General features: G+C 38.8%; 3 protein-coding genes and 1 long non-coding RNA gene across 10 annotated transcripts in view; 3 read left to right on the top strand and 1 right to left on the bottom strand.

Moving 5' to 3' along the window:
* Positions 1–9,221: 9,221 nt before the first annotated feature.
* Positions 9,222–15,380, bottom strand: LOC118250476 (uncharacterized). Its single transcript, XR_004779458.2, has 3 exons — positions 15,317–15,380; positions 14,342–14,490; positions 9,222–12,552 (listed from the first exon to the last, which is right to left on the bottom strand). It is a non-coding gene; the product is annotated as an uncharacterized LOC118250476 (long non-coding RNA).
* A 279-nt stretch (positions 15,381–15,659) lies between these two features.
* On the top strand, positions 15,660–78,164 carry ATP2B1 (ATPase plasma membrane Ca2+ transporting 1). 5 transcript variants are annotated; one of them, XM_035551658.2, is made up of 21 exons: positions 15,660–15,851; positions 42,815–43,225; positions 48,040–48,237; positions 49,084–49,338; positions 49,420–49,545; positions 49,917–50,060; positions 53,024–53,062; positions 53,435–53,596; positions 55,966–56,180; positions 57,338–57,580; positions 59,502–59,743; positions 62,564–62,801; positions 63,705–63,884; positions 63,966–64,053; positions 64,316–64,422; positions 67,280–67,471; positions 67,668–67,881; positions 68,039–68,250; positions 69,816–69,923; positions 71,832–72,014; positions 76,718–78,164. In XM_035551658.2, exons 2-21 carry the CDS (start codon positions 43,021–43,023, stop codon positions 77,027–77,029), a joined length of 3,663 nt encoding a protein of 1,220 aa, XP_035407551.1. In that variant the 5' UTR covers positions 15,660–15,851; positions 42,815–43,020; the 3' UTR covers positions 77,030–78,164. The 5 variants fall into 5 exon arrangements, with proteins under 5 accessions (XP_035407551.1, XP_035407550.1, XP_035407553.1 ...); XM_035551657.1 differs by lacking the exon at positions 15,660–15,851 and adding an exon at positions 16,004–16,170; XM_035551660.2 differs by lacking the exon at positions 15,660–15,851 and adding an exon at positions 16,244–16,368.
* Positions 78,165–101,117: 22,953 nt separating this feature from the next.
* The window catches only part of POC1B (POC1 centriolar protein B), a 51,137-nt gene continuing 8,075 nt past the window's right edge, over positions 101,118–144,179 (top strand). Inside the window, exons 1-12 of one of the 3 annotated variants that reach the window (XM_035551618.2) lie at positions 101,118–101,251; positions 101,348–101,432; positions 108,834–109,005; positions 109,787–109,966; positions 111,289–111,396; positions 112,166–112,281; positions 112,636–112,769; positions 113,537–113,605; positions 115,238–115,390; positions 123,874–123,957; positions 128,722–128,787; positions 130,051–130,332. In XM_035551618.2, coding sequence (XP_035407511.1) covers positions 101,237–101,251; positions 101,348–101,432; positions 108,834–109,005; positions 109,787–109,966; positions 111,289–111,396; positions 112,166–112,281; positions 112,636–112,769; positions 113,537–113,605; positions 115,238–115,390; positions 123,874–123,957; positions 128,722–128,775 — 1,170 coding nt within the window. In that variant the 5' untranslated portion in view covers positions 101,118–101,236 and the 3' untranslated portion in view covers positions 128,776–128,787; positions 130,051–130,332. Of the gene's footprint in view, positions 101,252–101,347; positions 101,433–103,659; positions 104,757–108,833; positions 109,006–109,786; positions 109,967–111,288; positions 111,397–112,165; positions 112,282–112,635; positions 112,770–113,536; positions 113,606–115,237; positions 115,391–123,873; positions 123,958–128,721; positions 128,788–130,050; positions 130,333–144,179 lie in introns of those variants that run through there. The other 2 variants (XM_035551616.2, XM_035551617.2) reach the window with 2 other exon arrangements.
* On the top strand, positions 101,747–105,921 carry GALNT4 (polypeptide N-acetylgalactosaminyltransferase 4). Its single transcript, XM_050708104.1, has one exon. The coding sequence runs from the start codon at positions 101,817–101,819 to the stop codon at positions 103,566–103,568; it is 1,752 nt and encodes a 583-aa protein (XP_050564061.1). The 5' UTR covers positions 101,747–101,816; the 3' UTR covers positions 103,569–105,921.

The raw sequence follows: 144,179 nt of genomic DNA on the forward strand, positions 1-144,179 counted from the left end.
AGCTGGAGAAAGAAAAATGTCACAAAACTCCTAAGCAAAAAAAAATTTGAGTGATGCAGTCACATAATCAAGACATAGATGCCTAATTAAAAAATGTTCATATAACAAGACCTGAATATTAAGACTAGTTTTAAGTCCAATATGCTATGCAAGAATAGGCCTGTAACAGAGGCATTTTCCACAGTTGAGGTGGATGGGTCCTGGCCCCATATATTTTGTCAGCCACCAAACCCTGTGAAGAACAGCAAACAAAGCTTCACGCTGTCCTTACCTAACCTAGAAAATCCATTTAAGTCAAGTTTCATTTTCTTTGCACTTCTATACTTGTCCTATTCAGTGATCTCAGCTATTGTGTTCATTCTGCCTCAAAGTTGTAAATAAGGAGCATGTCCTCCCCCTCCAATATGTTCTCTCAGGCAAACCTTCATTTGGGAGTTCTTCCTCAACTTTCTTCTTCTGGATCCAGGCTTTAGGCTTTTTCTTTCCCACCATTAAGTATGTATGTTACAGATATTTAACTTGAACCGGCATTGATCTGAAAGTAAGTTGTATTACACAGATGGATATAACATTGAAGAAACATACAGTTATCATTAGATTTTTTTTTACAATGTGACAAAGCTGTTGTTATTTTGTTATTGTATGTCCAATTTTACATATCAATTGATTTTTTACTGAATTTCATGTTCAAAGGAGCATTAGATTTGCTTTACCCTCCTGTGACTGGAGGAGGCTATGCAGTATGGGCATATTGGCACCAAACCTCTATGGGTATTTTTCATGTTTAAGTGTTTGCATGTTTGAATTCTGACAATTTTCTTAAAGTTTTGTAAGACATTTCTTAAGGCACTTAACCTGCTGATATATTTCTTCTTGGGAATGATTCACAAGCAGACTTACAGGAACATGTCCTTGCCAGAGAAGACAGACCAAGAACATAACCATTATTTTTCACCATCATAACCAACAATAAAGCGCTCAGCCTTGCACACTGTCAGGTAATCATGAGGAGATGCCATTGCCAACTTCCACATTGAGACCTCCATCATCTGGACAGACCCCAAGTGCTACTTTCCAGTTCGAGTGTTACTCAAATTACTAATAGAATATAGACCAACTATCTAACATTTGTCCTAAGAGTCAAACCTACGGTCCAGCTGTGTGTATGTAGGAACCAGTTCCATCCGCCACCATAATTTAGACATACCCTTTCTCAGAAAGAAATACACAATAAGTATGAGCAACTGCACTTCTGCATGACCTTTTCAAGCATACAGTTTCATTTACACAAAGGAGGAAACAGAGATAGCCAGAGGTTGCTTTATAAGCAGCAGATCTAAATACAGGACTCCTAAGCCTATTCATCTTGAAAGCCCTGAGGGTCCAGCAGTCAGCAAGAAGATAGGAATATTTCCTCTTCCTTCAAGCAGCTCATGTAGACAATTTCCCCTTAACTAAGCTGTCAAAAATGAAAAATTGTACATATTTACTTTAGCTCCTTCTGTTCCAAACCTTTCAGTCCGTCTGTCAGACAATCTCCATCAGATGACCACAAAACCTTGCTGGACAAATCTGTTGACCAAGTAATCTGTACAGTTCTACTTCATTTCATATCAGCTAACTCCTACTTCTATGACTATGATATTGACTATGATATTGCAGTCAGCTAAACAAACAAACCTATCCAGATAATTCCACTGAAATTTTAGTTCACAAAAAGAGTAGAACACCATGGGAAAACAATTTATGACTATACAACCATTACAGACAAAAATGGAGTTGTAGTCTGCAGCTGATTTGTATTTATTATATACCTTCTAACAGCAACAATATCAATCAACTACATAAACCTAAATATCAAAATCATCACAAATATGAGCTCACATATTTGCACTTGAAAAACAAAGGCAGGGAAAAACAAACAAACAAGCAAACAAACAAACAAAAACAATGCACACAGATATGCACACATAAACAAGCAAACAAAAACCCAAGGACATATATGACTATTGGAGACACTAACATAAAACGGGGATCCCAAAGGGAATTTCATAAGCCTGCAGATAGAGGAAGCAGCATATATGGTGCAGTGACAGTTCTCACAAAGGAGCACTGCTTATCCAATTTAGCTGTTCTATTGTACCTTGTAGGAAAACTGCCAATCAACCTTTCTTGCAAAGTTGTAGGAAAGGTAGGAGAAGACACCCTTTTCCTGCAAAAGTAAAGAATGTGCACATCCAAGAGCTGCTTGCTCTTTTCCCAGAGAATTGATGCTAGTATGGCTGTGAAATAGCAACAACGTAGAAAAATTTGGGAAGTGGCTAAAAACCAAGCACACAAGATATCTTACTTCGCTTTGTAATCCCTGTATCTATATCAATAAGAGTATATAATTTCAGAATAGGTTTAAAAAAGCATGTTTGCAAATACAGAGGTATCCTATTCAAGAATTAGGGATGCAAAACTCAGAATGAACCATATAATCCTCCAGATGAAAAATACAATGGTTTTGCCTCCCATGCTATCAATAAAAAAATGTTCAATTTTGTAAAATTATGTGCGAAGTTATTTTTAGCACATTGTGGTGAGAAATATTTTTCATTGTCACTGAACTATTGTTTCCATGGAAATTTTCTCACTAAACTCCTGTTTTATTTGCCCTTACACTGAAGGACATTTCTTATAATTTCTAGTTATGTAGTTACAATGAATTCAGGAATCTCACTGAGTTCCCCAGTGGTTCCATGGACAGAGAACGACAGAAGAAGCAAAAGAAAGTAGGAAGTGTAGGAGGATGGGCAGAAGGGAGAAAAGCAGGTAGAGAAGGAGAAGAAAGGGAGGGAAAAAGGCCTTCTACTTCTGTACACATCTGATTAAACTCCATCTTTCCACCTCAGGAAAAAAAAAAAAAAAAAAAAGTGAGCAGGGCACATGGGCAGTGGCTGAAAGAAAGCTCTGAACAAAGTAAGCAATGAGATCCTGAGATTCAATTAAATGCAGAAATTAAAAGTGAAGCCTTAAAGACAGGGAGGGCACAGACAGATAGGGTATATCAAGCAGTCCTTTACATAAAGGCTTGCACCCTTTCCTCCTTTATCTGTTTTTGTTTACTGAGCTTGTAAAATCACACAGGTTAACAATGTCCTAAGTCTATAGGTTTCACATACCTGCTATGCCTTGAAGTGCTGTAGAGCAGAGAATGGTACTAGTGTGATTCAACAGCCTCAGCACAGAGTCACGGCAAACAGAAGTTAAGGATTCGTTTGTCATACTCCTTCCAAAAGCCAGGAGAAAAAAAAAAATAATCCTTATCACAGCCTGAACTGTGTGGTAAGCATCCAAAAAAACGGCATTCACCAGGCTAAAAGAGGGGACTGCTGCTGGGGCATTGGAGTCTTCGCATGTCCAGGTCCATCGTCAGCCTGCACCTCCTGCAACTGAGATGCTGGGGCAAAGGCTGAAGCTGGTGGCTGGGAACATTGTAATGCCTTAAAGCACTGGAATGTTAAACAGAAAACAACTGTATCAGGCCAGAGATACATCAGCTATGAAAAGATATATTTCCACATTTCTCTGTCTGCAAGTTGCTATTTTTTCAAGTGTTAAAAGCACCTCAGTCATTCAAACAGCGGCTTTCTTTCTTTTTATTTTTCAACCTGGGACCGCTCATCAGACAAGACACTTAACTTAAGAAAAGTAATCTAAAAGGGTTCCCAATAAGTCATACAAGAACTTAGGCAGTTCAGAAAAATGACTGAGAAGGTATTTTTTTTTTTAATTAGCAAGGAAATGAAATTAATCCAAGACAGTGTATCATAAAACAAATTATTTGAGAAGGGCTGTTTAAACTGGTAGTAGTATTTCACCAGTAAATAGTAAGTGCCATAAACTGCATTCAATAGTGCCATAAACTGCATTCAATATAAATACTGAAGTCTTTTGAACAAGACTTTTTTTTTTCTTTTCTTTTCTCTATTTTAAATATATGATGAAAAGCAACAAGGACATTATTTGCGAGGAAATTATAATGTGTGCTGATTAGTTAAGCATGTAATAATGAGGCTATGAATTCCCAATATGCTGACAGAAATTTAGGTGTCTGAAAAAATATTGCAAAGATGTGGTTATGAGCTTTTCCTTCAGCTTCTTCTTTAATTTATTTTTTCCTATGATAACTGAACATATGGAGATTAATTTAAGTGTGGGAGTGACAGTGTGGTTGTCTAATTAATTGCCCTAGAAAATAAAAAATGTTTCTGCCTTACTCATAGGGGCCATTTGGCTGAAGTACTGCCTTGCATTACCAAAATCTGGATGTAATATTCAGTATTTGATGTAAAAAAATGAACAAAAGGCAGAAAAACTTAGTTTAGAACCTGGCTTAGTCATTAGCCAGGATTCCAAGCTGGAGCAGGTAAACTGTGCTGTCACATGTGTTGGTTACTGCTTGTCAGCTGCTAAAAACAATGAATGTGAATAGGGACAAGTGAAAGAATGACAAAATTTATAAAAAAAACAGTTGGTATGGTGAAATAGACATACAGGCAGCTTTCCTTCTGACCTTCAGCAGAGGAAGTTTTCAGTGTAGATAAGGCTATGGTTTGTTCCTATTAAATGCCTTAAATAGATACTGGATTCACATTTCAAAGATTTTGGGCTTTATGCTTTCTTAATTCTTATTTTTCCCTATCACCAATTTCCTAATAGCACAAACAATCTGGCAGATCTCTTTTATAGTTATCCTGCAGAGGCATAATTCTCATAGGTTTCTAATGGCTATGAAAGACAATTTCCCATTCAAGTCTTCAGAGGCAACACAATTTCTTCTTATGTGTTCGTCTTTTCCAACAGAATCACCCAAGAAATCAAATGCTTTGAAAGCTACAAGCCTGACATCAAACATCCAGAGTTCAAGAGAACACATATATGTGCATTGAATAAGAGGACAACAGATTGCGATGAAAAAGCAAATAGTTTCACCTAAGAATTGGCAGCAATTTAGTGGACAAAAATAAAAGGATATAAGATATCATAGAAACATTTTGTATGGGTAAAACATATTGTTTAATTGCAAGGTATTACTATCATTAAATAGGAAGTAGCAATTATATTAAACTATATTCATTAAATATATATCCCTGTTATTATCTCGTAAAATAAGATTTAATGAATGAACAATGTATGAAACTTGGAGTGTACTAAAGTATAATAAATATTTCTTTGTAGACTAGATTTATCTTTAAAAACAATGATTGTAAACTTTATTAAGGAAATCAGAATTATAAATTTTAGACAACAAATTGATCTTATACATTGTGGATATACATTTTCTTTCACTATTTCATCTATTTCTCAAAGCAATATTAAACACATTGTTGGGATAAATATTAACTATGAAGGAAAGCAAATATCAGATAAGACAAGAATAAAATGCAGTTATATTTACCTCAGCTGTTTTCTGTAGACTATTAGAAGCTTGACTCTTAATCTTTATTCTGGATGAATAGTGCTTTATTATACACCTACTAAGCCAGTACTACCCAGCACTTAGTGAATTACATTTTCTAAAAGTTGTTGCATTGACAGCCCATTAGAAGACCCTTTTTAGCCACAGTAAAAAGTTAACATATTGTCTTATCAGTGTCGGTGAATGTTATTTTAACTCATCTGTATTCTCATGAACCTTCAATATGTCTTCCACGATTTACACAAATACCACCTTTAACTCCTTGCACTTGATTTTAAAAACATGAAACTTGTCCTTTCTCAGGCAAACCTGATTATATTCCAAACTTATTTTGTCTTTTCAATCAGATAAATAACAATTAATGCATTGCATGTATCATACCATAGGAGAAGAATATAATGGAAATACCAACTGCTATAAATTATGTATCCTGTATTTAAATAAATAAATAAATAAATAAAAATAGTATATAGGATCTTAATATCTTAACTGTTCTAAAATGGCTGTATTAATTAAACAGATCCTGCAGCCATCAGCTGCAGGATTATGAACATTTGTTCATAATCTAGAGATAACAGTGGAAAAGCAATCCAAAAATAGAGAATAAATAGACATTATCAGGAAGGAAGAAGTATTGTATAAGAAACAGTAAGAAACAGAGAAACCTCCTGAGTCACGTTCCAAAAAAAAAAAAAAAAAAAAAAAAAACCTCCTTGGCTAAAGCCAAGCGGAAACAGACCATGTCACTGATGTTTATGTAGATTATGGTATAAAAATGCAAGATCTGTCCTAAACACTTAAAAAAAAAATTAAAAAATCATAATTTAGATAAAATTAGGTTTGTTGCACCTCTTATTTCACTGATGGTTCAAAACACAGGTAGTGGGAATACAGGTGACAGCATCTTATATGATTAATTATTTGTGGTTTTGTGCCCAAATAGTTCTTGATTCCTGTAGACCAGTACAGTACACCTAAAGACATCCCTGAAAAACAGGAGAAGGGTAAGTTGCACCAGCCCATGAAAAAATACCTACAGAGGCTCATGTTTGAGATCAATTCCTTCTCTGATTTCTCCTTACTCTGAGCAATTAAAAAATGTCTACTATAATAAGCCAACATATACTCTGTGGGAGAGATGTGGGGAACCAGGACCTTTCTGACTTTTTTCCTTTCTTTCTTCCTCCCTCCTATCACCTCTTGAAAGAGGTTAACAATAAGCACAGTACTTTGTCCTTTCCTCATCGTTGCCACAGGTAAAATCTGGGAAGGCTGAACAACAAAATAATTTGGACCTGCGCAGTGATTTCTATTGTAAAAATACTTGCTGATTCTTGTAACCCTGCTGAAAATGACACACATTATGAAGCTTCAGATCAGATATTTCTTTGATGTATTTCAGGAGTGCAATAAAGTTGAAATATATTGAGAAAAAAACATTCCTTAGTCTTATAACAATGGAAAATAAGTGCACATGTTTAAATTTTCAAGGGAACAGGCTGGAGTTCTGGCAAATGCTTTTTAATATTGCAAATGGAAAACAATGACTATACTGAGATACAGAAACTCCCTCATACAATGCAAGCAATAAAGTTCCTTTTCACGAGTTCCTTTAGGCAATTTGTGTCCTAAACCTGCAAAGGCATGCACAAGTTTAACGTAATCTACATACACGTTTCTATTTGGAACTTGCAAAATAAATTAAAAATCCTCATCTATTATAGGTAGGATATTTATATTATATTCACTGTTCCCTCTCACATTATTTTACTTACTTTTGTATAGTCTCAAGCATAAAAACAAATATAAGAATTGGTGGAACACACTGAAGGAGGAAATAGGACTGTTGTAGTACGCTATTAAAAACACCTACCCCTCAACCACAAAGCAAAAAAATTTTGAGAAAAAGCTAAAAATGATCTGTGTTCTTTCCTATCTCAGTATTATGTCAACAAAGAAAACCCCCACACACCAAAAGTGCTGCAGTATGGGATAAGAGTAATGTTGCAGCTCCCTTTCTGAATTTTCTGGCATTATGGGCTTAAGAGAGGTACTTTATCTTAGCTTTACTTGTCTGCCAGCTTAATGTTTCATGTAGCTTTTTATCTAATTTAGAGAAGAGGAAAAGACAAAACACCTTCTCTGTATAACAATACCCGTTTTTTAGTTTTTTTTTCTTTTTTTTAGAGGCCTTAATTAACTTTTTATGTTTTTATTTCTCATGTTTTTATGTTTTATGTCCATTATTTTCCACTTGAGTTGTTTTTTTTTGTTTGTTTGTTTTTTAAAGAACAAAGTTTTACATGGTTCTCATATAATGTCATCATACAGACCCCTGCTAAATTTTTTATGAAATGCATTTTTACTTGTCTTCTTAGCAACAATTAAATTGGATGGTGATATGTATGAGGCCAGGAGCATTAATGAGGAAAGTAACACGTAAGTATTAGGTAACAAGATGGATTTTCTAATGCCAACAAAATTTACAGACACTTCACTGTTGGTTTATCATTTTTAAAGTTTTATTATTTTTCCTAAATGTAATAGTGGTTTGGAGCATTAGCTGGATATATTTTTAGATCATAATTTCCTTTTAAAGCAAGTTCTCTTTATGTGTTTATTTTTGCATTTATTTCTTAAAAAAAAAAATATCTATTTTTGAAGGGGATTCTTGACACTTTTCTGTGTGCTAATATTTCACTGTGCTTTGGCAGAGCACCACAGACTTCAATAAAACCACATAGAGTTGGGAGGTAGACAAACATTCAGTGATTAGAAGGATCAGAGATGATGTCTCACTGTCACTGAAGTCCCAGAGCCATTTTTAAAACAGGCTGTGGTAGTGCTGGCATTTCCACATCACACCACAAATCTTATCCTTAACAAACTCTGTACACTATGTCCAATATGGGACCCACATTCATTTTCTTCCCATGTCTGGCTGGTCCAACTACAAAGTATACAATCTCATGGGAGTTCAGTCTAAACCAAATCAGTCAGAACCACCGCCTCCCAGCTCAATGGAACTGAAGCCAGCAGCTGTGTCCTGCAAGCCTTCCACGTGTGAACATCCTTTTCCTCACAAATAGCTCCACAATAATCAAACATACTACGCTCATGTCAAGACATACTTCATGTCATTACTCAAGATCATGTCATTTACCTCATAAGGACTATTCACCTCTATTCAAGTTTCAGTGCTTTATTAAAAGTTGCTAGCAAAAGTTGCATTAATTAAAAATCACTGGCAATCGATTATTTTATAAAGTTGGTCCTCCTAATGCTCTTTTTTTTTGTTTGTTTGTTTGTTTTTTGCTTTTGTCTTTTCTGCATATGTTGTCCAGTTCATTGACCACTTAAAAGTAATGGCTGGTAGATTAGGAGGATCCATAAAACCATGCAGCCTGAAAGAGAGGTTCAGCTCACTTAACCATTGTTAACCTTCTGTGAGTTAGATACTAAAATTTCAACTACTCACTTCTGTTTTAATTAAATATTAATTAATTAATTAAAATAAATCAATAGAAAAATAAAAGAATTAAAAGAAAATTAAAAGAATTAAAAGAAAAATAAATGTTAAACTTAGACTGGCACATAGTACTTTCTGGAGGTTGCAGCTTCTCACTGTTGACTATAAAGGAATCTGCGGTTACTAGTACAAATCTAGATGTGTCCCTTTTAGATGTCTATGTGCGGACATGCGATTCCCACCCAACTGACAAGGGAAGAAATACCACATAACACTGGCCTAAATGTCGCAAATTAATCATCTGATGTATAAGGTCTCTGTGATTTCTTGGGTTTTGTTTTTTTTTGTTTTGTTTTGTTTTGTTTTGTTTTGTTTGGCAGGAACTGTGAGAAAGGTGTAACTTGGAAAAAAAAATACTTTAAACGGAAAAAAAAAAGGGAAGGATGGAGTACATGACAGGAAAAGAGGCAAAGGAAGAGGAAGAGGAAAAAAAAAAAGAAGAGGAAGTTATGTAAGGGATCAAAGGAGGTGGAAGAGTGTGGTTCATGGAACAGGGCCGGGAATGTCCTACAGAAAGATCTCTAGAAAATCCCAAATACCTACCTCATCTGTTTCTGAAACTGCCGTATGTGATTGAGCCCATGATTGGTTCACCTTTGCATTTTGCCCCACATTCAGCAGACAAGTATAAATACATGGATCACCTCCATTATAAAACAAAAGTTTCCCCTCTACTACTCTGTATCCAGAGCAGATGATGGAGAGAGGTGACTTTAGCTGAGCTTGATTTAAATCTCCCATGCCCCAGTTCCATTACAAGTGTTTCTGCAGCTACCTGTAGAGCAAGCATTCCTGCAGAGACTGATTCATAAGAGTAAGTAAATAACATCAAATTCAATGTATAGAGCCAAAACATGCACAAATGAGCTAGAATAGGAAAGACCGTTACATATGCTGTCAAGGACATGTCATACATTTACTACTAAATGTAGTCCCACAGATCAGCCACAGGTACCCCAGTGAACTGCTCTCAGTTGCCTTGCAATTGCGAGCAATTACAATTTATGAAAACCTCTGCTAGGACTTGAGGCCTTGAATGTGAAAAGCACTGACAGCTGACCACACAGTGAAAGGGACTTGGTTGTGTTTAACATCAAGCTGAAATAAACACAAAAGATAAATAAGACTTTTATGGGATTAATTTTTAAATCCCTTTCAGTTATCCAAGGTATTTTTAGTAACCTAGGTGCATCAGTTTTAGCAATTAGTAAGTGTGTGCAACTTTTACTGAATCCAGTCAGAAATGAAGATAATAAATCTGTCTGTGTTTGGACTGCTACCATGTACAAAACATTTTTGTATCTTTTAATCCACTTCTGTCCTAAACCAAATTGCCTTTACTGCTGCATAACATGTCGCAGACTGAAAATAACCTACAGCGGTCCTGTTACTAGATGTGTCCGTAAGATGATGTATTTAAACTCTGGTGGTTCAATACAAGGCTTCCATGTTATCTAATTGACAAAAGGGAAGTTAGACAGAGGAAAATGCTATCGATTTTTGTTCTACTAATACATAACAGAAATATAGCTGATATCACAAGAACTCATTTAATTTTCCTCTGTTTCATGAGCTAATAAGGAACACTAAATTATTTGCAAAAGTTTGTTCCTTCTCACCTTTGCCTTCATAGCTGTAGAACTACCTGATAATAGAGACAATGCCCCAGTCAAGACTTTCCTATTGTTATTGCCCATCATCTAATTCTCTAAGCGTACTGGTTTTATGCAGTAATATAAGCATCTTATGTAATGATTTTACTATAATTTACACTACTACATAGCATGATTAATATTAAGGGTTTAATACTATATATCTCATATCCACACTTCTGCACAAATATCCAAATTTAGATCTTGATACAGATAATCTTTAGATCTGCAATTCATAGTCTGGAAACAATTATTTCCGAATAAGGCTCACAAGGCTTGTGTCCAAAGTTTTAAACTATATGCGTAAGATAGGTCATTATTAATATTTTTTTTAAATGTCATTTTAGGCTGGTGGTATGTTTTTGTTAGCATCTTAAAAACAGCCAAGATGATTTAGAGCTGTATCTGGTCAACAAAGAAAATAAATAATTTATTCAAATATGTTCCGGTCATTGTTTATCACTTGAATGATTAAATCTTGATTAAGGTAGTGGGAATAAGGTGGTGCATTTTTTCTGATACTCTTCCTTGAAGGAAATTCAGAATGGGAGCTATTAGCTCTAATGACTCTTAAATGTTTCAAAACCATCTTGAACAATCGCCAAGGGGCAGAAATGCTAATGTTTGCTGAAGGAACCCAAGGCTTAACTGAATTACCTATTTTCTTATCCAAAGGACTTTGAAGAAGCATTACTAAGAGACAATTTATTGTTCTACTCAAGACAATTACCCAGCACTGATGAGAGAGAGGAGGGGCTATATTTACTCTTCCTAAAACTAATTTCTGTGAGTCAGGAGCGTGACTCAGACTGGTCAGTGATGTTGATGTTAGCCTCAGAGAGAGTTTGGTTACCAGTGTTGCTTCTTATCTTTGGGGGGAGAGGGAAGGGAAAAATAAACAAAATACTTGTCATTTGATCACAGAGCAGCATATCACAACATTACAATTTATGAAACAGATACCCAGTCAGCGTGAATTGGAATGGGCCCACAACATCAGTGAACTCAATGGAGCCTCACAAACTAACATCAGCTGACCATAAGCTCTTAAAGATAAGACCATGGCTTACAAAGCAACACATCTTAAAGCATCCACAATAGGAAAAATCAAAGGAACTAATGCTTTTTGTTTCAGTGTGGCAATGTACATACCATGGACGCCCCAAGAGCACTTTTGCACCTTGTTAATAGCAATGGATATTCCCACATTTTGTGTCATGGGATGGCAGGAGAGCTGCCTGACAAATCCGTATCCATACCAAGGACAGGCACAAAAGTAGGTGATGGCTAATAGCTCCAGGGAGATGGGTTACAGCAGTGTGATTTTTAACCAATCTTCCTAGTCAATTGGACCAAAATGCTTCCAAGATACACCTTACTCAGGACTTTTGCCATTCTTTAGGAATTCAAGCACGAAGTGAGAAGTGTTTTGCCACTGGGGAGAAAGCAAGGAGGAACACTCCAAACTGGGGAAGCGCTATATAGGAAACGTCCTGGGAGTAGAGGTGGCTGGGTGGTCACTGTATGTATTTTTGCGCTCTGCTAGCAGATAATTTGCAGAACACATTCATTCACCAGATATTTATCGCTTTCTAAGAGGCAGCCATGGTCACACTGTCTCATCATATCCATGCCTCTTTTTTTTTTTTTTAATGTTTTATCATGAAAATTGTCCCAAACTTGTTCTTTTCTGCTCTTTATAGTAGTGTAAAGCACGGTTATCCTGCTCTGCTCTCTTTTTTCTTCTCTCTAATGCCTGGTCCAAGTCCTTTAATGGGCCAGATCTCAGGATTTTATACTTTGTTATTTTGATTCTTTGCATGTAGATGTTGCACCTTTGTTCTCAAGATGTCTTTCTTCACTCTCTGGTCTGGGGCCATAATGCTGCTGTGTTGTGGCAGCACCTGGAAAGAACACGTAAAGAAGAAACAGTTGATGTATAAAGTTCAGTTTATACTTTCTGATATATTTCAGATATCAGATACATGAAGAAGAGATTTGCGCAATAGCTCTTCCTTCTCACATTCCTTTGTTTACTTGCTTTATCTTTCGCCCTCCTGATCACCCACTTAAAACTAAAAGAAAAATATCTGAAATGTTGTGAGGGAAATGGAACAGAGCACAAAGCTTCCAGTATTTTGAGTTATATGTTTTTGCAGCAGGAAACCCATGATGCATAGTTCCTGAATAGTCAAGAGAAAGAACTGTGAGCTGATAAGCACGCAAATGTCAGCAGATAGGCCTCTTTCCTAAGTGAGGGGTAATGGTGATTTCAGGATGAATTATGTGCTTTGCTTTTGTTTCACAAGGTCATTGCTAGGCTGTACCGGCTGATGGTAGAGCAATTTGGCTATGGTGCCACCAAAAAGATGAAAGAAAGGGCAATTGTTTGCTAACGTGATCGTTGTCTCATCTTTTGGGCAAAAGGCTGCTGGGGCTGCTCCGAGGCGGGATGCTCAGAGGATGCAGCACAGCCTCAGGGGCAGTTTGTGAGGAGCAGCCGTGCAGCAAGACAGTGCACAGACAGACTGACAGACAGACAGACGTCTGCCAGCCACCAGCTGGCACAGAGAGCAGCCAGACCTGCAGACCCGAGTGAATGACTTCCACTCATTCCTGCATTGACGCAGCTTGAACAGGATCAGCTCTAGCAGGGTGGTCAGGAAAGTGGTTTCAAAACCAAATTGAGTTTAGATCCATGCACAAAGTCCGTATGTTCTCTATCTTCTTGTTCTGGGTCAAGCCCATTATGCGATTTTGCCCAAAGGCCCCTAGTTCGTAAAAAACAGCAAGATGGTCACTCAGACCTTGTCTGCCATACTCATATTTGACCAAGTATTGCAACGATCCAAATACACCAGTTCATGTTCATGTTAAAACTCTAATAATAAGTAGAGGCAACCCATTTAAATTCTCCATGACACATTTTCTGCCTCTGTAAAAATGTATGATATCGTTGGAGGGTTGGTCACAGAATGAGTTGAGCTATTGTCATTGATTTGTCAAGTCTGGCCTTTCCAAATTCCCTGTAAACCACGCTGAATTTTCCTGAAATGGAAATATTTCCTCAAAAGTTAAATGAAATATTTCCAGAAATATTCCTTTGTGCATCTTGGTTTTGCTTGCTTTATATGATTGGTGACCTAAATTACCTGAAATGTTTTCTGTTTCTCAATTACATGCCTTAACCTTTAGAAATAAGATGAGTGCCTACTTACTTACAAAAAATCATGAAGAAGCTTGAGGATCAAATTTAAAAACATTTTGAAATTCCGAGGGAGAAAATTCTGCAGAGCCAGAAGAAATTTCTTCTTACTTTCAACCAATGTGTTTATGTTTTTATATTGTCCTCGTACATCAGAACACGAGGAACATTAAATAATTACTTTGTGCCATGAAAAATATGTCCACTCGGAGCATTCTACTACAACAGTATCACAAAAAAATGAATGTTGATATATATCCCTCTGACCATTGCTTCCTTCCCTCAAAGACAACCACGGGGAGTTATTCCCATCTGGTAGGTGAAGAACTGAAGCATAGGCTACTTAGCTTCCCTGAAGAGAAAACGAAGCAGGTACAGACATGTACCCAAACTGCAATGCGTTAAGCACATCATCTCCTTCTTAGCTGTACCAATGCTAATTTTGTCTGCCCGAGAGCTGGCAGATATGACAGATCTGTGCACAACACCTCTTGTCAAGCTGTATGGAGAAATGCAGCCCCAAGCACCGGGGGAAGCCTCGCCGAGCGCCAGCGATCCGTGCCGAGGACGGTGCTGAACTGCGGGCAGAATGCACGAGGATCTGGCTCGCGTGTGCTCACAGAGCCCTAGTCTCCTCCTGGGAAGAAGCACAAGAACGAGTCTCAGCAGAGCAGTCTGCAGTGTTGCTCACCTCGGTATTTTGATTTTTTCAATCGACCTCTAGATATGTGGAGGTAAGGTGGTATTTTTAGCAACATCCCAAATGGGCAGGAGCCAATTACTGCTCACGGTCTCTCTGACTGCCTCACTTGAGCAAGGAGGGAGATGTGGCAGGGACTCAGGTATGGAAGAGGGGGAGAACGAGGCACGGTAACAACGCCGTTAGGGCTATTGATTTATCTGCCGGTGCTGCGGGCTGCTCAGCACTGACTTCACCTGCCGCCTTAACTCCCTCGGCTCTGCGGCACCCGGGGGCTGCAGAAAGGAGCTCTGGGTGAGGCGGGTCCCTCTGCCTCGCTGCCCCGGCAGCACGACGTGTGGGGAGCCGAGGGTATTCACGGCCGGCCGCGGGGCCTGGCAGCACTCAGCCCGGTGAGGCGCCCAGCGGCGATGCTGTGTCAGAGGGGACGGGACTACAGCTGCCTGACATGTGGAGGTGGTCGTGAGGTGCGGGTGCTCCACTGAAGCAATCACGCTTGTTTTTTTTCCCCCGTTTCCCCCCCAGTCCTGCCCCGGGCCCCCCCGGCCAGGCACGGCGGCGAGCAGCGGGCCGCTAGGGCGCCTCGCGCGGTCACCCCCCCCCCCAACGGCCCTCCCAGGCCGGGGCCGCCCCCAGGCCCGCCGCGCGCGGCCGGCAGGCGCGCACACGCGGCCAGGCGCGCACACGCAGGCGCGCGCGGCCGCCCGGCCCGGCCCGGCCCCGCCCCTCCCCGCCCCGCGGGAGCCGCCGGTGGCAAAGTCACCGTCCCGCGGAGCCCGCCGGCCTCCATCGAACGCCGCGGCCCCGCCCCGCGACGTCATGGAAACAAGCGCGTCACCCCGCCGCCAGCCAGTAGCGGCGCGGCGGGGGCGTGGCCACAGCACCTCGCCCCGCCTCCTCCTCCTCCTCCTCCTCCTCCTCCTCCCCCCCCCCGTTGAAGGCGTCGCGCCGCGGGCCCCCCCCCCCGCGCGTCACGTGACCGGCGGCGGGCACCGGCGGCCGCGGCGGGGCGGGGCGGGGCGGGGGCGGTGGCAGCGGCGGGTGAGCGCGGGGAGGGGGAGGAGGGAGGGGGGCGGTCGCACCGCACAGCTCAGCACCGCATCGCCCCGCCCCGCCCCGCCCGGCGGCGCCCGGCTCCCGTAACGGTCGCGGCGCGGGGCTGAGGCTCTCCGAGGCGCTGCCCGGGGCGTGCGGCAGGAGGCGGGCGGCCGGGGAGAGGGAGAGGGAGAGGGAGAGAGAGAGGGAGAGAGAGAGAGAGAGGAGAGCGGCCGGCGAGAGGCGACCCGCGGCTCCTGCCGGTGAGGAGGCGACGGGGGCGGGGCGGGCGGTGCGCGCCCCCCCTCCCCTTCCTTCCCCTTCCCCTTCCTCCGCCCCCCGCCTCCCCCAGCGCCCTCTCCCCGCGCGGCTCGGTCCCCGCTCCGCGCTCCCCCCGCCCCCTTCCCCTCCCCCCGCGGCCGCAGGGCGGGGAGCGCGGGGACCTTGTGCGCTCGGCGGGCCGGCGGCGGTGGCACCGGCAGCAGCGGCGGCACCGCCGGCGGCAGCAGCAGCAGCAGCAGCAGCAGGTTCACGGGCGCCTCGCCTCGTCCCGGCCGGCGGGGGCGGCCCCGCGGCGCCGAGGTAAGCGCGGTGGCGGCGGGGGGTGCCGCGCCTCCGCCCCGCTCCGCTCCTTCCCACCCGCCCGGCTCTGCTCCACACAGGCGCGGCGGCGGCAGGTGCAGGCGCTCGGCGGGGCCGCTCCGCTGCGGGGGGCTGCGGGCCGCCTCTGAGCCTCCTTGCCTGCGAGCCGCCGTCCCTGCGAACCTCCCGCCGCAGCCGGTAACCGGAGCGCGCACCTCCAGCCGGGGCGCGCCGTGACCTTGAGGGCAGCGGATGCGGGGGCTGCGGCGCGGCGGCAGCGCTGCCCCCCGGGGCCGCCCCCCGGTCACCGTGTGCTGCGCGGCCCCGATGCAGCCGCACCGGCATCACCCTCCCCCCCCCCCCCCCCGCTGCTGGGCACCGCGGGCCCGGCATCCGGCGACCAGGGCCGGGATGCGGCTGGCGGAGCCGCCGGGGCGCTGTGGATCGGGAGTCTAAACGCGCCCGCTCCGCTTCACTTCGTGAATTTTTCTCCGCGGGGAAGAGGAGGATGCTCGACACCGAGAGTATTTCGGTGTTGTTTCGGCACCCCCGGCACGGGGACCCCACCGGCAGTGGTCTGTCCGTGCGGGCGGCCGGCTCCGCTCCTCGGGGTGTAGCCGGCGGCGACCCCCCCGCGCCGCGGCCTTGGGGGTGCGTTGGCAGCGGCGGCGCCCGGTCGGGGGCGAGGGGCCGGGTGGGCATCCAGGGCACGGCCCCCAGCCCGTCCCCCTTCGGGGTCCCGAGCCGGGGGGAGCCGGGAGACGTGTCGGGCATCGCCAGCAATCTGCGGTCCGCACTTACCTGCTGCGGGAGCAGTGCGGCACAGCGCGCCCAAAGCTGCCGCATCCCCTAAATGCTCCTGGATCCCAATGAGCTCGGGTCGGAATGGCATTTTTAGGTGGTTAAAAAGGGCTCGCCGAGGTAACTCGCCAACCTTTGGCTCATCATAGAATGTATGAGAAGGTGGTAGTGCTGGCCATAGCGGATGGGATTTTTATTTTTCCCTGTCTGTTTGAGCTTTTCGAGGATTTGTTCCAAACACCACAAATAGTGAATTCCAGCAGAAGTAAACTTGTGTATCTTTAAACTATTGACTCTGTTGGCAGGAATAGCTTCCAACGTACTAGAGCTTTAATACTTATGGCATAATGAATGGAAACTCTCTTCGTGTCAGTGGAAAAAGTGGTCACTGAATTCAGTCAGGGAGGAAAAAAAAAGCTCGTACACTTAAATGTAAAATTTCTGTGATGGAAGAGCGTTGTTGGGTTGTTCCGTGTATTGCAGTTCTTTCTGTTCGTTATGGTAACCCACCCAGGTTGGGTTATTTGGAGAAAACAAGGGTCCTGTGTTACACGCAGTTTTTTCAGTCAGTATTGCTATCTTGGTGCTGAATTGCAACGTTACTTGTTCAGGTTCTTCAAAAGAGAACGCTGCTTGTGATGTGGGAAATTAAAACGATACAAGGCAAAAGTAATTTTTCTGTCAGTGTGGCCGTGCTCTGCATACACGCGGTGACTCAGTACTGCATATTAAGCAGGCGTTGTGTTTGGGAATTTCAGGCGCAGACCAGACGACTGTCACTTCAGCATGGGTTCACCTACAGGTCTTGGTTCCTTACAGACTTGCATTGCATACAGATAATGGTATAAGCAAAGAATCCCCACTTGCAATGTATGAAGTCAACTAATAATCTGTGACTGATTCTACCAATTAAAATGCTCTGCTGCCTAATGCTGGAATCTCATTTAGAAAGTGACTCTTTCATGGACCGCAGTACAGAACCTCTGTCAGCTGTTGGAGTTGTGACCCTTTAAACTGTGTTGTGGAAGCTTAACAGGAAGCGCGGACAGGCTTGTAAATGTCTTGCAGCTCACAGTCATAAAGGTCTAGTAATTACTTCTTTTTTTTTTTAAACTGCTTGAGATTGTTCAGAGAAGAATATGATAAAATGGAAACAGTCATAAAATAAAGATAGTAAGGAGGAAAAGAAATGTATCTGCTGAAGCAATATCAAAAAATGATGCTTTGGAAGACTTGACTTTGCCAATGTTTAAGATTTTAGAGCTGGGAACTCAATATTAACTGACGAGTCCAAAATGGACTTGGCAGAGCAATCAATAACATGCTGTAGCAAGCAAGTCTCCTTTGACATAAGGGTGGACAAGATAACCTAAAGTATCTTCTAACTCAAATTTCTTCCATTAAGGTAGACTAAATATTAATGGCACCGAGCATTCTTTACCACTGAAATGTGACCTCAGTGATGTCTTTCAGTGTTTGAACTGTTTATTTTAATATACATTCTCTTCCATTTTTTAAGGGAAAATAATGCCAGTGCAGCAAGGATGCATACTGTGCTCAAAGTCAACTCTCAGTTAGCAAAATTTTATCTAATGCAGATTAATGAGCAGCCGTGATTAGCCCAGGGCACACCAATGTAAATTCTATTTTTGAGAAATGAGGAAGACTACTTCAATCTATAGCAGATTATTTTGGTACAGAAACACATGCTTACTTTCCTCCAAAAGGATCGATAAAATTGTAATCATGTTCTTAAATTTATGCTCTTAAGCATTCCTAACTTTTTCTAAAATGAATAATAAGGAAGAAACCCAAACTTGTTAAAAGCTGCTGTTCAGGAGATAGTGATCTTTTTTTTTTTTTTTTTGTGGAGTGTCTTAATTAAAAATTAGATAAAATCTAGGTATTGCAGTATTGTCTAAAAAGCTAAGATTAGCTCTTCTTCCTAGCTTGCTGTAGTGCTGGCAGCAGTCTCAAGTAGGTTTATTTTTTGTATTCAACCTGTTTTTCTTGAAGGTACTATTTTTGTTTCTCATTAAGAAGTTAACAGATTGTCTGCTGTGCTCCTTGTTCTTCAAGAGTAATATTGTTGCCTGTTTAAAAAAAAAGAAGTGAACCTATGATGATTTATGTACAGAAAGAGTATTTCTCACATGCGCTAATGATTAGTTACTAATCTAACTGAAAACAGCTGGTCTTCAGGTTTGGATTTCTGTACTATTAAATTACTAATTTTGTTACTAATGTTGCTTTTTCCCTAACTTTGGCTTCAAATAGTGGATAAGATCGTGTTCATTGATCACACGGCAGAGTGATAAAAAGTAAGGATCTGAGTTGATGAAACCCCCACCAAATGTTCGTATCTAGCTGTAAAGAGCAGAAATGTGCCCAGCGTCTCTGAAAGGGGGCACGTGCATCCAGAAGATAGAAGCAATAACAATAATTAGTGTAGAAGGATGCTAGATGGGAGGAATTTCTGGGAGCTACCATGTACAATGAAATCAACAGGCAGAAAATTAGACAGACCCACTGTTGTACCTTTCCAGACTGAATGTAGATTCAACACAAGTACATGGAAACGTCCAGTTCCTATTTTATTTCTAAACTATCAAGCTTTCAAATGCAGATTATAAAAATGAGTTTCTAGTTTTCATGATAGGTTTCGTTTGACATGAACAGTAAATTTGAGGGATCTGCCTGTTCAAGCTATTCATATTCCAGTAAACATTATGAAAGTGATTTCTGCTGCCACTTATAAATCTTATTCTAAATGACAGATGACAGCGGGAGGTGTTATTAGTTTAATTTTGGTGAATTGCAAAGTAGGCATGAGGCTTTCTTGGTTGGTATTTCGAAGGTCTGGTGGGAGAAGAAATGTAAAGAAAATGTAGGAGGTGTTTTTAGGAAAAAAAAAAAAGCCAGAAATGGCTCTAAAAATAAATCCAAATTCTCTTTCTCCAATTATAGATAAGATGCAAGCACATGTTACAAGACAAATAACATCTGCCCTGTCTTGGGGATGCATGGGGGAGAATGGATTGAGGGAAGAAGATACACCCTTCTGTTAGTGCTGTTGCCAACTGCAGTGTGCAGTTAAGGAGCGTGTAGATAAATTTTGAGGATGACAGGGTTGATGAGCTTTGCTGCCGGTCACAAAGTCTGGGTCGTTTCGCCATTAAAAGCATGATTGGTGTCTTCTCAGCACAAGGGGGTAATGTTGGTTTATTGATGGCATTTTCTTTTTTTTTTTTTTTTTTTTTTTTTTTGGTTCTGGTGTGGAAAAGAAACCCAAGTAAGTTCTTGCATAACCTTTCACTTACAGTTAACTTCAGTGGTCTGCATGTCTCAGTCTTTCAATATTGCTTACAAGCTGGATGCTGCCTTCATTCCCAATGAGCACAGGAAACATCATGTTCTCAAAACGCACTTCTGCAGAGCCTATCGTTTGTAATCTGCTACCCTTACTTGTGCCCTTATATTCACAGAAAGATAAGGTGGCAGTAGGGAATACAACACTATTAGGTTCTGACCACTTGGTGTACAGTGTCTGGACTATGAAGAAGAGGCCTGAGATGCACCATGCTCTGAATTAGTTGGTAGTGGCAACCCCCTTCTTGAGGCAGACAGGGTGATTGAGCCACTCTTTTATTGGTTGTAACAGAGGTACTGAGGTACTAACATGCCAACTCCTATTCTTACCCCTGCCATCAGAGTGTTTATCAATATGGTGATAGGCACTGTACATAAAAATAAATAAACGCAGGCTACAGTTACTTTAAGCAGCCATCCAACTTCCTGGGATTTAACCTAGGATTCACAGTAGCGTGTTCTCTTCCTGACTCTCATGTCTTTAAACTGAAATTTTGGTATTTATTTTAAGGTTCGGAGTCCGAGGTGATCTTGATCATCTTTAAAAAAGTACATGTACCAGTGAAAAAAGACTGAATGCCCTTTACCCTGGAGTTATAGATGTGCCTTATAAAAAGGTCACACAGCCTTTTTAACATATTATTTGATAACCGACTATCTTGTCTGCATGGCTTTTTCAAGATTGCTGTTGTGTGTATGCAAACATGAGAATGTGTTGCTTGTGGTTTCTACTATGGCTTCCTGAGCAACTGCATTTCTAATGAAATCAAGACTTCTTGGGTATGGCACGATAAGATTTCTCAAAAAAAATAAAAAATAAAAAAAAGCAACAACACGTAAAACCAAAAAACACACCCACAAAAAACACCCACAACCAAAACTCACCACCACCAAAAAGAAAAGCAACTGTGCATGATAAAATAAGTTTCATCTGCAAAGCCAATCACAGTATGTATCTGGCTTTGAAACAAATTGAAAACAACTGATACCTCCTTCTGGTGAAAGGTAGAAGATCAGAGACATCAGCTGTGCACAATGGAATTTTTCTACCATTGAAAGGAATAGCCAGAGTGCTCTGCTCTTGATTGGTGTAAAGAGCTTAGCAACTAGCAGTTAAGAAGTCTTGTGGCTACTGCAAACCTTTTTAGGAAACCCTGTAGAATATAATAAAATGTTAGGAGGATGGCCACTGTGACTCTTCAGAAGTTTAGAGAACACTTACGTGGTAAGTGTTCCAAGAAATGAGTCTGTCAAGTCCTAAACAAAATACTTGCTAATCGTTTCTGTTAAGATGATTGGTTACTTTTATTTTATCTTTTATTATTCTGGAGCTACAGCATCCTTGTATCATGGCCTTTTCCAGCTGCTGTGTTGATCATCATAATCACAGACTGTGAGGACAGTGAGACAACCATTTCTGTTCTCTCCTCTTTAGCCTGTCACCACGAGTAGAAAGTTTGGTGGGGTGGCTGAGGTGGTCGCGTGGCTGCCTTCGTTTCTGTCCCGTTCTGAGCTGCTCTATACTTCTCATTTGTGCTGTTTGTGCTACACTGACCCTTTGGCTCACTGCACCAGTAGTTCGTGTGCTGGACAATCCTAGTGCACAAAACAGGCTCCCCATGGCATGAGGTGAGAGGCACGGCTCACAGGAGGGAAGCAGTGTGAGTATTTGGATAGCTGCTGTGCGAATGTTCTTCCTTGTGTAGCTGTCAGGTAAAACTGCTTGCTAGAAAGTAGTAACCTTTTCTCGTAAAAGAGCCTGAAGTTACTGTTCCAATAGCAGGTTGGAAAGTAGTTGGAGTGCCAGCCATGAACTAATGGCTTTCCAGAAAAGATTCTTTGGATCTATCCATAAAGATCATTGCCCTAGGTAAAATATTAAAGAATATTGCAACCCATTTGCTATATGCCTCGGTGGTTTCTGATGCTGTAGAGGAAATGAGGAACTGCTTGTCATACTGTGCACCCAGGCTTGCTTTCTGAAGCTTTGCTTAGATAAGATGGAGGGGATAGAAGCAAGAAATGGGTAGAAAACATGGCAGGTATGGTTAGCCCTTAAGTTATCTGAGAAAGGGTGGTATTTTCGAATCTCTCCTGGCTATTTAGATACAGTAGAGTCTAAAGGAGAAGCTTAATATGCACCTTGAGCAGGAGTTTTTTCACTTCCCTATAGGTGCTATTGGTATTACTGTTGAGTCACTTTGTGCTTAAATTGTTTCACATTGCTTGGGTCTGCCAATTTTGTCCTTCACATGGGAGTGAAGCTGGTACAAAACTTTGAAGTCTATGGATGATAATGCAAATCAATACTTAAATCAGTGTAGTATCCAGCAACCTCACCCTGGTAAGTTTGTGTGAAACATAAAATAATTTAATCTGACTAGCAGTGTCTGTGCCAAACAGCTTTCAAATATATACATATATATGTATTTGGGAAGCTGGAGACTGACAGCTGGAGAGGGTAGGGAAGGCTTTCCACCACTGGTAACACACTAATTCCAGTTGTCTTTCTTCTGCTTTATTAACAACTCAGATCACTTCAGCTTGTGTTCAGCTACTTCAGCTCTGAAATCCATGTAGTTGTGACAGCTTCTTCACATCCTGCAATGAGCTTGCTTTGCATAGTGAAATGCCTCAATGTCTTCATGAAGTCCTGTTTCAGCAGTGTGTTTTGATAGCAGGTGCATCTTGCTATGGTGACTGCAGATATAGGGGCTCGTTTCTGAACTGAATCTATACATCTAAAGTGAAGTTCATAGTAAAACTCTCAATTATCTAAAATTTGAGAGAAGCATGATCTATTGCTTTTTTTTTTTCTTTATGTCTGGTTTCTGTTAGTGGAAGCATTTGTAGTGGAGCTGCCCATAAAATGGAGATGGTTTCTCAAAGCACACACCAGTGTACAGGAGCCTTTTGAAATAGTGCATAGCCGTTTGAATAGTGCATAAAGCTATCTGAGTATGAAATAACAGTGTATAAAGCTGTGGCATGGATGTCATCTGCTTGTGAGTGAGCAGTTTGTGTGGATTTCTTTCCATTATCCAGTAATGGCACTACCAATTCTGGACAGCAGCTTCGAGAACCACCTTCCAAAAATTCCTCAGAAAAGGTTGTCTGGATTGTCCTGACTATGTGAAGTTTGACATCCTAAAGCTACAGTGTGAACTTTAGCTACTTCAAAGCTCAGGAAATCAGTTCACCAGATGGAACAATACAATAGGTGGAGGGTATTAGTTTGTTTTCTGTAGAGATAGTGCAGTAGCATTTTAATAGGTGGACTTATCAATCCAAAAACTGAATTGCTGAATTTGTATGGACCTGAAGTTTTATATTCTCATCCTATTGCTGAATATAAAGCTAAAGAAATGAATATGGAGAATAAAGCTATATTATTAATCTTGGTCAAAATGCTTTGAACTGCCCAAAGTAAATACAGTGTAATTTGGTCATAAAATAGGCCTGTTTTGAGCTTCTGATAGGTGTTGCCGAAGGTGCCTCCTGAACGCGACTGAGCTGACAAAATAAAAACACTACTGTAAGACTTTTTTCTGCCCTGCAGTGGTTCAGCATAGCTGGAAATGGTGATGTGTGTCCAGTACTGGGCTGAAGTAGCAGCAGGGCTGCTGGGTAATCCAGATCCCCCTGGGTGAAAGTAGACAAAGCTGGAGCTGTCCTGGGCCATGCCCATGTCAACTGCCTGCCTTGCTGCAGTGGAGCAGTGCAGATCCGAAGGAGTAGACTGTCCTGGTGGTGTAACATGTCTCTGCCTTGAGAAGCTCAGCAAAGACACGCATGATGCCCTGCACCTTGGGTGCAGCTGCTCCATGTGGCAGTTCAGGTCAAGGGCCCTCTGGTTAGGGAGGAGGTCTGTGGGAAAGGTGTCGGGCATCTTGGGCACGATCCTATCCCATACCTAAAGGGGACCTACAAGAAAGCTGGGGAGGGCCTATTCACAGTGAGCATAGTGATAGGACAAAGGGTAATGGTTTTAAACTAAAAGAAGGGAAATTGAGATTAGGTATAAGGAGGAAATTCTTCACTCGTAGGGTGGTGAGGCACTGGCACAGGTTGCCCAGAGAAGTAGTGGATGCCCCATCCCTGGAGGTGTTCAAGGCTAGGCTGGATGGGGCTTTGGGCAACCTGGTCTGGTGGGAGGTGTCCCTGCCCATGGCAGGGGGGTCGTAATTAGATGGCCTTTAAGGTCCCTTCCAGTCCAAAGCATTCTTTGATCTTGCCAGACAAGTGGGTTTGAGTTGGCAGAGTGCTTGTGTGCTGGTGAGGGCTAACCTTCCTTGGGCTGTGTTAGCCAGAGCGTGGTCTGTGGGCGCAGAAAAGAGGTGATTGCCCTCAGTGTGCTTGCAGGCAGCATCCAAAATGGTGTCATGTTTTGCACGTCTCTGACAAACAAGAGGCCAGGAGAGGGTCAGCAATCCACTTAGGGGTCTGTGTGGTGGTATGTGAGGAGAGGCTGAGAAAGGTGGCTCTGCTCCTTCTGGAAAAGAGAAGGATGATGGGGGGGGGGGACGACCCTGGATTACCACTGGTCTTCAGTGGGGTGTTATAGAGAAAGTGCAGTCGTCTTTTTTTTTTTTTTTGGCCAGGGTGAGCATGTGGGTGAAGAGAAGAGCTTCCATGGTTGTCTTGTGCTGTTGAGGTTTGTGCTGCCCTTCTAGGAGGGGGCAGCCCCCACCAGCATGTTGACCTTCAGAAGGAGCCGCATGCATTGCTTCTGTCTTCTTGTCACTAATTCTCATCTAGGTCTGTTCCCTGACCTTGTGGTCAGGTGAGCATTAGAGCCAGCACACGCCAGGGCACAGGGCTATACCTTCTGGCAGCAGCCTGCATTCAGATATTCCTAAACTAACTGTGAAACCACATCCTTACTCTCACATGTTCTTGCTTTTACATGGTAATGTATCTGCTCGATATGCTAATTCAGCGAGCTGGCTGCCATTAACATTGGTAGCACAATCCTTGCCCCTTACATAACCACCTCAACAACTGAAACCAGTCACTCCAGGCCTCTTTTGCTGCTGAGCAGACATAAGCACTTCCAAGATGAGATTCACGTGACTATTTTAGATTGTGTCCTAGATAGCTTCTGCTGAAAGATTAAATTCAGCTCTAATTTATCCATTTCCTATTTAAAAGGAAAAAAAAAAAGCAGCCTGGGGTTCATACTTCAGATAGAATTGTTACCGTTTGTTCAGGTGGATCTCACACATGGTGGTAAGAACATAAACTTTTAACACGTGTAATTCAAATAACAGACTTCAGTGCATCTCTCCCTTTGGTGAAAGGAAAGTAGGATGGCGAAGGGCAAAACTTAAGAGTTGTCTTCTAAAAACTAAAATTTTCATCTGCTACATGCTCTCTATTACTAATTAAGTACCAAATTTAAGAGAGTGATTAATACTGGAATCAGTAATTGTTCAGCAGTATACTAAATATAAGGTGTTAAGCATTTCAAGTTAAAAACTGAGATAACAGTAAACCTCTACAGATACTTAAATATAGCTGCTGTGATTTTTAAAATGTACAATTCTCTGGAATTTGCTGTAGATACTTATCCAAGAAGAAAAGTACTCCATACATACCAATGTTTTAAGTTTTTTTCAGAGTTTTTTTTGCACCCCATATATTTCATAAATGGATCACGTTGTATGTTACTGATTAGAAGGCCAGTCTGAGTCATGCAAATGTAAAGGGTATTATAAACACCAAGATGTGCTACTAGTAGGATTTTAGGAGTAATACAGAAGCTTGAGGTGAAGTACACTCAGCTGTCAGTGAGATAGTCTTCAGTCCCTTCAAGTCTTCTCTTTTCTAATTTGTGTCTCTTTTTTAAGATACTAAATATTATTAAAGATGATATTACTTCGGAGCTTAATGAGACACCAGTTGCAAGTTGAACTACAGTTGTGGTATTACGTTAAACAAATAAATTGCTATGTGAATGTGAATTTGTGGCATTAACATTGCTTATACCAGCTGTCTGACTTCATAGTCATATAAATTCAGTAATGTCTTTTGAAAAACAGCTTTTCTGAGAGTATAGTTTCACATTTGCTTGACTTAAACAGGTTCTGCATAGCTCTCTCCTGTTTTTAACTGGCACTGGTATGAACTTATCAGTGTAGTGAGCCTGGTTATAGATCCAGTCTGCCTGAAACCTACATTTTTCCTGTATTGATCAGCTTCCTAATCAAACTTGTTCTGCATCTGCCAAAACTCTCCACTTTCACAAGAGAAGGCAGTGATTTGGGGAATGAGAGGATAATCAGGGTGGTTGGGACACATCTTGGTCCTTGGACATCACCTTGCTTGTGACAGAAGAGGCAGCGATTTTTGTGCTGCTACATAAAGTGTGCTGTGCATCCTGACCACAATCCTGGGAGTGGGATAGAGAGAGCAAAGAGGAAGTGGTGCTTGAGCCCTGAATTTTGAAAGCAAAACTATGACGTGGTCCTCACCCATGCAGGAGAGGAACTGGAGTCAGCTGTACGATATTTAACCTTAAGTTCTTAACCTTAAGAGAAGAACCCATTTGGCCCACTCTGACTTACTCATTTAACAAACCTATAAAGGAAAAATGAAGCTGAGAAGCGGACACTTCTTATCTGTAGGAAATGGGGAACAGAAGCAGCCATCTAATTTACTAAAGGATGTTTTTTCTATTTTTAAAACCTGAAACAAGTGAACGCTCAATTCCATTTCTCTAGGGGCATTCTTCTTCTTGGTTAAGGTAGTGATTAAAGTCTAATGATTGAAGCTGTCAAAGCTTCTTAAACTTGATGTGAAGTTTAAAAAGACTGAAATTTACTTTCTTTGGGGGCGGAGAGTGTTTTGCTGCTTTTTTTTATATAAACTTTTGAGACTAAACAATTCATCACATTCATGTGAGCTTTTCATATTACTAACTTATAAATAGTGAAGATTAGAAATAACCACCCAATGAAATACGATGAATGCTTAAGATTGGCCTAGAGCTCCTGAGATGGCAAAAAGCTATCAATGTCTTCTTAAAGCCTGTTCCTCTTTCAAGCCATTTCCACAGCAGCTGCTGTGTCAACACCATTCAGTCATAATTGCCAACTCCACAGCAGGCTGATCAATGGAAATGCTAAATAGAGCAGCAGAGCTCTTTCTTCAGAGGATGTGGAAAACCAGATCTGCAGCTAGGTGCATGCCTTTGGGAACTCCAGCAGGAAGGCTGAGCCTCTTGTTGCGTTCCAGCCCTAGTGGTGCCCTGCCTTCCTGGCCGCTCTGCTAGCGAGTCATCTTGAAGTCTGAGTTTTTCTGCTCTCTGAGATCCAAGTGTGCTGCTCTTTAAGATATGAAACCAGCAGGGTTTAGCCCTTCCATAAATGAGAAACGGCAGAATCTATACTGTTGACCAGCTGAAACTGTAGGTACGTATTTTGACGTTAAGATATCAGACTTAGGGTACTGGTCATTACTGTTAGAGTCGCTCCTGACACTGTCAGATGCGAGTCTTTGAGACATCAGTGTTAGTTGGGGATTGAAAACAAAACACCAGCTCTGCTGGCCGTTGACATGTGGGTCTGTGAAAGCCAGAGGAAGTTCTTGTCTTGCTTTAAACTAACTGCATTATGTTTGCTGGCTCAGTTCTCTTAGTGCTTACTCACAAGGTATCTCTTCTACAGCTTATTAGTAAAATGATGTCTGTACTCCCTCTGCTGGCTCTGCAAAAATAACTTTACACAGACCAAACAGCTGAGTAGTACCTCTCAAATAACCATATGCGAAATGCTGGCTTATGAACAGCTTACTGAATGGAAGAGGGGTTTTCCTGAAAAATGGGTCAACAAATAGTTACTGAAAGCTAATCAGGTGTCTCAGATGCTATCTCCTGCTATAATGGTAAACACTGGTGTTATATATACCTTTGTAATTGTAGTATGGTCTGTTTTTGTGTGTCATTGATTGGATGGGGCTATCCAAACCAAGATACTAAATACTTATACACCTAGACATATATTTGATCCCTATTTTTATTTTTCACAATTGTTGTACACTATGTGTACATAAATATCTGGAAGCCTCACATGGGGGAGGGAGCAACTTATATCCTTCCATGAAGTACAGTGCTCTGTATGTTTGTTTGTTTATCCTCAGACTATTTATTTGTTCCCATGAGATACCAGATACTCAGCCAGGGTGAAAGAAAGGAGTTCAAGGAGTTCAAGACCTTGAACAAGGTCTCAGTGTGTATATCATGAACACAGTGAAAGCAGTTGCTCTTGAAAGTCATGGACATCTTCATGTGCCAGTCCAATCTATTGTTTTCTTGTTTTTCTGATGTTATGACTATCACATGATTGTTCTGGTTGTTCTTACTTTCTGGAATTTGGGGATGGTGTGACAGTTTTGGAGGACTGAGGGAATAAACTTCCGTACTATACTAATCAGTAACTGTTCTGAAGCTGGACAAATGGCATAAGAAACAAGATTGCGTTTTAGCATTTGTTCAGGATATCTCTGAACAAGAACCCCTGAGCCTTACAATGTGGAGAGTCTGGCTTCTTGTTGCTGAGTCTGAGGATGTATTCTGGATTTTCATGCCCGCAAGGTACATTTCCTGGAAAGTACAGAGTCTTTTGTCCAGGTGTTTGGTAGTGTAATTCATGACTGTCAAATGCTTCAGAGCTGTGAGACTACTGTGCAAAGCTGATTTAAGAATTCATTGCAGTCAAACCTTCTGGCTCTCCCAGTTAGACATCTCTTTTGGTATACCTGGGGCTGTCTGCAGTTACCTTTAGGCACTGTTATACTTGAAAGGGACTGCTTGGCTCTGTGACAGCAGGCAATTGCTTTGGCTTTCACACAGTTAGAACAAGTCTTCTTGTAGTGACTGTTCACCCTACCATATAATATCCTGCTCTTCCAGTTTTTCCCTTTGGGCATGCTATTGTGGGTTTAGGTCCTAGAGTTTTGCCCTGTGACTTGGATATCTACCACTTATGATCAGAATTTAGAGTTTCATGGTCATGCTGAGTCACCTTTGGTTTATTATACAAAGATGCGTTTTAATAACGCTCATGTTAACAAGTAAACCACAACTTGCTGACCTGCATAATACAGGCCATAAAGTTTAACTGAATGCCTTGTCTTGAACCCAAGTCTTGTCAAGCAAGAGCAGCTGAGAAGTCTCAATGCACAAGGAAATACTTCGTTTTTCTAGGAAAGCCTAGCATGGTTTTGACTTGGAGGAATCTGAGACTTCTCAAAATGGCTTAAAATAATAAATTATCTTAAAATAGCTAGCTTTATGATTTTTTTCAGCAATTTTACTGTGAGGAAATGAAATAATTGAAAATAGTTGCTCAGTGAAAAATGTTTTTTTTTTTTTTTTTTGACAGCTAATGTCTTATTTTAATTATAGTTGCTCAACAAAAGGTAGTGTTTTAGTAAGCACCTGCTTCTTTGAGTTCTAAGGAAGAAAGCTGTCTCAAAAGCTAGGCTGTGTTAATCGCATGCATGAGGCACCATGCATCAAACTAGGTTCTGGTCTTGACAGACAGCTGTGTATCTGTCTAAAACTGTTCCTTTGCATTTAGTTTGAGTCTGTTCTCTGGCTGTATAGTGTTTGAGAACATTGCCCAGTTCCTTTACTTGGATAACTGCTCTGAACCATGTACAAACAGCAGTAAAATAAGATATTTTTCCACCCTTGCTCCACCCCTCAAAAAAAAACAAACAAACAAACAAAAAACACCATTAAAAAACCCCAAACCACCAAATAATTTCATGCTGCTTTGCTGAGAGGGAAGGATTCCAGTAGGAATGGATACACATGCAAAACTGCCTCCTGTAGCAGGAGTAGCTCTGTAGCACACTGAGAATGGTTTGCTATTAGATAGGCTAGAGAAAGACCTGCATGTTTGCTGCTGGTATGAGTCTACAGGTGCAAGGTACAGAAGTGCACTTAAGCATTCAGTGTAAACAGGTTTGTTCCGAAGGTGAGCTGGAAGCATTGTTTATAGGTTGTGCTGCTAAAGCTGTGAATGCTAAACACGAAGGATATTCATGATCCTGTTGGTATAAACAGAGGCCTGTTTTTAAGTACTCCTTTGCTTCAGAAAAGAAGGAAACAGCAGTATTTTAAAATATTGGAAGTAGAGTGAAGCTAGGAATTAAACTAAACATAAATACCATGGTAGAAGTTAGGTTTCAAACCTGCTCGACACAGTGTAGACCTGAATGTGCACATAACTTAAATGAGCTAAGTCATAGTATAACGTCAAAATGAGGCACATGGTTGGTAACATGTGGGGCTCCTCAGTAAGAAGTTTCAGTTCTTTCTGAGCAGTGTTTGCTCGCCTGCCTACAGAGAACTTCAATTTGACATGTCCTGTTAAGTCTAGCAGACTTCATACTTGCACAGTTCATTTTCAGAATCTTGTCTACCTCAGGTTGTTTTTTGGAAACACTTCTAGAATGATTCCTAATTAGGTTTTCAGACATGGCCACTTCTTGTGCTTTCTTTAACTCTATTTCCAAAAAAAAAAAAAAAAAAAAGTTGCTCTTAATGGACTGAAGTAATTTATTTTTTTGGAAAAACGGTCTTAGCATGACTGCTTCCTAGCAACCTATTTTCTCCATTGCAAATGGAGACACTGCCCTCTGTCCTTCAAGTTAGAGGCTCTTGAAGGTGCTGAGAAGCCAGTGGTGTCCTGGGAGGAAGGCAGGAACGCAGGAGGCTGGTTGGGAAATGTAGTGGAGCACCGGTGGCAGTGGGGACACTTAACATGTATCTTCCAAAATTAACTCTGGAAGTACCAAGTCCCTAAGGGCAGGAGTTTACGGCAACTCATGTTACAACTGCTGTGTTGTGGTGCTGTATCATTCTTGTTTTGTGATACTTTGATGCTCTCCTCAATCATTTCCCTCTGTGGGGAAAGTCATTTCCCTGGGTCTCACTGCAGGCTGGAGGAGGTGCTCAGCTTCTCTACATCTGTGTGCTGAAGTAAGGGAAGCTTATGAGCTGCGAGGGTTAGATAAAAATGTAATTTAGCTTCTGGCTTTTCAGAGCTGGTCTGTGTGCCGCAGCTTATTGTATGGGGGTAAGAAACTCATGGTGAGCTGAGGTGTGCTGCAGTCAGGCTGCGAATTGCGGTGGCTTTCCAAGGAAGTTCACTGGAATCTGTGAGCTGGGCATACGGATGTGGTTCTTGGAAGCATTTGTGCCTTCAGCAGTGGCCAGCTGGAGTTAGTCTAACATGTAAACTTTTGCATGTTGCTAGAAGTAAATCACTTGGAGGACTGATACTGTCCTTCCCAATTCCCTTCAGATATACTCTTATGCTATTGCTGGAAATAATCTGACTGCAAACGTTGAAGAACATTACTGTGCACCACTGCAAACTAAACTCTCGTGGGAAGTAGCTGTATGTAGAAGGAACAGAACAGGTCTGACGCAGCTGAGTCAGTGATGATCTGTAGCCTTTATAGATGAGTAGGCTCTTGGCCCTTAGGGTAAGCTGCAGCTGAGCTAATCATGCTAGGCTCCCAATTCAGATGTCCTCATTTGGTGAGAGCTATAACTACCCGTATTGAACTGCCACCTAGGAATTACTGCTGCAGGTTCAGAGCTGTCTTAGCGTGAGACTGGTGCTTCGGTGTGGGCATCGATGGCAGCTATGCTGTAGGCACTGAGAGTGCTGCCTCTCTGCCCTCTTTGCAATGGCTTTAAGCTTCAGTTGAGATGGGAGTGAGGGAAGCAAATGTCCAGTCCTCAGCACTGAAGAGGCCCCGCTGGTTGTCCAGAAGCGTTTCAAGGCATGGCCTTTCCCTGCTTGAAGCATTGTAAGCATTGTACTGGAGCTAAGCAGGTGGCACCAGTTCACTTCCTCATCTGAATGCCTGCTCTTATTTACTAATCTGTATGAGCTGCTGTTTGACAGTAGATATGAACTTCACGCAGTGTCTGGCCTTGGTAGCAAAGTGATGTATGACATGATTTGTTTAGTGGCATGTTACTTTGTCTCAAATAGCAGAGGGAAAACCAACCTTTCTTTAATGGAGATAAATGTTATCTTAAAGGTGGCAGCAACATAATAATTCTATGAAGGAGTTGCTCCCAGTAGTAGCTGATTCGTATGTCCGTCCCTTAAGGTTAGCGTATCTACGTGGCCTTTATGACTTCTACAAATAAATCGTCTGCTGGAAAAACTTCTGAGGAATCTGTTGCGGTAACTTGTTTGGCTAGTAGTAGAAACTTTAAATATTTTTGGCTTTGTTTTGTTGCTGTGGAAAAAATGCTTTTTGGATAGCTGCTTTCTGCAGGCTGCAAGTATCCCAAATTTAGACTGAAAAGGACTGTAATATATGCCTACAGTAAGTTAGTGTGATGATGGAGGCTTGGGAACACGCATGGTGCTTTTTTTGGATCTCTTTTTTTTTTCCCTCTTTGGATCCAGAGGAGATGATCCTGTTGCTGGAAAAAATAAAAATAAAAAATAAGTAAATCTTAAAGATCATGGAAGCGGTGGCACTAGAGTGGAGAGAAGTCAAGAGTGGTAAAGGAAGAGGTGCCAAAACTGCTTGAAGCGCTGGGTGTCCCCTGGCAGATGGATTTAGTGCAGGACCAAAACAAGGCTGAGGCACAGTGAAAGAGGAAAAAAAGGCACACAAGAAGTTACCGTGCTAAGCCTTGTGTTAATGTGGCGGCAGGATTTTGCATAGTTTATTACTCATTAATAGTGTTGCCAGTTAATGTAGGTTTTCCCTGCGCGAAAGGATAAGGATAGCAGAAATAATAATGGCAGAAGGTGAAAGTTGGTAGAGCTTTTAGTGCCAAAGAAGGAGAGCTGTCTCTGTGGGTGTAAGCCTTACCCTCGGTGTTGTAGCACAGCTGTACCTTTGGTCATCTGAGGATGGTGACAAGCTTGCTACTTGGCTTGTTAGACCTCGTGAATTGCAGCTTTGTGCATCTTATTCACCAACAGTGCTTACATACCCCCTGCCCACGTTGAAGAAATAAACTCTGCCGAAATAATTTCTGTCATTATATTTAACGATGGACCAGTAATTGTCACATAACTCTTAGAGACCACAAAGCATTTCATTCATCATCGTTCTGTGGACACATACCAATAGCTATATTGCAGTAACACTTCATTGCATGGAGGGGCTGGGGTAGTGGTGGTGAAACCAACCCTGCATAAATGAGAGAGTTGTTTAAAAGTAGCTGAAAGAGCAGGATAGTGCAGGCAGCATGAGAATTTAGCCTTTAAATAGCTGTCAGGCTCCAGAAAGACCAAAAAGTATAGTCATGAGAAAAGAGCAGTTCTGAAACTGGAGAAGTGCCCTAAGGATAAAGCAGTATGCAATATCACTAAATGGTAAAACATACCAGGTAATGCAATGAGACTTAACTTATTGAAGCTACTTCTTAAACTGTACCAGAAGGGGAAAGCCTGCTAGAATGGTTTAATGAGCTAAGCTCTCAAAATTTATCCAAATAGCTAAAGGGATGCTCAGTATAACCATAATGAAGTTTGCAAAAGATTCCACAATGTTGCTTCTGCAAAGCCATAAAGTGGATTCTCACATTCAAATGTTGGAGGAAAAAAAAGGGGGCGGGGGAGGACCCACCTCCATCAGGAGCAGCAAACTTGAGCAGTAATTCAGGAAGAGCTACATAAAAATCATAACTGGTCTACCCTTGAATTAACAAACTTTGTCTCCTTGGCAATAGGAGATGGCAAATGTAATAGCTTTTGAAAGGGGTTTTCTCACAACTCTTCAGCCAGTTTGTCTGGTGTATTTCTGGCAGGCAGGGATTAATATGGCATACAGGGGAAGCTAGCATTTTTCAAGAAGCAAGCTTTAAGAGTAAGGGTAAGGATGAACTGTTCTTGTATTTCCAAAAGGCTTTTGAAAAATCTCGAGATGAAAGCTCTTGAACTGGCATGTTACAGGACAACAGGAAATCTTCTTAAATGTGGGCTGCAAGAGAACAAAACAAATATTCCACTTGGCATTAGTGTCTGCTCATTGAGATAGGTCACCAGAGCTGGGCTTTTTGTTTTGGTTGTACTTTTATATTTTTAGTTCCAAACCATCACTTAAGAGGGGTGTGGGAGAATGATGGTTTTGAGGATTATGAATGGCCATTTGCTGCATAAATCTGGCCATTTCTATATTGTTCTTACAGTTCAATTATCATATAGAAGAATATTTATTTCTACTGTTTTTGCATAGCAGTAAGCTAGTCCAAGGTAGCAAAAAAGTCTTCAGACTTTTCCAAATTAATTGTACTGCCCTAATTGAAAGGAGTCAGTCATACACAGAGTGACTTTATGGGAGTAATTAGGTTTAATCTCATTAGGCATAAATATTTCCCAGTACTCCTAGGACTAATCTAAAATTTCACTCTAGGTTTTCTGAACATAGAAGGAATCAGGTGGGTAGCTCAGGGCTTTTGGCCCCTCTTTGTTACCAGGAATCATGGTTACAATCAAAAAACCACAGCTCTGCTTAAGCGGATTTAATATTCTTCTAGAAGAAGAAAAGGGGTGTGCATATCAAGGTGAAAGGAGAAACGTCTTGTTCTGGCTGAAATGCTACCTACAATTTAACTTGCCCGTGTTTTAATATAAATGGGGGCATCGTGCTCTGAAATGAGGAATGATAATTTCTGGTGTTAGGAACTCCTCCAAGATGACTTCAGCTTCAGAGCAGAGAAATTTTCACCTTTGCTGCTTACTGTCTTATGAGAAGGGAAGAAAATCATTGCTCAAACGGAGTAAAGCTATCATAGTGGTATGCATGTGTAGTGTTGTGGGAAATAGAAGATGGAAGTAAAAATAGAGGTAACGTCAGAATTGTGTGTTTAGCTGAGAATGTATTGGAAGTAGGTTTAGGCAGCAAAAAACAGAGACTCGGAGTGAGGGGTTAAAATAAATAAAAATCGCTCAAGAAAAGTAATATACCTGTGGGAATAACTGTTATGAGGAATTCACGGCCTGTTTTGGTCTGAGTCATGATTATTGTCAGAATGGACCAGCTGGATGCGTTTCCTACAGACATGCGCTAACCTTTAAATACAACAAGTAACTAAAATCCAGGACTCCAGTTCCAGCTCTGTTGGATGAAGTTTGGCACAGTTTCCGTCTCACTTTCCTTTTACTTGAAACTTGGCTGCGTATAGCAGTGTCATGGGCTCAGGATATGCCTCATTTAACACATGCCTGACAGGTTTTGTGACTGGAATGCGTCTCGTAGTTTGGGAATGCGAGCAAGCTCTGTTGTAATCTAATGATGCATAATTTTAATTAGCACGATGTCATATGTTACCTTCTCTTTTATAGAAAAAGTTCTGCTTCTTGTACTGTAACTTTTGCCAATGCTGTTTGGGTAAACCCAGAAAAGTATAGTAAGTTGTTCTTGAGGCTATTAATGTGTATATATGTCAGTGAATGACTCTACTGGCCCCCCACTATCCCTCCCCCCCGACTTTTAGGGCTATGTATTAAGTTATTAACGTGACAGACCTGTTAATAGAACTTAGATGACAGCACAATTATCCTGAATAAACATTTTTAGCCTGGACTATGCAGGATTAAGAGACTTTAAATCCTCAGTCATCTATTCAGGGCCTGATGGATCTGACCTAAAGTACGAGATTGGGCATTAGGCAAGCAAACATTTTTTTTTAAATTTCATTTTTAAACTCCAGTAGATGGGAATCCTGTGATATCCCACGTCTGCCTTCAGCCATCAGCTGCCTTAGTCCAAATTTTGGCAGCTCTGCTCATCTCAAGTTATCTGAGGAGCTGACGCACACAGTAAATGCATCTTAGGTACTTGAACACACTAGAAATAATGCCTAATGGGACAAAGTCATATCTAGAGGTTAAAACTTATTTCACGTGGGATTATGGTCTTAACTTGGAATTACGTGGCATTATAAGCACTCCTGTCAAATGTAGTCTTTTTGTTTTTGTTTGATGTCACTGCAGAGCAAAAAGGAGCTGAGATCATTAGAAGACAGTACTGACAAGGATGCTTCAGGCCCTGTGGGTCAAACAGGGAAAAAGCCCTTTGAGTGTTGGTCAGGGTGGTGGACTGCAGGAGGCCCCTTGATGTATTTGGAATAATTTTTATTTCCAGAAAAAGCAGTTGAGTAGTTAAAAACTCAACTCTTCTGAATGTGTTAGGGGCATGAAGTGTTACCAGTGTGGAAAGAAGTATTTGGCATCTTGTGGATGACTCAGCATCGTAACATGAAGTAGGAAAATAGGAACACCTAGTGTTTTAAATACCTGGAACACTGGATGCTTTCTGTAATTTGACAGGCTGATGATGGCATTGACATTATTCTCTAGGGCTTCCCAGTATGTCTCAGTCTGTTGTTCCTTGGAAATGTCTGTATGTTTTTCTAAAGGTCTGCTTGTTTGACCAGTCTCTTCTTACTTCTATTTAGTTTTCTTGTTAAAGTCAAAATACCTTCAGAAAGCTAGTGATTAGTTTAGGCTTTTGATAAAACAGCTCATCTGCTAAGACTACTCTACACAGTACTTTCCAGTCTCATTTCTTAATCCAGCTGTCATTGTAGTTGGGGACAACTTGCTTCATGACTGTGGAAGTGCCAGGGCTTGGAAGAGGCATGGCAGTGCAGTTTGGCCTGGTGGTATAAAACCGTGTCTGCTCGCTTGCTGGGCTCCTTGCAGAGGCTGCAGAGTGAGCTGCTTTGTAGGAGAAGGTCATGTTCTTTGTGCTGTGCATGACCATTAATACAAAGGAAAACTCAGCAGCTCGATGTTTATGGTAAAGGGATTGAAATCCACCGTTACTAGTTGCCTAATAACTCACCTTTATGACTGTTACAGCTTTCTCTTACTGCCCTGGAAATAGGGAGGGAATGATGTGGGAGTCCTTTGCCTGAAAATTGCTAATTTATCCTGCTGAATTTACGTCAGGCTACTGAAGACTTAATTTGTTAGGTGTCATTTCAATAAGAACTAGTTTGGGGTCTTAAAGCGAATCAAACTATGTTAGATGAAATGGCTGCTACAGAGATCATGGTCACAGTAGTCACCAGCAGTCCTTTAGGTAAATGGTAAATACCAGTGTTTACATCCACTGCAGAGTCTGGAATGGCAGCCGGTTTTATTTCAGCTAAGTACATCTGCCTCCCAGGAGATTAAGCTTCAGAACAAAATAAAATTTCTCTTAGAAAACTCAGCAAAATTCAGAACCCTTGATTAATTTACTGCTTAGAAGACAGGAGCTGTAATAAACAAAACTTGTCAGAACAATGCTGCTAGGCACACGTAGGGCTGGAAGGTGATGTGTTTAAAAACTCCGTGTTGTTGAGCATCTCCTGTGGCTGTGCACTCGTGCTTAGCTCTTCCATCTTCCTTCAGCTGCCCCTTCAGAAGCCAGGCTCTGAGACGCCTACGCCAGAACGGCAGCAGCGTGCCACGAAGCGACTTGACTCCTCTACACGTTCGCTTATGCATGTTTTAACCTGCAGGATTGTGACCTGTAACTGCCTGCTGTTCTTTATGAGACTCTCATTTAATTTGCAGTTGCTTGCATTTACTGTGAAGCAGGTGATGAATTTCCTGTAGTATTCCAAGCTGGTGGAAGGGTCTGTCTCTTTAAAATAGAAAACTGACCCTCCAGAGCAGAAGACCTCAGACTTTCAGCATGCTCTCCAGGTCAATTTGTTACAATTACTTTCCAGTATAATAATACTATGGACAACTTTTTCCTCCCCTCCCTAATCATGCAATAGCGTGAGGTTATGGAACGTACCCAGTACTGTGGATTTCAACCTAACGTATGTGAAGGCATATTATATTTTTCAGTGTTTTGAAAGCACTTTTATAAAACGTTAAAAACAGATTAAAATGGTATGACAACTGAAACATATGGGGACAGTTCTTATCACTGCAGCCTCTTGGTATGTAGATCTGTCCGGTCTTTGTTGAACTAATTAGATTAAACAAAGGCTTTCCTGAGATAATCACTTTGCAAGCCTTTTCCTATATTACAGCAACCAGCTTTACTCTGTTGTTGAAGGTCAAATGCTAGTACCAGCTAATGCTTAAAGTCTGAATGCATAGTGTTCACACAGATGAATAAATAAATTGAGTAGCACAGGATATGTAATTGTCGAAGTTTTGACTCTTGAGATTTTGCTGGAGTTCTTAAGATTTAATTTTCTTAATGCATATTAAAATGTTTCCTGCAGATTGGTTACTCCTTGAAGCCAGTATTAAATGTGAATTAAATAACTGGAAAGGTTTGGGTAGGTCTTTATTGGTGTCTTAGGTCCTGTGTGTCCTGGCAATAGTGATTATGCTACATCAGACTTCTGCTGTTCACATTTTCATTGTGTGTTGCCACTTCAAACTATTACTGCAAGGTGGTTTTAATTTTAACAAATGTAGAAGAAGGATTATTGCTTGCTTCCAAATACAGGGTTTAGTATTGCTTCTGCCTGTCAAGGACTACTTGTAGAGACCCTTTCTGAAACATGCTCAACTTTCAGGGCTGTCTCGATAGCAGTTGTGTTTTGTTTTGTTTTTTTCCTATTTTCATATTTTCTATTTAGGGTGTTAGAACACTGCGCGGAACATTACAGCTGCTTCTAGCTTGGTCAACGCGCCGTGTTCTGGTGGCACCGGATAGAGTTATAGGCTATGGGCTCATCATGCTTTGGTAAACATCTCCCCACACAGGCTTTTGAGTTTGCCTTTTCTGATCCGACTGCAGAGGCTCACGAGGTGATGCAACCTGCAGCACTGGTGGAAATATCAAACCTTTGGTTCAATGATTTTTGAATTATTGTCTTCATCTCGTAACAAAGCACACTGATGTTATTCAACATCAGATTGATTTGGGTATGGAGTTCAGGATGCTGTACTCCTGGTAGGCACCCACAATGACATTACGTATCAGCGAAGCTGCTACAGTCAGAGAACCCTGGAGTCTTTTCAGAGATACTTGCAGGAGTATCTGAATCCTGCCTACAACAGTATCGACTTTTTCCACCAGGTGCCTCTTCAGTGCAGGAATTTTAGTCACCTGAGTATGACAGACAATACCTCTACAGTTACTGGTAGTCCAAGTGATGAGGAAACAAGGTTGATGTGCCGAATGGAAGACTGACTTCTCCCTCATTACCACCTGGTGCACAGCTTTCAGCTGGACAGTGACATACCTTCAGCTGAATTAAACTTTAAATAAACTGCAACTTCAGTAATGGCTTGCAAGTGACTGGTAGTTCTGATAACTGTTACCTGATTTTAAAATTTGGGATATTAGCAGACTGGAAGTTTAGGGTGAATTGCTTCAGAGCTATAACTCTATAATGCTTTGGAGCTCTTGCTCAAATAAGGTCTCAAATGGCTGTTGCAAGAATTGAATTTGGAACTGGAACACTGATCAAAACAAAATAATCTGATACCGGGAAAGATAAATATTATTAGATGACCTGTGTGGCTTAAGAAATACACTTTCTTTTGGTACTGGAGTTTCAGTGTTTACAGTTTCATTATGCATTGCCACTTTCTTGTTACAGTGGACTGTTGGAACTTGCTGTAACAGGAAACGATTGAATGTTGCAAGGCTTGGCATCGAGCCTCATAAAGGATATTTCTTAAAGACATTTGTAGCGAGATTTTTTCAGTAGAAATTAGCAAAGAAACTAGGTTAAGATACACATCCATTCAGTACTCATGTGCTTTTATATTGTCTGTTGAAATACCTGGTAAAAATGGGCTACTGGAGCAGATTCTTTCTGATCCGATTTGGTGTAACAGTTACTGATGTTTACAAAGGTTTTATGATTTGGAGTTGAAGAGTCTGTTCCTCTGAATTTTCCAGAGCTACTTCTGAGCAGGGACATACAGAGTTGTCTGTAATGTTACTAAAACTGATTTGCAGAGCTGCGCTGTTCTTGTAGTATTAATGTAAGTTCTTGAAGCTGTGTGGGAGCCCTAAGGATCAGATCTGTTGGTATGTTAGAACATCACTGAGGTACTTCAGAATACCGAAAGGGCTTCTCAGGTGTAACCTGTTAGCAGTATGTAATCACTACATTATTATGTCTTAGTGAAAATGGATCTAGATCTAACAAAAATGATAGAGTGGAGTATGAAGCATAGTATGAGCTACTGATTAAGTGATATTATTGCTCTTCTGGTGACTACGCATGAAAACAAGTCTTGGCATGGCTCATCAGTACTCCATTGCAAAGTTTTTCAGTAGGAAGTTAGCAATGACTACAGCTGTAGCTCTTCCTAACCTCATATCTGTATTTGGATTTGGGAGTATTTGGGCCTACAGTGCAGAACTACTGTGAGAGGCTTGAGCTGAGCTTTTCTTAAGGCTGGCCAGCTTTAATTAAATTTGAATTAATTTTGATTGTAATTAGTTGTGGGGCATTCTGCTTGGTCTATTCTTGCACAATTAGCAGCTGCTGCATCTACTCCATAGCTATACAAACTCATTTGCCTGATCTGCTTCTTATTACGCTGTCACAGCTTGTGATCAGATGCCAACTGATAAATCCTAGGCTCCCAGTTGGCCAACAGCATCTAGCTTTTGGCCTTTAGTTAAAGACGTGGTGTGGCTTTAAAAAGCACTCTTTCATACATGAGCTTACATGAGTTTCTTCACTTACAGGGTACTGTAGTAGAACTTGTTAGAGTCAGCTGTAGAATACTTGTTAATCAAATCAGTGCATCCTAGAATGCAGGTTAACACCATTGAAATGGGCTCTTAAACTACTGTAGTAGTTTTTTTTTTTTTTTTTTTTTTGCATGCAACATGGAGAAAGCTATCAAGGTGTGAACTGAAATTTTTAATTTATTTAACCTGTTGGTATTATGGGATGTGGAAGTTTTATGCATATGAACATTGATTGCTTTATGCTTTTTATCTCTCTCCAGAAAGCAGCCATATCTGGTCTTTTCTCAGGATTTTCCAGTGATAGGACTAGAAGAACAGCTGTAGTAGTGACACTGTCACTCCTGCATCTTTCAGCATCAATGGCTGTCTTCAGTGCAAATACAGTGCTGTGCCTGGGTGCTCGAAGTGGTAGATCAGCTACGGATGTAGCCTATTGTTTCCAGAGCAGAGAACCGAGACTTTGCTGCAACACTGACCTTAAATTTCTGGTAATCAGGTGCTTACACCTAGACATGGACACAGTAGTTGAGCCAAACAGTCATCTGACCTGGCAGGGCAATAGTCAGAATTATTTTCTTTCCTGCGTGACTCTGCCTTTGCAAAGCAACGTAGTCTGGTAACTGCTTGCCTTTGCTAGGCGATGACTACATGAGGTGATAAGCATTCAGTACAATACCAGAGTTTCTAGATGAGTTCCACTAGATTTGAATGCTTCTTATGGCCTGATGGGGGTGGCAAAGGGACATATGGCACCTTGGGGTCTTGTTGACCTGGAAGTGCCCAGGTTATTTTTTTCATTTGAGGCTGGCAGCCTTAATGTTTCACAGGTGAATATATGGTTACTTGTGCTCACCCTGCCATGTTGATTAAGCTGACCTATGCGATCGGACTCCCGTCTTTTCCGCACACAGCAGATCTTTATATAGGCATGAAGAGTTTGTGCATTCACCGTTCTGTTAAGTGGATACATGTGTACGTGAAAGAAGCATCAGCCGAGTAGGCAAAAAAACAGTGCCTGTGCAGGTTGAGAGTCCTGTGGGTTGGGGTTAATTTCTCAGCTACAGTGCTCTCTTAATCAGATGGAAGAGCTGACCTTAGTCTCCTATATCCCTTCTGTAGGAGGATGGTATTGTGCAATTCTTTGCTCTATGCAAATAATAAAATGCAGATGCTGTGGGAGGCTTTGGCTGATGAAATGGGCTGGAGTGGGGTGCTAAAACTGTTTGGACATGAAAATGTATGAAGACCTAGGTCTGTCTGATATAATATACTTAGTTACACTACAAATGTAGTTCCTGCGCTGATTAGCTTTGTGTTGAAACTGTTTTCCTTGAGGACTGCAGAAATGAGTTCATGCGAATGCACAAAAAGCTTGCTCATCTCGAACTCCGAGGCTTCCTGGTATGTTGGAAATAATTTGTAATTTGAGTATATTCTTACCATGTGTGGCGCCCATGGTGGATTTTCCAAACTCCATTTTCCTGGTAACTGACTTACTTCCAGGTGTTTATAAAGGTTTCCTGTTGATGATGAACCACAGGGATATACCAAGTAGAATTTAAGACTTAAAGGCTACAACTCTTCTTAGAAGTTCTAAAGTATAATAATGCAAGGTTATTTTGGGACTGGAAACATCCATTTTATGCCTTGTCACTTTGCCAGCTGAATACGGACTAAAAATATGATAGGAAATACAGAGAACTTGTTGTTGGGCAGAAAAATGTTCTGTAATCTCAATACAAAAAGAAGGATTGTCTTACAATGTGCTATGTAACTGAATGTGTGTTTATTCTTTCCCCAGATTGTACCTGTCATTTGGCTTGGAGAGCACAGCTCGCCATGGGACGGCCTCAACGATATCTCTCCAGAAGGGGTCTCTTACTTGGGTGATGTGTCTGCTGTCCTGACTGTCTTCATACCCAAAGGATTTATTTTCCTTTTGGAAATATTTTAAATTGAAATATTGTTCCTTACTGGAAACTGTGTACACTAAAGACTGCAAGCATCATGGGTGATATGGCAAACAACTCGGTTGCATATACTGGTGTAAAAAATGCTGTCAAAGAAGCTAATCATGGAGATTTTGGAGTTACTCTTGCAGAGCTCCGTTCTCTTATGGAACTTCGAGCTACAGATGCACTGCATAAAATACAGGAATGCTACGGAGATGTACAGGGCATCTGTACAAAATTGAAAACTTCACCAAATGAAGGTAAGTCAATTTTCACACTACTATTGAGGAAATTCCACTTATGAAAAACTTGAGTCAAGTAAGCTATTTCTAAAAAAAAAAAAAAAGTTTATAAAGATATTTTATTATTATAGTAACTGAAATACTGTCTCTTACTCCTGTAAGACAGGATGATACTTCCTTGATAATAAATAAGCAAGGGTTTTCAGCTTGCCTAACTGCATGCACCATTTTGAACTAGTGGCAAAATTGCACTTAGGAGGGAACTTTGATGTAGGAATCCAGATATGAAATGAAATAGCAATACAACATAGCAATGTTTTTTTAAACTTGGTGTGAATGTTTTGTGAATTGTTCATGTGACCTGTAGTTCACAATTTAGATTATGCTGTTGTAGAACACAATGTTTTAATAATCTAATGAAGGTCTTATTAATATGTTGTTAATTGTGTGTTGCTACCCACTTCTTGCGTTCCTTAATGCAGCAGTTTTCAAACTGGTGTCATCTGTTTTGTTACTGTACTGCAGTGAACTCATAATAGCCATATCTAACTTACAAGTCTACCTTAGATCAAGTGAGAATTGCAGCAATGCACAACTGTCGATACAGCTTTAGGCACTAAGACATACAGTGACCATTGGGAGAAGGTATGCAAAGTGATCATGCAATCTCTAGAAATAAGCATCTTCAGAGAAGTTTTTGTCATTTCAGGCTCAGTGGCGTTCTGTGAATGTGACTATAAATGTAACAGGTCTCCTTCCTGAGAGCCTTCCAGAAGTTTTCTTTAAGATCTAGTCATCTCTTCCAGTTGAAACGAAAGCTGTGAGCTTTAATTTGTGAAAAAATAGGTTCAAGTTAAATTTGCTTGAGATGGTTCGAAGTCCTGCTGTTGCTTGTGGTTGATACCAAGTACCAAAGTCAAGATACTGGCAAATTCTGGTGTCTCAGCATTTAAGTGCTTCCCTAGCTCTTAACCAGCTCCATGTTGGTGGCGGTGAAGTACCTTGAGAGCTGTTCTTTGTGTTCTTCAGAAATACTATGGAAATGGTTGTCTCCTTGGCTCAAGCACAGCCTACTAATGCTGTAAGGTACCTCTTGGTACATCAGCATGTAGCATGTTTTGGCTTGATCTGCTTTTGAAGCCAGACGCCTTACATTCAGACTCCCGAAATGATTTCAGAAGGTCAGCTGGCTTCCTCTTACCAAACAGCAGGTAGTCAGCTCATACACCTGACCTGCCGGTAGACCAGTTCTAGGCTGAAGAAGAAACCTCTAAAACCTAAGGATTGCAAACTTCGTTTCTTGGCTTCAGCTGTTTTAAAGCTAGTGCACATGCACGAAGCGCTGCTGTGTGCAAGCAGCATAACATCGCTTGGGTAAGAGCAGCAGTCTCCTAGCACCCCATTGACCTGCTGAATAGCATTGAAAGGCAATTTCTCTTCTCAGTGGAAAAAATCCATAGTACTCCACAAAGAGTACCTGAACTGAGGGTGGAATCCAGTTCTGCAGTGGTCTGTGAGGTTTAAGGCCCATTATTACTGTGAGCTAGAGGAGCATGTGATTGTAGACGACCAGGATGAACTAAGCACCACATGCCTAGTGTACTGCAGGGTTTACTTTGTTCGTGTCCCATAAAGTAACTGTCAGATTAATGCATGGGAATCATGAGTGAGAATATACTAAAAACAGAATAGTTAGATGCCCTTTCCCACAGATTTGAATCTGCTGTACCTGAGGACTGTGTGACCAAGGCCTTTCCTTTTTAAGATCTTGACATTTGTATGTATTTAACTGATTACAGTACAGTACAATTGCTAACTTGATAAAAGATAAAAGCCTTTTTTGATGTGTGACAGCAGCTCATAAACGCATCAAGGCTTCAATAGTCAAACTTGATAATTAGCTCAGAAAAGATTGAGTTATAGAATAGTGTCTTCTGCAAAGATGCTGTTTTTGTTCTAAATCACTACATGAATTTTTAGAGAACAAGATTTTTAATAAGGCAAACGAATTTCTCATGGAGGTGTTGGTGTAGAATTAATGTAGGAGAACTAGGTCTCTTGTCAAATTCCAGTTGTAAATATAGAAACAGAAATTTCTAATGGAGAAAATCTATGCAGGACTATGAAGGCTGCTTAGGAGATGGACTCAATGATCTTTGTTGGTCCCTTCCAACTCAGGATATTCTGATTTTGTTCTGTGCTATTTATTGTACTTGTTATAATTCTCTGAAGTCTTGAGTGTACATCTGCTAGGCCCTATGGCATTTCTTCCCATTCAGAAGGTCCCTGTATGATAGGAAATGCTGACTTGCATAACTGCCAGTAGCTGCACAGCTAAAGTACATGTAGTTTTGAAATATTACACAGTGAACAAGTTCAGTTTGTGTAATTTCTTGCTTTGGAGTTCTTGACAATGTAAGACAGTATCTCTTTTCAGACCTACCTGACATAAAATGAGAAATGGGAACTGTCCTTTGCCAGTATTATTAGAAAAGACACTTTTTTACTGCTTAGTATTTAACACTTATGTCCTTTGTATGTGTACAAGTTCATATAAATGCAAATAAATGAATGTTTGACACATCTGTAATAGCAAAATCCCATGTGTTCTGGGGAGGTGGACCACCATCGGTTTTTCCATAGGTCTACATCATTTTGATTTTCTCGTAGTTTCTGCTTCTAGATTTCTAATAAATTTTTATATAAAGCTTCAGCTAGGCCCTTCCCCAATGTTTTTCAAATTTAAACCCAAATAAAAGAAATTACCCTAGTTAAAATACATAATGAATAATGTAGTGCAGTAGTTCAGACCTTGGGCCTGTAGATTGTGAACTATGAAATTACTAACCTTGTGGTAAATACAGCAGGTTCAGTAGCTGCTCACAGTTGCTTATGGTGAATACTAAAAATCCAAATGCTATTTATCTTTGCTAGGTGTATTTACTAGTCTTTGTTTAGTGATGCTGATAGTAACTTAACTTTATATAGCTTTGTTAGAAAATGCTTTTCATTCTTCGGAGACTTTTACTGTATACTTCTGATATTCTGCCTCCTGTGAAGGGAGGAGGGAAATGGTATCACTGACATCATGTAAATGATCTTCCAAACACTGCTGTACTAAAAAGAAGAGACAAATAGTATCTCTGGTAAAACAGAAATATGGTGCAGCCTTTTGGAATGGCCAAACTGTCCAGAGTTTCTCCAGATACCCTCATATAGCTTAATCTTGAAAATGGTCTTGCTGTGCTCTTAATTTGAGAGAAAAGGTAAGCACCTCAAAGCTTGAACTTAAAGAAGCATAGTGTTACAGATGACCAGTAAAATTGTTCCTGTGTTAAACCTCCAAAGCTGTGAGTTCAAGGTGAATGTAATAGTGCTGGAATAAACCTAACTTACTGTATAAACCAAGGGCATGTTTAAATCTGTTTGATTTTGAAATGATCCACAGGTAATATTTCTGCTTTTCAGTTAGGTGATTACGTAGTAGTTTTTGCATTTAAAACTGAGCTTTGCAGTTCAGTAGTCTTTGCAAAGTGTCTTGAAATACCATGTAATGGTTCTGTTAGAAACGTTAAATACTTCACTTAATATGAAAACCAGTTTCATTGATTACCTAGCATGTTTTAATCTCTTGTTATTCCCAAGCAGCTGGGTTGACGGTTTTCTTAAAAGCAGTTTTTCAGTAGTTGTCTTTATGTAGGTACTGATGATAATAAAACTTGGGATGATAGGGTTGAAGTATCCAGAGTTCTGCTCTGAATACATGCAGAAATTTGGCCATATTGCCTTCAAAAGGAAGCTAGTGGTGTATATTGAAACTTGTTGTGAAGGGTTAGGCAGCTGGAAATCGTTGAGGTAAAGCTGTACTTATGAAAGACCTTGAGTCCATGACCTTGCACTGAATATACTTGGACTTGGTATTCCTTTATTTTTAAGGACTCAGCTAACTGTTCTAACTGTTGAAACACATGAAGTGTTTTCTAGTGAATGCCCCTCACTCTTAACCGCTGGTGTCCCTTAAGGGCGGTGCAAGAGTTAAGGCAGTGAAGAGGATTCAGAAAGAAATATACCACCTTAGAAAGAAGGCAGGTGAAAGAAAAGCAGAAAGAAAGCTGAGGTGAAAAACCATAAGGACCACTTGCGCAGTGCCCAAGACAAACTCTGTCTGTGTCAGAAGGGGTATCAAGAGACTGAAGCTTCAGAACAGCCATAGGCTGCTGCCCAGGTGGAGGCAGCACTGTGAGGTGGCTCCTCTCTCCTCGTCATGCCCAGAGAGCTTTGCCAGACTTTCACAGCATTTTATATCATAATTAAATAGTACATAATATAAATACTACGGATGCTGTATTTATCACACAATATTTTATTAATTAGACGCATTGTGTTAGAATTAGAACTGTGGGAGCCTAGGATGCTGTCTCTGAATACCCAGCCCCTACCAGGGGAACCAGAGCTGGCATCCCAGCCAGCAGCCATCCCAAATCTGCGTGGTGCTGCTCGGCCTCTACAGCAGTGACTGCTAACAATCTAATCTTGTAAACCTGTTTGCTTTGTACAAGAATGTCTGTTACTGTTACTCTGCTGCCATGCCATGTTATGTGCAAGTCAGTATACCTTAATTTTAATTTATATTGGCAAACGGTGAATTATGAAATATGGCAAGTGTGGTTTAAGGATGATTCTTATGTAAGTATACTTGATAGATGTCTCTTTGGTATTGTTTCCAAAAATATGGAGTGGCACTTGACCCCGTGAATGGGGAATATCAATCATTTCTAGCATGAAGGTGAAATGCAAATGAGTGTCACTAACTTTGTCTTCTTATTAAATAGGTTTAAGTGGAAATCCAGCAGATATAGAAAGGAGAGAAGCAGTTTTTGGGAAGAACTTTATACCTCCTAAAAAGCCAAAAACTTTTCTTCAGTTAGTATGGGAAGCACTACAGGATGTTACACTAATTATATTAGAAATTGCAGCCGTAGTATCCTTGGGCCTTTCTTTTTACCAGCCTCCAGGAGGAAATGAAGCATGTAAGTAAATATTTGAAAAAGTAGTTATCTACCTATGTTACACTACTGATTCCTATGGTCCAGCATGCTTACACTGTAAATATGATGGGAGATAAGTCTGGAAACACAGCTGATTGTTTCTTATTAAGACAACAATGCTAGAATTCTACCTTGACTTAAAAAGGCAAGACTTCCTTGCTCGTGATCTGGGCTGATTCTAACCAAAGCAATGGCAAAGGCGAAGTGCAAGCAGCAGGACCTATGTCCTGTTTTAGACTAGTCAAGCTTCTGTGCAACTATACTTGTATCTTTGCCTCAAATATTTAAGCAATTTGAGTTGTCAGTGCTTTCTCTGGGGAGTCAGCATATCTTACCTTTTCCTTGATTTACAATATGACACTGGTAACTTTCCACTTTAAGAAACAAAGCTATGTTTATAGTTTGAAACAGAAGGTGAAGGGATCTGGCCTTCGTTAAACCAAACGTTTGCAGTTGTATGTGGTTTAAGAGAAAGATAAAATAGGAAATGTTGACAAAGCAGAAGGTAGATAACCAGTTGTCCAATCTGGCCATCTTATCATCAATCATTTAACAAGATAATATGGACCAGGTAACTTTGTATCAATTTCTCTTATGCTCAAGGGAGCAGGGATGTAAATTCTAGGTGCTTTAACTTCATTGAGCTGCTCTATCTTTCAGGTTGTATAGCTTCTTTGTGTATTACCATTACTGAAAATGAATGTAAAATTGTGACAAAGGCTAGCAAAGAAAATGTTTAGCAGTCTCTAGTAGTTTCTTCTGTTTGGGAAAACATTTTTAAATGAAATAACTATGTAAACTTAAATCTCTAAAACTTGTTTTCTACAGTATGTGGATCAGTAAATGTTGGTGAAGAGGAGGAAGAATCTGAAGCAGGCTGGATTGAAGGAGCAGCAATCCTCCTGTCTGTAGTTTGTGTGGTATTAGTAACAGCTTTCAATGATTGGAGTAAAGAGAAACAATTTCGGGGATTGCAGAGCCGTATTGAACAAGAACAGAAATTCACGGTCATCAGAGGTGGCCAAGTCATCCAGATACCAGTAGCTGACATAATTGTTGGAGATATTGCACAAGTGAAATACGGTAAACATACTTTTAAAGTTGAAGTTTTATTTTATTTATAAAGAAGGATCCAAAGTCAACACACCTAATCATCTTTTGTAGGTGATCTTTTGCCAGCTGATGGTATACTCATTCAAGGAAATGACCTCAAAATTGATGAAAGCTCGCTGACTGGAGAATCTGATCATGTTAAGAAGTCTCTGGACAGGGATCCTATGCTGCTTTCAGGTGTGTAGCATTTGACAATTCTTGAAGAAAGTGGTTAGTTTTCTATGGGGACTGGCTGTTTTAAATTACAAGATCAAAATCTAGTGAACTGGACCATATCTAGGCTGCTTCCTAGAAGTATCCAGAAACAGCACAACTTCATCAAAACTTGGTCGAAGTGAAGTAACAGTTGCCTAAAGCTGAACAACAATTTGTGTGTTTGCTTATGGCTTTATTTTCCAGATAGTTTTGGCATGTATATTATTATGTTTTAAGAGCTCTATATGCATAATCTTATGATTCTGTAAGTGTGAAGTTTGAGAATGGATTTCCTTTGTGGTCTGCATACAACTGTTTTAAGTTTCAGTGGAAAACCTGATGCCCTCTTCCAGGTACACATGTGATGGAAGGCTCTGGGAGGATGGTTGTTACTGCTGTAGGTGTGAACTCTCAGACTGGAATCATCTTTACCTTACTCGGGGCTGGAGGAGATGAAGAAGAGAAGGAGAAAGAAAAAGAGAAGAAGGACAAGAAAAGTAGGCATAATAATCTTAATTCGTTGGAAAAGGAGGGGCGAAATTCTAAATATTATTGGATGCAAAAGTGTTCTAGTCATCTGGAGCCAGAAATCTTAAAACTCATTCTTTCAGTAGGTTTCGCAGAAGAAAGGTCCAGTAACCTGAAATGTATACCACTACTAAAAACTCTTGCCATGTGGATTTTTAATTAAATTTCAGATCTCATTGATAAATTGGAGGTTGGAAAGTTTATAACTCTTAGCCACCCTTACATGAGAAGGCAGTTTAATAATTTGTACATGGTAACTTCAAAGTACACTCGCGTCTCATAACAAATACTTCTTTACAGCAAAGACGTTATCAACAATAAACCAACCTAATGAGCATCTAGTTCTGATTTTGACAGTGTTTTGTCTGGTGAGTTCTTGAATGGAAAAAGTCTTACCCGAAGCGGAAAAGTTTGTATCATTGATAGCACTGAGCTTGTGGGTATCTTAAACGTATATGACCACTAAAGGTGAGCAGGCAGTTTTTTGTGCAAGCCCTTTTCTTCCAGAGATGAATATCTGAAAGCTGTACTCAAGACAAAAACCTAATGATGCTTTCCTGTAAACGTCCTATTTGGAAGGATGAGGACATTGTAACCCAGAGCATTTTAGAGCCTTTCAGTGAAGTGTGAAACAGGATATCTTTTGTATTTTGAAGCGTTTGAGCAGCTAGAATTATAGTCACTTATCTAAGCCATAACCTTTATCCTGCTTAAGAATCAAAGCTTAGAAATGTTAGCTTGTGATGTTTTGATGCTAGCTCTCACATGCGCGTTCAGGACTGAACTTGATCACCACTGAATTTCTGTTGAAATTGTTGTGAGATTAACTGGATGGGACAGAGTCTGTGAAGGTTCCTGGTGGGGAAATGTACTATTTCCCCAATGGAACAGGAAAAGAGTAATGGGAAGCCATGCAGAAATGTGTTTAGGAATCTCAGTGGCCTTCAAGTGGCAGTTGTTGGAATGTGTGCTCTGTGCAGGGGTTGACATTGAATTGTGCTTTTTGGCTTGTTGGCCTAACCTGCAGACATTTCTACCCCTTCTTGAAACTTGCTTTGAGTTCAGCATTAGATTCAAGCTCAAGTGGGATAGCTTAAGAGTAGAAGCTGACTTGCAGCACTGAAGGAGATTGGTATAGAGCAGTTTCCATCTTTTACTCTCCTCTGACAGAGGAAGAGGAAAGAAGCAAGCAAAAGTGCTAGCTACTACAGGAGACACGGTGAAGATCATAGCTTTTTTTAATATTCTGCTAGTATGTAAGAAGAAATCTCTTTGACAAGTAGTGTTTTGGTGTATCCTTGGGCCTGAAAACCTGTTTTTTCCCTTGCCTCCTGAGATAAGCAACTTCCTTTTTCCCTTAAGTTATGTGCCTGATAAGATTCTCCTTGGTAAAATTCAGGTTAAACTAAATTAGCTTCTCTGAACGTTAAGGAGATTAAAGTGGCTATTTTTAGTTGGCTGTGTATGGCTTGGTTCAGAGTGAAAGCATACGTATGTGCAGGGAGTTAGAAGTAACTCAAGTGTGGAACTTAGTTCTCTTTTCTCCTAGAAGAACAAGGAAAGCACAAATACGAAATTAGCAGATAACGATGACTTCTTAAGAAGTCTGAAGTGACATCTTCTGGAGAAGATTAACGTACTTTTTTTCTCCTCAGCTGTTCTGAGGATGCTTGGGGGGAAAATTTTATATGTATCAAATCAGACTATGTCTACAGTAATAGTGCATTGGAGGTACTAAATGTCATGCAAAGACAGGCTGCTTGACAACTTGATTTTCTTCTAGCTGAGTTCTATTCTGATTTTTTTCTAGCTCCCATACACTTCAGTCTACATACTCTTAAGGCAGAAGATAAAATGAAATAGCAGTGAGACTGAAAAAATCTGTTTTGTTCTATGTTCTTCCATTTTGTTCTTTCATTTCAAGCTATTGCTAGTAGTAATTATAGCTTAGCTTTAGCTTTCGTTAGGTAGGAGAAAAGCTGTCAGTTTGTCTTTTGCCAAGATAATATCTAAACCTTCTTACCTGAAAACCCAATCAAAAAAAAAGAAAAGGTAGTGACCTTATAATAAGCTACATGTGATACATAGTTTTAGTTGCATTTAATGTTTAATTCATAAATTTCATTCATGAATTTATTTCATTATTCTAATGTCCTTCTTCTTGATCTCTTGCTGATCTCCATTTCTGAACAGAGGTAGGAATGATATTTTGTCAGGAACGTGAAATATTCTCCTCGTGCTTTAATATTGGTATGTTGCCAACAGATTATGTTCATGCTTGCGTAAATAGGGTTAGCATAGATCCAGTAATCCAGCGCTGTGCCTCCATTAAGCTTTGGTGTGGATTTATAAATATTTTATATTACAGTAACTTCTGCAATGTTGTGCAAAAGCACTGATTCTGGAAGTGGAATCTGATCTTACAGTTCGTTACAGTAGTCAGGTACAGTTGACAGTGCTGAAAGAACAGAGCAAGACTGAGGCCACCAGAATCCCTTTAGTGTTACAAATCTCTTTCTCAGAAAAGGTTTAAGAATCTTTCCTCACTACCTGCTTCAACTAAATACACTTCCATAGGACAGCTGTCTGGCCAGGCAAGGCCTTCTGCTGTGTTTCTATTTACTTGTTTATAAATGTCTATATCAGTAATTTGTGCAAATTTGACTATGGTAGGAGTCTTGTATGCAGTCTAGTATGGGAAACATACAGCAGTCTTGTATGGGAAAAGTCCAAAACAGTGATGTGAGTTGCTTTTGTGAGTTAACTAAGACTTTAAAGGTAAGTTATGTCAGCCTTCTGTCTCCCAGGTTGTTTTACACTTTCTGAAATGCAATCACTTGTCTCAACAGATATTCATGTATCTATTATATAAACCTTAACACCGAGTTGGACTCTGCACAGCCAATTTAAAACAACTTTCCCTCTTTGACAGGTAAAAAACAAGATGGAGCTGTTGAGAACCGTAACAAAGGTAAATGCAGTTTCTATGATCCTTTCTCATAAGTCCTTATTTTCTGACTGTATACAATGAATACATACTTTACTATGAAAATGCTTATTGCATCCTGATGTTCAAAGTAATTATGCTAAACATAGCATAAGTGAATCTTCTGAAAACAAATGCTTAAATGAACTTGGCAGTCTTAAGTAAACATTGCTGAAGTCTCCTTCTCTAGTATCTAGATATCTTGTTTAAATATTCAAGGATAGTATGGCATCTCTGGGTAAGAGGTACTACACAATACTTATGTTCAGCTGGGCCTGATACGTAATCAAGCTTTGTAAGTACTATTGATTTCAGGGACTCCAGAATGGCTAAATTTTATTTGCTTATAACTTCAAGCTAAAGCCCAGGATGGTGCAGCCATGGAAATGCAACCACTGAAGAGTGAGGATGGTGCGGATGGAGATGAGAAAGACAAGAAGAGAGCAAATTTGCCAAAGAAAGAAAAATCTGTTCTCCAAGGCAAACTTACAAAGCTAGCTGTTCAGATTGGCAAAGCAGGTATGCCTTACCACTGTCCTCTTTTTCCTGATGTCACACTTCTGAATAAAGTAGTAACATGCATAGTTCATGAGGAGATAAGCTAGTCAAGGCTAGCTGCTGAAGTAAAGTGTAAAATTCCGATGCATATAAGTGTGCCATCATGCATAAGCGTGCAGATGGCTTCTGAGAGTGCATAATGTTGGTGACCTTTTTAATTTTGTCTTTATTTAAATATATTCAGGCTTTAAAGTATCAGCTCCTAGGACAGCCAATTCCAGCTTGATAACATTGGACAACTGTTATAAAAGATGTTTTTAGGTAAACATAGCTTTTAGTGCTGCACCTAGAGAAAAATAAGTTGACATAAGTCTGTGAAAAATGTGGTAGAGCTGACTAGACTATCACTGGTATTTCAAAAGGCTTAGGAATTTCCACTTAATACATGCTTCACTGCTAAGTAATAAAAAATTTTATTGACTTGCTGCTATGCTTTAGTTTGTTACTTTTCTTTCAGCTGTTTCATCAAACATTTGACACTGTTGCTTATAAAAGATAAGCTAAAATAACAACGAAGCTCAGTGTGAATTTTAGGCTTTGTTATCTAGTGTGTAGAAGTTTGGTTACTTTATTTCAGGATTTATTTTGGTGCATGTGAACCTAATGAGGTTTAACATGTCTAAGAGCAAGGTGCTGCACCTGGGTTGGGGCAATCCCGGATGTGAGTACAGACTGGGAGAAGAACTCATTGAGAGCAGCCCTGCAGAGAAGGACTTGGGGGTTCTGGTGGATGAAAAGCTTGACATGAGCCAGCAGTGCGTGCTTGCAGTCTAGAAGGCCAACTGCATCCTGGGCTGCATCACCAGAGGAGTGGCCAGCAGGTCAAGGGAGGTGATTGTCCCCCTCTGCTCTGCCCTCGTGAGGCCTTTCTGGGATTACTGCATCCAGGTCTGGGGCCCTCAACGCAAGAAAGATGCTGATCTGTTAGAGTGGGTCCAGAGGATGGCCACAAAGATGATCAAAGGGCTGGAGCACCTCTCCTGTGAAGAAAGGGTGAGACAGCTGGGGCTGTTCAGCCTGGAGAAGAGAAGGCTCCAGAGAGACTTTATTGCAGCTTTTCAGTACGTAAAGGAAGCTTATAGAAAAGGTTGAGAGCAACTTTTTGCTCAGTCAGATAATGACAGAACAAGGGGGAATGGTTTTAAACTAAAAGAGGGGAGATTTAGATTAGAGGTTAGGAGGAAATTTTTCACTCAAAGGGTGGTGAGGCACTAGCACAAGCTGCCCAGAGAAGCTGTGGATGCCCCATCCCTGCAGGTGTTCAAGGCCAGGGTGGATGGGGCCCTGGCCAACCTGGTCTGGTGGGTGGCATCCCTGCCTATGGCAGGGGGGTTGGAACTGCGTGGTCTTTAAGGTCTCTTCCAACCCAAGCCATTCTATGATTCTGTGTTGAGTTGTTGAAAGAGTTAAGTTAAAAGGAACTTCTGGAAGTCTTGTAGTCCAACCCCCAGCTCAAAAAGAGCAAATTAAAGCATCTATGTCATAAGATAGCTATGGAGCAAAGAGCAATTAAAAATTTTTAGCTTTAGCATTTCATAGTTTGTATAGCAATGATAATTTTTCATTGAAAGCCGAATAAAGCTTCAATAATGGTTAGTGTAATACATTATTCTTCTCAAATAACTTCTTGACATTTTTTTGTTTTTGAAATAGCTCTTTTCCTTTTTTGTACCTCTTAACCTATTCTAATTCCCCACATACCCTTAATGCTCATCAACTTCATGCATGCGTTTTTCTGTCCTGCTTCTCTGGGTGGTGCAAACACTGACATATTTGTCTACAAACAGCTGACACTTCTGTGATTTCTGTTGCTTTATTTCAGCCAGGTCCATTTTTTCTCCATTTTGCTGTGGTATCTTAAATGTGCCACAGAGCTTGTTAGCAGTAGTTCTAATTTGTCTTCCCAGTTATTTCTATTTCACTGAACATTGTTTACCTGCCATATTTAATTCCAGCTTCAGTAGAAAGTACGGTGTGAATAGTCACCCAGTTACCCTCTCTCTCTGCTGAGTAAGTCATCAGTATAGTTATGGAAGGCCTGTTGAACTCTTTCAATTATTATGCTGTTTAGTCAATTTACTTTACATACCGCTCTCTCCCATTCATAATTAGATCTACACTTTTCAATTAAGTGAAAAGAAAAACAAGATTTTAGAGGCTTTTAAGTGAAATTCATGAGGAAATACTTGCGCCGAAAGTTGGTATGTCTCTGAGAACTACCTCTGAACTGTAACTTCTGCAAAGGCAGGAGTATTTGCACTTAGCCAGAATCTGTACGGTCAAATATTTAAAAATAATTTCTAAAAATTGTTTGTTCTCTTTTTTAAAAGGCTTGTTGATGTCTGCAATCACGGTCATTATCCTTGTGTTGTATTTTGTAATTGATACCTTCTGGGTTCAGAAGCGACCTTGGCTTGCTGAATGTACACCAATTTATATTCAGTACTTTGTGAAGTTCTTCATTATTGGAGTTACAGTCTTGGTGGTAGCAGTACCAGAAGGTCTTCCACTTGCAGTCACTATATCGCTGGCTTATTCTGTTAAGGTAAGTGGATAGGGAGCAGATTTGAGAGATAGGTGGGTGTAGTCATCAGCTGTGAAATCTCACTTTAGATATGCTGCATCAGATACACCCAACAGACTGAGGAGAAACTTGCTTTTCTTGCTTCACTGAACTGCGTAAGAAGTCTTTCGCAGTATTTTTCTTAATCTCCAAATGAGTACTAACATGAATGCTGAGCAGTGACGGCCTGTTGTTGCCAACTAATGATAAATGCTTTTAGCTGTTAACATTCTAGCATTAGCATGCTAGAATTGGATAAGTTAGTTTGTTATTTACAAATTCTTCTGTCAATGCGTACTTTTACCTCACCAGCACGTTAAGCAACTACTGCAAAAGCTTCCAGATTGAGTCTCCTTGAGGGATGAATATTCTAGAAAATAAGCTGTATAATAAGCAGCTAGCTATGTTTTTTTAACTCATGGTCTTTGTTCCTTAACATATCTTACTGCTTCAGCAAGCTGGGCCTGGTTATTGATCAGAAAATCTCATTGTAGAGACAATAACTGTGTAGGATGTGTTCTAAAACTGAGTAACATAAAGTACTAACTACTAGTGTCTTTGTGATTGTGTTACTTGAAATTACTCTGCATCTTAAAGGTTAAAACACTCCCCAAACCTGTTAAGTAAAGATTTTTAAGCAATGCTAGACCTGTGAAACTTGTGTAGTCCTCACTCTCTTAGCTGAAAAATTAGGCTCTTAGTTTGTATGTGATGTGAAGTTTGACACTAGCATCCTTGAAAATATGTCATATGGCATTAAAAGTCTGTGGCATAATTTACTTGTTCCTTCTAATAAGCAAAAAACAACAGACTCAAGCCAATGAACAGAGCCTACCTTGGAAAATATATTTTAATATTGTATTGGTAATGCTCAGTCTGTACCTCTATTATATCTCTAAATATCAACATAAAATACTTCCTCATAAGTCTGTGACTAGTATCAGTCTGCCATGCAGATGTGGAAGAATAAGTTCCTATGTTTAGGAACTTTGTTCAAAATGGGGGGAATCCTTACAGCAGCCATCCAGATAAAGCTGAGTGTGTTCTGCAACTGCTCTCTGAGTCTGGACACCCTAAATGAAAATTTCTGAAACATGAACTGGTGGTTAAGGATAACTGAACTGCTTTTATTTTTGTAGAAAATGATGAAGGATAATAACTTGGTGAGACACCTGGATGCATGTGAAACAATGGGTAATGCAACAGCTATTTGCTCAGATAAAACGGGAACATTGACCATGAACAGGATGACAGTGGTCCAAGCCTACATCAATGAAAAACATTACAAAAAAATTCCAGAACCAGAAGCTATTCCAGAGAAGATTATGGGTTACCTTGTCACAGGGATTTCTGTTAATTGTGCTTACACTTCCAAAATACTGGTAAGTAGATTTTTTCATTCTAACCAAATAACTAAACATCTTCCTCAAAAGATAAAAAGTGGTGCCCACATGATAGTCAGTAATTAAATGTTTGTGGCAGACAGCTGTGTAAAGTGTGTTGTATGCAGGGTGAATAGCTCAAGAGTTCATTTGAGGCTGAACTTCAAAAATGGCTTTCTACTGAAGATTGAAAGATACAATCTCAGGAAACTAACTTCCTTGTAAGTTCATAAGTGTGTCTAAATTTGTTTTTATAAGGAGGACAGTTTACCACATTTGGAGAACAAATAGTTTGATTTGGGAGCTACTTCAAAGGGTAGCATAAGCTTATGTAGAAAGTAATTCAAAAATGCAAGTACGGATGATGCACTTGATGGATTTTTTTCAGATACTACTAATATGAATTTGTAGGCTTTGGAATTGTAACACCTTTCCTAATAGCTTGAGACTTCCAAAATATTTTTGGAATAAACAGAATAATGGACTGTTATGCATTACAGGGACTCAAATACTTAATACTGTATGTCTCTTCACAAATCCCTCTGATACATAGACAATACTCAAATCTCCCTTGTGTGCATCATATTTTCTGCAACACCAGAAAACACTTCAGGTTCCATGCTGAAGTCATTCCAACATGTTAAGTAATTTAGTTTGTTTCAAGGCAGTAAAAATACTAAGTAGGTCTTATTTTTTTAAAATAATTACGCTTCAAGATTTAGTAGAATTCTCCACTATGAATGCTTTCTACTTGAACAGAAGTAAAACCAAGTGACAAAAGTCACTTTTCAGCCTATAAAGATGGTAACTCCACAAGAATTTTCTTGCTAGCAGTACCCGGGGGGATATATCAAGATCACAAGCACCTCTTTCTCTGGAATGAGGCTGAAATACTGATCAGTTGTAGCACGTGAGAAGTTTCACAGTCTATTTCTTAAGGAACCTTTTATAGGAAGAAAAAGTAGCTGTTTATAAGCTCACCCAGTCCCTTAGTCGGGTATTCCAGTCCATTCATCTTTGTGGCCTATTGCTGGACTTGCCTTGAGTATGTTCATCTCTCTTGTACTGGGGAACATGTTAAACTGAACAATTTAGAAGTGTGAGTTTTCAGTACTGTGAAAATGAGATCTTGCGGATCTGAACAATGAAAATGGATTACTGCCTTATGATTATTGTAGTTGTGATCTAGCTATTTGAGGCCTGTCAGGTTAAGTACTTCAGCCTCTTTCGCTACAAAGTACAGTGCTATGTTACAGCTATATACAGAAATATCTTCAGAAAATTACTCCTTTTAGCACTAGTCTGTGCGTATCCCGCATTACTGAGATAACTTGTACTGGTATAAAAGGACTGGATACTGAAAAGAGTTCAGAAACAAGTTAAATAGGCCACGGCCTGGAAAACAGAACTTGTAGTGAGACTTAAGAAGCTTAAAGACTTAGTTTCTCCAGTAGAAGGCTAACAGGTGATTTGATCATATTCTAAGACATTGAGGAAGAGCTGTTACAAGAGAAGATACTTTAATTTAGCAGAAATAATGGCATTTAGTATGTTTTAATCAGTTTCCTTAAACTTATCTATGTGTTTATTTTGCAAAACAATTATTCAGGGATCTACTACATTCAAGTGATCCAGGCAGATATTTCAAGCAATGGGAAACTCTAAAAAGAAAGGTCATCTCTGGATTTGATACAAACTTCATGGTGATTTTTGAGCCTAAGAAATAGATTGCAGAAGTCACTTATAAAGGTCAGCAGTATGATCTTGTGACTTATGAATTTATAGATTAATCGTTGCAAGAGTGAAACTTCAACATCCCAGAGCTAAGCTTGGACTTAACCTTCCTTGTATTCTAAATGCTGTACTTCAGTGGTTCATAAGTTAACCTCCTCATCAGTGAAGGTTCTTGTTCTTCTTGCAGCCTCCTGAAAAAGAAGGTGGCCTACCACGTCATGTTGGAAATAAAACTGAATGTGCCTTGCTGGGATTGCTCTTGGATTTAAAACGTGATTATCAGGATGTAAGAAATGAGATACCAGAAGAGAAATTGCACAAAGTGTACACCTTCAACTCTGTTAGAAAATCTATGAGTACTGTGTTAAAAAACTCTGATGGCAGTTTCCGGATATTCAGTAAAGGTGCCTCTGAGATAGTTCTTAAAAAGTAAGAACAACTACTATTGTACTTTGGCACTTCTAATTCGGCTAAATGTTGTGATAGGCTAAGAGTCTGTAAACTGCTAAACAACGTTATGCCATAGACTGCAAATCATTTCTGTAGTTCTGTTCGTGAACAAGTGCAACAGTCCTGTACCCCTGGGATAGCTGCTAGCTCTCTGGCTTCTCTCCCTCAGTTATTTGACTTTATACAGTGAGGTGGGCTGGTAGCATTTGGGTTACTTTAATTCTAGCCCACTAAAAAGTGTAAAGCAGAAGTACAGCTGGTCATTTTTCATTTTAACATGTAAACTCTGCACAGATAAAGGAAAGTGTTTGATTAGCACTATTCTCTAGTTACTAAACCATTTTAGTTTTAAGTTGGTAAAAATACTCACCCATGTTCCAGGAAAGTCCTGACAGCTGATCCACTTAAAATCTGGGTAGGGTTTGTGACTTTGCAAAATTGATCACTTTAAGATTACTTTGAGATTGAAAAGACTGTGTAAATTCGTGCCAAAGTTGATTACTTTAACAGAAGATTGAACTTGACCAACACAGCGATTTTTTTTTTTTTAATGTGACAAAGCAAGTTGTTTCCTTATGCATCTGTAGAGGCTTTTTGTTCTAGTGATTAGACTATTAGTGAGCAATGTGTCACCACTGGGACAAACCTTAAAGTGTGAAAAGGCTGTGGTAACTCCTAAACGGGTGAGAAGGCATGCATGCATCCTGTAGTCTAGAAACAGCAGTTGTAGCCAGTCTGTTTTTAGTCTTAACTTCATACTGTTTGTGTGAGTGTAGCACATAAGATTGTGTTCTTTACTTCAGCTTAATTTTTTGCTTGCAGCCAGCCCCCAAAATCACTGCTTGGGGTGTACTAATACACTAAAGAGAGAAGATGAAATTTTTCCTTCTCCATCAATTTAGTGCTGACAACAAAAAGCCAGTCTTTCAGGGACTCTAGTTCCTTTTGATACAGAATTTAGATTTAGATGTGAATTACTATATAGCTAAATTTTAACCCAATCTTCATCAGTGAGTAACTATGCCTTTTTTTGCCTTGCTTCTACCTTGTTGAATAACCGAACTGTAGAAGATGCTAGAATTCATTCAGTCTCGACTCCTGTGGTCCATTTAGGTTCACAATTGAGATACAAATAATAATGGTATCTAGGAAAGAACAAGAAAACCTAGACCGATTTAGATAATATTGGTATACTGTAATCCCAAAGCTATTTGAGCAGCACTGTCTAAGAAAGTCTTAGCATCCTAAGCCATTTTCTTTACCTTCTGCCTATGCTGTGCAAGAAGTTCATCAGAGAACTGGTAACATGGTTTGTCAGCTGTGCTGCTCATTCTCTACTATCACATGTATGACTATTGAGCACTGAAAGTTTAAATGTGTGTGTGTGTGTGTGTGTATATATATATATATATATATGTGTATATATATATATAAAAAATATCTATTAAAAGATACAAAGGAGTTGCTAGTAAGGGTAGAAGAAATGCTGCAAAAATTTTAAAGCAAAATAGTTTTTTCCTCTTTCCTTACAATCATGTCTCAAGTCAAATCTTTGAAGTGAGTTTCAATTAAACCTTTACATAAAACTTACTGGTTTCCATGCGTTCATCTTGGAATGCTTTGAAATCATTGCAAGCCCTATGATTAGAGTTAATGCAAGATATTCTTAGTGGTTGCTGACATTTGAGCAGATAACCAAAATCAAGGACAGACTTCAAATTTCAGTTATGATAAATAGCAAGAAATGTAAAGGAACTGCTTCATCTTTATTTCCTGGCTGCGGTGGAAACTTTGTATGTATTGCACCTGGGAATTTCCTAAACCACTGGACTAAAATACTTGTATGTAACAGTAGTTGTCTGTCAGATCTGCCAGATGTTTTTAAAGTGTCATAAATTCTTACTTTTTTCAGTGCCACGTCAGTACTGATTGGTGAAACAAGTGCTTATGGCATTGCGTTATGGCAAAACTTTAGTAAGGATACAGATGAACAAAATTACATTTATTGTTAAATGTACTTGTTACTATTATATTCGTGGCATCAATATATGCTCTCTGTGAAAGCAGTGGCATCTATGGCATGAAGAAATAAACTAAAAGCGTGAGTTGAAATGCTTGAATATGTTATTTTGAGTCTAGCCTCTTAAACTTTTCAGTCAGTTTTAAGTATTTGTTTTTAATTTAATGCTCCACATTAAGAACTCTATGCCAAATGGTTTGAATTTGAAATGTACATTTTGATATTTTTTTTAGAGTAGTAAGGTTTACACCCAATGTTAGGATTGGTTCATCATATCATCAGAGTTTGGTTTTAATGCTGTAAGCTTATTGCTTACAGCTGTTGAAGCACCATGTGCATGTTCTGGAAGTTCATTGTACTTCTGCGATGATTGCAGCTGTTAACAAGGTAGGACAATTTGTTGGGAAAACTTGAAACTAGATTAACTGACTCCAACAGCGTAGGCACTACATTGATGTGCAGTAGAGAAATGGTTACTTCTAGGAGGCAACTAGTGTTTGTTTCCTCAATTCAGGGGACATTATTTTCATCCCAGGACAGCCAGCCATCTCAGTTAACATTCTGCAGATGGTATGTTTTACAATTAGGAAGAGATTAAGTGCATATGGAGGAGATTACCTTAGAGTTGCTGCTATTGTGTATTTTTTTTCGTGTGTGTGTGAGAGAGTCTAATGAAAACAAAACTTGTGGAAACTTACTGGAGTTGGCTAACAAGCCATTTTCCACAACAAGCTGAACTTTGGTAAACATCTGATAACTACTTAAACTTTCCTTTTCAGGTGCTTCAAAATACTGAGTGCTAATGGAGAACCCAAGGTATTCAGACCTAGGGACCGAGATGATATCGTAAAAACTGTAATTGAGCCAATGGCTTCTGAAGGACTCAGAACCATTTGTCTGGCGTTCAGAGACTTCCCAGCTGGGGAACCAGAGCCGGAATGGGACAATGAGAACGACATTGTTACTGGTCTGACGTGCATTGCTGTTGTTGGGATTGAAGATCCAGTGAGACCTGAGGTAGGATCACTGAGTGAACTGCAGTGACTATTAAAGCAGATCCTGATTCATGCAAAAAGTACAAGAAACTGAATTGCTATTGCATGTCTTAAGAATAGTTAATAGATGAAAATCTAATTTATTGGGGGGAAAAGTTAATGGAGCTACAAAAGCAGATTAAAACTTCTTAACATCACTTATGCTGTGTTACTGAAGCTCTGTACAAACTAATGACTTAAGGCGCTTACTAAGCAGTGTGTCAGTAGATGGAACAGCTAGTGTGTTTTTTTAACCACTAGGAATATTAAGAATATGGGTTAGGATCATATTTAGTCATTGTATTTGCTGCCAGCTTCTCATGGGAAGGAAGGTTTGTGATCTGAGAAGTGAGCTAAGGAACTCTGCTTGTTGTTGAGGTCTATGGAGGGCAGTAATTCTCAATAGTGGAAACTATAATGCTGCATGTAAATGGGACTCCTTTTTGATCCACATTACTGTCACTTGACACTAGAAGTCATGGGTTGATGAGTATTGTGTGAATTGTATTTTATTTTACATAATCATAAATGTAAAGCCAGTATTTGGTACCTTTTAGCTACTACTACACCCTATAGTGTATTATGGGGTTTGTGTGTGATATTTTTGAAGGCTGCAGTAGTTGAAAAATGAAGAGGGTAAATAAACAGGGGGGCAGGGTGGGGGGAAGGCAACAAAACAAAAAAGAACCGCCCTTGGCCAGAATAGCCATTTATAGGTTTTTCAGGAAAAGAATTAAGGTGACTGAACTTTTTTAAATGTTCCATAACAACGGTATTGATTTTTAAAATAAGAGTTATCCTCGTTTGAGCTAAAGACAATTCATTCACATGTCTATATTTCTTTAGTGACTGTATAGTCCAACTCCGTCATTTTTTTTGCATATAGGTACCTGATGCAATAAAAAAATGTCAGCGTGCAGGCATAACTGTGCGTATGGTCACTGGTGATAACATTAACACTGCTCGTGCTATTGCATTAAAATGTGGTATTCTGAATCCTGGTGAAGACTTTCTGTGTTTGGAGGGCAAAGATTTTAACAGGAGAATACGCAATGAAAAAGGAGAGGTAAGCACACTGACTACTTGAGTTAGATCAGCAGCTGTTTTGTTAAGTCACATAACCGCAAAATATAACTTCTTTTTGCAGATAGAGCAAGAGCGAATAGATAAAATTTGGCCAAAGCTTCGTGTTCTTGCAAGATCATCTCCTACTGACAAACACACTCTAGTAAAAGGTAAATAAAAACCATTTGAGCTTCTAGATTTTTTTCTAGAAACAGAACTTTCCTTAGGATTTTGAATAGTGGGAAATGCCAATGAGTGTATATTCATTTGCCAGCTGATTTATTTCCTAAGCATTGGGGGAGTGAGGGAACCAACGTAATCACAGACAGTTCTAGTGTTTTTGGCTCTGAGGAAGATAATGGTTTTCTCTTTCAGCTTCAGTTTTTGTTGTCTGTTTTGAACTATTGACACTGAGATGTCATTTTATTTTAGGTATAATTGACAGCACTGTCTTTGATCAGCGGCAAGTTGTAGCAGTAACTGGTGATGGTACCAACGATGGTCCAGCACTGAAGAAGGCAGATGTTGGATTTGCCATGGTATGACTTTTTTTTTCCTTCAGTATTTTGAGTGCTGTTTTGATAAAACAGTTTATCTAATCACTTTGAAGAAGATTGAATAACCTGGTTTATTTCCTGAGCTAATATACAACTAAGTTAAGTGTGTTGACTTCTCTCACATTTAATACTGATTAGTTTTTCTTGTTCCTCACTCTTCTAACTTAACCATCTTTTTATTTGATTAAAAATGTCTTTGTGGCATTTGCCATTGAATAAAGCTTACACTGCAAATCCCCAGTCATTTGTAAATCAAAACCTTTTTTAAAGCAAAGACTTGTTACAAAATATAGCACAAAAATTACTGATACTGAAGATTCCTGCAATGAGATCTGTTCAGCATATGGCAGAATGACTTAGGTGGTAAATAGCATACTGTGTTGATGTTCAGTAAAGTTTATACACGATATGAAATGAGCTTATTCGTCTGTTTTCCATAAAATGATGCAGAAGAACAGGGAAATTAGGATGAAAGAGTCCCAGTTGATGTTTAAAATTACTTTGGAGGCTGTACTATGATACCTCTAGTACAACTGAAATAACAGCATTTTGTGGCAGCCTAGGATCTTCATTTGTCTGAACGGCACCTCAGACTACTCTACTTTCTCAATTTAAATTCTCAAACACTCTTTGAAATGGGAGCCAAACCAAGTCTTAAGAGAGCTCATGAAAATTAAGCAGAATGTTTTAGCCTAAATTTACCTTGTGTTAAACACTTGTTACAGAGTCCTAAGCAGTCTATGGTAGCTAAGGGAATTGCATTGTCATTTTGCTCTTCCTGGGATGACCTGAAGGAATTAGGAGACAAAACATCAAAACATCAGTTCTCTATCAGATAATAAATGATCTTTAAGAAGACACAAAAATGTTAATACTTGAATCTCTCTCCCAGAGTCAGGGGTTGTTGTGTTTTAGTTTGATTAGTTGTTTGTTTGGTTTTTTTTTTTGAGATGTCTTTACTTTGTTGTGGCTTATGTATTTGTTCTTACTGATGCAATTGTCTACATGGTACTAAATATTTGATAAATTACAGCTATAAAGGTGGTCCCTGCAAAACCTTATCACTGTCAACCATAGAATGGAATCATAAAGTCACAGAACAGCTTGGGTTGGAAGGGACCTTAAAGACCATCTAATTCCACTCCCCAGCCCCCCTGCCATGGGCAGGGACACTTCCCACCAGACCAGGCTGCCCAAGGCCTCATCCAGCCTGGCCTTGAGCACTTCCAGGGGTGGGGCATCCACAACTTCTCTGGGCAACCTGTGCCAGTGCCTCACCACCCTCTGTGGTAAAAAGTAGCCTCCTAACATCTAAAATAAATGTCCCCTTTTAGTTTAAAACCATTCCCCCTTGTCTTGTCATTATCTACCTGAGTAAAAAGTCACTCTTCAAGTGACTTTCCGCATCGAATTTGAGTTAAAATTCCTCATTCTGCTTTATAAATCTGGATTAAAATTTATGAAAATAAACTAGCATATATTGATCTTCCATTATATACAGAGCCTTAGAATACTTGCCTTGCCTGGAGTAGATTTAGCCTATCAATTAAAAACCCTTTAAGCGCTAATACTAGACAGGCTCATACCTTAAATATTGTAGGCTTCAGCTGTCTTCTAACTACTTCAGAGCACTTTAAGATGAATACTTCAAGCTTCTTCTTGCCTCAAGACTCCTCTTCAGCCTTAAGCTGACAAAGTACAGTCTGGTGCTAGTCGGTCACGTTAGTCTTTAAAGGCTCATCATTAAGCTTTTGAACTGGGGGCGTGGTGGTGGTGTGGTGGTGAGGTGGGACGGATACCTGAAGACCACACTTTTACTACAATGTGCAGATGTACTGAATTAGATATTAATCTAGTGGGAAACAATCAAGAGAAGGAAAAGCTTCCATGCAATTTTCAGAGTATTTTCAAAAGCATACCTTACAAATTTATGCATGAAATGTTCTCTACACTGTAACAGTCTTGTTAGGATAAATGTGTTTTCTGCTGTTTCTGCTATTGTATACAGCTGCTGTAGTTGGTGCTGTTGGGGATGCTATCTATGTTCATCTCTTTTCGTTTTATAAGAAAAACAACGAAAAATGCCACCAAAATAAACCCCATGCACCAACACATCATCTCTAACTGATTATCTAAATATCACTTAAAATATCTACTACATACTATTTGAAGGCATCTTTTAAATTGTACACATAGCTGTGCAGGTGACTTAATTAGCAAAATAATGATCATTAAATTTCTTGTTGAGTTACTGTCTATGGTATTTCAAAAAGCCATCCTTGAAGTAGGTGTTACGTATAATACGCAACTTAAACTTTTTAAATAGTCTTAGGAAATTCCAGTTGCTCAAAACCTAACAATGTCATTGCATTGCAATGTCACATGCAGTGATAACAAGTCTTGCTGGTCAATGTCAATACGTTTCTGCAAAAGGTTTTTGGCGATGTGTATTGCTCCACCATGTAGATACACATGTATTGCCCTACTGCTTGGAATCCATATAGCAAACTCAGGAGATGGACTAACCTGTAGTGCTGCACCATCTGGTGGTCTTTAACTTGAACAGGGGGAACTTGCACAGTGTCTTTTTCTTGTCAGCTTGAGATTTGTTTATTACTAAGGTCTGTATACTTTAAATGACTTTATAATTTTTCATTCTCCAGTAGAACTTAGAAGCAAATCTTGCATCAGTAGAGCTTTGGGTTGCTTACATTAAAGTAATCCAAAAGACATGGTGCATCAAAGTGCATGCCAAAATGCTGACCAAAGATATAATTGCTTCTACTATATACAACAGTGCATCCTGTTACATTTCATAACGTTTCTCTTTTTCTACCAGGGAATTGCTGGAACAGATGTAGCTAAGGAAGCCTCTGATATTATCCTTACGGATGACAACTTCACAAGTATAGTTAAAGCAGTTATGTGGGGACGAAACGTGTATGACAGCATTTCCAAATTTCTTCAGTTCCAGCTTACAGTCAATGTAGTAGCAGTAATTGTGGCTTTTACAGGAGCATGCATAACACAGGTATGTACTGGTGGTGGGTAGTTTCAACTAAAAACGTTGCAAATATCACGACTGACTCAAATGAATTCAAACTCAGTTGTATAATAGTCCAAAGAATGTAATGCTCTTCAAAACATGGCAATGTCTTATAATAAACACCTTTAATAGCTGCAATTTGTTCACTTACACTCGAGGGTTTACATATCTATCTTTATAGGATTCTCCACTTAAAGCTGTGCAGATGCTGTGGGTAAATCTCATAATGGACACATTAGCCTCTCTTGCCCTGGCAACAGAGCCACCGACTGAAGCTCTTCTGTTGCGAAAGCCTTATGGTAGAAACAAACCTCTGATTTCCCGCACAATGATGAAGAATATCTTGGGTCACGCATTCTATCAACTGGTAGTGGTCTTTACACTCCTGTTTGCTGGTAAGGATACTTAGACTTACAGAGTTATGATAAAAGTTCTATAGAGTTGAAGTCTTAAAACCTAGTTTTTTTATTCTACTGCATGTTCTGTCTGTGTGTGTGTGTGTGTGTGTAAAGTCACCAACTTAAGCTGCTGATAAATGTCTTTTATACACAGGTGAGAAAATTTTTGATATCGATAGTGGAAGAAATGCACCTCTGCATGCCCCTCCTTCAGAACATTATACTATTGTATTTAATACATTTGTGATGATGCAGCTGTTTAATGAAATTAATGCCCGAAAAATTCATGGCGAAAGAAATGTTTTTGAAGGGATCTTTAACAATGCTATCTTCTGTGCTATTGTTTTGGGGACGTTTGTTGTGCAGGTAAGTAACTTCTTGCTTACCCTGGAAATGCTAACCACCTAGGCATTTCATTTCTACAATGTGAAAAATCACCAGTCAAACACACTATAAAACACTTGGAAGTCCTGCTTGACAGGGTCTTCAGGTAAGACCTCTTTGAAATTGTCAAAATTGAAGTGTAGAATTACTTGTATTTAGTCTTTGTGTTTTCTAGTCCTTCAATTTGATGTTGGTGTTCTAGTCTCTTAAAATGTAAAGAAGCTGTATCTTCCTCAATAGAAATCTGTTATCTGTATGGATAATATTGCTTTAGGTCTTATTTACACTGATGACTAGTGACCTTTAGTTGGTGCATCTAGGCAATTTGTAAGAGCTGGTTAGTTAAATCTTTCTTTACAAACAAGATGAATTATTATCTGAAACTGATTAGGTCAACACACTGAGAAACAAAAAGTCAAAGTTTAATTTAAAGAAATAGTTTACACAAGATAGCTTCACCTTCTCATTAGCATTAACCTTTAATTCATTCATACCAATGTAGTGAAATAACCAACAAAACAGTATTACATTTTAATGATTAACAAAATATAATTTTGACTTATTTTAGACTTAAGGTACATCACACAACTTCTTAGCCTTTGAATTCTACAAAGTTGACCAAATATATAGCAGTTCAAGCAGTGCAAGTATATGCACCTCTACTTCATGTAAAATTGATTTACTTACTTTCCCAGTTTCAGACTTGTTCAGGTGGCACTTCCCCAGAAGTTACTTTTCTTTTTATGCTGGCAAATGCAGTAGAATATTATTTTCCAACAAATCCAAATATGTAGAAAATACTCCTGCCTACAACTGTGTTCCTTTCATAAACCTAATGGACAGATGCCTTCCTGAATAAGCAACTCTTGAGTTGTCTTACTTTTTTATTCCATGTTAATAAAATAAATTACTCTTGGGCTCTCAAGTTGTCAGGAGTCTTACTTAATGGTCAGTACTGTTCCCTTTTGAGGTTTGCCCTGCTACTTGAAAGTTTATTCTCCAGGGCAGAGTTCCATGCATATTATTCCTGTGCAGTGGGGATACCTTGCTCATTAGGGCCTGTACAGATTGTTGTAATAAGTCAGAAGGAGCTCATTTAACTTTTTTTGAGGTCTTGACCACGCTTCCCCCAGGGATTTACTACATAAGTCATCATAAGACTTGTGTTAACAGAAGTTCATTCAGATCAGTTCATTCAACTTTCAGATGGTTGTTCATATGATAAATAAGCACTGTAAATTTGTAGTATTAAATATTTGCTGTAAATGTCATATGAAGAGGGAAGACTGTAAGCACAAAGAAGTAACCAACAGGGTTTTCTTGAGTGTACCATATGAAGAATAACTAAGTAGTTCTTGAAAAACTGAAAAGCAAGAGAAGATTGTTCATGTTTGGAAACAGTTCCAACAGCTGAGACAGAAGAAGTACATTCTTAATGAGATAGAACATAGGATTTACTAAAGCAATGTTTTCTGTAACAATCTTTTATTACGGAATTTTCTAGTAACAGATCACTGATCTATGTTCAATAATGCTGCTCTTCACAGATAATTATTGTGCAGTTCGGTGGAAAGCCTTTTAGTTGCTCAGAACTCTCAATTGAACAGTGGCTGTGGTCTGTTTTCCTGGGCATGGGAACACTACTCTGGGGCCAGGTAAACTAGCTTTTTTTCAAAATGTCAACTATTTACTTGTGTGTGTGTGTGTGTGTGTGTTTGTATTTTCCATGTAAAGCATTTTATCTTAAGTACTCATATCTTTCAATGGGACTACATGAATTTGTGGAGATTAACAGTAAATACTGCATAAAATAGTCTAGGTCAATAGCTAGGAAGTCCGTAGTTGGTTATTCCTTACTCTGACAAGGATTAGTTATAATTCCTAACTAGATGCTATGTCCAGTTTATGCTCAGTAACTTTTAACTAGGAGTACCTGTAGTAACTACTTAAACAAGAAATTGTCTTCAGCCAGGTAAGTACTAGAAGAACTTCTGTAAGAATACAGATGCAATTAGCATGCTAATGTTTCAATATATTTAACTTGGTGTTGAGTGGTTTTCTTGATGAATCAGGACTGTTATACTTGCTAGTATTTTGGTATTTTAGGACTTCCTGGAATAGCAGAAAACACAGCAAAACTCAAAACAGTTTTCTCTTTAATCTTCTCCAGTTGCACAATTATGAAGCATAACTAAGCTACTGCATCTTTTTTGTATTTCAATACTATTGCATGCACAACAGTAATTGTAAGCAGCAAGCTTATTTACACAAAACTTCAGAGCTACGTAGTTTGTCATTATTTAATGGCATAGTTGTCTAAATTTTTCATACCACTTCAAGAGTTTTCCAGTACAGTTTCTTCCATTCCACTTTGTAAAGAACACTTCAGTTTTAATATGAAATTAGCAGGATTAATTTTAGTTGTGAATACATACAGAAGTGCATATTTTAAAAGTGGCTATGAGACTTTAAAGTAAGTTCTTGGAAAATGTATCATTTTAAAAAATTAAAATCAAATACTCACTCTGAGGTTTACAGTTAGTCTAGAAGAAAGAACTGAGATGGCTTGAAATACCTTTGATCCAAATAGTCTTGCAGGGGCTGCAGTTCATGCTGCTGTAGCATTTCATTAAAGAGAGATGTTTGACTTTCTGAGAACAGTAGAAACTGAAGTGTAAGCTGGGAGCATTCATAGTAGCCACGTCAGTATGAAGGGCAGTTTATTTTGCTTTTGGAGTAGTCTTTTGCTTTTGGAGTAGTCTTTTTCTTCTGCAGCTGCTGAAATGGTCTTCTAGGTTTATGCTCAAGGAAAACAGGTTGGGAACTGACGTGGATCTACTAGATGGGATGTATCAAAAGATGAACTCCCCTTCACTACATAGTTCAACAGAATAGCCCTGAAGGTGGGGATGAAAAGGAAAGCTGGAACATACATAGCTTTTATTTATCTTAAGCTAGATGAATTAGTTTAAATTAAGTAGCAATTTAATAAAAACAAATAGCAATTTAATCATTTGGTATAAGGGTTTTGAAACATCACTCACCTTGCAAGTGGTATTTTCCAGGTGTCAAAGGAATGCATGCCTGTTCTGTATCTCTGAATAAGCTGTGGCTGCTTCTAAGTAAATGTAGTTCCTCTCATATGAGGCAACACATCATGCTTATCAAAGTGAAGATGATCTGAAAGCTCTAGATACTAGTACAGTCTACAGAATTAATGGCTTTTCTTAAGTTTGGTACTGTTCCTTTGTGGCATGGTCAAGTAATTATAAAGTGGAATCTTTGTCCCTACTAAGGATGAAGTTTTCTAGGTTTGTAGTCCAAGTTTAATTTCACACCTCGGTTGAGGTGCCGTGGAAACACACAGCTTTGCAACTAATCAGCTGGAGTGATGGCTCTATGTTGATGCACTTAACCCGTGTATATCTTTATCTTTTTTCCTTTTTTTCCAACTTTGCTAATTGTATGCAGGATTGTATGTTAAGGCTTGCATCTGTTAGTATGTTTATTATTTTTTCCCCTTAAAATAATAATCCTGTTTCATAATTTTCATTCACTGTTAGTTGATTTCAACAATTCCAACCAGCCGCCTGAAATTCCTTAAGGAAGCTGGTCATGGAACACAAAAGGAAGAGATTCCTGAGGAAGAGCTAGCAGAAGATGTGGAGGAGATAGATCATGCGGAGAGAGAATTACGTCGTGGTCAGATCTTGTGGTTTAGGGGCCTAAACAGGATACAAACTCAGGTATGGTCTTGGAGAAGGTAGGACACAGTGGGTGTTATGAGGGAAATCACTCCTCTCCATCCCCAGTCCTTTGAGTGGCAGTTCTAAATGGTGTGGCTGAGACTCTCAAGACGGGTTATGGATGAATGTATAATCCCTCAGGGTTTTGTTTTCTTCAGCTCTAAATGCAACTCTTACCTGTGTATCTGCTGTATTAAAAAAGAAAAGTGCCTTTCTTCTTTACTTTTTGTGTGTTATAGATGGGATGGTCCTTTTCTCTCTCTCTCTCAATCTCATTCTCCCTCTCTCCCTCCCTCTCTCCCTCTCTCTCATTCTCTCTCTCTCATTCTCTCTCCTTCTCTGAGCAAGCTGTCACAATCTCTGATTCCTTGCAGATGGATGTAGTGAATGCTTTCCAGAGTGGAAGTACCATTCAGGGGGCTCTAAGGCGGCAACCCTCCATCGCCAGCCAGCACCATGATGTAACAAATATTTCTACCCCTACACATGTAGTGTTTTCCTCTACTACTGCTTCTACTACTGTGGGGTGTGAGTGTGTGTTCCTAAAGTGCATGAAATTAACATTTCCTGATTCACATACCTAACGTTTCTCATTTTCTCCTTAGTACTTAAAATCATCGTTCAGGCTTTTCATAGAGCTTTTCCACAAAGTGGAGTCCTCAAGACTTTTTTTTCTTAGAGGGCTGAGAACAGGTGGAACAATTGCAACAAAAGAATTTCATGTTAAAGCTGTGAGCCTGCACATCCTGTACCTTCATCCATTTGTGTATAGAGGGGTATTTAAGATAAAAACAGGAAAACTGTTGTAAATTTTCGAGTATATGCCTCTTAGGGTGAATTACGTTGAATAAGTGAATTAAGTGTACAATCGTAGAACTAGGTCTACTAAGTAGTTGTACTCCATAAAGCACAAATAATACATTAAAAGGTAAACAAACTGATGGAAAAGCAATGGTATTTTGAAAATATGAATGTAGTTAGAACATAGAGCACTAAATGCATTTTCTTTGTAGCCTGTGAGGAACTTCTGAATCTCTGCTTTTGTTGGACGTTTTTACTGAATAACACAACTTTCTCAACATCAGGATTCAGGTGGCGAAACAAGGCTTCTTAAGTGCGTACAAGTCAGAAACAAGTCAGAAGAAACATTTATTTAGCTAATCTAAAAAGGAAAAAATATCTAAGCACTCAGCGGTAAAACTTTCATTCACGTTTGAAGGATTTCTTTTCCTTTCTAGGTTCTTCTGGCAGCAGTTCATAAGCCATCAGTGACAGTACAGTTCTTGTCTCACCTTAATTCTGCCCTGTTGATATTGTGATCTAAGTGGCATTTTAGTTTCAGCCTTTCTGTCTGTAGAGGCTAAAAATTTAACTGCTCATGTATGTAGGCTTAAAGTATGGATTCTCTTAAATTATGGATTCTGAAGATGTGTAACAGTTAGATATTAGCTATCAGCATTCAACTATTGTTGAAAGTTTTCCATCTTAGTTATATATTATACATTTAACTTCCTTCTCTAATTTCCTATAGAATGGTTAAATAATCGTTTTTTAAAATAACTTTGAGAAGGCTTCTTTTTTTCCCCTACTGCTTTTTAAGATTTCAGATTACCAGGTGGATGAAGACCCTTAATTTAAGGAGCTGCCTTAATTGTTCTCTTCTGTTTTTTTTCCGGCTTGGCCAGAATTTGTGCTAGTTTGCACAAGCTAACCTGTTCTCCATTGGTGACACAGATATTTTCCTACTTTGCAGCAGTATTGAGAAGCTCAGCTCACAGACTTGCATGCCTGAAAAACACAAAATGAAAAGTAGATTTACCAGAAAGGATGTGCAGAATTGCATCTCCTACTTAAAATGCTAATGAGTAACCTGTATCCCAAACTACACTCAAGAAAATTAATTAGACATTCAGAATTCTCTAGAGAGCAACTTCACGCCATGCTGTCACTTGAGCAGAATCTAATGGGCGCTGCAGCATCTCATTACATCAAATGACCAATGCTGGTACAAAGCTACAGCAGTGCAGAAGCAGTTTTTGAGTCTCACTGAGAAGTACAGCCTTCTGCTACACCCTCCAGGAGAACATCTTTTGATAAGTAATGTATGTTAATGGGAAGCAGATGTGTTACTTCATTTTTCTCTTTTTTTGGAGCTGTTTGGTGGAAGACAGTTCAGATGTTCCTGTGAAGCGAGGCTGCTGCTCTAAGCAGCCATCTGGCCAGGAGGATTTGGAGTGCTTACTGCATTCCTTGCTATTCTGGTACTGATATGAGAAAGGCCTGATGACAGTATAAATTATACGTAACAAATTGTCTTGTTTGCTCCTCACCTATATTTATTTATAGTTAGCTTTCTTGTCTAATTATCTTTAGTAGCTGAAAATAAAACTTTTTTTTTACCTTTTATTACTTAAAATGCTGTTTATCTGATTTCTGCCTTCATGGCTGACTTTCTAAGGGTCTTGGGTTCACAGGAGTGTCCAGATTAGTCTTGATTCACATGCACGGAAATAACTTTATTGTGGATATGTTTATATTCCTATGATAATTACAGCTGTCCTGTTAAGCTAAAAACTGTTTTCCATTACTGCTTATGTTCTAACTTACCATCTGTAAGCAATGAAAAACTATTCCCATGAGGCAATCATATTTCATTTTGCCACAGAAATTGGTGGTGGGATGCAATATGCCAAATAAAGGAATTGCAAACTTTCAGTTTGGCATTGTCACTGCTGATTCTCTTGGAAAGTGCCAAGACAGCTCATGCAGCATGCTGGACTTGTTTAAAGCTCATGTAACATGCAAACTCCTTAGGAGCATGCTCAATTTTTTTTTCATGTGATGAATAGTAAAGTATTAGATGCTGCTGTAACATTTTACTTCTCAAGCACATCAACACTATTTCTTGTCATCCCTTTATTGAAAGTTGCATGTCCTCCCTGTCACCTCCCAGTGATTTCCACTGTCATTGGGTCTCAGCTGTATATCTACAGTATAAAAATGGGGACTTCATAGGTTTTTAGTAAAATTCTTAGTGGAAATGGGGGTTGGGGGGAGGGGGAACAATGTTATTTCTAGAGGTCAAAGAAAGTGGTCAGAATCTGTCACATGTAGTGCTTCTCTGGTAACAAACTTGACACACTGCTTTTGGGGAGTCCTTTTTTGTGTTTACTACAAGGGTGTTTGATGTATCTTAACTCCTTTGAAGTCAATGTTCCTGACCTGCTCAACCTTCCAGCTTCATTCCTTCACCTGGAATTGCTTTATGTTTACTATAAAGGAACTCAGTGCATCTTGTATGGAAGCAGTAGTCCTGATAAACTTCCTTGCTTGAAACAAGTCACCTTGGATGCGCAAAAGAAAAGTTGTCTTAAATTAGAAGTCTTCTTAAATTTTGACTTACTGTTTTGTAACAGTAAGCTATTCTTGTTTACTAGAAAATTTTGCTCTGTTTCTTATTGTACAACACAGGAGCTTTGGATTGAAACTACTTCCCTGAAGACTTACTTGGATTGCTTAGAGATGTTGAGCATTGAATAGGCTACTAACAGAAGGGGACGCTGAACTGTATTTTGATGAAAGTGTTAGACAAAGGGCTCATTGACTTCTGATTAACTATATGCATATCAATTCAAGAATAAATACTGAAATTCTGTAGTTGGTCAGGGAAACATGGAACATAGAAGAGGTGTGTGGCAGGTGATTTCATCCTTCAGACGACAATTTGAAAAACATAAGTTGAAGTCAACTTGGACATGCACAATTTGCAAAATGAAGTTGTACTTCACTATATCCAATTTCACATCCAATTCCATTCTGAAATGTTTGTTTATGAATTCTGTAAACTCAGTATTCTAATTTGAAAAATGTTAGTTAAGCAGTTAAAAGACTTCAGCCTGGGAATTTTGTCCATGAATTCAATGAAAATTGAAAACTCAAGTAAGCTAAGGCTGATCACCTGCTTCTCTGATACTTTGTGCTACTTGAGTAGTGTTTTCAAAGTTAGAATCTGTCATGGCTACATTTTAAGTGTACAATACAATATTCAGGTTCCTAGTTCTGGTATTAAGCTTCCAAATCATTATTAAGAAACTTTCTCTAGTGTGATAGATGGGTATATACTCGAATATTTACAGCTGTTACAGTGGTATCCTTTTTTGCATGACTTCATAAACGTCTGGTCATTGTGACATTGGCTTACACGTGCTTGGCTTTTTCATAGTCAGTTGACATCCTAATTCCTAGCATGAGAATTAGTAACCCTTTTACCCTCTAACTTATTTTCAGCCCCATTCTCCCTTTCTGCCCCCATTCCCCAACCCCCCCCCCCCCCCCCCCCCCCCCCCCCCCCAGTATTCAATAAAACTCACTGAAATTTATTTAATTTGTGAATAAATAAATAATTGTTGGCCTCACTTGAAAAATGCTTAGCCCATGTTAAGTAATTGAACAATTCTAGTGCCATGTCTGAATTTTTAGGCCCTTCAGCTTCTTGCAGTACTTTCACAATTTTTATTCCTATTGTATAGACTGGCAGTGCTCTACTGAAATGCTCTTCATTTTACAGTTTATTGCAAGTTCCACTGCATCACATATAAATTCGATTCACTCATGTCTAGCTGTTTGTGGATTCAAACTCATAAGAACCATACCATTAACAGTAAATCTGCAGTGTTTTAACAACCTTTTTTCTTTGTTTACAGATCCGAGTGGTGAATGCATTTCGTAGTTCCTTGTATGAGGGGCTAGAGAAACCTGAGACACGAAGCTCAATTCACAATTTTATGACGCATCCTGAGTTTAGAATAGAAGACTCCGAGCCTCATATTCCCCTTATTGATGATACTGATGCTGAAGATGATGCTCCAACAAAACGCAACTCTACTCCCCCACCCTCTCCCAATAAAAATAACAATGCGGTTGACAGTGGAATTCACCTTACAACAGACATGAACAAGTCTGCTACCTCTTCATCCCCAGGGAGCCCGCTACATAGTTTGGAAACATCACTCTGATTGTAAGCTGAATGTTAACACACTAGCTGCATTGTAAAGAAATTGAAACTGGGTCTCTTCACGCATTATGATGGACAAGATGATATTCTTGTCTTGGACTTCAACAGAAGACACACTTGTACGAATGTAGATTTATTTTTTTAAAAAAAAAAAGCTTTCTGCCAGACTGGAGGGTGCTTTTTTGGGGGTGGGAGTAATAATGAACTCTGACAGATGAACAGTAACTCAGCATAAGTGACCTGTGGATCATCTGTTGTACTTAAGAATGGTCCTGAACAGTGTGTTAGCAGAGCTTTAGTTTATCTTGATCCTTTTTTGAGGGGAAGGCTGGGAAGGGCAAGGAGGCCCTGGATTGTTGAATTGATACTTTAATTTCTGCTGTTGGCTGTTAATAATTTGGATTATTTATGTTTATAAATGATACAGATCTGTTTACAAGGTTTGTAGATACTTTTTTGTTCCTGTTCATAGATGGGAAGCTTCCTTATAAATGATGCAGAGAAAAAAACAAACAAAAAAAAAAAAAAAAAAACTAGTCCTTCAAATACTGCTGTATTTTCAGGAAAAGGGTGTTTCTATTGAAACTGTACTAAATTTTGCCTGCAATTTACCTTGTTAAATATTGTAGATAAATTGCTAATACTAATAGCCAAATAGATAACACTAATGCTTTGTAAAAACATGAGCAGTGGTGTTCTAATGAAGTTATGGCCTCTGTCCTAATTAGTTTCTTAAATACATTTACTACTTAATGGTTTTGAAACAACTGTTTAATTTTTAAAAATTTTGAGAAACTTACTGAATAACTTTTGTTCAGAACTTAGTAGGATTGTTTAATGCAGGACATCAATATGTGATGGAACTTGCTTGAAATATTTCTGTTATCTTGGGCAAAATGGATTAAATCAAAATACATCAGAATCTTAGTCCTTTGTTTTTGTCTAAACATGTTTAGTGCTGTCTTGGTGAACTGTGAGTGGAACTGTGATTTTTTTCTAATCTATAGAATCCTTCATGCAGCATGAGGGCTGTTGGCATTTTGAAAGGTTGTTAGTGGGTAGCATACATGTTCTCCTTTTTGTTTTTGAAACTTGTTTGTAAACATGAATAAATCTGCCCTTTTGTTAAAATAAAATTGCAGCAATGGTTTATTACAGATTTTTTTTTTTTTCCTCAGCTCCTTCACAGGAAACATTGGAAAGTACTCTTTTGTATTACTGGTTAACTTTAAATTACAGTTTCAAGATGGTAACAGCCCCACTAAAGCAGTACTTTGGGTAAATGGAATCATGGTGGCTGCCTCATAATGAATGTAAGCTTAAGGTACTCAGAAGTCTTCAAAGAGCCCAAAAAGTACTTGGAAATGAACGGGTCTGGCTGAAATTCTGAGATGTACTCTGAGTACTGCATAAGGACTATATTCCTGACCACCTAAATGAAGGAGAAGAACTGACTGATAGCACCAGTGAAAGTATGTTTTTCACGTTCATGTACCAAAACGGACCTGTTAGTGATAGAGTGAAAAAGACATGGTCTGCCTCATCTGGATTCTTGAAACAGTTAAGGATGGTGGAGCAGTACTTGGTACTTGACCTGGTACTTCCCATGTCTTCTAGGTCCATTACTGTTCAGAAGAGCATGAATTTCATACTGTTTTTCTTTTGACAGCTCTGTGTTCTTAAACATAGCATCTCTATAGGTGTTTTTTTCCAGAATAATTCAGACATTTGGAGAATTTTAAAGGGGTCCCTTGAAAGGAATTAAATTGGTAATGAGGGAGGAGATAACACTAGAGCAAACCGCAGAAATGAGCAGGTTAGGAAGATGAGCTCGAGCATCTTTCCCCTTGTGGTGGGATACCTTCATGCTTGGGTTTGTTCTTCAATGGCTAATGTTGGACATAGAGCACTGTATCCCACTGTCAACCATTCATGTCAACGCAACATGAATGTTGCACCTAGGTGAACACACTGAATTCGAGGCAGAGTGGGTAGGGGGGGATTGCACTTGACACTTTGTATAATAACTTCTCCCACCTTTCTAGCACTTCCCTCGCTTCAGATTTCTTCAGAGTGCTTGGTGGAGTAATTCTTTTTTATGTAAGCTGTTTTTTTCTTCCCCTACTACAAAAGTCAGATGAGCATTGGCTTAAAATGCGGGAAGTTTATCCATAAAGTACACTACCATGTGAGAAGATTCAACGCATCATAACTTAACTTCATTTGAAAACATACTTTATTTTTCCTGTCTTCTAGTTGTGTTCATGACTGCATTGTATCATTTTTTTGGGGAATAAATTCTACACTTAAGCCTTCTGGAGGGACACGGGAGTTGAACGTAGGCTTTGTACATCAGTGGTCCCTCTTGGTTCTGTTAATATCAGTGTGCTGTTCTTATAGGAAGTGTAAGTGAAAACTAAATAAGGAAAAGTTGCTGGGGGGGGAGTATGCTTTCTTTGTGATCTCAAGAAATCATAACATGTTGCCTAGATTATGAAATGGTTATCACTAAGCTAATGAGGCCTTCATTGCCTTTCTGGTTGTAAGGTTTACTTGTCTTTCTTGTAACTGAAATAAATAAATGTGCTATTCATCTCAGTCTGTATGGGGACTGAAATTCTTGAATGTCAGTACAGTACTAATTTAAAACTGAAATGCATGCTAATTCTATAAAAACAGCTCTTATGGCAATGACTTTAAGCTTGTTCCTTTTCAAGAAGTTACAGTATACATGGTATTATGATCAAGCAATACCAGCTTTAACCTAAATGCAGTTCTAGGCTGACTTCTGTTTGAATTCAGTGCCTTGGGTAGGATATCTAATACACTTTGGTATAAGACAAAAAGTAGGACACCTAATCTTGGTTTTGGGGGAAGGGGAGTGAAAAGTTAACTGTTATAAAGAGAATTTATTTTTTCTGTATTGGTCTTAACAGGAAGAGGAAAGTGCTGCATCATGGAATATTCTGAAGAGAATAATGGATACAAATGCCATAATGCCAAACCAATGATTGGGGTTTGTAGCAAATGTGAGCGTCCAAAAATGAACTGACACTCCCAGGGATTTTTTTGAACAATAGGAAGCTTTCCAGTATGTTTCAAAGTGAACAAGCAAATGTAATATTCATAAAAGGATAACTAATGTATGTCTGACTGTATTGGGAAGTTGTTGCAGAGGCCTTATGTGTTCAGCTTCTGCAGGGTTCAGATCATATTAAGCCTTGTAGAAATTAAAGTAGAATGTTTTAAAAGCAGAACTGACATTATGATGCAAAATGCTTGATTCTAAAGAGCTGCTTTTTCCACCCCTTCCCCAAGCAGTGCATATCTTCTGATCCTACAGATTCCAAGCCCTCACTGAAATACCTTAACTTTGTTGGATGAGCCTGACCAGCAAGGAGAGTCCCGCTCCGACTTAAAGTTATCTTCAGATGGAACTGGTCTGCTTATTCAGGGCCATGTCATGAAAATTTCTGGGTCAGTCAAGAGCCTGAGCGCTGCTCCTGCTTACCTTCTCCCCTGGACTGTATACAGAACTAACCACCTTCTTCAGGAGACTGCAGCATCCATCCAGGAGTTGGCTTACACGATGTCTAATCCAAAAGCCTCCTACAGGTACTACTTGCCCTTTTTGTTCAAAGTAAGACCTAAGATGAGGATTTGCTTATGGGATGGGTTTAAATACCTGAGAGAATGCAGCATGAAATAGGTAACTCACTAGGGAGTGACAACACCATTCTAGTTACAATGCATAAAAATACAGTAAGAGGTACTTATGCTGCAAATCTGGCAAAGCAGGGACTGTTCCTCAGTAGGGTAAACAAACTAGATATGGCTCCTATGCTTTTAGTAACTTTATAGCATTAATATATATTATCATATAATAACGAGAAGAGTGACATGGTTTGTCCAAAATACTAAGAACTGCAAAGAAGCAAGCAGATTTCTATTGCCCTCTGTGGAGGAAGCAGGGTACTATATTCTGTGTCCACATACAATTTTATGGCCACTTCATAGCTTGTTAATCTTATGGATGTATTCTTAGTGTGCATAAGGATGCCCAGTATTGTAGAAGATAGATGATAATTTGTTTTCAGCCATTCAAGATTTAGTGAATTCCTCTAATCCCCTACTCTACTGTTAAACTCATCCAACAAGTCTCCTTTTATATTTAAAAAATACATATATTTTTTAAACATTACCCTGAAAAAGGTTCCTTGGCATGCCCCTGCTGGAAGATGGTAGGAATTCAAGCTTGATAGGATACTAGCAAAGGGATTTCTGGAAATTGAGCTTTTGATTTAAGTGTGTGCTTAAGAATACTGAAACATCACCTGACGTCTCAAATTCTGGTGTTCTGACAAGGGACAGTCCAACCAGAAAACAGCAGTTGCTCACTGAAATGCAAGTATGTATTCTGTAACCCTTTGATTCATCATAAAGCTAGCAATATCTAACAGTATTCTGACACCTTCATCTGCTTCCCTAAGATGCCTCTCTTCCAGGGTTTCATACCCTGAAAGGACAGTAATACAGCTGAAGTATGCTGAAAGGCTGTAAGTACAATCACACAGAAAAGCCTTCTATGGCTTCCTCCTCCTCAGCAAAGGCATGATCTTAACTTTGCTCTGATAGTTGATAAGGCACAAAGTGAGTACTAGTGTTTCCTATTTAAAGCTTTGAGTCACCATGAGTGATACTTGGCATTAGTATGGTTTTGGAATACACACTGAGAGGATGTTTTCCATCCTTGTCTAGAAAGGAGGACATGGGAATGAGTAGGTATTTTTTTCACTATATGAAAGTGAACAGAATGATCTAACTTCCTGGGCAAAAGCCCTTCGCAGAATCTGTGAGATCATTATAGATGTACTGTATCTGAATATGCACGTTGTTCAAAAGCACTGAAGTTATTTGCTTAAAGGAGCTTGTGTCACTTTAAAAGGATATAATGACTTCAAAAGAATCAAATTCCACTGAGTTTACTGCCTTTCTGTATGCAAGCAGAATTAAGTAACTGTTAAACAGTTAGCCTACCCAAGTATTAAAAATAATTGCATCCTTTTTTACTTGGATATAGCACATTATAAACAAACTGAAAACTGTGATAAGTCCTAAGTTTAGGAACAGAGACATGCCTTTAACCTAGTCGCAAACCTGAGTTCAAAATTAAAGTGAAGTTTCCTTCAGGCAGCATTCATTCCCTCTAGTTCAGTTATTCTAGTCTACTGTATTTCTAGACTTACTGGAAATGTAGACAAATTTTGTTGCAGAACGACTCAAAATAGAAAATGGGAGTGGTTGTTTTTATTTTTCTGGTTGTTAATAGTATTAAGGATTTCTACAGAAACAGAGCATATAGCTCAAATGCTTCTAAATTTTGTGTGAACAGCCTCCTAAAAATTCTGATTACAATTAACAACAAACAAAACCCCCTACAAATAAACACCAGAAGATGCATCCGTTATTTTTAACAATTTCAGTTTTACAAATACAGCTTTAAATTGACATTTTCCCTCTTCTCCAAATTGGTTTCTCTTTGTAGGTACAAAACATCTTTAGTTTTAACCTAAGTTTGTCTCAACATCTCCTGAAGGTAAGCAGCTATTTGGCTGATGTTTATGGGGAAATGAAGAACTCGCTTCGAATGCTGTGCTAAGCAGATATTGCATATTGTTTTGTGCTGCAATTTTAGGGGAAACCTGCAAAATTATCAAATGAAAACATTCAGACTTCTTGTCATAAGACTTGTCAAAGGATACATGAATACATAGATTGCTTAAAATAGGGAGCTTGGAATTGCTATTTTAGTGTGAAGATCTAGGACTTAGTTTCTGAACAATACTTGTTTAGATGAGATGGTACATCTTTACTCCCTGGCTGTGTGCATGGGCCTCAGTATTTTTTCTGACATCTTTTCTGACACATAACAGTCTAATTCATTGAGGACTAGGATAACAATCACTGCTGTTAAACTAGCATTTTAAAATCATAGTTTAAAAAAAATAAAATTAAAAAAAAAAATACGCCAGAACATTTTCTGTAGTATCTTAATTTCCAAAAAGATGAGTAATTCCTAGCTTTTTTTCCTTCTACCAAATCATCTGGACCATAGTAATTCATCTAGTAGTAATGTGGACATGACCTAAAACCTTGTATCTTATCCCTTTCTCCTGCTCCCCCTTCATGGCCCTCCTCTGGATTCGCGCTAAAAGGTCCACATCTTTCTTTTGCTGGGGGCCCCAGACCTGGACACAGAACTCCAGGTAGGGCCTCATGAGGGCAGAGTAGAGGAGAACAATCACCTCCCTAGGCCTGCTGGCCACTCCTCTGTTGATTCAGTCCAGGATGCAGTTGACCTTCTGGGCTGCAAGCACACACTGCTGGCTCATGCCAAGTTTTTCATCCACCAGAACCCCCAAGTCCTTCTCTGCATGGCTGCTCTCAATAACTTCTTCTCCCAGTCTGTACTCATGTTCAGGATTGCCCTGGCCCAAGTGCAGCACCTGGCACTTGGACTTGCTGAATCTCATGCGCTTCACATGGGCCCACTTCTCCAGCCTGTCCAGGTCCCTTTGGGTGGCATCCCTTCCTTCTGTTGTATCAACTGCACCACTCAGTTTGGTGTCATCTGCAAACTGGCTGAGGGTACACTCAATCCCATCATCTATATCATTGATGAAGATATTGAAAAGCAGTGCTCCCAAGACAGACCCCTGAGGGACACCGCTTGTCACCGGTCTCCACCTGGACATAGAGCCATTGGCCACCACTCTTTGGGTGCAACCATTGAGTCAATTCCTGATCTACCGAATGGTCCACCCTTCAAATCCATATCTTTCCAATTTAGAGATTTGGATGTCATGTGGGACCATGTCAAAAGCCTTACAGAAGTCCGAGTAGATGACATCAGTCTGTCTTCCCTTGTCAACTGATACAATCACCAAGAGGTGTAATTCTGCAAAGCTTCCCCATTAGCCTCATGGATGTTATTTGTAAACAGATAGAATTCAACAAAGAAAACAGCCACTGGAACCATCAGAGCTGAGCCATAACAAGAAAGGGACTGCTGCTTGTCTGTTTACCCTAAACTGACATGACAAATGGACTTCCTAGTGTTTTCCTGCTGTAATGCTTACTGTGCTAGCAAAAGCTCTGGACACTTCTGCTGTCCTCTGCTATTGTAAATGTTCTGAAGGATGACTGACTGGGAGGGTCAAAAATTAATGTCTTAAAACGTGAAGACACGAGGGGAATCTTGGAATCCTGATCCATTAAGTAACCAGTTAAACCATTCTGGTGGTTGGTCTTCTGGGCTTTGAAACTTTTAAATGAAATTTGTGCTGTTGTTTTTCTAATGGGGAAAAAAGCTATCCCTCTACCTTTAAAAAATAAAAAATATTTGTTCCAGATTACAGTACTGGAAGACAATGCCATTTTAAAAGTTCTTCTAAAACAATATCAGTAAGTATAAGGAACTCCACCTTGCTTCTGCTTTTCATCTAAAATGCTACAACTTTCAGACTTTTAAGTTACTCCATGTGAAGTGATACATTATGTTTGCAAGGCTGCTGGGTATCCTAGAGGATTTTTTACAAGCGAGGCAACCAGATTGTCTAAAATATCTTAAGCAGCTTTGGTATTTTTTGGAAATATAGGGGCATTATGTGCAGAATAAATGGGATTGCATATGTGCATTGGGAAAAAAAGAAAAAGCCTTGCAGTTCCTATTCCTCTGCAGAAACACCTTTTAGTAAATAGAAGCATGCATTTTTTTCCTTTCTTCTAGCAGCTCTTTCTCATAACCATTTTATGATTTCCAAATGAAATAAAAATAATTTTGATCTATGACTAATGCAGCTATACACGAAGCTTGCTGCAAATAGTATTACTGACATGTTTTTAGAGTTGTTCTCTAGCAAGCTGAATTTAGTCTGATCTTGAGGATTTCAGCAGTGATGTTTTTAAATGTCATAGATAGGATTTAAGTTACTGGTTTTGCGTGAAGATCTCCTTGTAAGAAGCTTCAAATACATTGTGTTTTTTTTTCTTTCTAATGAATTTTAGCAAAGACCAGTGAAACTTAAAGAGGACTTGAAGATGTTTTCCCCTCCTGTTAAGAGAGAAATCTGTATGAGAAATAACACAGGTTAGTTGTTAGTTCAGTGCTGAACAACGTAGACTTTGTGTGGTGTCTAATCCCTGCTTCTTCCTCTCCTTCCTTAGTTTGCAATGCAGCTCTGCAGACAGCTGTCTGGGAAAACATTCTGAGCTGTAAAAAGGGGTAGCAGTTAAATAAGTATTTAAACATCCAAAACAAAATATTATTCCTTTTTTTTTTAAATACAGTTAGACTATTCAGCAGAAAATAGCTCTTAAGTAAGTAAAATTCACAGCCTTTTTTTCTTGGCAATTATTAAAGGAAAGATGCTTCATGAAATAATAAGAGTGAAACTTCAAGAAGTTCTACTGTTCTGAGCAGGGGTTTGTATTAGATGACTTCCTGAGGTTTTTTCCACTCTGAATTGTCCTATGATCCAATTTTTAAATAGTCTTCAGTGGGTATCTGTTAAACTTCTCATATGCCTTTTTTTTTTTTTTTTTTCAAAATACAAACAAGACATGCTTAGGTATACTTTGAGGTACGAGTCTGTGATATGTAGGAAAGCCCACAGATTCGAAAGTGATGTCCAGAAAGCCATACTGTGCAGTTGTGTGGAAAGCAGCTGTTCCTCAAGGAAGAAGATAATTCGTCACTCAGTTATTTGGCTCTTTCAAATCTTTCAAGTGTAAATCTTTCAAGAATAAAAACTGTAGCTACTTGTAAGGAAAACAAAGAGCTCACTTATTTGCTGATTTGTGTAGTTTCACTGCTGTCTACTCAGGATACTTGCAAGAAGTTGCTCCTTTTTCTCAAAGATGCTGTGTTACTTTTCTGGTTTCAGATGTTGGTTTCTGAAAAAGAAGGTTCTTTTGCAGTTGCATAAAGTTAATGAAATCTATATTATTGTTTAACATCAACAAAGAATTGAGAGCACTGAAAAATACACTTCCAGTAATAGAAGTCTGTAATTTAAATGGAATTGAGAAGCTGACTCTCATCCTTACCTTAGTTCATAGGGTGGTTCTCTTACAGGCTTTTATGAAACTAAGTGAAATAGAATGCAGTATCAGTTTCGTGACCGAATATAAATACTCCCTCTTGCTTCAACTTACCAAAATACATTGTCACCATTGCAGAATACAGTGTTTTATCAGCTTTGTGCATCTCTTTACATGCAAAATTTTAAATGAATGCAGTCTGAAGATAATCTTATGCTAATGTAGGATGCCTGATGTTACAAAGCTGCTGTTCTGGTCTTAAAGAATGAACAGGTAAAACTGCTGTCAAATATTTCAAGTGTAAGACATATAGTAAAACTAGCTGACTGACCAAACATTGTGAGATGATTCAAATAGAAATTTGACATTCTAGCTATTGAAAAAATAGATGAGTTTCTGCAAAACAGTTGCTATAGCAATGTGTTATTTATAACAAAAGAAAAGGCTTCTGAAACCAAAAAAGGTTTAAAATGAATATGTTTAGAAGATGTGGGAGGACTGCCTATAACACCAAATCTGAATATACTGTGTTCTGGCTCTCCAATGGTGCAGAAATCACTTAAATTTTCTTCTGTAGGGCCAGTATATTGCTATGCATTTCAAAGGTATTAGTGTTTCAATAAAAGATGAACTAAATGCTATAACGAGAGGTTAAAAGTATTCTGAATTACTATTTTGAGCTTAGGAGCGGTTGCCAAGCATTCTGCAGGCATGTCAGTACCTGAATACATTTACTACAGCTTTAAACTTCATTGATTCCACTCTATGAAACGACTAGACAGTGCAAGTCTGAATATCAACTGGATTGTCAGCTTGCTACTAATCGCTAAGATCAACATTTTCTCTGCTTGAATGAAGAAGTGCTGCAGACTTCTAATCATTGGATGAGGATCATGAGCTGATAAAATACCACCTGAGAATACTACTTCATACCAGCTTTCTTTATTACTGTCCCCAAAGACAATCAGCACAGCCATTAGATCTCTCAGTGTGGGTTTTCCAGAGCCATGCTTGATCCTGGTTAACTGTTGTCAAAAGACCAAGCCACTGAAACAGTTGTGTATGCTATCATAAACCAGTTTGAAACATTAGAATCAATTCTGTTCAACATTTTTATCAATGATCTGGCTGCAGGAGTGGAATGTATCCTTAGCACATTTGCTGGCAATACTAAACTGGGAGGGGCTGCTGATTCTCTGGAGGCATAAAAGGCCTTGCATAGGGATCTAGATAGACTGGCACACTGGGCAATCATCAGTGGCATAAAGTTCAACAAAGGTAAGTGCTAGGTGCTGCACCTGGGACAGAGTAACGTTAGCCACTTCAGTAATACAAAGCCTGATACTTGTACTATAACTTAAATTTCCTCAATGATCTGATTTTTCATTGAGAAATGCCTTCAACTATTGACTGCCCTATTAAAATTACACAGTTCAAGATGTTTGCTTCTGAGGCAGAAGAGTAATGATATGAAATAAAATGGTTTAGCCACTTACAAGAATGAAGCTGGAGGCAGATGTGTTATTTTCCATGTTAATGCTTGCTGCTGTTGCTATTCTAACATCTCCAAGTTTTTAAACTAGCTTAGAAACTCATTGAGGAGGATGTCTGGGTGTTGAGGATCTCTTGCTGTTCCATTGGAAAGTGTGGACAAATTGCAACCTGCTAAATACCTGTACAACCAGCCTTGTTCATTGCCCAGCACCATTCTCTGGAAATTCTACTTGTTCTGAGCAAACTGCTCTCTACCATTTCTGAGGGATGCTGATCAAGTTGCAATCGATCCTTTCACACTGCAGTGATGATGATCATAATCCATGATGCTGGCTTGGGTTACCTCCTCTGCTCTGTTCATGTCTTCCTGCAGCATCCTGTCAGCTGGGCTATTTCAACTTTCTGTGACAGCGTGGTGAACCGCACCAGAACGTCTTTTGGTTAAACTTCTGCTGCTGAAGCTAGTACTGCTGCTGCAAAAAATGTTTTTCATGTTATCAGCTGTATGAGCTGCTCCCTCTGTGGTTAATACCCCAGTAACATAAAGGTGGAGGAAGTGGGAGGGGCGAGGGTGAAGAAAATTATGAGCAGTGAGGAGGCTGCAGAAACTTCCAAGGGAAGCAAAGCAGTGAGCTGATCGCATATCCTTCTATATAACAGGGTAGGCTTGTAGAGGAACAAGAAGAATGCATATTCAGGTTGGAAAAGGTGTAGCTAGTAACGTAAGTTCCTCCAGCTCTGGCCACTAACAGGAGGGTTATGAACTGTGTCCCTCTTTCAGTTCATACTTTTGCTTGAGCATTTAGGTACCTTTCTATCTTATTTTGGTTTACAGGAGAACCTATGCTGTGAATTTGAATGCTGAAATTTGACAACCAACGTGGGTCACAGTATGATTTCGCATAAGTGATGATAGGTTGAAGGGACTGTAACAAGACTGGAATACCACACAGTCTAAGTAAACACCATGTGTGTGCAATTCCTGCTACTTCATCTGCAAAAGCTGCTATGTCAAGATAACCTTTCTAACTTCAAAAGGGAAGGCCGTTTGACTTCTGTTTTCTCTTTAGTGCTCAGCGGTTGTGATGACACTGATATGCTACATATCTGGTCTGCTACTGACAGGCCCTATTTACCCTCCCCACAGATATGACCAGCCTCCATAACACCTGCAAACCAACTTCCATGGAAAAACACCCTACAGAAGCCTAACTGTATTGTGGTGGAGATTTGGGGTATACTGTGTCTATATGCCTTGTGATTAGAAGTGTTCAAAGTGATTAATAAAAACACAAGTAATGGCGCTTTTTTTTAATACGACAGAATGCTACAGGGAACCTGACCAATTCTCTCAAACATGTTTTAACAAGGGACATTTTTCTCTGTTCCATTCTGTGTGATATGCAAATGCTACCTTCTATTCTTCTCCCCTGCAGAGTACAGGGATTGTTCAGTTATTCAAGTCTTCTCTCAAAACAAAAGCATTCATTATGCTGAGATCACCAAAAAAGTCTTACTTTATTAGTACCCCTGCAAGAAGTCTTAAAGCAACCTGACACATCAAACTAGGTATTTAAACAGCCTTCCTGCAGGAGAGGAAAGGGAGTTTTTTTTAAAAAAAAAAAAATGATGAGTAGAAGGGGATATTTATAGTTTGGACTTTCTACCCCCGAAATAACTCATGAGATTTATATGCCTCATCAGTGGAATAGGGCCTGTGGGTTAGATTTATAATTTCATAAGCAGCATTTGTCAAGATACCATTACACCACTCTCTCTTTGAATCAGACTAGTGTCTAGATGTCTCATTTAAGGTGGAAGCTTTTATGCTTGATGCAGGAATGCAAACAGAACAGTATTTAATTATAAGCTACTAGTATTCCCCTTCATCTTTCTGTATGCATCAGCCATGCAAGTAGTAGTCAAGAGAAAATCTAAATGGTTGCAGTAGGAAGCATCTGTGGTACTCTGTCACTACTCATGATTTGTCGGTTTTGCTAACCGACACACTGGAAAGTTCTGCCTGCTGAAGCAGCCGGTGCTGCAACAGAAGAGGAGGAGAGGGGGGAAAAACGAAAAGTAAAGATGCAGCATTTCCTTTTCCAGACAAAGAAGGTACTTGCCTGTTCTGAGACAGCAACAAAGAGGGGCAGATCAGTTAGCATTCAGGGTTGTCTCTGAAGTGGCAAAAATGTAATATGTAAGGTTTCTTCTTTCTCACGTAACCCGATCTTCTCTGAAACAATTCCAAAACAAGCAGTTGCCACTGCTAGTCAGAAACACGTTGCTTTACTCCCATCCCTCTGGAGACTAACCTATGGGAAGGGTGGAACCAAGTTCTCCTAATTCGGAAACCAATGCCACTGATAAAATAAGGTATGTGAAACAAGCTGTGCAGCAGAACACCACCCCTCCTCCAACAAGTGTTCTCTTGTTTCCATTTCCATGTCTCTGGATACTACTTTCCTTGATCTTTGCCCCTATAAACAGACCTCTTGAACTTTAAGCCGAAGTAAAGGACCCAGAAAATCAATTGGCCCAGTGATCTCCCCTTGTTATTTTTTACAGCTACATCTTCCCTTTCTCCACTTGTAGCTGCAGGTGTTTAGGCACCATTCAGTTCCTCAATTTCCAACAAGAGGGGCGTACTGGTTCTCCTCACTTGTTTCTGTAGTAACATTAATTATAATTTCTCATACTTTGTACCTGGCAGTTCTGGTCACTGGATTCAAGCACTCGCATTCATTTTTCTGTTGTACTTTTGCTGCTTACTCATATTTGATATGTTCATGTGTGTTTTTCCCTAGTCCTGCTTGGGTAAGTGCAGATAAGCAAGCTTATAAAAGGCAGGAGATAAAGTAATTACCATTTTCCCCTCCCATCAGCAGCAGAAAAAAATAACCATGGGCTATTAAAACAGATGAAACTGAGTACACCATAGTAAGTTATGTATTTAATAATTCAATCAGACTTCGTTTATAACATGAGCCTTCCTGATGGCCATTACTGGTTAAACCAAATGAAGCAAGAAGGGGTACCACATGCTCTTCTATATTCATACAGTTCTCATAAATGGACAGGACCAGTTAGTCTGACCAGAAGCCTGAGCTGTTTGGGTGGCTGAAAGGAAGACAAGTCCAAACGTGTGATGCGCAGCAGCTACTGAAGCAATAACTAAAGATCCTAAGGTGATGGGTCAGACTGCCAGCGAAATAGTCATCACCTTCACAGGGGCAGGAGCAGAGAAGACATCTGGCAAGCAGAAAAGGTGCTAGCGTTCCCACACAAAGTACATCTTATCTTTTGCCCAAGCTGAACTGCAGAACACAGGCGCTATGTACCTACCTAAACCAGCCAGTGTGCACACCTGCAGTACTGTTAGAAAGCTAGCTAGGACATTTTGTGCATCTATCAGACAGCGATGGCATGGACCAAACACTACCCATACTGCTGCTGTAACCTAGCTAACACCACAACTGCTATGTCTCCCTCAGCTTGTCTTTGTAGGAAAGGTGCTCCAGAACCCTCGATCATCTTTGTAGCCCTCCTCTGGACTCGTTCTAATACTCCATGTCCTACCATCCCAGATGCAGGTCTTAGCAACCTCACAAAGTTCAGTGATGTCAAGTGCAATCTGCCCATTTTTTCCAGTCTGTTGCAGTTTCTGCAGTCCTTCAACATACCAACTGCTCTCCTCAATTTGATATTGTTTGCAAACATGCTGTCAGACGGACTTACTGTTGGTGATCAACATCCTTTCAGCCTCATGGTCCAACCAGTTTTCCATGTGCCTTATTGTCCACTTAATCAAACCATGCCTTACTGACTGAGTGTAAGGATACTACAGGAGATCATGTCAAAAGACCTTGCTGAACCCAAGGTATGCCACATCAGCTGTTCTCCCTTCATCTGCATAGTCACTCATCACAGAAGGCAATCAGGTTAGTCAGGTGTGATCCGCCCCTGCTAAATCCGTGATGGCTGTTCTCAATCACTTTCTTGTCCTTCAGATACTTGGGAACAGCCTTGGGGACGATTAGCTCCACAACCTCACCAGCTCCAGGCTCACTCACCAGCCCATAATTCCCCAGACCCTCTTTTTGCTCTTGTGAAGTTGGGTGGGATATTTGCTTTTCTCTGATCAAAAGCAACGTCCCCTGACCACCATGACCTTTCAAAGGTGAGAGTGAGCAGCTTGGCAACAGTACCAGTCAGCTCCCTTAGCCCTTTCTGATGCATCATGTCTGGTCCCATGGACTTATGTATATTTGATTAGTTTTAGTGCCCTCAAACTGTACCATCCTCTGCTGTGCATAATGGTTCACCCCAGAAACTACTAGTAGGCTAAGGATTTGGGAAACTGGAGGAAAAACATGACTGAAAACTGCCATAAAAAGCATCAAGTCGCTCAAACCTTTCCATGTCCTTTCTCAGTAAGTGGTTCCCCTGTCCCACTGAGCTATGGACACGTACTTTCCTTAGTTTTCCTTTTGCTGCCATGTACTTGAAGAAGACCTTCCTGTTGCTTTTCACATCCATCCTTTGTTCCAAGCTAAGCTTTGGCTTTCTTCACTCCATCTTTGTGTATGCATGTAGTTATGTTAAAACCGCCTTCCTTCTTCCTCTACAGCCAATCTTGTGTTTCCTTGTCTCCCTGTTGCCTCACCCACTTCTACTGGTAGTCACTGTTTCTTATACACTCAGGCTGTATGTAGGATGGATAGCACAGTCAAAGGTGAGGCCATCAGTAAAACTCACCTGAGTAACAATCCAGGCATGTAGCATCACCTGGCAGATATGACATGAGAATTTGAAGCTACTGACATTACTTGCAAATTTACACAGCAGAACAAGAGAAGTGAAGCCAGGTCTGTCCCACCCTGGCTGCCTGTGTCAGACCCAGAAGTGCCAGATTCCAGTGCAGGTTCTGACAAAACAGTAGAAAGCAAAACTATCATGTATCTATCTAAAGACATTCCAGTGCAACAGGCCTGTGTCCAGCAAACCACATGGAAGGTAAGTTGGAGGAAAAAAGATGCAAAGCAATCACAGTATAGCACTTGACCTGCTTCTTCTACAACTTCGTGATGTCTGACTCATCACAAAATCATCAAGGTTATAATTCTTCAAGTCTAAGCTGGTTTTAGAAGCAGCAGAGCACTGCCAGTATTACACTATCAAAAATGATCCTGCTGGGATTTGCACATGAACTAATAGTGACGTGTGTAGAATTAGCTCAACTATCTCTACTCCTGTGATACAATTATCTACAACCTAAATAATCTACCCATGGGAAACAAAGAATTGATTTTATTTGAAATGCTAGTACTTGCCAGCACAGACACCTGTAATTGCCTTTGTAAGCATGCTACAGAGAGTCACCTTCATAGATGAGCACCCTAATATGAATGGGGGAGTCAATTCTATAAAATTCAATACGTAAAAAGGGAGAAATTCTGTGCTTTATTAACTGCAAACTATAAAATGCAACTGTGAAAATAACCGTATAAATAAAAAAGCAATTTCATCTCAGAAAAGAGAGCAGAGCCTGTCCTCAATCTCAGACAGAACAAGAACATCAGATGAAGAAGAAATTTGTGGAGATGGTGGAACCTGGTATTTCAGAGGTATTCTTACCCAGTCAAAATGCAGGGAGGGTAGAGAGAACCTTGATGAAAAGATCATATTTCGGCACAATGTGACAGGAAGAAACATGAAATAAAGAAGTCTAATTCAAGGTTGTGGGGCAAATTCCCCATTGTCTATTGTACATACTGAATAGAAGGCAGTTTGATCAGATGAAGAAATTTTCACAAACCTTGACATACCTTGCTGATACTGGACTGTGCATTAAGCTTCAGCCTGAGCTAAGAGACACTTAAACCAAATTTAGAACTTACCAACGTAAGCAAGAAGTATTAAAACAAATTGTGGGTTCTGACTCAGTCCTAAAACATGCTGTGAATCCAAGTACTGTCTACATACCTAATGTCTCTTGCTATAAACTGCCTATAATACAGGGTTCAATTATTTTGACCATGTAAATTTCAGGCAAATATCCAAGCCAATGCAAGAAACAGAAATAGCCGTTCCCTTGTTCTTCCATATGACTCTGATACCACAAAACAAAAAACAAGTAGCTAGTGGAAAACAAAAGCTACAGACATTCTGAAATATAATCCTACTGATGCAAAATTTAACCAGCTAACATGCCAGAAGTGATTATTTCTGTCTTAAACTTAACAAAATGTAAAGAATAAGCAATAAGAAATAACATCTGAGGAAGGTGTGACACAAAACAGAGGTCAAATCGGAAATAACATCAGGGTTATTGAACAGAAAACATCATTAGCTAAGTAAGATTGTGTTATGCTCTTCTACAGGTAATTTTAACCAGTAGCCTTAATTAAAAATGGCTCTTACAACTCTGAATTTTATTTCTACACTTTCTTTTTCTTTTTTTTTTTTTTTTTTAAAGTATTCCCTAGGGGCATAGTAGTAATTTCTTGGAGCACTGAAATAAGAATTTGGAGTCAGACATGAATTCTGTCTCTGATTCTATGACAATTTCCCATAAAATTAGTTTCCTTGGATTGTGCCTTTCTAACAGCAGTTTTTAAATAGTGTTCACCACTGTGTGCAACTCTACAAAAATTCAAAAGCAAGTAAATTTCTACTTATAGAATAAATGACTAGTAGAACTAGAAAAATACTTTGCAATCTCTGAATAAAAAGCACCGAATTAATATAAAGTATCTGATTACCTTAGCTATAACGTACACATCTACTATTTTTTCATACAATCCCACATAAGTTCCCCAAAGCCTAAAGTACCACCTGTGTACCACCACCAAACTACCACCCTTCTGTTTTGTTCCTTCAAGTTTAGGAAAAAAAAACACTACCACATTCTTGTCTTTGGTCTTCACTGACATATCATTAGCTAGCCACCTTCACTGGCATGCTTTGAATTTTTACACAGCCTTCAGATCTGAACATCTTTCATTCAATTCCTCATGTTTGTCTCACAACTTAATTGTTCATCTATGTACAAGGGGAAAATTGTATGTTTAAAAAAATGTTTCTAACCACTTTCTGGGTTCGTGAAATATTCTGATCAATTGTAATTGCAGGTGGCAAGAACAGGTGCTTTTCTACATTTTCTGGTTAAATCTAACGCATACGGAATTTTTTCCTTTTGAAATAATTAGTCAAGCATGATGCACTAAGGTTTTATCACTCCTTATATTTTCTATGTCTTCACTTTAAATGTTGAAAACTTCACCCATCTAGTTTTAGCAAAGTCTGCTTTAAAATAAACCCCATGAACTACCTGCTAAGATGAATTCTGTTACGTTCCAAGTTCATCCTTAGCACCCAGAAAATAAATTTATTGCCATCTTTTATTCAAAAATTAGGCAGCTAAACCAGGATTTGGTTTCACAGAGTCTGGACTTCAACAAAAGCTACTAAAATTGAGTAAGTGAAAGATCGAAAAGTTTATCTTCAGTTAAATTTATTGTAGTTTCTCTTTGTCCTGTGTATTCCATTTCCTAGTTTATTCTCCTTATTAGTTTCTTTAGATATATTGTTGCCTTACGATACATAGATAGACAGACACTTCACCAAGCTAGGTATCTCCACACAACAGTTCACCAGTTTTCATCAACTCACTCTTGCAGTTAATATCCATGTTACTCTAGATGATGCTATTGTCAAGCTGTACTAAATGGAGATACTCTGCAAACACCGCTCTACGCATCTGCCAAAGCATCAATAAATTTGTTCTAACCTTTTCTGCATTATATTAACTTCTTCAAAACATCAATACCCTCAAGAACCTAATAAAATACATTAATAGCTGCTAATTTGAAACACCCCATACCAGACAGTTTGCTAAGCTAATTTGGTTCCAACACATTGAATTTTGGAATAAGCCAGTTTGTCAGGCATTGTATGCAATGGCAAACGGCCATCATACCACACATCTATTTAAAAAACAGCTGCTTTACTTATTTTTAGGAAAGCTAAATGCAAGCAAAAATCTATTTACCAACACACCAATGTTACTGGCAGCACAGCAGATATTACTGCTATTGATCATCCATTAAAACATTACAAAAAGAAAAGACAGACAGAGATTTTCTTTAAATTTTGAATTGCGTGCAGGTATACAGGTAGTGATGTCATTGCAATAAAGCACCATAATAGGATTATCCCAGAAGATTCCTCTAGTCAGAACAATCTCATCATCAGAAAATAATCACTGGCTGCAAACATTCCCACAAATCCAAATAATATACATACACTATAGAGACTATGGCTTGTAATCTAACATTGAAGATAACACTAAGGCAGGTTTACATGCAGCTCATTGCATGCTTCAACTGCATATTATTTTGTGAGTTATCTTTAGCATGCTTTTTGGGTACTTAGGGTTCTCCCTATTAAGGAATTCTCCAAGGGTTCTCTCCAATTAAGGAATTTAATCCCTGAAGTCATTACAAAAATATGTATCCTTTATATAAAAGTGTCTAATTAAAAGGGACAAACCAAAGAACCCTCTAAATAACATGCCCATTTTTATGCAAATTCTAATGACTTTAAGACAAATTCTTTGGCCCAGTAACTGTCACTCAGCTTCTGATCTACACAGCTATTTTATTTACAGTACTGTTTTAAAATTATGCTATTTTCCTTTACACATCTCCCTTCAGGCACTTTAAGTTCTCTTATGTATCCTTCAGTAGAAATACTATGTTTTCTGCAAAAGGAAAAATCCTAAAAATCTATCAGCTGCAAGCTACTGCCCAATATTTAAAATTACTTGTTACTGTGCCTAATCAAGTCCCTATTACACGTCCTTGCTCTCTTGCCATATTTGAAGTCAATGACATTCTACAAAGCCATTTGACTAAATATAAGTTTGTTGCCAATTTTCATCAATCTACACAGACATAAAACTAATTATTTAAGGAAGCAGACCTTTTAATATTTTAACCCATCCCACTATACAGTTCCAGAAATATAGATCTCTTTAAATTTCTACTTAGAAATACACGTGATTTGCACGTAATATCCATCTTGTCTATTTGCTGAAAAAAAGAATCCATCCAGTGTTTCGGTGAATACAATAGCTATAATCAGTGCAATTCAGAAAGTTGAAAATCCTTTGCATTAAAAAAGACTAATGTTGGAGATTACGTAAAGCATTTGGAAATAGAACAGTGAAATATATTACACACATAACAAATATAAAATACTCCACAACTGTCTATGTGAGGCTGCCACCAATCATAGTGAATACAGACTATTCAATATTCAATGACTTAATAGGATTCCTGAGCTACCTCATTAGCAGAATTGGATGTAAAAATATTTCTTCAAAATTTTCTTAAGCTAGTAATATTTAAATGTCAGGTAATTTGCCATGTGTGCCCTACTTTGATAAGAGCCTCATCAGGCTTTTTACTGTGTATTGAACTATGTTATGTGGACTTCACTAATACGAAACTCATTTCTCCTTCAATACCTTCTTTTTGCAAATACGAGAAAGCTGTGACATAAAATTGATGCATCTGACTATGATTCCCTTTTGCATTTACTGGCAAAAAAAAAGCAACCGGTTTTCATGAAACTTACAGTTTCTGTAGCTGGAGTGTTTGTTCCTCAGCTTTTTAGTCCAGCTGACAAACGGTCTGCCAGGAGCACTGCATTTTGAAAGAGCTGCAGCTACCTCCTAGCTGAAAGCATCCTGTCTGGAAACAGATCTTGTTCTACCTAGGCACTTCTTAATGTCCGCTGATATGCAGTCCTATGAAGAGTTAACAGACAGATGAACAATGAATGCATAGAGCGTAGCTATTTTTTAGGCCCCCCTCAAGTGGTTGCGAAAACATGAAGTCTTCCTGAACTTTCCTTCAATTTCTCATACATGTACACATTCTGATACTTAGAACACACTGTGCAACTTACTTTAGGCCCACTTGTGGGTCACTTATAAAACCTGAATTTCTTTTAGATTCAACTGATTTGATCCATAAGGCTATGGTAATAATACAATATAGCTATTTTTGTACAGGGCCTAAGAATACAAACCGAATATACCTAGGTATATACCCTATATACCCAAGCTTTCCCACTAAAACTTCTAAGGATGATCTTCAACAAGTCTTTAAAGAAAAAAAAAAAAAGAGACTTTCATGTGACTTTCTTCAAATAATTTGTTCTATCATCCTGAACATGTATTTTCCTGTTGTTCCTCAAGTATGCATTTCTTAGATTAATTTTAACATCAACTATTTTCTGAATCATCCTCTGAATCAAATTTGTATGTATAGGCTTGCTATCCTTTTCCAATTTCTAGCTGTTGTTGGTAAACAGACTTTAATATGACTTCGATAACAAAATTCCTCCAAACCAACAGTACTCCACAAGTTACAATCTCAATGTTTATTTCACAACTTTTTTTTTTTTTTTTTTTTTTAAACGTAGCAGAAAACAAGGCAGGATTAGAGGTTAGAAAGACGCAGGGGGGCAGAACATGTAACAGTTCTGCAACTGCAAGACAGCACATAATTAAATCTACGCATCCTGAGACCACATTCTCCTCCTTCAAGCAGCTGAACAACAAACCGACCCCCGCTGGCAAAACGGATCTCACACTCCCCTCTAGCGCCCAGGGCGCACCACAGCCTCGTGCCCCCCCTCTGCCACAGACCCAAGGCCAAGGTCTTCTCCTAGCATTCCAAAGGTTCTGCCGCTAATGCAGCTGCCACCAATGCGACTCCACAGAATAGGTGGGCTGCTATGTTAAATCTGTCCCCTGTGCACATGCGTTATTTTACCTCAATTATTTCATTAAGAAATAATATATCGGTGTAATTTATGCACGCATTGCAACATAAACACACACAAGTTACTCAGTTTGTCTACGTGCCCTTGAATTCAACGTGCACTTTAATGAGGTCTTTTCCTACTGTGACCATACCACCTGCACAAACCTTGAGTTACAACCTTAAAATATTCCCCCATATATATAATTTCTGCTTAGATTACCTTTAGATTACCTGTTACCTTAACTTAGTATCTGAGAAAAACATTGCAGATGCTGAAACAACAGCCTGCTGAGGCATTCATTACGTTTGGAAGTTATTTTATGATGCATCATTTATCATTGCCATCAGAGTGCACAACAACCCACTATCGTAGATTGCATTTGTGTATCACAGAACAGTTACTTTCAACCTTAAAAAGACAATGCCAACTCGTATTAAATTATGAGGAGTTACAAGAATCTCTAAGTTATTCTAAAAATAAAATCTATGCATACTAATGAGAAAAAAAAAGAAATCAGCATAAAAACTATTACCTGCCAGCTTTATGACTACAATTATTATAGCTAATTATATAACTGCAGCAAGGGACTTCTTTGCTTCCTACAATCATCTGTGAGTCCTCAAAATGCCTTCAGGTGAGGGAAAGCAGCAAGGAAGAAATTAACTTTGTAAACCCTACAATTTGAGAAACATTCTGCCAGCGCTTTGTAGAACTAGTGATACCCACCCACCTTTCAGTAATCACAGCCACAAAGCAAACGGACTACCACTTGGCACTGTTTCAGGAATTTTATGGGCAGGTACAGATTTTAGTTTATTGACAACACCCCAAAAAGAGTAAAGGATATTAAGTTGCTGGAAACGTAGCAGCTGTGAAGGCAGCAAACGGAGAAAGATTCAGTATGACTGAGAACTCTCATTTATCTCAGCCTGTAAATAAAATAACAAGTGCTCCTGTCCATTGGGTTTTAAGGGGCTTTAGGAACACAAGATACCAGAAATACTGAGATCCCGTAATACACAATTACAGAAGCAGAAAGTCATTTCTCTCAGAGAACAGAACACAGCAACTTGAACTGGTACAAAAACTGCTTCCCAAAGGTAGCTTGGCTGTTTGATACCTTCTGAGGCATTATTCACAGTTAATAAACCCTAGGAAACAGGATAGTTGGAAAAACAGTTGAGAAATGCCTGGAAGAGTTCAACAGTGGCGAGGAGGTCAAGTAAACTGAAGTTTACTCACTGTTCCTACAACATGGTAGGACATGGGATATTCAGGTCTTATCATTACAAACTTTTTTAATGATACATTTTTAATTTACAATTACCAGTCACAGAAGCTAACACAAAGGGATGGTTGAGTGAATTGTATGGAAAAAACAATGCCAAACCAAGAACAAGTAATGACATAAAACTGTAGGTCCGAACTAAAGTCAACGTGTCTTGTCCACCACTTATTCTTCGAAAAAACTTCTTTTAAGTTCTGAAGCTGTACAGGCAAATCATCAGTCTGCATATTGATGTAAGGACTAGTTAGAAGATCTTCATGGAAACTTTTTATAGACTTGTGATAATATTGCTTTCTTCAGCATTTTAAAATTACTATTTTAAATCTGCATTTCATGATTAAACCCAATCGATTTAGAAGTGTTCTGTAACTGACCAATCTTACACATTGACCTAATTACTAACCTGATTCTATAGATGTTTGAGTTCAATGTCAGATGAAACTCTGTAAAACGCAGGCTAGATATTAAAAAAAATAATAAAATAGTAATTGCAGTATAAGTTCTCTCTTTGAGAACGCTTGCATATTGAATGACAGATTATTAGTACAGCCCTCTTTTTTGCTAATTCTTGTCACCCCTGTTTCTCCTAGCATAGCTATTGGAGCTGGGGAGCTATTTTTCCAGGGAGATTGGTTCCCTTATCCAGCTTTCTGTGAGGCTGCATTCACAGTGCTACAGTAACACTAAATTTTGTGTTTAAAAGAACAAAGCAAAATCTAGTTGTACTTTTTTAAAGCATTAAATGACTGCTTAAGGACAAACTGGGTATGACACAACCATGAGTACTGACTGGAAAAGCAGTCAAAACACCTGGAAAGCACAGGAAACAGACAAGGAGGCCTGTAGTTCATCAGCTTGCTTAGTTCAACTGTCATCCTGCATCAATTTAAGTCACAAGATCCAGGCAAGATGGGGCAGAGCTTCCAATAACTTTGAAGATTTTGCCTCCTCCCCAGCTCACCTGAAAGGCCCTCAAGAAGAGGCAAACAAAAGCTCTGGCAGATTTAGACACAAATCTACAAAAAGCGGTGCGGTTACTCAAGAAAACCTGCCTCTTGATACCTCCCCCGGGTGCTCCTGGCTGCTGCCCAGGGATGACACTCCTAGAGCGAAGATAAACTGGGATTTTGTTGAAAGACAACTGTGTGCGTGCTCCCTGGCGATAAGCCCCTAAGTGTGACACCCTGCCCCTCGCACTTCGGTGCTGCAGCACCCTGCTCCCTGAGCCAGCCGGAGCCTGGGGCTCCCTTGGGCCAGCCAAACCCCCGCCCTTGCGCCCCGTCCCCCGGCCGCCTACCAGCCCCTCCGACACCGCCGGGGGCTGGCGAGGCCTCCCTGCAGCCGTTGGTGCAGGCGTGCCCGAGGCCGGCCGCGCTGCCGGGGGGCGGCCCCGCCCCGGCCGGCAATGGGCGGACCGAGGGACGCGGGGCTCGAACCGGCGGCGCTCTGGAGGCCGGGGGTGGGGGCGGAGGGCCCGCTGCGCCCATGGCCTCCGCGCTGGTAAGGAAGGAGCCGGCAGCCGGGGAAGGAGGGCGAGGGGCTGCCGCGGGGGGCGGGGGGATAACGGTGGCTGACGGTGCGCCTCTTGTCCGCCAGGAGGACCCGGTGCTGCTCCGTCCTCTGCGAGGCCACCGGGCGGCGGTGACGGGCGTCGGCTTCAGCGCGGACACCGCGGGGCTGGGTGAGTGCGCGGGGCCGGGCGGGGCCGGGCCGGGCCGGGCCGTTCCGGGTGCGGGTCCGGCTCCGGGGTCGGAGGCGGGGCGGCCTCCCCCGGGCGGGCCCCAGAGTCTCTGCCCCTTCCTTAAGCGACAACTTTTTGAGCAAACCACGAGGCGGGGAGAGGGAGGGGTTTGTCCCGCGGCGAGCGCGGAGGAGGAGGAGGAGGAGGAGGGAGGAAGTAAGCGAGGGGAGTGCCGAGGCCGCAGGGGCCAGGGGCCGCTTCGTGCCGTGTCCTCCCCCCCCCCCCCCCCCCCCCCCCGGGGGGCCCGCAGCCGGTCCCGCCGGCGGCTGCCCGGCAGCAGCCCCCGCAGCCGCCCTGAGCGAGGGGCTCTGCCCGGAGCCTGCCATGAGGATCCGCCTGGCGAGGAGGGGGCCCTGGGTGCGCAGGGGCTGCGCGCTGCTCGGCCTCCTGACGGCCGCCTACTTGGCGGTGGAGCTGTCGGTGTCGTCCTTCGGCGCCTCCCTCGGCGGGGGCAGCACCGCCGGGGCGCGGTGGGAGAGGCGCTTCTCCGGCGGAGCTGAAGAGGCGGTGGACTTGGCGCGGCCGGTGTATGACAAATCCCCGCCTGATTCTTACGCCCCGGGAGAATGGGGCAAAGCCACTCGCCTGCAGCTGAACCCCGAGGAGAAGAAGCAGGAAGAGGAGCTGATTGAGAAGTACGCGATTAACATCTACGTGAGCGATAAGATCTCTCTGCATCGGCACATCGAAGACAACCGGCTGAGCGGTTGTAAAACGAAGTCTTACAACTACAGAAAACTGCCCACAACATCTGTTGTCATCGCTTTTTACAACGAAGCCTGGTCGACGTTGCTGCGGACAATACACAGCGTTCTTGAAACCTCTCCTTCGGTGCTCCTAAAAGAAATTATCTTGGTGGACGACTTGAGTGACAAAGTATATTTGAAGACTGACCTTGAAAAATACATCAGCAGGCTGAAAAGAGTTCGTTTGATACGGACCAACAAACGAGAAGGATTGGTTCGCGCACGCCTGATTGGAGCTACGTTTGCGACTGGCGATGTCCTTACATTTCTCGACTGTCACTGCGAGTGTGTCTCTGGTTGGTTAGAGCCGCTGCTCGAGAGGATTGCTGAGAACGAGACTGTTGTGATCTGTCCCGTCATTGACACCATTGACTGGAACACATTCGAATACTACATGCAATCAGCAGAGCCCATGATTGGGGGCTTTGACTGGCGGCTGACGTTTCAGTGGCACTCGGTGCCTAAACACGAACGTCTGAGGCGCAAATCTGACACTGACCCAATCAGATCCCCGACGATGGCCGGTGGCTTGTTTGCTGTCAGCAAGAAGTATTTCGAGTACCTGGGTACCTATGATACGGGAATGGATGTTTGGGGGGGGGAGAACTTAGAACTGTCATTTAGAGTTTGGCAGTGTGGAGGCATGCTGGAAATTCATCCGTGCTCTCACGTAGGCCATGTGTTTCCAAAGCGTGCACCATATGCTAGACCAAATTTCCTTCAGAACACAGCACGTGCTGCTGAGGTGTGGATGGATGAGTATAAAGAACACTTCTACAACAGAAATCCTCCAGCAAGAAAAGAGAACTATGGAGATATTTCTGAAAGAAAGCTGCTAAGAGAGCGTTTGAAATGCAGGAGTTTTAACTGGTATTTAAAAAACGTATTTTCGGAGTTGCACGTACCAGAAGATCGTCCTGGCTGGCATGGTGCCATCCGCAGTGCAGGAATATCATCAGAGTGCCTAGACTACGTTTTACCAGAACATAATCCTACCGGGGCTCACCTTTCTCTCTTTGGATGTCATGGTCAGGGAGGCAATCAATTTTTTGAATACACGTCAAATAAGGAGATTAGATTTAACTCTGTAACTGAGCTATGTGCTGAAGTTCCCGAGCAAGAGCATTACATAAGTATGAGGAGCTGCCCAAAAGATGGATCTCCTATCCCAGAAATTATTATATGGCATTTCAAGGAAGACGGGACCATTTATCATCCTCATTCTGGAAAGTGCCTTACTGCTTATCGTACTACTGAGGGGCGTCCTGATGTGGAAATGAGAACTTGTAATACTGCAGATAAAAATCAGATCTGGAAATTTGAGAAATAGCCACCACCAGCAGTAAGAATCAAATTGAATAGAGTCTCCAAGGTTTTTACGTGCGAGAGCAGATGATAACGTTCGGTTGTATACCTTGGAATGTTTTCAGATGCATCTTCCCTGTAGTAGCATAGAAAACATGTCTGCTGTGGTGAACTGTATGGAAAGCAAAAGTGAATACTGGGATTTAGTTTCTAAAACAGTGATTACAGATCTAATGCCTTCTATTTTTGTAAAACTTTGATCCATTATTTTCTTATTTCAGTCTGTCTTGATTATGTGGGAAAACAAATCATTTTCAGTGGACTAAAGAGGGATATTTTTTTTGCTCTTAAAGCTAAACATGTTAAACCTGCAAGATATTGTGACATGAAAGCAAAGATGTTTTTACTCACGTCAGGGAAAGTTAAGGTTCTTGCAGCAGTGTTAACTGACCTATTCTGTGGATGCATCGTAATATACATATGTAACAACCTATGTGACACTACAGTAACGTGATCAAACTGACATTGATGTGGAAAGTTGAATCTTAAGCCTTGGAATATTTCTAGGTTTCTAGGGAATTTACATGCTATCGAGGGTTTTAAGGTGACCTCTAGCTATACTCCACTGAAGAAAAGGAAGGTGTTTTTAGTGGATGCATTTTGGCACTGCTTTGCAGTCTTGCTCCTGTTGTGGAAAGATTAACCTGGCAAGGGTGAGTCGGGAGCTTGTGCACTTGGAAAAGAGTAGCAGCACTGGAACCAGGGGCATGCTAGAGGTACTGTGAATGGGAAGAAAGGGAGGTGGTTAGGAGTTCTGCTTAAAGGTAACGGAGAAGGAGAGAAAGCACAGAACAGCATTAGCTACTGCTGTTTCTTTGCTATATATTTAACATTTACATCATCTTTGTGTAAACTTTTCCTTGTTAAGCCTGGCTTCCTGGGAACACAAAGTCGTGTGTGACTATGCCATGTATCCATTTTCTGGATTTTGATAAATTTTACAGGTTTTGGACTGGCGGCAGGGTAAGGGTAGGGGAAAGGAACACAAAGGAAAAGTTGGGCTGTTTTATTTTGTGTCATGTGTTTTGGCACCAGCTGGCACGCTCTGCAACCGCAGTAGAGGTCTGAGATAATACAGCACACACAGCTTCTTCCTGCTCATCGTAGTGTTGTGGGAGACCTCGGGAAAGGTTGAAAAGCAGGAGTTACTGAGGTAAGGGAAGTTGGAAAGGCAAATGACAGCTTGGAAGAAAACAAGATTTGATAGTTAGGTGGTTCACAGGACATCTTACCATTTTCTGTATCCTGTTACACTAAGTTTTCAATAATACTGATTCTTGAATCAGGTCACTGATTTGCTTTGAGTGTGATTATAGGCAGTAGATGTGACTGATGTGTATTGGAAAAAAATGTCTTAGTGTCTGTTTTTAGCTATATATGATTAAGTTAAACACTTACTTTAATGTTTCAGGCATTCCAGCTCTTTTGGTTACTTTCACTGAAGTGGTAAATGCTTTTTGGTAGCCACAGTACAGAAATCCTTGTCACTGGGCTGGTAGGTAGGAACTTTAACTTGTGGGCAGTAAGAATCTGGATAAAGGCACCTGAGGAATGTGGTAAGTGTGGGTTTGCTGCAGGCATTGGTAGGTAGAAGGGTTTAAGTGAGACCTGAAGTAAGTGAAGATATTCTAAAACTAAAGTGAGAGTCAATTAAGATTATATGTTTGAATCTAAGTGACTTTAGAGAGTCGAAGGATATTTATGCAAACAGGCATAGGGGAACAGAGGAAAAAAATTTGGAGCTGGGGATGTAGTGCTGAATCATGCTTAAAATGCTTGCCACTGTGTGGCATGGGTTGTTTTAAGCCTTTAACTTATTTTTAGGAGGTTACTTGCAATTTGACTCTTTTTTTTCTCCCTAAAATGATTTTTGGGAAAAAGGGAACTTCTTTACTATATAAGGGAGGCATTCCTGAAAAATTCCGTTCCACTGCAGCAAGGAATTATTCTGTGGACCTACAAGTTATGAATCACTGATCAAATTTTAAAAAGGCAGCCAGTCATTATGTACTGGGGCAATAAATTATAAGAAGTATGTGCTTTTGTGTAACGCTTGCTGTAAACTGTTACATTCAATAGAAACAACACGAAAAAGACCTGGATTCTCCTACTTGGCAGAAACATCAGTTGTATATGCAATGCATGTTTCCTCAGATGAAAGTAATTAAATAGTGTGAATATAGACTATGCAACTTTTATACAATTAACTTTTTTTAGGACTTGACAAAAACTATATTTCGTATAAAGAATACCTACTTGTTGAATTTGACATTCAAACTGTTCCTTATCTATTTAAGCAATAAATCTTCTAAGTGAAACTGCCTCTTAAAGTTTGAAAACTTATTCTCACTATATGTACTTGAACCCTTCTTCTTTCTCCCCACCACCTCCCATTCTGTTTTTGTGGTTATTAAAAAAAACTACAGGTTTAAAAATCCAAAAAAGGCAAAAGTAAACAACCTGGATTTAAAACATTTTTAAAAAAAGTATATATATTAATATATATATATATATTTTTTTTTTCCCAAAAGGAAATAAAAAAGATTGAAGTAGAGGAGGTAGGGAAGGAGAGAAAGAGAGAGGGGAAAAAAAAAAACTTGCCATTCTGAGTTCAAATAGGCTTAAACTGAGTTGTGGTAATTCTACAGAAATACTCTAATCTGGTTGTTTTCCAGTGCCTACAGATTTCTGGCAAATCTGAAACTATGGAAGATTTTTTATTCTGTTAGACTTTGAAAATTTGGGGAACACTTCTGTATATTTTAAACTACTGATTTTTAAGTCATTTAAGAAACTGAATGTAAACTTAACACTGAATAAATGTGGGAGGGCTTTGAGGTTTCTCTTGAAAAATAAAATTCAGAATGATAATTAAATATCGTGTGCTTTTTTTTTTCAGTCCTCTTCCACTCGTGTGAATACATACACTATGCAATGAAAATTAGGTACTTTGAACTTCATGGGAGCTCTTAAAGTTGTAAAATGTTGTTAAAATGTTGTATCTGCTGTGCTTAGAATCCTGATTGATTGCCTTGATGGAGGTTTAATTAATAATAATAGTTTTCATTTAAGTAGGAAATCTTCAGAATCAATGTTAACAGTGTTTGTATTGCGACGTTGCACCTTATCACGAGATTTGCAAGGTTGCTATAACGTGGGGATTTCTTTGTTTGTTTTGTTGTTCAAATATTCATTTACACACAAGTCCCTGCACTCTATTTGACCTGTAATCCTTGCATGGGTGAGGTAATTATACTGGAGATGTTTCAGATTTGGGGGGGGAAAGGGTGACCAAGTGGTGTGTTTTTCTGGTAAAGCCTGCCAGGTGTATCCTTCTCATCTTTTGCACAACTTCATCTCATAGTCACTACTGTGGTATTCCGGGAAATGGGAGTGTAATGGTAATTCCATATTGTGGCACCTCGTGTCTCTGCTTGTGTGTGTACAGACACACATTTGTATGAAAATGGGTATCATCAATACACAGAACTTCTGTGAGCCAAAATTGAACTTGGTTTCATTGCAAGTGCCCATAAACATTTTTCTGGGATATGTAATGCCCAGGTATTTGTTTAGAGACCTGCAGCAAAGCGATGTGTAAACCTGACCTTTCCATGAGGCCAGGTGTTTATTCTTTGCTGTTCTGTTCTGTTCTGACTGATAACCAGAAAATATTTTCTGGAGATAACCTCAGTGATGCTTGGGTGTGTACAGAAAGCACTGAGGTTATAAGCTGGACTAAGTTTCATATTGAAGTCAACTCAGTGTGAATTTTCAGCTTTCTTCTTTCTGCTTATGTGTCGCATTTGGTCTGTTACTACCATTACTACAGCAGGGCCAAATTGTTTAATCTTTCACGTCTGAACATGTTTCAGGAAATGTTGTGGTTTCTCTGAGGAGCACGTGCCACAGACCTGTTTATTAGCCCATCTTAAAACACTGTTCTGGTACTTCTGTCTTTCTCTTTGTTTCATTTCTAACACTAAAAATTGGCTGTGGAGATGTGTTACGGACCAGATTTGCATTAGCCTGGGTGCCTTGGGAAAATACTACACCTACCTAGTGTGCAAATTTACACCTACTGATATAGGTTTAGGGATAGTCTGGTCCCATGTCTTTTACCAGAAGCCATTTTTGGAGGAGAATGCTATCTCTGAGCCAAGTCCCAAAGGAGAGTTTAAAATCTAATATTTTATTCAGGGCTTGCCTTGACGTGTATTAATAATCAGACTCCTTTCCTTCCACTGCTGTCAGTGCCATGAAACAGGCTGGAAGGAGAAGATCATCCCTGTTTTCTTGTCCCCCCTCCTCCTCTGTTCCTTTCAGCTTCCAGCTATTCTATTCCCTCCCGTTCTGTACTAAGGGTAGGAATTTGTCTATTTTTAATGGGGGATGTGCAATTCCCTTCTTTTCAGTTATGCCCTGTGTGCTAGCACTTAGGAGAGATGAGGAAAATAGGGGTGTAGGAATATCACACTTACTACTTTAGTTAAGCTTCTTGTTGCTTTTGCTGCTTATAGTTTCCTGAAAGTGATCAGTCTCCAGTTAAAGCTATATCTTCTTTCTCAAATGTAGATAGCGTGCTGAACTTGTGACTGCAAAAAATAAAGGTTCTATTGCTTTCTCTTATCAGTCCAAAAACTTCACATTGTATTCTGAGCTATACAAATGATAGTGTTAAGAACTTGATACTTAATTAGGATTACAGAATTATATTTAGGTATTCGGTTCCGTTTAGATATATGAAGTGTTAGAAATGATATCTTGAGTTTAATTTGGCCTCTCTTCTGAGATAAATAGTAGATGCTTGGGGAAAAAAAAAATCCATGTCGGAGATCAAAGTGAGATTCTGAACTTTTCATTGAAAACTTTGTCTCTTGTTTTTAGTGACACTTAGTATTTGGTAATGCTGAGTCTGGATTCATACTTAGGACACGTGCACGACGTTGGGCTAGTTTGCTCAGTATGTGTGAGAGCTAAGTGTTAGCCTTCACTTCCCCGGTCTTCTGATGTCCTTGCCAAAAGTCTGCTGGCGGTATTTCTGGCTGCCAGGCTTCCAATCAGGCTAAGCAGACCAAACTGTCCATTAAAACACGGTAACTCCTCCTTCCCTAACATTCTTGCAACCCAGTAAGTTCATGGTAAATCCAAATTCATAGACATTAATTAGCTCTGTTTTTTCTAATAACAACAAGCAGACTCATAATATCTTTTAATTATTTCTTGCTAGCTACCTCTTCTTTGGATAGGTCTCTTATGATATGGAAGCTGAAGAAGCAGTGCAGAGCTTACAAATTTGTGGGTCACGAGGATGCTGTGACCAGCGTGCAGTTCTCACCAGAGGGGCGGCTACTTGCTTCAAGTTCCCAGGATCGTACTGTCAGACTATGGATCCCATGCATGTAAGTGTAATTGGGCGATGCTGGCTGTATGTTTCTTTAACGTGTAACGTGAATATTGGGGGTCTTACCTGGTAAATGTTTCTGTTGCCTTCCCACATTCCTGACTGGGCTTCAACCTAGTCATGGGGGAGCACAAGTAGCATGGTTCTTTACTGTGTTACTTTGTTCTTTACTGATTACGTTGTCTTTTCCAAGGTTTAGCAATTTAGATGTTCTAATTTCATGAGTATGCAGAATTAAACTTGGTAATACTTCTCTGGCTTAAAGGGTATATTTCTTTTATGAGGATTGCATGACTGCACTTCATTTTGGAGAGACAAGTGATGAGTGAAACAAAAATAATGTTATTGGAAAAAAAAATTGATTTGTCTGTTTAGACTGTTACTCTCAAGTAGTAGTGATTGCAAGCTATTCAGAATAATCTTAGGAAGACTGGTGTTATTTTAACTCTTAAGCATTTTGTAGATTACTGTATCAAAAGATTTAATAAATAGTCTTTTAAATACTGCATGAAGGCTAATACTGCTAGTTAATTGCAACGTTTTCTAAAATTCATCATTTTAAATATGATTACTGCTTGTATTCTAATATTTAACCTACAAATGAGGCAAAAAAAAAAAAGCGACAATGATTTAGTGAGTGTGCATTGCTTTTTTGTTTGAATGAGATGTAGTCTTCCAAGTAGATTAACTTTTTATGTTTTTTGGTTTGTTTTTTGTCTTTTCTTTAAACCCTAGTTCTGTTAAATATTATTGTGAATTTGGTTTTGTTATTTTTTCAGTCATGGAGAATCATCAGTACTGAAAGGTCATACAGCATCTGTTCGTAGTGTGAGCTTCTCGCATGATGGCCAATTCCTAGTTTCAGCTTCCAATGATAAATCGATAAAAATATGGAGTGTTCACCGTCAGCGACTTTTGTTTTCCTTATTCCAACACACTCATTGGGTTCGCTGTGCCAAGTAAGCTTTGTTTTTATTCTCTGTGAAGAGGGTGTTATGGTGGATTCCATATCCAGAACTCCTTGCAAAGGATTTTTATTTCCTAGAGCAGAACTAAAAGAGGAGAAATCTGTGAATAATAAAAGCTGCTCTGTCACTACGAATAAAATTTTAATAAACCAATCTCATATATACATGCACACACTCATTTTGTACGTATATCCTAACTGAAGTCTGGATGCTTGTTTTGTGTTAAAATGTGCACATATGAAATCTGTTAGTGATTGTTACATATATTTTTTTGATAAATATATATATATATTTTTAACACTAAAGGACAGGTATATCTTTCCATATTTGTTTTCACTCGGTATCCTGTTCACTGCCCTGATCCTGTATATTTTTGTGCTGTATTAACAACTTATTTTGCAGCGTTTACTTATGTCTATTTTTATTATTCATAGTAGTGGTTTTCTCAGATATTCTACGACCATTCTTGGTCATGAGTCAAAGTGAGTTAAATGTACAGAATCGGAGAAGGTAAAAGAAAGTCTTTGTACTGAAAGTTAAGATTAGCAACCTATTTAAAGGCAGAGTTCTTCAAACACGAGAAAAGATCGTTCTTTGCTGATTTATTTCCATATTAATGAAAAATCTGCAGCTAAGAGAGGCCTGCTTTAAACATCTTGGTGAAGAAATTTAGTGCTAGTGAAGTACTGAGCCCTACAAAGTTCCAAAGTATCTAATCTTGAGAAGAAACATAGAAGATCTAAAAATAGTATATCAGTGTTCTTGAATATTGTTGTGCAGTTCTGCAATATGAGAAATAATAAGTATTGGTGAAATTATAGGCAAATCAGTTTTCTTGTTTAATAAGCCTAGTCTGCTAAGTCTAGGAATAATCATGAATATATTCCTGACTGTTTGGAAGTCTGAAGAGAACTCACAGGAGAATGTTTATGTAGGCTAAAATTGAATACAAGGCTATACTGTGTCCTCTTTTTCTTGCCTATAGTTTTCTGTAATGTTCTCCTGGGCATCTGAAATGCCAACCTAAGGCTGCTTTTACTGTTGTTTCTTCTCTCTTCCCATCACTTAGGGCCCTAGTTTTAATTGTTGTCAATTGTGGGGAAAAACAAACAAACAAACAAAAACAACAACAAAAAAAACACTGTACAGAGAAACTTTTCAGTTTTATTACTTCATGAGAAATTAAAATGTCCTTTGAAAGTTACACATTTTAATTCTGGACTTTCTTGGTTCTGGTGCTTTGATACTTATGTCTATAATACTAAATGACTGATACAACTCAGAATAGCAATGTGTACATTTGCACGTTCCAGATTTTCACCTGATGGAAGACTAATAGCATCTTGCAGTGAGGATAAATCTGTGAAGATCTGGGATACAAGAAATAAAATATGTATTGATAATTTCATAGATTATGGAGGGTAAGTGTTACTGTAAAAAAAGGAGAAATGTAAATGTATGATTCTAATTAGATCAAATTAATGTTTCATTTTGTTAACATCTGTACGCTATTTGAAAATAGATCAAAAATTCTTCTACCATCCATATAAACTAAAATAGTTAATTTTGCATTCTTCTAAAGAAGTTAACTGGCTGCATTTACTCATGTATTTTCCCTTAGTCAAGAAATAATCCAGAGAGAAGTCAGATTGGTCGTACATTTTTAAATGTTCTCATGTTTATCTTTTACGTGGATAATGCTATTTAATATTGGATGCTTCAGCAAGAATAACACTTTTAAGAATTCTCTCCTTGTTCATGAAGACAGTATTCTGTTAGCTTCAGTGATCTGTTGTATCTAAGAAAACACTTGCTTTTACTTATCAGCAGTTTTCTTAAACATCCTGGAACCATAATTTTATTTAACAAATGACTGAATATTAATCTTGTATATATGCTTTGCTAATTTTATGGCTACCATCTCTCTTTTTTCTGAGCTAAGAGACTGTCATAGCTAGATTTTCTGGTTTTAGACAAACTTATTTTACTTGCTACTTGATCATATAGTCTCATTTATAAGGCATGTCTTGTTTACTCATGCTTATTTCAGTTGTTAGAAGTACCTTACTTGAGTTTTCATATACATGGACTCCACACAAGCTGGCTGCAACTCAGTGTTAATAATATTATTAAAATACAAATATTTCTACCCAAACAAGTAATCGATCTGTTCTCATGAATTATGTTTAGGTTTGCAAATTTTGCAGATTTCAACCCAAGTGGTACATGTATAGCTTCTGCAGGTTCTAACCATACGGTGAAACTGTGGGATATTCGAATGAACAAGCTAATACAGCACTACAGAGGTAAAAGCAACATAGTTTGTTATTTTCTTTAGAATGGGTCTCTTTGCAACAAAATTTAATTTATTTTGATTTTATTGGGGGAAGTAGAGAAACAGGTCATACTGAGGTTTTTTGTAGGCCAGCAACCCTAAAAAAATACGCATAAAATGAATCGTCATTATTTCTTTGCAATACTTTATTCAATTTTTAGAATAACATTAAACAAATAGATTGGAGCATCTCTTATATCCCCAGTGCTTTGTTTTGTCACTTAAATGGAATAGGTTGGTTTTTTGGCAAGTAGAAAAGAGCAAAGTAATGAAGTGTACGTTTCCTATTGTATGTAGTTATTGAATATTGTCTTCTGTAAATTAGTTCACAGAGCTGGGGTTAATTGTGTATCGTTCCATCCTTCTGGTAACTATCTCATCACTGCTTCTTCTGATGGTACCCTTAAGATTTTGGACCTCTTAGAAGGAAGACTTATTTACACGCTTCATGGACACAAGGTATTCACAATAAGCCTGTTAAAGTGGAGATCTTAATAGGTTCTTCATTATCTTTTTAAAGGGAAAGTAATGTTTCTGAGGTCTTGTATCTTGCAACTAGCAGATAAACTTCAGTGGACTGCAAAGTGTTGTGTTAATTTGCCTTGTAACAAGTGTGTAAGGCAATGCATCAATTTTAGCAACCACGGTGCAATCTGCCACTATTGCGTGCATGCTTTATGTTGAGTAATAGTTTGTGTTCTGTATTAATAATTTATTTTGAAAATAAAGAGAGTTAATTATTTGGAATATAAGTCTTTTGTCTACTGAAAAACAGGGCTTCTAAGGGGGGAAGCTTATGGAAGAAATGTTTTTATGAAGAATGGCAGATGTTTTATTCCTTTTCTCCTTATGCAGAAGAAATCCTACTTGTGGTAACTTAAGCACATTCTCTTGAGTATTGTAATATACATCTGATATTTTTGTTACTTAATTTCTGCTTAAAATCTATGGAGAGTACCCATATTTTCCTAGCATTGATTGTAGTAATCATAATGAACTATCTTACCAAGATACGCAACGTTAATCCTTCAGTCAAGTTGTCTTGCAAATATTCACTAGCCAATTTGTTCCTTTTGTAATTAAATCTGAAAAAATATTTATATTAGAAAACTTTGTTGTTTTTTTTTTTTCTTTTTTTCTGTGCATTGAAATACTATGATTACAGTCATAGCATTTAATTCTACTATATATATAAAAAATATGTATATATGTATATCTTCTTTCAGGGTCCTGTTCTTTCTGTGGCTTTTTCAAAAGGTGGTGAAAAATTTGCCTCAGGTGGAGCAGATGGCCAGGTTTGTGGTATTGTCTGTTGAAATTAAATGTCTTCTCAATGTTTGTTATGGTGGATAGGAGTTAATTACAGTATACAATTACAGTATACTGATATTGTTTGCATTTTGTCTAGTAGTATGTTATCCTAAAGTTAAATTCAAGGCAAAAAATAGTTAAGATCAAGTTTTTCAATAATGTATTTACCACTTTTGATCGGATATTATAAGGAGAGATACTAGGTACTTCTCTATTATACTAATTATAGTAAGGGAATGGTTTGTAATAGAAATTTCTAATTGTTGCAATTCAGTGTCAAAAATAATTTTGTTGCAACTAGTATTAATGTGTACACACTCCACTTGTTTTTCCTTTCAAAGTCACTACTTAGCAATCGTAAGAACTAAGGTGTGCTGCTGGGAAAACTATGGCTAGAATTGGAGAAGAAAAAGAATCTTTTATTACTTTTGCTGATTTGTAATGGCAAAAAAACAAAGTATTGGATTTTGTACAAAGAAGAGTTGTTTGAATCTTTAAAGCAAAAATGTTCTCTGTAATTAAACAGAAAACCATACAATTAATCTTCATCTGCTGTGATCTATCTCATAATTACAGTAATACTATCAAGCCTGGGATCATCTTTATCAGGTCTTTACATTCTCCAAAAAGAAAGAATTTGTGTTGCCCAGCAACTAGTGTTTCACAGATTGAAATTTTCTTTAATATTTGTTGTCATTTTTGTTGTTTCCTATCTATAAAAACTTAAGAGCTGAATGTAAACACAGGAAGCCATACTGTAGAAATGAGGATCTTTTGAAGTGACCATAAACCATGTTTATATTCCAGTAAAATGAGTTCTGTTGAGTTTAAAATGTTTCAGCTAGTAACAGAGATGGTCTTGGAAAATAGTAAATGCATTTCAATTAACAATTTCAGTGTAATTAGAAAGAAAAGCACCTGTTCCTGGTTTTCAGTTGATGCTTCAGGTAGCACTCTTCCTAGAAATGAGTTTAAAGCACTCAGAGGAAATAATTTAAAGATGTTTCATATCACAAAGAGTTAGTAAGAAGCAATGCCAAGATTTGCAACTATTGGAAAAGTGAAATTGCCAGCAAACTTCCGATATTAATTTTGCAAGCTGAAGGGGAAAGAAAAAAAAGTATATTCCTTGAGCCACTAATGCAATCTTTTATTTTCCATATTGAAGGTTTCATGTGAGATTTTTTCTGTTCCAAAAGAAAACTTGATTCTTAGGGAATCCTGAAATGATGACCTTATTTTCATGAGCACTGCCTTTGAGCTTTGTGAGGATTAGTATATTATACTGAACCTGAGAGGAAGTGAACTGTGTATTAAATTACATGATAACAGATTAATCTGTTAAGCTACAATGCTAGAGGAGTCATACTATTAAGCCTAACACAACCTCCAAAATGCTGGCATACTCTGGGAATGCCTGTCTTACTGCAAGGTTCTCTGAATCCACCAGGTGGTATGTGTAGTCAGTGCAGTAGTGTCATTGCCTTTCTCCTGTTCTGACTCCATGCTGTAGAGCCAGTAGCATGTGGGGTCACAGAATGAGTAAGATGACTCGTGTTTCTCAGCAGTTTGGTATATTGGCTTGAAGTAGTAAATTATGTGGTGGCTTTTTACAGGTATTACTATGGAAAACCAACTTTGATTCATTTGATTATAAAGAAGTTCTTAAACACCACATTAGAAGAATACATACTGATGACCCTCCTCATCTTCTTGATATTTACCCAAGGTCACCTCATCTCCATGATGAAAAGCTTCAGTCAGTTGAGGTGAGTGAAATAAGTACTCTAATATAGGAAACCAGAACCTTCTGTAAACACTGTCTGTCTATCATTTCTAGTTAAATGTAGTCTGTGTATACCTGAAAACTTCTTGTTATTGTGTATGGTATATTGGAAGCAACCATAGCTTATGAATTCATGTTAAGGTTAGTAGAAAAAAAAAAAACAAACAAAAAAACCCAAACATGTAGGTGATAATCTGGTTTCTGCTGAAGTACAATGTCAAACCGTTGCTGAAAACATCTGTATATTCAGTGAGCTTTAGGATATTGCCAAAAACATCATAAATAGGAAAAGGTGACATTGTTACTGAGAGTCAAAAACTAGACTATCACAAGCTGTCCCTCTTTCCAAAACCTTTAGGTATTGTGAGAAGATCTTGATATTGATCTAAAAATGTATAAAGCCCTTCTAGGGTAGTAGTGTTCTTTATGTCACTATGAAGTAGTATGTCATAGAATCATAGAATATCCCAGGTTGGAAGGGACCCACAAGAATCATTGAGTCCAACTCCTGATTCCACCCAACATTCAAACTACATGTTCCTGTAGTCTGATTTCCTGCTAATATTGTTCTGTAGCTATTTTGCTATCAAACCTACCAGGAACCCTTAAAAGTATTGGGAATTAGGGAACCAAAGTGAAATGTTGAACACCCTGTTGGTATTTGGAAATATACTGTGTTTGTCAGGTTGTCTGAAAGTTATGCTAAATAGGTAAACAATACTATGCCATAGACAAGACCATTATTTATGTGTAAAACACTAGGGATATGTTTGTGACTGCCCTTGGTAGATCTAGCTAGCTTTTGGTTGGTGATTACCTACACTTTTGTCTGTCTATTGATGTTTTGTAGGTGCCTCTATTGTCCAAGAGTTGTATCTAATGTATAAATCCAGGAACATTTAGTTTTCTGTCATTACTAATTGAGTTCTATAGAAATTCACCATTATCTTTTTTTTTTTTTTTTTTTTTTTTTTTTACCTCCATATAAAATGCTGCTTTGGAATTTATTTTCTTCTCAGAGTTTTAACACACAGACTTGAGGATGCTGAGAGGTGCATCTGTGCATGTGCATGCATTTGGCTTTCTCTATGGAATGAACCTGAGGACAGTAGTATTACACACTTGTAGAAAGAGTATGTATGCAATTTGATTGAAAGATTGAAAATACTTCGGTGGAGGAGGGGAATCCCACTAGAATCAGTCACTAAGTATTCTCATGTATCTAATTTGGTTATCAAGTTAGATGTAAAGCTTTCTGATTATGATCAAAATAAGAGCAGGACAATTGTATGTATGATAGCTTGCTTAATAAACTCTGCCATACAATGCCATATTCATTGTAAGGTCAATGAATGAAATTAAGTGTAATTCCCTTTGGTAGCAGCCTTCAGTATAGATAGTCAATGCTAGAACAAACTAAGACACAGCATTTACCATCAGATTTAAACCACCCTTCCTGCATCAGGGGTTTACTTCAAGACCCATTCAAATTACACACACAACATATGCTAAACAAACAATCAGCTTATAGTTCCAGGATTTAGTGGAGTTCTTTTCAAGGCAATTTTTCCAGATTGCTGCTGCTCATATACTTAGCACAGGTATGAGTATTTGCTAACGCAGTCTTCCATGTTTTTTCTCTGGACATCTAATCCAACCTCCCTGCTCAAGCAGGGCTCCCTAGAGCACAATACCCAGGATTGCGTCCAAACAGCCTTTGAATATCGCCAGGGAAGGAGACTCCACAATCTCTCTGGGCAACTTATGCCAGTGCTCAATCACCTTCCCAGTGAAGAGTTTTTTCCTTCTGTTCAGACAGAATTTCCTGTGTTTGCCTTTTCTTCTCCAGGCTGAACATGTTCAGCTCTCTCAGCCCTCTGTCATATGAGAGGTGCTCCAGTCCCATCATCATTTTAGCAGCCCTTTGCTGGACTCCCTCCGGGAGCCTCATGTCTCTCTTGCACTTTGGAGCCCGGAACTGGACACAGTACACTCCAGGTGAGGCCTCATTAGCGCTGAGGAGAGGGGGAAGCAATATCTCTCTCGACCTGCTGGCAATGCTCTTCCTAATACTGCCCAGGATACCATTGGCCTTCTTGGCCACAAGGGCACATTGTTGATGATGAATGTCAAGAAATTATTTATAAACTAGCTTCGACAGATTTTGTTTAGTCTAATGTCTGCCTTTCTGCTTGGCTGTAACATTTGTAGCAGTTTGCGGGCTGCTGGGTTAGCTGTTCCCTCATAGTGAAAGGGCTCGATGGCTTTGTCATTTGTCTTAGCAAAGGTTTAGACTCTCCTGATATCTTGTCACAGTTCTCTTCTGGACCAATTTAAGGTTTTTAAGAATAAGGTTGCTGTTTTCAGTGTTCTATTTACATCACATTATCAGTGATGTAAATCACTGTAAGATACCATTATCTTACTTTCACATAAATGTGAAGTATATTATGTTCTTTTAGACAGAACAGTTACTGGTTCAACAAAACTAATGCTACTGTAACATACTATACTGTTATTATTGTAAATTGAGCAATTTAATAAAAGTAATACTGATTAGAATCTCTTTTACAGCTTATTTTCAAAGTTAATATAATAATCTAATAGTTTAGAAAGTGTTAAAGTGAAGTTATCAGGCTTTGTTGCTCCATCTCTCTCTCTCTATTTTTTCTGCTCCTCCTGCCTGTACCAACAAAAATAAATTGTTTTGTTGTGGTGAAGAAGAATGGACCTTACCACCTGGGCAGAGACATAATTTATCAGGACAAAGCTAGTATCAAGTTACTACCAACACTAACATGCCTTAGTTGCTGTAGCTATGTTTGACATTTTTCAGTGTTCTGTCTTCCTAAATATTGCCTCCCGTAACTGAAAAATGCAGCATTTCTAGAGCTGCTGTACTCTGGGGGAGGCAGGGGCCAGAATTGTCCCTTTTTGCAGCTAAAGCAAACACTTTTTTTTTCACTGCACCACCACCCTCATTGTTCTAGTTGCTCACCATGTTTCTAAGGTACAGGGGAGGGAGTAACAGAATCACAGACATGTCAGCTTGGGGGTGATTCTGCATGTTATCTATCTTGTTGCCAGCAGTACATCAAGTCAGCCTCAGCTTTGTCTAGTTAGAGAGCCCTGGGGGGGGATGGAGACCTCAGTCTCTGGGAGACCTGTTCCAGTACTGTGCAGCAACTGTAACAAAGCAGTTTTTCCTAGGATCTGATCTGTGCCTCAGACAAAATGCAGAATTGCTTGCTTTCTATTTGTCTTCTTGTTTTTCATGAGGAACGGGGGAAGATGATTGATCTTTACTAAACTGAAGTAATGGTATTTTTAAAGGCTTAGCAATATAGTTAAGTTTTACAGGCAGGCAGAGGAGACTTCGGATATGAGATACTTAGAAGAACAGATGACCTTTTAAGGTTTACAAGCCACTACAATGTCATCTAGACATTATGGTGTGTTAAAATGCATAGCCCTGAGTTATGCTGACCTGGTTAAGTTTAGTCACCTCTATAGCAAGAATGAAGATGGATAGCCTTAGGATAAAATCCGAGGTTATACAACACTAAAAATTCAACAGATGTAGAGAGAGAGAGAACTGAAGAGGCAAGTAATTTTGTAATTCTGTCCATGCTTTTTTTAATTATTTTTTTTAATTATTGTTATTATTTTTTTATCTGCTAGTGTTTCATGCCTCTCCAGGTCTCTTGCTGCTTTCTGATAGTTGTTTCTTCTCAGTGTGTGCTTGCCTCGGTGTGGCAAGGTCCTTGCTATCTCAAAATCTGGTTTGGGGAAAATGGTTCATATGAAGTGGAGCAGGCTTTGCTCAGAATTTTTTCAAATGGCTTCAGAAACTTTGACTGTTTTCACATATCACCAATTAGGAAACGCTGCTCTGACCAAAACAACTTGCACAAGAGCTTTGAGAATTGTAGCAGCTGACTGGAATCACCTAGTATTTTGCCGTTCAGAATAGTGACTAACACGTGGAGCTTTTTTTTTGGTCACAGCTCTTCCTTACTTACTCTTCAAAGTGATACACAGAGACAATAATATTTAAGGTACCTTTTTTTTTTCTTTCCTCTCTCCCTTTCTGCCAACTTTTTGAAGCACAGTTAACATTTACAAGAAATTCTTTATTTGTATCTTCTCTTTAGACAGACAGTAGCCTGAATTTTAACACACAGTTTTTCATGTTCTTAGCTTAAAAATCTTTACAGCTGTTCTCCACCTGCATTGCGTCTATGCAATTATTGATTATTCTAGTAAGTAGAAATTGATACAACTGATGTTCTAGAATGTTTCATTTTTTTGGTAAAGCTTGTAACCATTACAATTACTCAGATAATTTGGAAATGTAACTAAGTGACTTGTTCTCTGAAGGTGCCTACTACTATCAATGGAGATGACTAGCTCAGATGACTAGCTCAAATACAGCAGTATGTCTAAATTTAAACTGAGATGAATCCCAGTCATTGTCTCCTTTTGAGATAAGGAGCTGTTGAGGGTATTTGAAAATAGTATGTTCAATCAGGAGGGCAGTTTTAGTGCAACATACCAAAAGAAATGCATTCCACTAGCTGACGGTTATATTTATCAATCTTCTGTGTTTGTAGATAATTTTGTTTGTGTACTAGAGACCTCTTCAAAGTAGGTGAAAGAAATTTCATTTAACATGTTAAAATCCCAATGTTACATATTTTTAAAGATGTGTTGAGTTTGTATCTTCAGCCTGAAAATCTACTGTTAACTTAGTTTCATATTAAAATTTTCAATGTAATTTCAGTTGTAAATATTTTCCTAGATGTATGAAATCCAAATTTACACTAGGTGGCAGTAGAAATAAGAATATATGGCAATTGCTTGTTTGGCTTGAGGATTCCAGTCTAGGAAACAAACAAACAGCATTTAATCAAATTCAAAGCTAAATTTTTACAGCTAGCTATATCACTTTTCTAGGAGGTGTTTTACATGAGTTATTTAAAACTTCCTCTTTTAATTTAATTAATTAATTATTTAATTATTTTTAAATACAGCATCAATGTCTTATGAAATGCATTCTAAAAATTTGAAGGGCTTTTTTATTGGAGATTATATTAAAATCAGCAGAGGAATATCTATAGGGGCATATTCATTTAATTGAAACACATGGCTAAGAATTAATGTACTTAGTTGAGCCTGCTTCTTTTGCTCCTCCCCTAGGTCTTTGCTGTCCTAAGCAATGATCCTAATTCCTGGCTCTTTTTTATTTTTAAGAAATGTGTTTTGGTCTTGCTCTGCTTTAGTCTTCAGAAATCTCAAATTTTTTTACATGAAAGGTTCTGCATCTGAATCTTTCCTTCAAAAATGTTTTCCTGTACTGTGAATCCAAAGGTGGTAACTGCGTCATCATATTGGAAGAAGATAATGAAAGTAATTATCTGTTAAACTAATACATAAGTGAAGTTTTCAAATTGTGGTTTTTGAAGACCTTTAATACAAAACGGTTCTCCCTACCTTGCTCTCTAGTGTTCTGGTTTTCCCCTCTTGTTTTTAAAGTTGAATGTTTCCAAATATGCTGTGATTGCTGGACAGCTAATCACATCACTTTCTCAAGAAATGTGTCCAGTCATTTGAAACTTTTAATGTTTAGCTTAGCTCCATTACCTCATTAATTTTAAATTTGAAATTAAACATGTTTTACAGGAAGAAGGGTTTAGCTGCAACCTTCATGGGTTTTGTGCCTTTTTTCATACACTTTGCTATTCCTGATGTGTTGCTTAACAAGCCGATATATATTTAGCTCTCTTAATATAACTTCAGATAGTTCCTGCTCTCCTGGTCAGTGTCTGCAATTCACATCTCTGTCCCCTTATCTCAGATAAAGTCGTAAGCAGAACTGTATGCAGAAGAGACTTTCATTCCAGCTCTAGGATGTGATACTTCCACATAAAGAGCATGTTTCCTTAACTTAATCATACCATGTATTTTTGTAGCAAACATAAATCAGGAAAAGCATTTACCTGGTTCCACAATAGCTTTGATGTATGGAACAAGGAGATAGCTCAAAATACATGTTTAAATAGCTGTTAACAGTAATCATATAGTAGTTCCTCTACATTAGAATATTGGTATGGGGTAGGAACTGCTGTGCTTGTTCTGCAGGGTCCTGCAGGTGCAGTGCCCTCTCTTCAGTGCCCAAATAATACATACCAGAAAAAAATGTTGGGCTCAGCTACCAATAATATGATTGACATTCAGATAATGTATTAATTATATTTACTATAGGACTGTCTGAAAATCAGACACAAATGACCCTAGTTATGCTGGACACTGAACTGAAGATTTAAGCTCTTGAGGACAGTATTTGTTGTCCATTTGATCTAAATAGACAGAGTGCAGAGATGAGCTTGGGGGGAGTGAAACTGGACAGTCATGTTTTTGTAGAGGGGAAACTAAAGCAGTCCAGATAAAATGGTAGAACTTTCAGATAAATGGAAAACTATTACTAGACCATGTTACCTGACTGATTCTTCTTTTTCCCTTCCTTTCTTCCAAGTCCGTTTGGAGAAAAAAAAAAAAAAAAAAAAGGTATGAATTAGCACGTGATGCGATTGTCTAGAAATTAAGGAAGAATTTTAAATTACCAGCTGTGATGGCCCTGGAGCAGGACTGGCTTTCCTTATTGCCTCTGGTTAGCTCATTCTCAATTGATCCAACTGTAACTGAATTAAAAGACAGAATACCTAAAAAAAAAAAAAGCTCTTGATTGAAGAATGGCTTGTCGAGACTGAATCCGAGAAAGAGCTAGGCAGTGCTAGTCAGCTAAGTGAGCTACATTAAAAGCAAAGTTAAGACATCCCATTATTCAAGTCTTGGCATCTATCTCTGATTTACTAGTGCTGCAGAGCATCATTTTCCACTTGATTGATCAGGTAACATCTGTATTTAAATGTCTCTGCTTTCTAGGTTGCTAGTAAATTTTGTGATCACCCTTTCCCTACTTCCCCTTTGCTGAGGAAGATCTTACTATTGTGAACTTTGCTTCTAGTATTTGCTTCTTGTAACCTGAATTTATATATAAAAGTTGTGACAATCCAAACCAAACATAATGAAAAGGCTTCAGGTAGTAGTAGGAAGATGCAGTTGCCTGCCTTCATTGGCTACTAATTCCAGTTTTAACATCTCATTTTAGCTATTTACTTAACAAATGGATCTCTGACCTAAATGTCTATACATCAGTGTACCTAGATGATAGAACCCTAGCATCAAGTCCTTTTGCTTCAGGAAATTCCACTGAAGCTGTTACTGAGTGAGCATCTCTGGTTTAACCAGAGTTCTGTGTGTCTTCAGGTGATATGGTGGGCCCTTCTTGAAAAGGCAAAACAAAGTGATCCTTTTATCTAATGAACCTTCTGTTTTGGTGTAGGGTTTGTTTGTTTGTTTAAATCCATTATAAAGTAAAATGGCTAGAATTAATGCCATCTTTGATAAAGCTGCTGAGTTGGAAAAGAGTGTGTTCATTTCTCTTTATTACACCAGACTCCTTGGTGATTTAAACATTGTCTAATCTTTCTCTGAAATTAGTCAGTGCCCTTTATTTCAGCCTTTACAAGCGAGGCAAGCTTCCTCCTTGAACATAATCAGCTCAAATAACCAGACACATTGGGCTGTAAATTTCCATAACTGGCTGTGCTTGGCACAAAACACGATTTCTGGCAAATGAAATATTTGGCTTTTGTGCCTCCCTAAAATGCCTATGTGGGTTCTCATTTTTCCAAGTTAAAAAAAAAAAAAAAAAGGTTATTCAGGGCAGGTGGGAGTATCCCATATTGGTATGATGCAGGTTTTTAGTCACATACCATTGAACTATGAGGTTCTTTGAATCATGATATCATGAAGCTAGGTGGTCAGATCATGAGTGTTGTACATATACTATCAATGTGCATGCTGGAAGTCTCTGTTTTGGTGAAGTTGCAAAGATCTGAAATAGTTTTTGAGCCTTTGTATGGTTTAGCTGAAGTGAAATACGAAGAAATTGGTGTGAACCAAAGACAAACTAAAGCAGACAGTATGGGTGCTGCAAACATGTCACAGCTACAGCTTGCTATAGTTTCTTTATTTGTAGTTACAGAGTATATAAACTAGCTCCATTTTAAACTAGTATTTTTATTTCATTTGTATTGATTTATCATAAACTGAATTTCTTAATATTTAGGGTAAGAATTTTTGAGTTAGGTTTGGGTGACAGATATATGTAAAGTATAAATGACACCTCTTATAAACATATGTCTGTATTCTCTTTCTGTATTGTATGATTGCATTTTACATTATTGTGAGGGTAGCATCCTTCCTTTATTTTTAAAGCCTGTTTTTAGCTTTTAGTGAACAGTGATGTCTCAGTGAAGCAAGTAAGCCTTTTAATTTCAGTCTTATTTCCCTTCTTGTACTGGTGCTGAAATAATGAGGATAGTAATTAATTTTCAACAGGTCAACCCTACCTTTGATGTGACTGATACACAAACTCCTGACCCACCTGTTGTAGAGATTACTTCTCCATCCTTCGGTACTCTGGTAAGTTGCCTTTTGAGAAAGAAAGAGTGGGAAGAAAGCTTAGCTAGTTTGGCTTAAACTAAACGTGTTAATGGTAATTTTTTCTTTTTTTTGTCTGCATGAATAAAATAATTTTTAAAAAGTTGTCAATTGTTCAGAGCTTAGTATTCTAACTTCTCAATTTAAGCTTTCTTTCACAGTTCCCAAGGCTAACCAGAAGATGGTGTAACAAGTGAAGCTTTCACATTATACTATTAATTTTACTCATGTACTAAGCAGAAATCCTAATTATAAACCCATATTAACTATATCTAGGTATTAGCGTTAAAATCTGTTGCTTTTTCCTCAAACACTTTCTGTAACTGTCCTTAGCTGCAAATAATGGGAAATCCAAAGCGTAGTTGCCTCACTGATAAAATTCCAGAATTGATATTTCATTTTTTTTGCCTTTTAAGGCATCTAGTAGTTCTCCAGGGGGAAAAAAAAAAAAAGTAACACATTTTAGGAAAGAATCATAGGATTAGTTCTTTCTAGTGTTAGCATAGGATTAGTTCCTTCTAGTGTTAGCTTTTTTATATGACATTGGTATGGCATGTGGGAGGAAAGGAAGGCAATGTTTTAACTGTAGTTTCGTAGGAGGAAAAATATGCTCTCCTAGTATGAAGTCCTAAAAGATGTACTGTTCTAGAATTAGGTTAAACTGGGAATGTCTCTTTTAGCTCGAAATCCCTTCATGTGAAGGCATGATTTGTATCTTGAACAATTTTAATTACCATAACAAGAATTTGTGTGGCTGAAGAGTTAATACATATGAATGGGCAGCAGGTGTGGTTTCTGCTGTTCTGTTTTGTCATGAATGCTTTACAAAAGGGCATGTCGTGAGGGTAGTTTATAAAAATGCTTTGAGATCATTTAATGAAAATCATGAAAAAGGTTCACATCTAAAAGAAATCTTTTCTTCAAAAACAAGCATAAAGTAATTTTATTTGAGAGATGATAGTTTCATATATTTTAAAGTTCAGCAGTTGTGTTATGCTTTCATAATATGGATATTTAAGATAATTTCTGTCAAAAGTAATTCTAAGACTTAAAGATGTCTCTTTAGAAGGCTCGACGGTGAAAATTCTAGTGGTTATAATTTATTGACCATCGCTTTAAAATATGCTATGTTCATTACTTCTTGGTCTTAATGCTGATCATAGAATCCAAATGTATGGTTACATTAATTCTTTGTTACATATCTATACATCCTCCAATCATCTAATCTTTTTCCTTAGTTCTTTTAATAGGAAAGTATTTTTTAAAATGTTATGCCCAGAACTAATTCTAGGAATAAGTTGACCTTTTACTGACAGCATTTTCTTGATTTCAGTCTAGATGGCTTTACAGTCGTCATTAATACAAAAATGTTGCTTCAAAATTGACTTTTGACTGTGTCAGTAATCACTACATTTTTTTCTATTATCTTGATCTCCTATTCAGCACTGGCTCTCACTTTTCTGCATCTCAACACTCAATCTGCATCTTTTTTCCATCTGTTGCCATTTCTGTGTCCATGCAACTCAGACTACAGCTGTAAGGACAACTGCTCTGTCCAATACACCATCATTGACATAACTCCAGAAACTATTTCCATATTTTCTCCTCATTTAGCTTCCCTCCCCAACACAGTAAGTAACACTCCCCAGCTTTGGCAACCTTATCTGTGCCTCCCTGCTTTACTCATTCTCTCATTTCTAGTGTTGCCATCCTGTCCAGTGTCTGCCTTACCAGCTTCTGTTCTTTGTGGAATGATTGCCTGTTTAATTGGGTCAGCCATCCAGTCTCATCATGTCTTGTTTCCAAAGGGTTCTACATCTCTGTGACTTGGACCTTTTCATCTGAAGCTGGCTCAATTGCCCTAATATGTAGAGGTCCTTTCTAAGAGGCTTCATGTTTTATTCCTGAAAATCAAAGGGGGAAGGGCAGATGCTGGGTTTCTTATGGTCCCACCTTCACTGCCAGCTGTCCCCTTGATACTGTTTGTCCTCACTTGAATGGTACTGTGTTTGTATATTATTTGTGTATTAGCAGATATCATCGGCCTCTAGTGTAGCTCATCCTTTTCCCTCATGTCTTACACCTGCAACATCATTCTAAACCCCCAGGTTGCTCTTCTCCTACCAGTTATCAAAGATAATACAACTAAATTTTTCCCGTAAGCTTTTCAAGACTCATCTTGAATCTACTTGTGGTTTTTCAGTCCTATCTTTACTGGAAGAACTCTCTTCCAGAGTCTTGCCCTTCAGATAGCTAAAAATCTTTGATTAGGTTGCCAGATTCTTTTTTAAAAAAGACCCATGTATGCCTACATTATTCTTTTTCAAGTGTTTTTATTTAGCTTAAGTAATTCTTCTGCCTTTCTGATATGTTTAGAGAGAAAAATACACTTTGCACTTATGCATCCTTAAGGATTCTTCAGTGTTGTTACCATCAAGCATGTAACATGGCAGGGCCCTAAGGAGAACTTACGAGACATTTTGGCAAGTCGCTGGACTGCTGGCAGTAGCTAATCAACAGATGTACTTAATTTTTTTTACAGAAGGCAAGATATACAGACTCTGTTGGATTGCTGTCTCAAGTATTTGAAGACAGGCTTCTCTGTGACAAATGAAAAGCTTGTGTAGGATGTGTGATGAATTTCCTAAAACTCCCTGAAAGATCTTCAGGGAGAGTGGAAGTCTGTACCAAACCTTGTAAGGTTTTGTTGAATGATTATCAGAAGAACTAACAATAAGTGGGCAAACTCCCATAGATATCAAGTTACTTCAGGAAATAGGAGAAAGACCACTTTATCTGTTTTTTCTCTTGTGCTCTCCCTTTTGACAATCTCTTCTTCACTCTGTTGGAACTTTGTCCCTGTATACCAGTCACAGGAAACGTGCTATTACTGCCCATTAAGATGACTTGCAACAGCGCAAAGGATTACTCCTTTTTCTCCCTTCTGTATAGATTTATAAATAAAATTCATGGAGCGGTATAGATTACTCCAGACATTGCTTCCAATTTCATCTCTCCTCCCTCTTAAAGCAGGGCCAAGCTGGATCCTAAGGGCCTCATCCAGTTCATTTGTGAACATGTATAAAGATGGAGATTATGCCACCCATCTAGACAGCTTGCTCTGGTGTTTGAATGGTGTTTCATAATGTGTAGTTAAGAATTTCCCATGTCCCAGTTTGTTGCATTTAATTCTATCACAGTAGTTCTCTAATAAGCGTCTGGCTCAGACTTCTCCATTATCTGCCTGTTAGATATCTGAGATGGCAGTAAAATCTCCCATCCTACCTTCCATGAGGCTGAACAAACCTCGTTTTCAGCCTCTCCTTGCATGTCATGTGTTTCAGCACCCACACCATCTTGCTCACCCTCATCTAGACTTGTTTCAGGATGTCAGTGTCTGTCTTGTATTGAGAAGCCCCAAAATGAAGACAACTCCAGATAGTTAAGGTGCATCTAAGTACTATTGTCATTTATTCTTTACAGCAATCTGCACAGACAAAACTTTAAAAACAAGTATTTTAGAATTTAATACTCTTTATTGTTGTGAATTTAAAATGTATTTTATTTATTTATTTATACTGTGAGATTTATCTGTATGAGGAAATACTGGTATTATGTTTTCCTGTCATTCTTCCTCTTCTTTTCAAGGAATATTTAATGTCCTCAGACATTTAATTTATTGTTTTATCAAAGCCAACAATTCGAAATAACTTCCATACTTGAAAATGCCTACTCACATGTTTTTATTTTCCAAATTTACTTTCATTTTCTTGCAGTGAAAACTAAGCCAAGATATACAGAAATAATTTTATTGTAGGGGTTTTGCTGGAAAACAATCAAATAATTAAACTCTAAATACTGTATCTTTTCAGCATTTATTTTAACTTATAAGTTGTAAAGCCAGTTCTTGAACACTGAAAAACCTGTTTTTGTCTAAGATCCAAACTGATGCAACTTCCTTTGTGAACTTAGTGAAGGGAACATGATCATTGTATCAGTGGAAAAACTTGTGTAATCATCGGTACAGAGCTGCTTTCTTTTGAACTAGAATTTCTTAATGTCTTTGTAATTATGTCAGTATATTGATATTTTCAGGAAAATAGTTTTGAATTTGATGATTCATTTATTCAGGTCTCCCATGTGTTACTGAAATGAGTATAAAAACAAGTTATCTGTGCTTAACTAACTGGTATTTTCATAATGCCCTGACTTTTCCAATGGTAGGAGTCTTCATCTGTTGCAGTTGTTAGAAATGAGGTCTGTGCTAGCCTTTTAAACTGTGAAAATGTTCACTGAATGGGGGTCAAGATTTTGGGGCAGCTGTGTGGGTGAGTTCTTTTTCGTTCCTATCTCATTGACGACCCTGAAAACATTACTTTGGAACTATTTTCTCCTGTTTCATCCTCTGATCTTGTAGTTTTGAGGGAGGGAGGGAAGTTGGCAAAAAAAAAAAAAAAGTCTGTAAGCCAATACATCGATAACCTCTAATCCCTGATAAGCTGTTGGGAACAAGGGAAAGTTGATGATGTCTCAGTAGTTTTTACTGACAGCAGCAGGAAATCACTGTAGAGGCTTGCTAATGTTCCGTCCCTTGACCTTGCTCATGTAAACAGGATTTGGAGGAACCAAAGCAATGTACTGTAATCTGGAAGTCAGAAAGTCTGCACTGGCTGTGAGATGTTTGCTGTTCTTTCTCTTCCAGTGCTAGTTAACACAAAGTAAGACATACTTATTATTCTTTTTCAGTATGGTTTCTACAAAGTCAAGAGTATGGGTTCATTATTGGAAGAGGAAAGATAATGACTGTTTACGGTAACAGGACATACTATGTTTTAAAATAGAAAGTGACCTAATGAATTCCTTCTCCCCAAAAACCTGTAAAATATTTTAAAGAAAATAAGATCATGTGAATTTTTTATTCCTCGAGGTAAGATGTTGTTAATCAATCTGTATTGATTTTGTGTTAAGTCTCTTAATGCAAATGCTAGAAGCATCTGTATTCTCATTTACCCTATGCACATAGCTTCCTCAGTATGTATTCCAGAGCGTACGTATTTTTGACACGTTTTTTACTGCCTTTATTTTTAGTACAACCAAAAAATAAACAACCCCATGTAAGTAGCAAAGTGTGGCAGCGATTACAAATTCAGAACTTGCATCTAGTTCTTCCATCTCTGTGTACATTAAAACTTACACAACTATTCTTCTCATGGGAACTTATTTTGAAAAGATCATCTGGGAATATTGTCTCTTCCTTAATCCAACTCTAGAATTCTATAGAAGAGCATGACAAAAGAATTTTATCTTAAAAGCTAAAACCTGCATATTTTACTTACCATGCAACTTCAAATATATTATGATCTGCATTCTTTCCTGGCTTCAGCTTTACTTGTAAATAAACACGAACCCTCTTCGCTCAGGTTAAGGGAAGGGGAAAAGGAGGGAAGGAAGAAAAATAAGAACTTTACAGCTATATCACCTCCTCTGTGCCCTGAGTCCAAAGTGGAAGGGAACATCCAGTGGAGCAGAATTTTTGTGGCACTTCCCTGTGCCCAGCAGTTGTTAAAGTTTGTCTGAAAGCACAACAGTTTTCCACAGTTCATGGATCTTGTGTTTTCTTGGGACTTTCAACATTCAGCTTTTCACTTAAACTCAGATTATTGCATGACGTTTGTATGCTTGTCTCTACCAAAGGAAAGTTATGTCACTATCCTTTTAATAAGAAGACTTGGAATCCTTGTCCTGTAAGAAAAGACAAAAGAAAAGCCCTACTTGTGTTCCTTGCCCAAAACTCTAGACTAAATCAGAGTTCAGCACTGAGGAGTGATGCCAGCAGTAGAAGGGCTTTGATCAAAATTGACACTTACAGACCTCTCCCATCAGTCTTTCTCCCATCTGCTTTACCTTCCTCTGTTCCAGACAGAGCCTTAGCACCACTGCAAAGTGCAAAATTAACATTCACACCACATAATAGAAAACTAATCTCAAAATAACAAAGACTACTCCCTGAGTAAGTATAGATCTATCTTTTTAAATTATTTGTATATTTTTTATATTTTTATATTTCTGTTCTAGTGATTGCCAGCAAATGTGGTTTGAACAAACTGGAAACTCCATGATCCAGACTCCAAATCACAAACACAGAATGAAATTATGGGATAATGTGAAAAGATCCTGCTTCTGCAAAGTTGTGAACTAAAACTGCAGCTTTTTGTAGATGAGCATACTAAAAACTTTCAAAATCTTTGACTCTCTGATATCTTATGGAAGCATAAACTAGAAGAATAAATGTTGTAAACAGAGGGACTCAGAGGTGTTCATTGTGACAGAATAAAAAGTAAGAATTTGTAAACTCTGCTCTTGTGTCTCTAAAAATGTTTCTCTCTGTCCAGTGTTGCTCTTGGAAAAGCAATAGTTAGTGTCCTCAGGATTTAGAGCAGACAGACCTTTCTTTTCTTTGCATGCTCTACAGGTACAGTGCTTGGGGCTGGGGGCAGAAGATAAGTTGCCTTCTCCCCCACCCCAGCTCTGCAGCTAAGCATGTTCAGCTGCTCTCAGGGGAGGAAAGTCTCCCAGCTCTCTGAAAGGGAGGTTGTTCCCCTAATCCATGGGGAAGCCATGAGGCAGTAGTAACAGCCTTGTCTGTTACTAACAGTTAGGGGTCTTTCAAAGAAAGCAGGGTATATGCAAACAAAATAGCTAATCTTCTGTCCTAAGTGCCAAAAGGATGAAACATTTGACATATTGAACACCGAAACTCTAAACTTTTAAATATCTTTATACAGGTGCAGGCATGTTTAAAAAGATTGGTGTACTTAATCTTAAAAAGAGTTATGCTTTGATAATACAAGCATCAAATAACAACGATCAGGATATGTAAAGGTGAACTCAATATCTGTAATAAAAGAAGAATATGATCCAAATGACCCTTGCATTTTGCAGTGATGATATTCTACCACAGCATGTAACTGCAGGTTTACAAGTAAAAAAAAAAAACAAAAAAAAAAAAACAGGAAATGTGTTGTGCTGCTAGTTAATTAGGTAATAATACATGTCTTGATGTTCACTAATAGGCTTCATTATATTCTTTGAGGGAACTGGAGCTTGAGAGAGAGTCAGGTTTTCACTGGAGATGGAATTCTGAATTTGGGCACTAGAGAGTGCAAGAATATAATATTTCTTATACTATTTTTAACCTGCTTTCCTGAGGAAATGAAGCTTATGAGTTTGTATTGTTTATGTCTGTCTCTTTCCCATCTCCCTTATATATATATACATTTTTTTTTAAATCTAATATTTTTTTACTGAGTTTGGAAGCTAGCAGCTGGCAGAATAAATAAACTAAGAACTAGTGCTTCCACTAAAGAAAAAATAGGTGGGATGTGACACTGAACTCACTGATTCTGGACTAGGCATGGACTAGCTATGGATGACCTGTCCTGTAAGTGCCCCAGTAGATGTGGAGGGAGCTAGTTACAGCAGGACAGCAAGTTCAGGAGAGGGGCCTAACAGGAACCCCTCCTCACCACTCCGATATAAAAGACTAAGCTTCAATACTTAGTTTCCTCACACAGCAGTCTATGTACTTATGTTGCCATTGCCTAATAGTGACATTCTTAATGGATGCTGTTGCTGAACTTTTGGTATTATTTCATAAGGTAATTGGTTTACTATAAATTACTTGAGAATGGTTTAAGAACTTTTACTTTGTATAAGGTCTTAGTCATGGCAACAGTGCAATGCCTCAGGAATGCTTTCAGGTTGACCCGTGTCTTAATATTGTTCCTCTAGCAAATCAGCACTTTTCTGGGAACTAGAGGCTCAGAAGTTCCAGGTATTATTACTATTTCAACTTCCTGAGATACTGTACTCGTGTGTTCTGACCTTGTCTGCCAAAGTCATGTTCTCTCCCACTCCAGCTGGGAATCCAAGCTGCATTCACAGTTCTCACAGCTGATTCTGAGGCATGTAGAAAATGCCCGACAGCTATCAACCCACACATCCAATAACAACTGGTTCCTTCCTCTTCCTGGGGAAGAGTAACATCCTCTGAGAAGAACTATCCCCCAAGGAATGCACAAACAGCAGCAAGCCTTTCACACAGGAAATTACTACTATAGCACTTGCAGAAAAGTGTCTCTGTCGCTTGGCTTGTCAGTCCATAATGAGTTTCCTGCTGACCTACATGATGATTTACTACTGATCTAAATGCCATTTGTGAATCATTTAGCTTAATGGAAGTTAATGAAGTTAGCATTCAGTAGCTCTGTTACTCTAAACACCTGTTTTTGTTGTTTTCTTTTTTTTTTCAGTAGTACAAGTTAAGTTTTGAACTTCTTAATATTCACAGCCCTTCAATAATTCTGAAATCCCACACTTTGTGGGGCAGAGAAACATGGGAATGTTTGGATCAGTTCATAGTGTGTGACTTTTTGAAAAGGTTACAAGGTTTTACTTTTGTTTAACTTAAGCTGGATAATAAAGCTGTGCTGCAGATCAAGCATGCTAGAAAACAAGATGCTAAGCTGTTGGCTTGCCCTTTGTTTTAAATATTATTGGAGTCTAAGTTTAGTGCAGCATGCTTGCAAATGTGTGGTGCAACCTTGAGTATAAAATGAAATATATTCGGCCAATGTGTTATTCAAAAAATGATTAATGCAAGTTTGTTACAAAAGAAAACACTAATACTATCTAAATCTCTTTTTATATTTCTAGATGACAGTGCTTGAACAAGCACTAGCAAATTCTGTTTATCACTGAGATTACAGTGATATCTAAACCCAGAGGGTGCTTTCTGCCTAAAGTCGTTTGAGCATTTTCCAAATATATCAGTTGTTCTAATACAACATATCTGTCCTTGAAGACCTTGCTGCATTGCTAGCTAGTTTGCTATAAGAGATGTAGTTACTTGCTGCATGTGAGATAATGGAACGACTGATTTGAATTAAAAAATGACATAGGTTACTTAAAACAGGACTTAAAAATTGAGACTTTTCAAACAAAATTCAGCAACAAGAGCAAAAATGTTTCTCCATACTAGCCTCATCATTTAGATATTTGATGCAGAAAAACTCTGAAAGCCTTTTGGGTCCTATCTTCCACTAAAATAGTTTTGAGGTCAGAAAGTAGGCAGAACAATGCCAAAGGATGATTTCACAGTCACTTTAACTTAGAAACTGTTTTTGTCTGGTTAATTGCATCCAAGTCAATTCCCTGATCTGCTCAGCTATCTAAGCAGTAATACCAGCACAAAGGAAATAGTGGGAAAAATTATTTGGAGATTAAGTAGGAGTTTAGTGCTGGCTGTATCCCAGTTTAGGTTAACCAATGTCCATTGAGCCCACATTTCTAATATCTAGAAGGGTCACCTGTGGCGATTGTGCTATAACAGGGGTGTGTTGAATGCATGACACATCCCAAAATGGTCTTTCTTACGAGACAATCCATGGAAAAACATGAGCAAAGAAGGTGTTAGTAATGGCTTCCTGTTGTTCAGACTGTAGGTGACTTGGATCGAGTTCTCTTTTTCAGGGTGAGAGGATTTAGCTTGCTTTCTTCCATCTGCAGGGCTGTAAACTAAGCAGCAGGTAATGGAGACAGAGGCTGAATGGAGCCTGCTCCATTCTTCATGCTTGAATTTGAAGTACTGTAAAGTAAAAGTTGAAAGTGTATGGCATCAGAGGAAAGATGTCTGTTGTCAATGATTAGGGTTTTCTGAAAAAAAAAAAAAACACACAAGAAGAACAACCTCTGGATTCCATTGCTCTTTATGCATTTTGCAATAAATAGTATTTAACAACAACAACAAAATAAGGTATGTAGGAGTTGTGTGACCGACAGCAATGCCATGTATCTCTTCACAGTATGGGACTCTGGTTGAACCAGCTCAGTTTGGTGCTTGGGAGGAGAAGAGGGGTTCTGTTGTCTTCCTTTGTGCTGTGTAGAAATTGTACTTCCCAAACTCCAGGATGCCACTTCCTCACTGCAGTTCAGGTACCTGAAGCACAGGCATTGCCGTGAACCTCTGATGCAGTATTACAGCACTTTTATTACAGCATGGGAAGACCCCTTTTTTAACATAAAGGTTTAAGTGAATTAATTACTTTATCCTTAACCTGTTCTTAGATAAACAGTGTTAATACTTATAAACTTATAATATACTTATAAATTGTAAACAGTGTTCCTCACTGAAAATATTACTCTTCCAAGCCATGATTTGTTCTAACAGGTGTTTTCTCATTTCCTTCACATCACTTAGGAAGTATGGATGCAGAATTTGTCATGTTTTTGCCAGTGTAATGTAACAGTATAATACTACCTCTTGCTCAGTAGATTCAGCTAGTTAAAACTGCATAGAAGTTACCATAATTTTTCACTCAATAACCTTACCACATTAAATTTTATTATTTCAGTCAGTTATATATTATGACACTGTAATTATTTTCCAAAACGCTGCTTTCTAGAGCATATTGTTCAATAACACCTCCATCTCTGAGATCTTACCTTTGAACATGATGTTGCATTTGGACAGTTGAGTGAAGTCAGACTGCCAAGCAGCTTTGACTATTTTAGTTTTCAGGATGTCTTTCTTGCAACTTATGTAAACTTTATCTTTCAGATCACTGGCACATTTTGCATAGGACAGAGGCAAGAACGGATTTCAGTGGAATCATTAAAAACACCATAGTTCCATAGTAACTTCCTAATTTTACTGGTTTTGAAGAAACACTAGCTAGAGATAATTTACTTCATACTGCATTTTGACCTAAAATGAATTAATTAGAATTGTAGCATGCATATTATGGAAAAGTATATATATTTACTTTTATCAGGAACAGTTTGACTAAATATTTAATTAGCAAGAAATCTTAAGTTTGGCAGATCTTTTTTTTTCCTTTTCTTTCTCAAAGCATATTGATTCACTTTATATTATGCCTTAAATACTTACCAGTTGTGTCGTAAATCAACTTTTCAGTGTTTCCCTGACATTATTCTCAAGCCAACTGTGACCTGTGACCACATTGTTATCCTGTTTATCCTTTCTAAGTATTGATGGAATGTTAGCTTCCCCATTCCTCTGGTATTGTTCTATTATTACAGGATATAAGAAAAAAAAAAGTAACAACACCATTATTTACTTGTTAAGTTAGTTTAGACCCATTGAGTATACACTACGTAACCCAAGATTTAAAAATATTTGCATACCATGTAAGTTATTTAATAGTCTTTTTTTTACTTATGGTTGGGTTAGGAAGTGTTTTGCCAGAAATGCAACTACTTCATTCATTTCTAAATTTTACTTCCTAACACATTTTACATTTTACTTCCTAAACAGAAGATAAAGGTACTTTATTAACCACTTTAATTTTTTTTTTTTCTGTATCACTTGTTAACATTTCTGGCTACTAAGAATACTAGGATTTCTAGTATTGCTAGGATTTCTTTTGTTCCTGATGTTTGTAAAGCACAAATAATCCTTGAATGACAGAAATAATGTAGGCTAGCTTCCTACAAATCTATGTTTCAAATGTTTTGTTTTAACCCTTTCCCTTGTTTTGAGGTAATTGTAAGTTCTATTTCTCTTGTATGCATTCTGTAGTCTCTAATAACATGTAAACTTGTGCCAGAGCCTCTATTGCAGTGGAAGTACTTAATGATTTCTGTCCTTTAGCTGGCAATCTATTCTCAGGAAGCTTATCAGAAATCAGCTCTCTAAGATATCTCTGTCAGACCCTCTTAAATCTGCAACAAGTTCAAAACTTACAAATGAGGTGTGGAGACAGGCAGACAGAAATGATAGTGTAAGTATTGTTTCCTTAGGAAAGTGGACAAAAATGTCCTTTTTATTGCTCCTAGTTCTAATGGCTATAGAATTTTTACTGATGCTTTCAATTATCCCAATCTGCTACATTTCGTCATTTCTAATTTATGGTCATTTATATTATTCTACCATTATAAGATGTAAAAAGCAACAATACATTTTATCTGTGAAGGCTCAAACTCCCCAAGAGAAATCTGGCATTTAGGAGAGGAATACCAGCTGCTGATCTGGTATTATAGTGCCAACTGCTTTCATTTTTATTTTCGTTTTAGCACCTTCTCCAGTATAGAGTGTGATACACAGCAGGGTTATGTCTTCTTCCATATCCCACTGAGTGTGGCATTTCCATGTGCTGACTAGACCACTACCTGTCGTAACTGGTAGTATATAATTGATTCCACCTTGTTTAGCTATCCCATGCAGCTGAAAGCTGAGAGTATCCTCTTTGTAAATGTTATTCACTTAACTTGATTGTTCTGTAGAGATTTGTGTTAATATCGTCCACTATTATTTTGTGTTAATATCGTCCACTATTATTAGAAATCATTTCCTTAAGATGCAGGGAGATAGATGACAGGGAGCACCAATGACACAATGTGTTTTCATTGAAGTACAGGAAATGGTATATCTCCTCTATCTTGCATGAACATAGCGTTCCATACATTCTTGCATCTTTTAGGCTGCTACTGGTGATAATAAAATATCAAAGTGATCTTCCTTTTATAACTGTTAAACTTTTATAGTATTACTACATTTTTTTCCCTAAAAAATAAAGAATAGTAGCTGCAACTTAGTCATCATTCCAAAATGAGGGCTTTAATTTCAATTCATGGTGATTCTTAACAAAATTTCTGTTCTATTGCTCAGTAAAGCATCAGACTTCAATTCTAAAGAAATGGCAAGCAGGAACAGAATAAAAGTTTCCAGTTTCAATTTGTCCTGGTTGAGCATGAGGACCAGATTTCCAGAACAGAAATTGAGTAGTTAATTGAAGTATAGTGTCATAAAGTGAGTCCTGTACTTGTACTTCAATTCCGAGTTTTACGTATAGTTTGGCTTTCAGCCCTGTTTGGGGAGCATACTGGTGCTCCTGTTTTAGCTGCCAGTGTGACTACTCACATTAAAAGGATGCTTCTTTGCGCCATTAAATGTTTCTTTTTGGTGTAGATTAACTTTTGTGTCAGGACTTTGGTAGAGAAGTCATGCAAGAATATACTTAACTGTGTAGGCCTATAAAAAGACAATTGATATTAAGTACTGTTTAGACTGGGACAGCTCATATCTGATATGCACTAATACAAATATCACTCCAAGAAACTTTTTTTTAAAACTCTGAATCAATAGGAAGGTGGGCAAGTTAAACAGTGATTTTGTATGTTTAATTGTTGTCACATTTTTTCCCATTTTGAACACAGAATACTAATTTTAATGTTTTAAATGTGGCCATTCAAAACAAACAAAAAATAAAACATACTGCAAGTGCTAGTAAAGTAACAGCAAACATAATTAAATACGGAATGTGTGCAGAAGAATTGCATGGGTGTTTAACAAATTTAAATCTGGGTGGAAGTATGAATAAAATAATACATTGTGACCAGTGGAATTTAATATTTATCTTCAAATGGTAAACCCTTTACTTGGTGTTTTCCATTTACTTTCCTAATACACAAACACACACACAATTTTAAAGTTTTGCTTGTTGTAGCAGGCACACCTGTGGTTTATTTCTCTTCTAAGGTATACACACTTCTAAGGTATACAGTGTAAGGTATACATTCCAATGTATACACACACACAAAAATGTTATATATGTATAAAATGCATATATGTAAGTGTGTATGTATATATAGAGAGACTTTATATATATATATATAAAGACATGTATATATATATCCTTAAATTCTAAGGCGATATTGTTTGTGTATTTTACTGCTCTGTATGGTGTTATTCTTTTTTTTAAAAAAATCACAAATTACATTAATGTTTTCTACTTATATACTTTAAATGAAGAGCAATGTGCCAATTCACAGTGGCCCTATTCATCAGAACCTATTCTGTGGAAAAGATGCTATGCATTGCTGAACGAAACGTTCTTTGTGAATTGTCTGTCTGCTTGTAGTACCTCAACTCTTCCAGTTGCATAAGCATCACTACAAAGAATGGAAACTGTAAGTCTTGATAACTGGAGTTCTCCCATAAACCAAGAAGGAGTAATAAGATGTGAGAGTAGTTGGATTTGGAACACAAAGTTGTGAGTTTTCATGGACACTAGACCAGGTTGCTTCTCTTCTGCTGTGTTCACCAGCTGCCCTTCTGCAGCTGTGTGGCAATGGGATCCTTTACGAATCATGAGGCAGAGCTTCCTCAAGCTGTTTACCTCATAAGATTTTGCTGCTGAAAGAGGCAGCAGTTTGTACTTTTTTTTTTTTTTCCAGTTGTCAGGAAGGATAAGCTGATTACAAAGAAGCCATCTATTTCACATCACTAATAATATGAATCAGCATCTTAATCCTTAGGACATTCCCACTCAAAGAACTGAGAAAAAGGGGACAGCATTTTGTAAAATCATTACTTTTCTTCTTCACTCTTCTTATTGGCTCAGAGTTCTGCGCTTTGGTTTTCTCCCAGTATCATTTGTGTAAGTGGAGAACAACCCCCTAAATTTTAGCTGACTACTTTTGTTTTTCTCAGTATAGTTTATCCATATTTATTTTAACGAAAGTCATTAACTATGGATGTGATGTTTGTGATAATAACATAATCTGTGTAAACTACATTTTGTCGACTCTCAATGTATTTGCATTCTGTCTTTTTAAAATTTAAATAAAAATAAAAATCATGTGAGATGCTGGTTCCAAAATAAGAGATTGTTCCATGAGAAAGTTCTAAGTGCAGACTCTATTTTGTAGGTGAGGACTGGAGTCAGTGATCAAGAAGACCTCTTCTAATAGTATATTCCTGTGAAATTTAAGAATAACAAATGTACTTGGAGTTCAATTTTACTGAGTCTGTTCCAATCTCCACCTTTCCACCTGCCCCGACCACAAATTTGGTCAGAGTGGTGTTACCATTTATCGTGTGCATACAGTTTAGTCACCTCCCAATGTTTGTTAATTTTTGTCACATTAAGTAGGAAGAAATGGGCTAAAATACAAATACCAAGTGACAAATAGGAGGAAGATGAATATTTAAAGCCTGGTGGGTAATGAATTCCTTGAGCAATGAAACCCACTTTCTCAGCTTATTACAGAAAGATTTTTTTAATTGAATTTTGATTTTAATGAACTGACAGAACTACAGATGATACTCTTAAATCATGTAAGATGTTTATTTTGTTTTTCTTAAAGTTCCAACTGTCAGAGCCCAAAAATGGTAGAAAATTATGAAGCATTTCAAGATAGCACTATTATTGGCAACCTTAATGCTTTAACTGTAATTTTTATCATAGTTGAATTGCTTTTTAATACATCCAAGCAGAACTTATCTACCTACCATTCTTATGTGCCAACACATTTAGCATTTTAATTGGCATTGAACAGTGTGTGTATTTTGACAGAAGTTTGTAATAGAATACTGATTAAAATAAATGATATTTCAAGAGTAAAACAGTCACGTCAGACCACTCCAAAGTTAACATTTCTTGCATGTTTGTGTGGAATCCTGAAAAGGTTTCTGCAGTTTCTAATTTTATTCCCTATATAGTAAACTGTAAAATTCAATTGATTTAAGTAAGAACAAAATTATGCTTATGCTATTAAAGCAAATTTTGAAAATCCCACCTCTGAACTAAACTCAGCAGTGCTGAGCATTGTTTCTACCTGGACAAATTGGACAACTTGTCCAAAACTTCAGCCTATTAATAATGCTGAGCAATAAAATAGGCCAGTGTAGACTTTTATTTCTGTAGGTATTAATTGAAACCTAACAAAAGCACATGAATTTAACTTTTCACAAATTTTTCAAGCTTTGTTTTATCGTTATGGGAGTTTTCTGTTACATAATTGTTAAAGTATTTGATGTCCAAATCATCTCTTACACGTCTGTAACACTTAATTAGTAAAAGCTAACAATTAATAAAACAGTGTTCCTTCATTACATAGTAAAATGGCTATATCCAGGAGATTGAAATATCAAGTTGCGAAATACTGTGCATCATTTTTTCTAACAGTAGCATCTGGCTCTTTGGCAAAGTCTTCAAGCAATTGTGCTGGCAGTGTTGGACTTAACTTTGGACTCTAATGTGCTGGATTGCTAACTGAGTTCCGAATGCTTTTTACTCCTTGACATTTTCTTGTAAGTAATTTGAACTGGAGGAAATTGTTTGCTCTATAGAAGCAGGAGTAAAAACACAGTGATATTGTCAACAGCCACAGGTCAAGTGGTATACTCTCCTGTTGCTACTCCTACTCTGAGCGGAAGTCAAAGCTGACAGATCTCAACTAACAACAGATTTGTCTGTGAAATCTTTCTATATGGACATTCTGCATTTCCTATCATCGCCTACTGGGACGCAAGCTGGGTTTCTCTATGCAAGGAAGTTTTGTTGACATACATTCATGTCAGCATTATGTTGACATGAAGTACCCCCCAAAAAAATCACACTATATCACTGATACTGTTGTACTGAACAAAACCATGGACAGAGGTGCTGCTGTGCCAACAGAAAAGAACTTTGTAGGCTTTGCATATAGCTTGAAAGAAGATTGTATGGGTGTACATATGTGTATTATGCCTATATATATACGTGTATATATACAGTTATATGCAGGTTGGCAAAAAGATGTGCGGTATCATTATATGCTTCTTCTATACCATGGGCTCTGATAATGTAATATGTATATATGTCTGTGTGTGTGTAGATGAAGAGAGGCCATGCAACACAGATTGCTCTATTCTGGTTCTCCTGTGCAACAACCTCCCACTCTTGTGAAGCACCAGCCCCTTGTCTGTTGAGACTGGAGCACAAGGACTGCGGTTCTTCTCAGCTTTCTGCAGGGTTTAGGAGGAGGTTATACATATCCTTCAATTCTTTTTGTCCTGGCACAATATGTCTTTTAGGATTTTCTCTTCAGTAATCTTTTGTTTTTTCTTACTGAGAGGTGGAGTAGAAGATAAATGTGTGTCCTTTAGCTCTTCTCATTTAAATACAGTGTAACTTGATAAAGATTAGTTTTGCCCCAACAGGTTAAGTAGAACAGACAGTTATCTAAGAGCAATCAATTACATATTGTGAAGTATTTTACATAGCTTGAGAGATTAAAGTTTAGCAGAATTACTGTGGTTTCGGTTTCTTAGGATTAAATGTGTCTTCAAGTGGGGAAATTTCTTCATTTGGATTTGTTGAACAGTCTCTTTTTATTTTAAATGCTTTTTGAACAATTCCAATTAATATAATAGGCGACTTTGCCAGCCATTTGAATGAGATGGATGAAGTGCTAGCACACATTCTTTAAGACTCCGCTCAATAAATCATACTGTTACCACCTATTGTTTTTTTTATAAAGTTCAGTTAAATTCATTTAGCTAGCTGTTGGTCTAAAGCAGAGACTTTCAGTTAGTTTCTTAAGCAGAAGGAAGACATGGGAAGAAGTCATGAGCAAGCAATCCAGAAGCACAGCTATCATTTTTCTGAGTAAATGTGATGAAGATGCTGTGCTCTCACTCACACTAAGGCAGGTAACCCTGCCTCCTTCCCTCCATGGATTCGTTGCCTTCTGTGACACCCCCAGTCTGCTAAATCAAGTATAGGAAGTTTAACCACGTGCTACATAGAAAGTCTTAGGTTTTTTTTTAGATCTGTTTTTATTCATTAATATTTGTATTATCAAATATAGCAGAGTATTCTATTTATAGTGTTAGAAAGGAGGTCTTGTCCATATAGGGTTATTCATCTGACTTCATTATTTCATTTCTAATATCTATTTCATGTTTCCAGTTTCTGCTACAAGTATTCCTCCTGCCCTCCAATTTTTCCTTGCCCTAGTATGGATAAGAAGTTCATGCAGAGTATTTAATGTTTTTATTAGCACTCTATATGGGTAAAAACAAGTCATCGCTTGAAACTTTAGCACTGATTGTAGCTATAAGATGTTCCCTTAGATGTGCACATACATAGTCCAAAGTAATTTGCTTAATTAAAAAAGGCTATTTTATTTTGCAGTTGTGATTAGGGGGAACGTTTCTGTGGTTTCACACTATTTGTCCTCAATTTTACAAAGCTTCCTGCTGAAGGTGAAGATACACTGAAGATCATTTATTACCCTCCTTTACCTTTATGCCATAGGGTACATATTGTTATTTTCAGTCCCTGTGGTGTAAGTATTTTTATCATCTATAAAAGTGTTTGAATATGGTCTTCCTGAACTGTTATGTTTAGAATTGACTTCCTGGCAGGGAGTTTCTTGCCTTTGGAAATTGAACTTTTAATGATTTCTGTCTCTAGTTTGTGTAGGATGTTCATTACTTCTTTTTGTTTTTCAGCAGTATTCCTTGCTTTGCTGGGGGAAAACCTCAGTTTTTCTAAACCCAAGAAAGAGAGTGGTTTACTTAGACCATGTATAAAGGGTCATGGTTCCCTTCTTTCTTTGCAAACTGCATAGCTACTGTACTGAGGTACAGTACTGAGTATTTCATTTTAAGGGTTTAGTTTATCCAAATCCAGGGGAAACAGAGCATAGCTATTCAGTTTTCAGTTTATTGGATCAGACTCTGACTGTGCAGGGAACTGTTGACATTAGAAATTAACATCAATACCAGAAAATGAGCAAACTCAGAAAATTACTTTTTGTGTCCTTAAGTAAAGCTTAGATATTACTGGTAATCTAAGAGTTTAGAAAAATCTCGGAGAAATATGACTTGTTTCTAGCTGTATGTACCCATATATTTATGGACTTCTATGATTTGCTGTTGGGCGATTTTATTTAATTTTTATACTTCTTAGAGAAAACAAGCCTTGGTTTTGATTCTTTTTCCATGTTCTCTTGACAAGAAAGGAATATGGAACAATTTGTTGTTGTGTTCTAGGTTCTCTACATGTGGAGTTGCAAAATATTCAGTACATTGGATGTGCATAGTTTTTCAGTGTTTTCTCAGACAAGCAGCAATGGCAAATAAAACTTACGGAAAAAAGCTGGTACAGCAAAACAACATAGCCAGTTTCTCTATAAGTATTTGAAAGAATACTTGTAAAGTACAATATCATTTCTTATCATAAAACTCTCTATTCAGATGTGCCTGTGAACAGAAATGTTTAATATTTTATGCTATCACAACAATGCTAAATTTAACATAGCTGTAGTTCTGGTAGAAAATAAATCTGATTAATCAGATCATAGCTAAAAGGGCATCAGGATTTCAGTTAATTTTGCACTTGTATTTTTAAAAGCAACTTAGCAACTAGCTTTTATTGTACTGTATTGACCTCTTGACCTCTATAACTTCAGATAGCTTCAAATTGACTACATTCTTTGCACAACTAAGAAATTGCTGTCAGTGAAAATGTGCGTTTTGCTAAGGAATGTAGCTGAATAGTGTTGCTTGTTATGCTGGCTGTGTGTTTGTATCCTGATACCACTGGCAATCATGACTTGGTTTTACCTTAAAGTATATCTTATCGACTGTGATACTTGTGGGAGAGAGGAGACTGAATATTTCCTTGTCAGACTGGATGAGAGGCATTTACAATAAGTATTTTCAATTTAAATGTTTGGGTTCTTTTAGCTTGGACATTCTTTTAAGAACTAGAGAAGATGTGTAAGAAACTTTGAAAGACTGAATGAAATGTGAAATTCTGCATTTTAAGTTGTTCTGAAAGTGTTCTGCTCAAACTAAAGTATTTGGTTGAACTATTTAAAGACATACTGCATAGTTTGTCTGTATATTATCACTTGAATGCAAAACTTCAATTAAAGTTTGCAAATAAAATATACCAGAAACAACCTTATCAGATAACAAGGGGCAGAAAACTGCACTTTGGCACATGGCAATTTTTTGCCATGCATAATGCTGATTCATGTGCGTGCAAGAGAAGAGAGGAAATGAAGAGTGCTGTCATCAGCTGAAAGTACAGGCAAGTTTTCTGCAATAGAAACTGATAAAACAGATTGTGATTTAGCATGAGCAGTGTTAGCCTAACAGATCAGAGAACTCTATTTTGTGTGAATCATTTATTCATTGGAAAAAAAAATAATTTCAAAGCAGTAGAAACTATTTGTGTATAATTATGACCTACAGAGAGAGAGAGAGAGCCCCCAAATCGTTGAATTTAGCATATCTACAGTGAAACATTTTAGTTTGAGGGTGGGTTTGCAAGATGGAGGAAAAAGCAGTGATAACAATAGTATCTAGTACAATAGCGTAGTACTTCTCCTAAGAAACTTTCCAT

This window comes from Cygnus atratus, chromosome 1, assembly GCF_013377495.2.
Source record: "Cygnus atratus isolate AKBS03 ecotype Queensland, Australia chromosome 1, CAtr_DNAZoo_HiC_assembly, whole genome shotgun sequence".
In the NCBI taxonomy this organism is placed as follows: Eukaryota; Metazoa; Chordata; class Aves; order Anseriformes; family Anatidae; genus Cygnus; species Cygnus atratus.

What these genes read in the sequence shown, in the direction of transcription:
- ATP2B1 (XM_035551658.2), top strand. Translation starts at nt 43,021, where the DNA reads ATGGGTGATATGGCAAACAACTCGGTTGCATATACTGGTGTAAAAAAT. An exon ending in GGATCCTATGCTGCTTTCAG is followed by an intron (nt 49,546 to 49,916) that starts GTGTGTAGCATT and finishes GCCCTCTTCCAG; the next exon opens with GTACACATGTGATGGAAGGC. An exon ending in TACGCAATGAAAAAGGAGAG is followed by an intron (nt 63,885 to 63,965) that starts GTAAGCACACTG and finishes TTCTTTTTGCAG; the next exon opens with ATAGAGCAAGAGCGAATAGA.
- GALNT4 (XM_050708104.1), top strand. Translation starts at nt 101,817, where the DNA reads ATGAGGATCCGCCTGGCGAGGAGGGGGCCCTGGGTGCGCAGGGGCTGC.